This window comes from Dendrobates tinctorius, unplaced genomic scaffold, assembly GCF_039654945.1.
Source record: "Dendrobates tinctorius isolate UK_male_01 unplaced genomic scaffold, ASM3965494v1 ptg000274l, whole genome shotgun sequence".
NCBI lineage: Eukaryota > Metazoa > Chordata > Amphibia > Anura > Dendrobatidae > Dendrobates > Dendrobates tinctorius.
Window position 1 is genome coordinate 103,102 of NW_027361941.1, and position 144,179 is coordinate 247,280.

The 144,179-nt window shown below is 47.0% G+C and overlaps 1 protein-coding gene and 1 long non-coding RNA gene across 2 annotated transcripts; one reads left to right on the top strand and one right to left on the bottom strand.

Annotated features, from left to right (window-relative positions):
- Positions 1-5,226: 5,226 nt before the first annotated feature.
- On the top strand, positions 5,227-16,008 carry LOC141072516 (uncharacterized). The gene is made up of 3 exons (XR_012226695.1): positions 5,227-5,318; positions 15,454-15,607; positions 15,696-16,008. It is a non-coding gene; the product is annotated as an uncharacterized lncRNA (long non-coding RNA).
- Positions 16,009-23,411: 7,403 nt separating this feature from the next.
- Positions 23,412-115,792, bottom strand: LOC141072521 (uncharacterized). The gene is made up of 5 exons (XM_073559793.1): positions 115,757-115,792; positions 77,680-77,803; positions 77,502-77,596; positions 77,213-77,303; positions 23,412-27,139 (listed from the first exon to the last, which is right to left on the bottom strand). The coding sequence occupies exons 1-5, from the start codon at positions 115,790-115,792 to the stop codon at positions 25,782-25,784; spliced, it is 1,704 nt and encodes a 567-aa protein (XP_073415894.1). The 3' UTR covers positions 23,412-25,781.
- Positions 115,793-144,179: the final 28,387 nt, after the last annotated feature.

The window sequence follows — 144,179 nt, forward strand, 5'->3', positions numbered from 1 at the left end:
CTCTCCTGTCCTGATTCTGCATTGAAGCATTACAATGAAACACTTCAAAGTGCCCTGGATGAATTTGCACCCCCTATAAATAGAACACCACAACGCAGACGGCGACAACCCTGGCACACGGTGCAAACACGTTTCCTGCAGCGGTGCTCCAGGTGCGCCGAACGTCTGTGGAGAAAATCCAATCTACCCGAAGATTTCATCCATTTTAAGTTTATGCTTAGAACATACAACACTGCCCTTCACCTCTCCAAACAAACCTATTTCAACACCCTCATCACCTCACTGTCCAATAACCCGAAACGTCTCTTTGACACTTTTCATTCTCTACTCAATCCAAGAGTACAGGCCCCAACCACGGAGCTCCGAGCTGACGATCTGGCCAATTACTTCAAAGAAAAAATTGACCAGATCCGACAGGAAATTATCTCCCAATCACCTCATACCATGCACTGTCCTCCCTCCCCCACTGCATCTAACTCACTCTCTGATTTTGAACAAGTCACAGAAGAAGAAGTAAGCAGGCTCCTTGCATCTTCTCGCCCAACTACTTGCACCAGTGACCCATTTCCGTCACAGCTCCTTCAGTCCCTTTCCCCTGCTGTCACCCCTCACCTAACTAAAATATTTAACCTCTCTCTTCTGGTATTTTTCCCTCCTCATTTAAGCATGCCATCATACATCCACTACTTAAAAAACCATCCCTCGACCAAAACTGTGCCGCTAACTATAGACCTGTCTCTAATCTTCCCTTCATCTCTAAACTCCTGGAACGCCTGGTCCACTCCCGTCTTATCCGCTATCTCTCAGAAAACTCTCTTCTCGACCCTCTCCAATCCGGTTTCCGCTCTTTACACTCCTCCACTGAAACTGCCCTTACTAAAGTCTCTAATGATCTGCTAACAGCTAAATCAAATGGTCACTACTCCATGCTAATTCTCTTGGATCTCTCTGCAGCATTCGACACTGTGGATCATCAGCTCCTCCTCACTATGCTCGGTTCCATTGGCCTCAAGGATACCGTTCTCTCCTGGTTCTCCTCCTATCTCTCCGACCGCTCCTTTACTGTATCTTTTGCCAGTTCCTCCTCCTCTCATCTTCCCCTTACTGTTGGGGTCCCCCAAGGATCGGTTCTAGGTCCCCTCCTCTTCTCCATGTACACTGCCCCTATTGGTCAAACAATCAGTAGATTTGATTTCCAGTACCATCTCTATGCTGATGACACCCAATTATACGCTTCTTCTCCTGACATCACGCCAGCCTTTCTAGAAAACACCGGCGATTGTCTAAACGCTGTGTCTAATATCATGTCCTCACTATATCTGAAACTGAACCTGTCAAAGACTGAACTCCTGGTGTTTCCTCCCTCTACTAATGTACCTATACCCGACATTGCCATTTCTGTGTGTGGTTCCACTATTACTCCCCAGCAACAGGCCCGCTGTCTTGGGGTCATACTTGATTCCGAGCTTTCCTTTGCCCCCCACATTCGATCACTGGCTCGCTCTTGTCATCTGCACCTCAAAAACATTTCTAGAATTCGACCTTTTCTTACCTTTGACTCTGCAAAAACTCTTACTGTTTCTCTTATTCATTCTCGTCTCGACTATTGTAACTCTCTTCTAATCGGTCTCCCTCTTACCAAACTCTCCCCCCTCCAATCTGTCTTGAATGCTGCAGCCAGGATCATATTCCTCACCAATCGTTACACCGATGCCTCTACCTTGTGCCAGTCATTACACTGGCTACCCATCCACTCCAGAATTCAGTATAAACTTATTACCCTCACTCACAAAGCCCTCCATGGCTCAGCACCACCCTACATCTCCTCCCTTGTTTCAGTATACCACCCTACCCGCGCCCTCCGTTCTGCTGATGACCTGAGGTTAGCATCCTCAATAGTCAGAACCTCCCACTCCCGTCTCCAAGACTTTACACGTGCCGCGCCAATTCTTTGGAATGCACTTCCCAGGTCAATACGATTAGTCCCCAATCCCCACAATTTTAAGCGTGTCCTGAAAACACATTTATTCAGACTGGCCTACCACCCCAACACATTAACCTAATCTATCCCTGTGTGGCAGAGCCAAAAGTTTTACCATAACCAGGTTCCCCGCATCATGTTCCCACATGCTTTATGCCTCCATTAGCCCTCTGTGTCTGTACTGTTACACACTTAACATTATGGCTGGTCCATACAATCAGGGCAACTGTTACCACCCACCTTTCGTGTCTCCCTCTTTCCTCATAGACTGTAAGCTTGCGAGCAGGGCCCTCTTTCCTCTTGGTATTTGTTATAATCTACTGTATGTGATTATTGTTATGCTGTAATGTCTATTGTCTGTACAAATCCCCTCTGAAATGTAAAGTGCTGCGGAATATGTCGGCGCTATAAAAATAAAATGTATTATTATTATTATTATGTAGCACAGCCCACATAGTATATAACACAGTCCACATAGTATATAGCACAGCCACATAGTATATAGCACAGCCACATAGTATATAGCACGGCCCACATAGTATATAGCACGGCCCACATAGTATATAGCACGGCCCACATAGTATATAGCACGGCCCACATAGTATATAGCACGGCCCACATACTGTATATGGAGTCCACAAACTACAGTGGGGAAAATAAGTATTTGTTATGCTGCCAATTTTGCAAGTTTTCCCACCTACAAGAATGAAGAGGTCTGTAATTTTTATTGCAGGTACACTTCAACTGTGAGAGACTAAATGTAAAAATAAAAAACAGAAAATCGCATTTTATATTTTCTAAATAATTAAATTACATTTTATTGCATGAAAAAAGTATTTGATCACCGACCAATTAGCCAGAATTCTGCCTCTCACAGACCTGTTAGTTTTTCTTTATGAAGCCTCCTACTCTGCACTCATTACCTGTATTAATTGCATCTGTTTAATCTCATTACCTGTATACTAGACACCTGTCCACACACTCAATCACACTCCCAACCTCTCCACAATGGCCAAGACCAAAGCGCTGTCTAAGGACACCAGGGAAAAAATTGTAGACCTGTACAAGGCTGGGATGAGCTACAGGACAATAGGCAAGCAGCTAGGTGAGAAGGCAACTGTTGGTGCAATTATTACAAACATTGAAGAAATACAAGATGACTGATCTTCCTCAGTCCGCGGCTCCATGAAAGATCTCGCCTTGTAGAGTAAGGATGATTCTGAGAAAGGTCAGGAATCAGGCCAGAACTACATGGGACGAGGACCTGGTCAATGACTTGAAGAGAGCTGGGACCACAGTCTCAAACATTACAGTTAGTAATACATGACGCGGTCATGGATTAAAATCCTGCAAGGCACGCAAGGTTCCCCTGCTCACGCCAGCACATGTCCAGGCCTATTTGAAGGTCGCCAATGACCATCTGGATGATCCAGAGGAGGCATGGGAGAAGGTCAAGTGGTCAGATGAGACCAAAAGAGAATTTTTGGGTGTCAACTCCATACATATGTGAGGAGGAACAAGAAGGATGAATACAACCCCAAGAACACAGTCCCAACCGTGAAGCCTAGTGGGGGAAACATCATACTTTGGGGGTGCTTTTCTGCAAAGGGGACAGGACAACTGCAACGTATTGAAGGATGGATGGGGTCATGTATCGGAAGATTTTGGCTAACAACCTCCTTCTCTCAGTAACAGCATTGAAGATGGGTGGAGGCTGGGTCTTCGAGCAGAACAATGACCCAAAACACACAGACAGGGAAAGTAAGGAGTGGCCACTAAAGAAGAATGTCAGGGTCCTGGAGTAGTCTAGCCGGTCTCCAGACCTGAACCCAGCAGAAAATCTTTGGAGGAGCGGAAACTCAATGTTGCCAAGCGACAGCTCCGAAAACTGAAATATATGGAGATCTGTATGGAGGAGGGGGCCAAAAATCCTGTTTCTCTATTGTGTCAAATACTTATTTCATGCAATAAAATTCACATTAATTCCTTAGAAATCATAGGATGTGATCTTCTGTTATTTATTGTTAGATTCTGTCTCTCACAGGTGAAGTATTCCTACAATAACAATTACCAACCTCTCCATTCTCTGTAGGGGGAAACCTCGAAAATCGGAAGAACATCAAAGACTTATTCTCCCCACTGTATCCTGAGAAAATGTGTTCTCCAGGAATCCAATAGCGTCTTCCCTCCCAAGCCTCGCCGGGTGGGCATGAAGCGCTGGACAGTCATCGGGAATTGTCGGACACATTTTGGGGCCGTTTTTACCTATTTCCCCTTGTATATAGGTAAACTCTGGGGAGAAAACTATTTTTTGTGGTAAAATGTAATTATTTTTTCCTCATCGCCCAATGGTATAAAATTCTGGGAGAAAGATGAGTAATTGAGAGGTGGCGGGTGTAACATGGCGCCTCTTATTGGGGGCTCTGATAATGTGACATGGCCCCTAACACCATAAGAGCAGACTCTGCCCTGTCAGACGGCGCTCCTTCCCTCCTGAGGAGTGTCCGGCCCCTTATGGGGTATCGGCGCTCAGGGGAAATTGTGGAACAAGTGGTTTCTGTTTTCTCCTCTTCTCCCGTGTGATAATTACAGACTCGGGGTCAGAGCGACATTTTAGTGGGAACATTTCATTCCTCCGCTCAATGTTACACAATTCTGTGACCCCCTGAGGGTTAATAATCCTCCCTGCCCCCTAGATGAGCCCCCAGAGGTGGAGGGGGTAACATGGGGCCACTTGTGGGGTCTCTGCTGTTCTGGTGTCAGAGCTCTTCACACGTCACACGGCGTCCGCCGTCTATCCCAGCCACAATGGCGCCCCTTCCCTCCCGAGCCTGTGGGGTATCGGCACTCAGGAGACACGGCGCACTGTGCGGCCTCAGCGCTCCTGTCACCTGTAGGACAATGATACATTGGGGGAAAGTCACATTTCTGTGAGGAAAACAGTAAAATTGTCATTTCTTCCTTCCACATTGCTGAAATTCCGGTCACACTGTCCGAATTCAGATATTGTCCTGTCAGAAAGGAGAAGACAGGGAGCGAAAGGGTTAATAGGACTCACAGGAGGAACCGACCCAGAAAGCAGAAGGTCCAGGAGCGTCTGCCACATATATGGCTGCTCTGTGTGCACAGGACCTGTGATGAGGTCACAGAAGGGGAGGAGTCAGAAGTCACATGATCAGGGGCCTCAGTGTCTGCCACATCCCCGCCTAACCGGAAGACATTACATGTGACTGGATGGTACAGGACCTGCGGTGACGTCATGACCATGTGGCGCAATGGGGGAGGAGCCAGAGAGTTTGCAGGCTGGAAGCTGCAGGAGATCGGAAACTTGTGAGAGGTAATGGCGGGAACAGGGAACATGGGGAGGACAGGGGGTGTGATAGAGGGGAGCAGGAGCGTGCAGGGGGTGTGTGATAGAGGGGAGCAGGAGGGTGCAGGGGGTTTGTGATAGAGGGGAGCGAGAGGGCGCAGGGGGTGTGTGATAGAGGGGAGCGAGAGGGCGCAGGGGGTGTGTGATAGAGGGGAGCAAGAGGGTGCAGGGGGTGTGTGATAGAGGGGAGCAGGAGGGTGCAGGGGGTGTGTGATAGAGGGGAGCGAGAGGGCGCAGGGGGTGTGCGATAGAGGGGAGCAAGAGGGCGCAGGGGGTGTGTGATAGAGGGGAGCAAGAGGGCGCTGGGGGTGTGTGATAGAGAGGAGCAAGAGGGTGCAGGGGGTGTGTGATAGAGGGGAGCAAGAGAGTGCAGGGGGTGTGTGATAGAGGGGAGCGAGAGGGTGCTGGGGGTGTGTGATAGAGGGGAGCGAGAGGGTGCAGGGGGTGTGTGATAGAGGGGAGCGAGAGGGTGCGGGGGGGTGTGATAAAGGGGTGTGGGGGGGTGTGAAAGAGGGGAGCGGGAGGGTGCGGGGGGGTGTGATAGAGGGGAGCAGGGTGTGTGGGAGATGGAGGGCTGTAAGCGGGTGCGGGTGCTGGAGGGCTGCAGGGTGTGTGCATTTCCAGCCTCCAGTGACAGGCGAGTGATGGGAGTGGCGGTGTTGCACCCACCGATCAGACATTGATGACCCGTCCTAAGCAGGGCTGTGGAGTCCGAGTCGTGGAGTTGGAGTTAGTTTTGGTTGGAGTCGGAATCGGTAGAAATGTACCGACTCCGACTCCAGCTTTAAAAAAAATGTATTAATATTTCATAATTGAACTTTCATATGAATTTTATAAATGTTACTCAAATATATATGTTCTATCAAACTATGAACAACAGTGATAAGCAGTTCTGCTGGAGATAGAGACATTTCTTACTTCTTGTGTGTCACTGTTCTCCACTGCCCTTATCTAATCTTATACTTGGTTAACCTCATGCTGCCCCAACCCCCCTACTTACAATGTATGAAACTGAAAGTGAAAATGTGTTGCAAATTCTTAGTAGTAAAGCTCCTCCTCTAGACTAGATCATACTAGGTGTGCATCTTCCAAGCATCTCACAGCTGCCTGCTACTCAGAAGAGCAAGACTGTAAGAAGTATTATCCTTTCAACAAACTTTGCATCAGTTAACTGTGAGTACATGAGGAATAATAACAGTATTACTGACCACTATATCAGTTGTACGACCTGGCAATAATTTTGTACAATTGTTTTTAGGAAAAACAATTGTCATTTGGATTAGGAATGCAGAATTAAAAACCTGAGAATGTCAAAGAAGCATCACATTAAATCAGCTGTATTTGAACATTTCACCATCACTCAAGATAGAAAACATTATGTCTGTCAGTGTATGACAAATGATCCAGACGAAAACAAATGCTGTGAAACCAAGATGAGTGCATATTCAGGCAAAGATAAAAATGCTCCTACCAGAGCTTCTAATCTAAAGAGACATTTACAGTGCTTTCATCCAGAAGTACTGAAAGCAGTGGATGAGAAAGACTGCATCCAAACCAATGAACCAGTGCCCAGCTCTTCCAGCCAAACAAAGGAGCAGAGAACTTTGCAGCCATCAGTTGCAAGATATTTTGTCAGTGACAAAGTTACTGTGACAATGACAGTAGATACATTTAAAAAACAGATCATAGAGCTTGTTGTAAAGGATAGTGTGCCTATTTCATTATTTTCACGACCAGCTTTTATGTGTCTGAATGGGGAAATGGCCCGCAAGCTTGGTGTTTCTCTGGAGAGAGAGAGAGTATTAGAAAATTAGTAATCGAAGAAGCTTTTAAACAAAAGGAAGAACTTAAGAAAACTCTCAAGGGACGCTTTCTGTTTGTTAAAATGGATGCCTGCACATGTCACAGAGTGAACTATTTTGCCATCAATGTCCGATTTGTTTGTGACAAAAATGAAATAGTTACCAAGACATTGGCAGTAAAAGACACCAAAGCTCATCACACCAGTGAGTTTCTCCAGGTCTTGGTGGAAAAGGTTCTGCAAGACTATGAACTTAAAAAAGAGCAAGTTCTTTCTGTCGTAACTGACAATGCTTCAAATATGATAAGTACTATTAATAATAATAATAATCTTTATTTAGCTCTAACATATTCCGCAGCGCTTTACAAAATGTACACATCATCATCACTGTCCCCGATGGGGCTCACAATCTAAATTCCCTATTAGTATGTCTTTAGAATGTGGGAGGAAACCAGAGTGCCCGGAGGAAACCCACACAAACACGGGGAGAACATACAAACTCCTTGCAGATGTTGTCCTTGGTGGGATTCGAACCCAGGACCCCAGCGCTGCAAAGCTGCAGCGCTAACCACTGAGCCACCATGCCGAGCTAATGAATGAGAGTAATGATGGTGACCAGCAGCTAGAAGAACATTCTGGGTCCACAGAGACAGAAATGTTTGAAATAGAGGAACACAGTATTGTAACTGAGGAGCAAACTGAAGTTGCTTCAGATTTACAGCAACATGATAGTTTAGATGATCTTGTTGAAACTGTGTCAATATGTTCTTTCATTCATCACATGCGCTGTGTTGTGCATACGCTACAGCTGGCTATAAGAGACAGTCTGCAAGAAGGACATGCTGCTGCACTGATTGGCAAGGTGACAAAATTGGCTACTGTTGCCAGAACCCCTAAAGTTGACTCAATTTTGAAGAGACGTGCTGGAAAAGGGGCAATTATTGATCAAGCCACACGATGGGGCAGTACTTAATGATTCAGCGCTTGGTTGAACTGAAAACCTTTCTTGTAGACATGGCTAACCCTCAACTGACGCTAAATGAAAGTCAGTGGAATCAGGTGACTGAGCTGGAAAAATTGCTAGAGCACCCATTTACAGTGACTAAAAAATTACAAGCAGAGGACTTAACTCCAAGTATTTTCTTAAAGGAGTGGAAGAACCTGATGTTTCGCCTGTCCCAAAGAGGAGGGTTAATTGCAAGTGGCATTGCTACATCAATGAAACGGAGAGAGGAGCTACTATTACAAAATAACATTCTTTTGGCAGCTGTTTATGTAGACCCAATGCATCGGATTCTTCTAGATGATCAACAGCTAAGTAAAGGAAAAGAAGCTGTTTGAAATAGCAGTAAGGATGAAAGGGTTGCAGAACAGTCAGGAGGAACAAGAAGAATTCGGTCGTCCTGCCACATCTTCACCCTCATCATCAACTGATGAAGAATTTAATTTTGAAAAATATTTGGATCACAAGGACCGTGCAAAGCGTTCCCGCATAGAAGAAGAGTCATCCCCATCAAGGAACACAGCCAGTACATTTCAGCAGAATTTTTCATGTGCACTAAAAGAAATTGAGAAATTTGACCGTTCATCAAAAATAACAGTGCAACAAGCGATTCCTCTGTATCCTGACATTGTCAGAGATGTTGCCCGAGTGGTTACTGCTTTGCCACCAACACAAGTTAGTGTAGAGAGGTTGTTCTCTGCTCTCAAAATAATTAGATCAGATTTGAGGGCATCCATGAAGGAGGATCTGACAGAGGCAAAACTTTTTCTGAGGACAAATTTATAGATTTCTTCTTATTAACTGCATAAAAGTGTTTATTGCATATTTACTTACAGTTTAGAAAAGTTTATAAAACTTATTTGCTATATTCTAATTGTATTCTAATAAATGTAGTTTTTGCTCTAAGTGGTCTGATTACTTATATGATGGTGAGAAACTGAATAAGCACGATGTTTAATATTTTACAACAGTAAATTTGTTGTTATGAATTGGCCATTTATGAAGGAGTCGGAGCCGGAGTCGGAGCCGGAGCCTGATAAAATCCAGGAGGCGGAGTCGGAGTCGCAACTGTGGCTTACCGACTCCACAGCCCTGATTATCACTTATTATTGTTTTATTATTTCAAACATTGAAATCCATATATGGTACAAATTCTGATAATAATTATATGGATATTACTGATTGCTATGGTACGCTGTGATATTATAGGTTAGGAAAATTACCAGATTTGGTATAGAATAGGGAATGAAGACTTCAAGCAAGATACTGAAATTATGTTAACCCCTTACCTACAAATGACGTAATATTCCGTCCATGTGACCATGGACCTAATTACCATGGACGGAATATTACATCATCGCGATCAGCGGCGCCCACGTGGTGAGCGCCGCTGATCGCGGCCGAGTGTCAGCTAATTATCATAGCTGACACCCGGCACAATGTGTCAGGGGCAGTCACGGACCGCCCCCGACACGTTAACCCCTTGCACACCGCGATCAAACACGATTGCGGTGTACCGGGGGTTAAAGGGAAGCATCGGCAGGGAGAGGGCTCCCTCCTTGCTTCCCTGAGCCCCCCACGGCAGCGCAATGTGCAGCGCTGCTGCGGGGGACTCCTTTCCTGCAAAGTGCAGGCATGAGGAAGCCTGTGCAGTGCCTGTGACAGATTGCTGATCTGTCACAGTGATCTGTGATGTGACAGATCAGCGATCTGTCACAGGACAGTGATGTCCCCCCTGGGACATTGTAATAAAGTAAAAAAAAAATAAAAAAAGTGTAAAAATAATTTTAAAAAAAATCGCCAAATAAATTTAAAAAAAAAAAAATATTCCCCAATAAATTCATTTTTTGGAAATAAAAAAAACAAAAAACAATAAAAGTACACATATTTGGTATCGCTGCATCCGTAACGACCCGCCCTATAAAACTGTCCCAATAGTTAACCCCTTAAGCGAACCCCTTAAAAAATAAAAAACAAAGCAAAAAATAATGATTTATTATCATACCGCCGAACAAAAAGTGCAATAACGCGCGATCAAAAAGACGCATATAAATATCCATGGTGCCACTGAAAACGTCATCTTGTCCCGCAAAAAACGAGCCACCATACAGCGTCATCAGTGAAAAAATAAAAAAGTTATAGCTCGCAGAATAAAGTGATGCAAAAATAATTATTTTTTATATAAAATTGTTTTCATTGCATAAAAGCGCCAAAACATAAAAAAACGACCTAAATGAGGTATCGCTGTAACCGTACTGACCAGAAGAATAAAACCGCATTATAAATTTTACCGCACCCGGAACGGCGTAAACGCACCACCCAAAAGAAATTCATGAAACGCTGGTTTTTGTAAATTCTGCGTCCCAAAAAACGAAATAAAAAGCGATCAAAAAATGTCACGTGCCCGAACATGATACCAATAAAAGCGTCAACTCGTCCCGCAAAAAATAAGACCTCACATGACTCGGTGGGTCAAAATATGGAAAAATTATAGCTCTCAAAATGTGGTGATGCAAAAACTATTTTTACAATAAAAAGCGTCTTTTAGCGTGCGACAGCTGTCAAACATAAAAACCGCCATAAATAGTAAATCAAACCCCCCGTTATCACCCCCTTAGTTAGGGAAAAATAATACAATTAAAAAAATGTATTTATTTCCATTTTCCCATTAGGGCTAGGGTTAGGGCTAAGGCTAGGGTTAGGGCTAGGGTTAGGGTTAGGGCTAGGGTTAGGGCTAGGGTTAGGGTTAGGGTTAGAATTGGGGTTTCCACTATTTGGCCACATAAGGTGCTCTCCAAACGCAACATGGCATCTGATCTCAATTCCAGCCAATTCTGCGTTGAAAAAGTCAAATGGTGCTACTTCCCTTCCAAGCTCTGCCATGCACCCAAACAGTGTTTTACCCCCTCATATGGGGTATCAGCCTACTCAGGACAATTTGCAAAACAACTTTTGGGGTCCTATTTCTCCTGTTGCCCTTAGGAAAATAAAAATTTTGGGGCAAAAATATCATTTTTGTGGAAAAAATTTTTTTTGTTATTTTCACGCCTGGGCGTTATAAACTTCTGTGAAGCACTTGGGGGTTCAAAGTTCTCACCACACATCTAGATAAGTTCCTTGGGGGGTCTAGTTTCCAAAATGGGGTCATTTGTGGGGGGTTTACACTGTTTTGGTACATCAGGGGCTTTCCAAACGCGACATGGTGTCTGATCTCAATTCCAGCCAAAAAAGTCAAATGGCGCTGCTTGCCTTCCGAGCTCTGCCATGTGCCCAAATAGTCATTTACACCCACATATGGGGTATCAGCGTACTCAGGACAAATTGCACAATAACTTTTAGGGTCCTGTTACCCTTGGGAAAATAAAAATTGGGGGTGAAAAGATCATTTTGTGGAAAAAATATGATTTTTTAATTGTACCGCTGTACATTATAAACTTCTGTGAAGCCCTTGTGGGTTCAAAGTTCTCACCACATATCTAGATAAGTTCCTTAGGGGGTCTAGTTTCAAAAATGGGGTCACTTGTGGGGGGTTTCCACTGTTTAGGTACATCAGGGGCTCTCCAAATGCGACATGGCGTCCGATCAGAATTCCAGCCAATTTTGCATTGAAAAAGTCAAACGGCGCTCCTTCCCTTCTGAGCTCTGCCATGCGCCGAAACAGTGGTTCCCCCCCACATATCAGGTATCAGCGTGCTCAGGACAAATTGCACAATAATTTTTGCAGTCCAATTTCTCCTGTTACACTTGGTAAAATAAAAAAAATTGAACCTGAAGTAATTTTTTTTGTGAAAAAAAGTTAAATGTTAATTTTTTTTAAATATTCAAAAAATTCCTGTGACGCACCTGAAGGGTTTATAAACTCCTTGAATGTGGTTTTAAGCACCTTAAGGGGTGCAGTTTTTAGAATGGTGTCACTTTTGGGTATTTTCTATCATATAGACCCCTCAAAGTGGCTTCAAATGTGATGTGGTCCGTAAAAATAAAATGGTGTTGCAAAAATGAGAGATCGCTGGTCAACTTTTAACCCTTATATCTTACTAACAAATAAAAATTTTGGTTCCAAAATTGTGCTGATGTAAAGTAAACATGTGGCAAATGTTACTTATTAACTTTTTTGTGTGCCATATCTCTGTGATTTAAGGGCATAAAAATTCAAAGTTGGAAAATTGCGGAATTTTCAAAATTTTCGCCAAATTTCTGTTTTTCTCATAAATAAACGCAAGATATATGAATGAAATTTTACCACTAACATGAAGTACAATATGTCACGAGAAAACAATGTCAGAATCACCGGGATCCACGGAAGCGTTTCAGAGTTATGACCTCATAAAGGGACAGTGGTGAGAATTGTAAAAATTGGCCCGGTAGTTAACGTGCAAACCACCCTTGGTAGTGAAGGGGTTAATAAAGACTTTTCATATTTCTAAATTGATTCTTATCAGTTGCAAGAAGAAGAATGCCGCTATCCAGAAGTCCCAGAAGGTAACAAAGCTATGATTTCTGAGTAATAGACTGTGTTACTCACAAGTGCAGTATCCACCACTGACAGCCACAAGGCAGTATCCACCACTGACAGTCACAAGTGCAGTATCCATCACTGACAGCCACAAGTGCAGTATCCACCACTGACAGCCACAAGTGCAGTATCCACCACTGACAGCCACAAGTGCAGTATCCACCACTGACAGTCACAAGTGCAGTATCCATCACTGACAGCCACAAGTGCAGTAACCACCACTGACAGCCACAAGTGCAGTATCCATCATTGACAGTCACAAGTGCAGTATCCACCACTGACAGCCACAAGTGCAGTATCCACCACTGACAGTCACAAGTGCAGTATCCATCACTGACAGTCACAAGTGCAGTATCCACCACTGACAGTCACAAGTGCAGTATCCACCACTGACAGTCACAAGTGCAGTATCCACCACTGACAGCCACAAGTGCAGTATCCATCACTGACAGCCACAAGTGCAGTATCCACCACTGACAGCCACAAGTGCAGTATCCACCACTGACAGTCACAAGTGCAGTATCCATCACTGACAGTCACAAGGGCAGTATCCACCACTGACAGTCACAAGTGCAGTATTCACCACTGACAGTCACAAGTGCAGTATCCACCACTAACAGTCACAAGTGCAGTATCCACCACTGACAGTCACATGTGCACTATCCACCACTGACAGTCACAAGTGCAGTATCCACCACTGACAGTCACAAGTGCACTATCCACCACTGACAGTCACAAGTGCAGTATCCACCACTGACACCCACAAGTGCAGTATCCACCACTGACAGTCACAAGTGCAGTATCCACCACTGACAGTCACAAGTGCAGTATCCACCACTGACAGTCACAAGTGCACTATCCACCACTGACAGCCACAAGTGCAGTATCCACCACTGACAGTCACAAGTGCAGTATCCACCACTGACAGCCACAAGTGCAGTATCCACCACTGACAGCCACAAGTGCAGTATCCACCACTGACAGTCACAAGTGCAGTATCCACCACTGACAGTCACAAGTGCAGTATTCACTGTCAATTACAAGTGCAGTATCCACCACTGACAGTCACAAGTGCAGAATCCACCACTGACAGTCACAAGTGCAGTATCCACCACTGACAGTCACAAGTGCAGTATCCACCACTGACAGTCACAAGTGCAGTATCCACCACTGACAGTCACAAGTGCAGTATCCACCACTGACAGCCACAAGTGCAGTATCCACCACTGACAGCCACAAGTGCAGAATCCACCACTGACAGTTACAAGTGCAGTATCCACCACCGACAGTCACAATTAAAGTGTCTAACCTGACAACCAGAGGACAATGATCCTATGATGCTGAGATGAACTGTGTTATCACATTCTTACCAAGTTCCAGAAGTTTCCAATCACCTGTAAAGCTTCGATGAAGGCTGGTGAACAATAAGGTAATTGTCAGGAAGCTACAACCCTGACGTGTCCTGTGCATTAGGACTGAGGACTGGTTATGGTGCTATGTTTAGCAAGGAAGAGTCATTTTAACCCTTGCTTTGCTGACCAAAGACGTCACACCTGTTCAAAGACCAGTACTGATGGAGGATTCCAGAAATATCCAAGGCGAGCCAATGTAAGCCCAGGTTTTTAAAGGTGACACTGCACAGATATTAAAGCTGCATTTCATCTATAGACTTTGTTTTCTTATCAACATTTGAATTTATGGACTTTGATTTTTACACAACACGATTTCTACAACATCTATATGCTATAGAAAAACTGTATTTTTAAAAGAATCAAGAAGAAGACAGAAGAACATCAAAATGAAGACCAGATGACATCAGATGATGATGACTGGACCTGAGATGCTTCAATTTAGACTTAGGGAAGTATAATTATACATATTGTATATGAATATTGTTCACGGCTTACCATAACATGAATTCACATCAATTATGTCATTGAGTACGTATAACAATAATCTGATATTATTGATATTAAATTATTTTGTCAAAGAAGAAAGAAGATCTTGTTATATTTTGAGGGTTCCAATTAATGTCTGTCTCCCTCAAAAGGGGGAATTGTTAAATATTAATAATCTGTTAATTTCTTATTACACCCAGTTCTGTACATTGCTTTAGCTGACACGACATAGGTTATTTTTGTAAGCTTGGCTCATGGTAGAGGACAACTCCATTTATAGAGACCACGTGCTTTAAGAGACGTATATAATTCATGGCTAACTCTAGAGGTCGTGCTTGCTTGCTCCCTCCCCATCATGAGACACAGACGTGTGGAAGTCATCTGTGCTGGGCCATGACATTACGAACAGCTGGAATGTAACTTTGCTACGTGAGAAGCCGAACAGAGACAGACGCCATTTGCCATGTGGGATCCCAGATAAAGAATACATGTTGCTTTGCTATGAACTAATGGACAATCTCTCTTTCACCTATTTTTTATGTTTTTCTGTAATAATCTTTTCTTTGATGGAAGAATCCAAATAAACCACTATACTTTTATCTGGTAACTAGTCCTGAGTATTTTACAAGAATACGCATTATTTTACACACTGCCATAATTTGGCCCAGACCACAAGCTCCTCATCCTCCTAGCCAACCAAGTTATTAAGTGTAATTACTTGATACCTGAACTATTGTGACCCTGTGTATCTGGCCTGGATGCCCCAATTATATATGCCACCCTGGGTAGAAAGCACACCCTAGAAGGCCACATGCCTAGGCTACTGGTAGCAAATTTGACCTAGCAAATATGTGAAATTGAGAATATTTCCTGTCACATTGCAGTAGAAGATGTGATGAGACGCTGGCGCAGCATCCGCGACCAATACAGGCGGGAACGTCAGCAGTGGTCTAGGAGTGGTGATGCGGGCCACATAAAGAGGAAATATATCTATTATGACCGCCTCTCCTTCCTCGCCCCTATTCTGGATCTGAGACCGTAAGTAGATACCTCACACCACATTACACAGATACTTTACAGGGCCAAAAAAATGATTTATTTATGGCTCTGTTCTATTTCATAACAGAACTCGGTCCAACCTTACGGAGAGAGGAACTGGCTCAGATACCGAGCCCATCATAGATCCTCGGTCTGTAGGGGATGAGGTGGCTGGCCCATCTTCTCCCCCTCGAAGAAGCATGGGTGAAGATTCCTCTCAGGAAAACCCAGTGCCTGCACCACAAACCCCACCACCAGGACCACATCCACAAGCAGGACCGTCTGCTGCTGCACCATCAGCCATACAGGAGGAGCAGGGCAACATCAGCAGCAGCCCAACTGCCCAGATCCGGGGCTCCCCACAGCCTGCTGGACCATCCCAGCGAGGAAGAAGAAGGTGCCATATCTCTGCCCAAGATACCCGTACCAATGTTGACACAGAGGCACTGAACTATCTGGCTTGATTCAATAATGATGATGGCGAGGAGGCATACTCATGCAGCCTAGCCCTTTATCTTCGTGCCTTTTCCCGTGAGGTGAGGCTATGTATTCGAGGATGTTTTCAGATCCTGCTTGATGCAAGCACACACCCCATATGAGTTATTTGAATATCTGGAGAGGTGGCAGCTTTCACCCAGAAATCTGATGTGCCTTAGACACCCCACACACATGCTTGCTCAAGCAGGCTCTGATGATCCTCAAATACATGGGCCTACACCTCACCCCCTTCCTCCCCCTACCCAACCTTTCCAACAGCAGCCACATATGTCTGGCTCTAGCCAACCTCACCAATATGGCCACTTGTTCCCACCCAGTGTTGGAGGCTGGTCCCAACCTGGTTGGGTACGACATGGCTATTTTGGTGGGTATGAGACACGGGCCTACCAGCCCCAACAAGAGGCCCCTCTCCAGTATCACTCTGGCCAGTACCAACCACAATCCCAGGAGGCAGTACACTACCCACATCATGGGCAACAGTATGCCCCCACACAGGGCGATGGCCAAGTTGGGCAAAGTAGCCAGCAGCAAACACAGGCTGGTCTTCCGCCTTCTCCTACCCCAACCTACCAAAATTTATATTGTTGCCATTTTGGTATTGCCTAATGGTTTTGTGGTTGTTTAATATGTCAGAAAGTGTTATTTGTACCCAATTTTCACATCTTTACAAAGGCCAATTTGGCCCATTGCCACATTTATCATATGGCAATAATATGTTTTTCTTTAAAAAAAAAAAGGCAAAAGTAAACATTTGTCTACTACATTTTACGTCTCGGTCTCAATTCTAAAAAAAGGTGTCAGCATACTAACATACGCTTACCAATGCAATTAAACAGTCATAGAATCATAAGGGGTTTAAATATATACATTTAGACAGACATAAACCAAAAAATTATAACATAGTCACAGCATGCTCTTGCCAAGAAGATTCCCCCTCAGGTGACATAAAGTAATTTGTGAAAATATCACGCACTTTGAGCCCAGAGAGTGGTCTACGTTGAGGGGTGATATGTGGTCTCGCCCTACGCACATTGTCCGGCCTACGCACAACCCCAGCAGAGGAGGAACAATCATGTATCCTGGTGAAGTTATGAAGAATGACACAGGCTTTAACTACTTCATTAACATTTTGTTCACTCAGCTGAATGGCAGACTGGAGTACCCGCCATTTGGCACAAAGAATGCCAAAGGAACACTCCACCAGTCGCCGAGCACGTGATAGGCGCAAGTTAAAAATTATGCGCCGTGGTCCAGGTTGCGCCGGGGATATGGCCTCATGACATTGCGCCTTAACTGAAATGCCTCATCTGCCAAAAGGACATAAGGGACTGATTCTTGAGTGGAGCCTGGTAGCTGGCATACTGGTGGTAGATCCAACTGGTTGGTGCATAGCCGCCGACCCATAATGGAAGTATTGAAGACTCTAGAGTCTCCCGTCTTTCCATAGGCCCCAATGTCAAGAATTATAAACTTGCATTGAGGGTCGGCCAGAGCCAACAATACAACAGAAAAGTATTGTTTATAATTGAAGAATTGGGAGCCAGAGTTCGGCGGCTTACGCACCCGGATATGTTTGCCATCAAGGGCCCCAATACAATTAGGAAACTGGCATTCCTCCTCAAAGTCCCTAGATATCCTCAACCAGTCTTCCATCCTGGGCTAGGGTATGACGAGTTGATGTAGTCTTGACCATATTTGACTACATGTCGACCTGACTATGCCAGAAATGGTAGATCTTCCAATGAGAAAGTCATGGTGGAGGGCGGCATAAGACAGGCCAGTGGACAGGAAGCTGAAGAACAACAGAAATGGAACATTTTAGAATGCACAAATTAACAAAAGACCAGGTACATACATACCAAACTTGTTAGTGATTCAGATCTACTGACACACATATATTTGGTCGCACAATGACTAAGTGATATTCAGTACATATGTTAGCGTGGATGGTCAGGAGCCGGAATCTCCAGGAGTGGACCCTCTGGACCGTGGCACCGAGGGGTCCCGGGCGAGCTGCCAGGTTGAACCGACCCCTATACAGGGACCGTTAGGAGCAGGCCCAGGGGTTCAAGTGCCACGGTAGCCGGTACCGAGAGGGGCGGCTCAGAATGGACTGGAGTAGGAGTGCGGGACTGAAGCGTAGGCTATAAGGCTGGAATATGGAGAGATATCTGGAGCGGAACACAGGAGACAGGACTGAAGTAGGACTGTAGGATTATGGATAGTTGGATGGAGCAGGAACACCGGAGGCAGGACTGGAGTAGGATGTTACAGGAACGCTGGTGCAGGACTGGAGTAGGATGGGACTGGAACACAGGAACAGGACTGGAGTAGGATGGAACAGGAACACAGGAACAGGACTGGAGTAGGATGGAACTGGAACACAGGAGCAGGACTGGAGTAGGAAGGAACAGGAACGCTGGAACAGGACTGGAGTGGGATGGAACAGGAACGCTGGAGCAGGACTGGAGTAGGATGGAACTGGAACACAGGAGCAGGACTGGAGTATAATGCAGGGAACACGAGAGACAGAGCTGCGATGCTGCTGCAGGAAACATCGGGGACGGAACTGAGAGGATGCAGAGAGCACAGGAGGAAGCAGGGCCCAGTGTGCAAGGTAACACAACGATCAGGCGCCTCCCTCAGGGGGAAGCAGCCTTATATGGCCCCGTCTGGTCTGCCATTGGTCCGAAGGTGCATCCGGGTCAGGGCACAGCGGGAGCACAAGAAGCAGAAGGGAGGCGCGGCCGTGGCCTATGGCGCATGCGCATTGCATACAGAGATGGTGTCGGCCGCGCGCCCGTCAGAAGTGACCGCCGTGGCCGTCGGGAGGAGAGAGGCTGCGGCATGGGATCGGAGGCCGACTGCGGCATGGGAGCGGAGGCCGGGTATGATGGAGTGGTGTAACAGTACCCCCTCCCCTAAGCCGCCCTCCCGGAGATTAGCAAGAAATCTCTTGCGGATACGGGGAGCATTGATATTCTCCCGAGGCTCCCAGGATCTCTCCTCAGGACCAAAGCCCTTCCAATCAACAAGAAAGAATGTCCTACCTCTAACCCTCTTCATAGCGAGAATGTCCTGCACTTCAAAGACATCATCGGCACCCACCGGCTGAGGACCAGGATCAGGCAAGGAATGGAAACGATTCAGTGCCACAGGTTTCAGGAGGGAGATGTGAAAGGTGTTCGGGACCCGGAGCGAAGCAGGCAACCTCAATTTGTAGGCGACTTCGTTGATACGTCCAAGAATTTCAAACGGACTGATGTAGCGTGGTCCCAACTTGTAGGAGGGCAGTTTCAACCGGATGAATTTGGAGGAGAGCTAGACTTTGTCCCCAACACGATACGGTGGAGGATCCAATCTCCTTTTGTCGGCATTATTCCCGTCATTTATCGCTCGTTACATTTTCTCCATAAAATAACAGATTCCTCTTTGTTACACGTCCTAATACTGATCATTTATATCTCTATATTGTAGAGGAAACATTTCTAGGAGTGTATACACTTCACCACAAACACTTCCCATAGATTTTATTATCATCACTGTTATTAAGCTGCTTTTCTCTTTATATCTTTACCATATCACTGTTTATTCTCTTTTCTTACCCGTTGCACAGTTGCACTTTCACTGGTCACTTGGTGGGGTCACATTTGGCTCTTTTCACCTGCATTGTTTTGTTTCCGGACCCCCTCACTATCACTTCACCTGACTGATCGCTACCAGATGGCTCTATGCAGCATTATTCATCTTGGTCTTACCAACAGGTTTTCATCCTGATCCTTCTGCTTCACTGGGGATGCTGAATGCTCACGTGGTGTGGGCCCATCCGGTCTCCATGGCAACGAGTCCATCCAGCGTCATTCCGGTCACTCCCCTCGGTGACACCATCCAATCAGAGGTGCCCAGAGGCGGAGTTACCTGGGATGGCATGTGACGCTGTTTCCTGGATCCCGCACGTGACACACCACCCGGGGGTGTCACAGATGCATGTACCCACATGGGGTATACTCGCTCCCTGTGACCTCTGATTGGCATTTGCCCCAGGTCGTTCGGTTTACACCAATAAGCCATCAGGGGTATGTCCCCACCACTATTAGGTGTCACGCCAATAACACGACCCTGGACAGGAAAGGGCCGGTATAAACAATAACCACCAATGTGATTGGCTGACATTGGCCGACTCAATCATGTGGTCCATAGATGTGACCGGGGAACAGCCCCAATTCCTTTAGGAACACCCCCACTTTACCCCAGAGTTACTCCCCTTGCCTGGATTAGTGCAGGACCTTGGTGTGTTGGAAACACTTCTCTGTACCCTCTGAGGAAGCTAACGTGGCGAAACGCCCGTAAGAGGGAATAGTGGTGAATCTGCCATCTTTCTCTTTACACTCCCGGCATGTCGTCTGTAGGATCTGTAATCCCCATCTCTTGTTAGGATGGTTCCTCCTTTACACTATATGGGCTGTGCTGTATTCCTGGGATATCCCATATAGCACTGGCTGCACTTTATATCTCCTCTCTGTACTCCAGGGATGTAATGCGCTGTCAGCTCTTTATTCTCTCACTATTTATACCCTTTGCTCTGTGTCCTCTCATTATATAAGCTATTCATCTATAAGTGCACAGGATCTATTCCCCTTATACACTGATATCCAGTGATAGATCTACAATCCGCTTACATATATCTATGTATGGATTTATCTTACACTCAATAAATACGGTGCACTTATCTCATCTCCACCTTGATAGTGACGCTCTCTTAGGATACATGTTACTCTATGATGGCACTTCTGCACATGGCCACTAGATGGCGCTACATCTGACATTTGCCTGAATATTTATATCTACACATGGTTTACACAAATTATATTTTCTTGTCTTAACTCTATACTATTTACCATTAGAAGCTTTGTATTTCTGTAATTATTTGTATGTATACATGATTGATTACCACTTCTGTCTCTGTAAAAACAATCCCATTTAACCCCTTTCTGACATGGGGTGTAAATGTATGCTGATGTCGGACTCCCTCCCTTTGATGTGGGCCCCGGCACTGAGCCCACATTTTTTCCGGCACACGATGGACCGGAAATTCCACCCATCGGTGACCCTGTCACATGATCGCGGGTCACCATTGGGTTGGCATGACAGCCAGAGGTCTCCAACAGACCTCTATGGTTTTGTCACTGCCAGATCCTATGAGTGCTGCCCATTGGTCGGTGCTCATAGCAAGTGAGCAACTCTGCTACATACAGGAGATCTGGTCATCGCCTCTATGTAGCAGAGCCGATTGGGTTATGACAGCTTCTAGTCTCCCATGGACACTATTGAAGCATGCCTGTGGAGACATGGGGGGGTCAGCAGGCGGTCTGGACCACTAGCCAAAACCGCATGGCACAGGGATCGTCCTGACGAATTCCTGCTATCCTTTTAACGTGGGCAAAACGCTACTCAGACAACACAAGGGGAGGGTAAAAGTGTGACAATGCTTTATTGTACCACAAAACAGGCAAATAACACATAGAACAGTCCCATCAAAATACCCAAGATGGGGCACATTACAGACTCTCACCCTTCCACTGACCTGTCGGGATAATAGCTGCTGTGACTTCAGATCTTCCAGGGGCGCTACTCCACCTGTGGCACACACTCAGAGAGGAGGTAATGACAAGTGTAGGAAGATGACAGGTTATTGAGTCCACATAAGGTACAAGGCCAGTTGATCTGAGGTCCACAACCTGTCTCCAAACGTATCCATGTTTCAGCGATGGTCAATGGAGCAGATCTGTATTCTTCCAACCGAGGTTGAAAACCCCTAGGTTGTTTCCTGTAGAATCATAGATCCGTGTCCCTCATAATGGAGCCATGATGATAAATGGCTGCCATCCTGTCTCTTGTCCTTTTGGGATGCATGGATGTCTTGGCAGAATCTCTTTGGCTGTTTCTCTCTGTCTCTTTACTCTTTATACAGAGGCATGTAACCTATTTTTAGACTTAAGAAGTGTCCCTCATTCAGTATTTACATAAAGGGTAAGAATGGAGGTGAGATCAAGTAGCATTACTTGATTATTTAAAATATTTGCATAGTTTTTCCCTCTTTGCTTTTTAAGTCAAGAAACTGGCTCCATAACACAATGTATAATTAGCATATCAGCCATCATCACTAGTGATCAAGGATAAGGGCACAACAAAACTCAATATTACCGGCTTACACAAACAAAACTCTGTTTTCTTGACCAACCAGAAATCAACACTTAAATTTGAAAGCCAACATACAGGTACATTCTATTATTCTTCATTTGCTAAAAATAGTCGTCTGGCTAATTAAGATACAATGCTGTATGTCTTCACAATGACAAAAGTAAAAAAATGTTTTTAAAAATATATTAAAAATATATAAAAGTTCGAATCACCCCCCTTTCGCCCCATTCAAAACAAAACAATACAAAGAAAAAACATACACATACTTGTATTTGGTATCACCTAATTCAGAATCGCTTGATCTATCAATATAAAAAAAGAATTAACCCGATCGCTAAACGGCGTAACGAGAAAAATCCAAAACGCCAGAATTACGTCTTTATGATCGCCGCAACATTGCATTAAAATGCAATAACGGGTGATCAAAAGATTGTATCTGCTTCAAAATGGTATCATTAAAAACGTCAGCTCGGCACACAAAAAATAAGCCTTCACCCAACCCAAGATCATGAAAAATGTAGATATGACGGGTATCGGAAAATGGCGCAATTCTTTTATACTTTACCTAATAAAGAGGAGTTATTTTTACTGATGTTTGTTTTGGGTCGTTTATTTTCTGTTGGTATTTGGTTTATCCTATAAAACTCCCATATAATAATCTCACCTTGAATTTATCCTATAAAACACCCATATAATATTCTCACCTTGAATTTATTCTATAAAACTCCCATATAATATTCTCACCTTGAATTTATCCTATAAAACTCCCATATAATATTCTCACCTTGAATTTATCCTATAAAACTCCCGTATAATATTCTCACCTTGAATTTATTCTATAAAACTCCCATATAATATTCTCACCTTGAATTTATCCTATAAAACTCCCATATAATATTCTCACCTTGAATTTATCCTATAAAACTCCCATATAATATTCTCACCTTGAATTTATTCTATAAAACTCCCATATAATATTCTCACCTTGAATTTATTCTATAAAACTCCCATATAATATTCTCACCTTGAATTTATTCTATAAAACTCCCATATAATATTCTCACCTTGAATTTATCCTATAAAACTCCCATATAATATTCTCACCTTGAATTTATCCTATAAAACTCCCATATAATATTCTCACCTTGAATTTATTCTATAAAACTCCCATATAATATTCTCACCTTGAATTTATCCTATAAAACTCCCATATATAATATTCCATTCTTGAACGCACGCCGCGTGCATCATGTTTTTGTACAATTTGTGAATAATATATATAGGTTCTCCTCGTCTGATTTATTTTTGAAGGTCAATGAAATACGATTTTCCTGTAATTCATTTCTCACACTCTCGGTATAATAATGACACTTTTCCCTGTGTGGGATTTTTGATAAAAAGGTTGACAACTAGTTGGACAACCCCTTCTCATTCCTCATGTTTGGTCCTGTTAGAATTAAAACACTTATACAAACCTCCCATGCTGGCACCGTTTCAGTGGTGTCGGCACTTGTGTTCTTGGCTCTTTTGAGGTTGTTACGTCATGTGAGCCCTGTGCCCAATCAGCGCTGACGTCACTGTCCCCACCTTAGGACAAATCAAGCATCATCTGGCCATCAGAGAGCAGCCGCAGCCCTGGCTTCATGTTCAATACATCCGAAGGAACAGTGAAGCTGCCGCTGATTGGGTGCAGGGCTCGTGTGATGTGAGAACCTCACATAAGCCCCGGGACAGTGAGTCTCAACACCGCTGAAGTGGAGCCGGCACGCCAGCGGAGTATGAGTGTTTTTATTTTAATGAGGCCAAACATGAGGAATGAGTTCACTGAGAAAAAAAAAATATTCCGTATGGACTATAAGACACACCTAGGTTTTAGAGCAGGAAATTAGGAACAAAATTAAAGCAAAAAATGTGGTCAACTCTGTACTTAATAACCCCTATCCTGGTATCTATGGTATCCTCACCCCCATCCTGATACACTTGGCCCCCTCATCCCTATCCTGGTATGCAGGGCCCCATCCGTATTCTGGCCCCAATCAGAAAACATAAAAAAAATTACACTTACCTACCCGGCGCTCCCTCGCTGCGTCCTGCTCCGGTTTCAGCAACTGCTTTATGCTTGTAAGCAGTGCTTGGCAGGGATGTCATGCGTTGATCACAAGCAGAGCACAGCTGCCGGAGTACTCACCAGGACTGTGCGCACAGAGAGCAGCGAGTATTCCTTCCTCTTCAGTAGCGCGCAGTGTCAGCCACCGGCTTCCTGCTGCTGCCGGCGGTCACTTGTGCCGCTACTCAAGAGAAATGAATATTCATTGGATTCATTCATTCATCAGGAGACTATTTAATACTGAAGTATATTCAAGTGGGACTAGATGAAGAAAACCCTAAAATCATGTATCATGTTATCCGAAACAGTCAGAAAACTAGCCCCATATTGGCCGACCCCAGACTTCAAACTATATACTTTGCAAGTAGTTTATAAGCCCCTCCAGTGTCAGGAATAGATAGTATGTGAAAATACAGTATATACCGCTCAGGGAACACTTACCTTTCAGAGATAATTTCCATATTCATACTAAATAATGGCACAGATCTCCCAGACATTATGACTGCACATATCTCTAGTCTTTATAACGATATTGCACTCATTCCTTGACAGACCGCAGCATGGCCATTAGTTAGAAGCTGCTAATGATCTTTGGAGCAGGTAAGTTTTCCCTGAGTAGTATATACAGGGCCATCTGAAAACTGAGTTTAGTCTAGGACAATTTGCCTGCACGGCTAATTACCATATACTGTATACTTGAGTATAAGCCGACCTGAGTATAAGTCGACCCCCCTAACTTTGCCACAAAAAACTGGGAAAACTTATTGACTTGCGTATAAGCCTAGGGTGGAAAATGCAGCAGCTACTGGTAAATTTCAAAAATAAAAATATATACCAATAAAAGTAAAATTAATTGAGACATCAGTAGGTTAAATGTTTTTGAATATCCATATTGAATCAGGAGCCCCGTATAATGCTCCATACAGTTCATGATGGCCTCTTAAGATGCTCCATACAAAATACGCCCCATATAATGCTGCACAAAGGTTAATAAAGGTCCCATAAGATGCTCCATAGAATAATATGCCCCATATGCTGCTCCATAAAAGTTATGGCCCCCTCTGTGTGACTGCTCTGATGTCTAACAAGAAGCGCTTTCTGTTTAAAATATTTCCCACATTAACAGGAAAAAGGCTTCTCCCCTGTGTGAGTTCTTTGATGGCTATCAAGACTTATTTTCCATTTAAAACATTTCCCACATTCTGAACATGAATATGGCTTCTCTGCTGTGTGAGTTCTCTGGTGCTTAACACAATCTGATTTATTGTTAAAACATTTCCCACATTCTGAACATGAAAAAGGTTTCTCCTCTGTGTGACTGCTCTGATGGCGATCAAGAAGCGCTTTCTGGTTAAAATATTTCCCACATTAACAGGAAAAAGTCTTCTCTGCTGTGTGAGTTCTCTGGTGCGTAACATAATCTGATTTATTGTTAAAACATTTCCCACATTCTGAACAGGAAAAAGGCTTCTCCCCTGTGTGAGTTCTTTGATGGCTATCAAGACTTATTTTCCATTTAAAACATTTCCCACATTCCGAACATGAATATGGCTTCTCTGCTGAGTGAGTTCTCTGGTGCTTAACACAATCTGATTTATTGTTATAACATTTCCCACATTCTGAACATGAAAAAGGTTTTACTCCTGTGTGGATTCTCTGGTGATTAACACAATTTGATTTATTGTTAAAACATTTCCCACATTCTGAACATGAAAAAGGTTTTACTCCTGTGTGGATTCCCTGGTGCTTAACACAAGCTGATTTATTGTTAAAACATTTCCCACATTCTGAACAGGAAAAAGGCTTCTCCCCTGTGTGGGTTATTTGATGGCTATCAAGACTTATTTTCCTTTTAAAACATTTCCCACATTCTGAACATGAAAAAGGCTTCTCCCCTGTGTGAGTTCTATGGTGAATAACCAAATCTGATTTCCGGATAAAACATTTCCCACATTCTGAACAGGGAAAAGGCTTCTCCCCTGTGTGAGTTCTATAGTGATAAACCAATTGTGATTTCCGGTTAAAACATTTCCCACATTCTGAACAGGGAAAAGGCTTCTCCCCTGTGTGGGTTTTTTTATGGATATTAAGACTTATTTTCAATTTAAAACATTTCCCACATTCTGAACATGAATATGGCCTCTCTGCAGTGTGAGTTCTCTGGTGACTAATAAGATGCTCTTTCCGGTTAAAACATTTGCCACATTCTGAACAGGAAAAAGGCTTCTCTCCTGTGTGAGTTCTCTGGTGACTAGTAAGATGCTCTTTCCGGTTAAAACATTTCCCACATTCTGAACAGGAAAAAGGCTTCTCTCCTGTGTGGATTCTCTGGTGTTTATCAAGATTCCCTTTCTGGTTAAAACATTTCCCACATTCTGAACAGGAAAAAAGCTTCTCCCCTGTGTGAGTTGCATGGTGATTAACCAAATCGGATTTCCGGTTAAAACATTTCTCACATTCTGAACATGAAAATGACTTCTTTGCTTTAGGAGCAGTTTGTTTTTTAATGCCTCTTTTGTGACTTTGATTTTCCTTAGTAGTAAGTAAAGAATCAGAAGATGGGACCTGTTTCATAGGATCGGATGACAGATCTTTGCTGTGAATGGATGATGATATATCTGGAGTAATAGCAATCACTTCCGTTGTATCTTGTAGGATCTCAAGATCATCAGAATTAAAAATTGAAGATGTCAGCTGTCCCTCTGATCTCCTGGTGCAGTCCTCTGCTAAGATAAAAAACAATTTTTTTAATAAAATAACCTTGAGTTTTATATTTTTGAACATTTCTACTTAAACTGACGATAAAAATGGCAAGCTATGTAAAGAACTTTAATTATTTACCAAGACAATGACAGTTCACAGTCTAATAGAAAACCTTGTTGGATGAGCCAGTAGTGTGTGGTGTTCAACTGTTTGTTAATTCTGCCTCCCAAATGTAAAATATAAAGAAACCAATCAATGTTATGTAGGTGAAAATAATACCAATTCTCATCTCACAAAAAACAAGTCCTCAATCAGGTCCATCATCTGTCAATAGAAAAACAAATAGGGCAGGTTACATATAATGCTAGTTACGGTTAGGGGCTAAAGTAATGGTTACTGTTAGGCTAAAGTTGGGTTACTGTTAGGCTAAAATTAGGGTTAGGGTTACTGTTAGGCTAAAGTTAGGGTTAATGTAAGGCTAAAGTTAGGGTTTATTCTAAAGAATTAGGCTTTTCTCAATTGTCTCCCCAATAATTTGGTCATGTCAGAGTTTTCTATTTCCGTAAAATAAAAATAAAAATGAATAAAATGGCCCATCAGTATTATAGTGCAGAGGAGGCTTATGCACTTTTATGTTCGGACAGCGAAGAAAGTGCAGTGTCAGATGGCGATTTGGATTTCGAGGGCTTTACTGTAGTAGCAGCGACAGTGATAGCTCAGAAATGAGCAGTGATTCTGGTCCATCCTCACACACAAGGACCAGTACAATAAGAAGGACAAATAGCGCTTCTGGAGAAATGTCTCCAACTCAGGGAACAATGCTCAGTACTAGCGCTGTCCCTAGTGCTCGTGAATTGGCGCACACCAAAGTCCAAGGGGCTTTGCCTCTTGATGTAGCATTTCCTAGATAGGAGGCTTCAGATTTGGCTAATCCATTCATCCCTAATTTTAAGGTCATTCCTGGTATAAATGTGGAGTTGGAAAATTTTGGACCAATTCTTTTTTTAATTTGTTTGTGACAGATAGCTTGCTAGAGCATATTAGTCTACAAATTTATATATTTATGTCGCTCCTCCTCACCCAACCGCCTCCAAGACTTCTCCTGAATATCCCCCATCCTCTGGAATTCTTTGCCCCAACATATCCGACTATCAACCACATTCGGATTCTTCAGACGGAACCTGAAAACCCACCTCTTCAATAAAGCTTACAGCCTGCAATGACCCCGCTACCTCCTCACCACTACCGGAGATATCGCCTCAACCAACACCAGAACTGCTGCAACCCACCAACCTACTGTCTCCTTCCCCACCATCCCGTAGTATGTAAGCACGAAAGGGCCGGGTCCTCTTGCCTCTGTATCAGTCTGTCATTGTAAGTTTGTTTACTGTAAGTGATATCTGTAATTTGTATGTAACACCTTCTCATGTACAGCACCATGGAACCAATGGTGCTATATAAATAAATAATAATAATCATCATCCCAATTCATCAGCCAGAATCCACGATCCTATTGTGCTAGGTCAAATTTATGGACACCAACTAATGTCCTAGAATGGAAAACATTTTTAGGATTTACATTCGCTATGGGGCTTGTTAAAAAAACGAGCATTCTGTCCTATTGGTCCAACCGCCCTGTTCAAGCCACCCCTATGTTTTCTGCTGTTCTTCCTAGGACCCGTTATGAAATGCTCATGAGATTTTGGCATTTTAACAACAATAGTCAATGCTTGCCCAGAAATGTCCCTGAACATGACAGACTATTCAAAATCACACCCATCATCGAAGACTTGACAGAAAAGTTCTTAAAGCTTTACACCCCAGCAGATAACATTTCCCTTGTAAAATTCAAAGGAGGACTGCACCTCAAGTAATTTATTACTAAGAGGGCAAGGTTCGGAATAAAGCTCTATAAAATGTGCGAGACTTCAACCGGATACACATTAGTTTTTCGCATTTATGAGGGGAAAGATAGCCAACTAAACCCACCAGGATGCCCTACTTATCTGGGGACATCGGGAAAAATCGTTTGGGAGCTGATAAGCCGAATTACTTACCGGTAATGCTCTTTTAATGAGTCCGCGACAGCACCCACTGGAGGTATCAGATCCGCCCCATTTGGAACAGGAAACCCTACAGGAAAGATAAAAGGGGCGGTCCGCCTTTCCTCCTCAGTTTTGCATTTCAGAGTACCAGGAGGACGGCCAAGGATTAGGCAATGTCTTTTATTCATCTTTAGCAGATATACTTTATTATCGATATATTTAACAGGGGGGGAAGTGAGCGGGTGCTGTCGAGGACTCATTAAAAGAGCATTACCGGTAAGTAATCCGGCTTTTTACCCTTCGCCATGACAGCACCCACTGGAGAGATTCCAGAGACCATCACCTGGGTGGGACCACCGTGCCAAGGACAGTCCTGCCAAAGCTTAGGTCAGAAGTTGATGAAAGGTCAAGTCTATAGTGATTATAGAAGGTAGAAGGAGATGACCAAATTGTCGCCTTACATATGGTTTCAATTGGAACGTCTCCCCTCTCGGCCCAGGAGGTCGCCATTGCTCTAGTGGAATGAGCTCTGATGCCTTCCAGAGGATCTTCATTTTTTGCGGAGTAGGCTAAGCGAATGGCATCCCTGATCCATCGGGAAATGGTGCTCTTCGTGACTCCATACCCTTTTTTACAGCCCTGAAAAGATACGAACAGAGCCCTACACAGCATCCAACTCCTGGACCTCGCAATATATTTTAGGACAGTTCTTCTGACGTCCAAAGTGTGGAATTTCCGCTCCTCTAGAGTGGAGGGATCTTCAAAGAAGGTTGGAAGAAGTATCTCTTGAGATCTATGGTATTTTGTTGATACCTTAGGCAGGTATGAGGGGTCTGGCTTTAATATTAATCTATCCTGGTATACCTGAAAAAAGGATGGATCTATGGACAGGGCCTGGATATCACCCACTCTTCTAGCAGATGTCAGTGCTACTGAGAGGACTGTCTTGAGTGACAAGTATTTGAGGGATATCGTGTCTATTGGCTCAAAGGGTTCTTCCGTCAGGGCATCTAAGACCAGATTTAAGTCCCATGCGGGGATTGCAGGTATGTGAACTGGAGTTATCCGTTCGCAAGCTGTAATGAATCGTGATATCCACTTATTTCCTGCTATATTATGGCCGTACAGTGCCCCTAACACGGACACCTGAACTTTCAGTGTGTTTACTGCCAGGCCCAAGTCCTTCCCTCTCTGTAGAAATTCTAGGATAGGAACTATCGGGACTTCTGTTGTATGAGGTGCTGTATGAAACTGTAGGAATTTCTTCCATATTCTTGTATAAATCTGGGTCGTGGACTGCTTCCTGCTCTGTAGGAGCGTAGCAATTAGTGTTTCAGAATAGCCTCTTGATCTTAGTAGCTGCCTTTCAAATTCCATGCTGTCAAGGGTAAGCTGTCCACTTGGGGGTGGAAAAAAGGGCCTTGGGAGAGTAGATTGGGAATCGAAGGAAGGACCCAAGGATCTGTCACTGACATAATTCGTAGCCACGAGAACCACGGTCTCTTGGGCCAGAATGGTGCTATCAAGATTACTCTCGCCTTGTCCTCTCTGATCTTCCGAATCAGTGGCAGGAGAATCAACGGAGGGAAGGCGTATGCCAGTTTGAACTTCCATGAGGTCTGGAGGGCATCCAGTATGTCTGGGTGATCTGAAGGGGACAGGGAAGCAAACATCTTTATCTGTCTGTTCTCTTTCATGGCAAAGAGGTCCACCTGAGGTTGCCCCCATAAGGCTACTATGTCCTTGAAGACTCGGCGATTGAGGCACCACTCCCCTTGCCGAAGTGTGTGTCGGCTTAAGAAGTCTGCTTCTCGGTTGTTCTCTCCCCTGATATGAAGAGCCGAGAGGGACAGCAAATAGCTTTCGGCTAAGTTTAAGATTCTTCCCGCAGAAGACATCAGAGTCTCTGATCGAGTACCTCCCTGTCTGTTTATGTAGGCCACTGTAGTGGTGTTGTCCAACAAGATCCTGACATGTTTCTGTTGGAGCTGTGGAAGAAAATGGTATAGAGCATAATATACCACTGTCAGCTCTTTTAAATTAGACGAGTATTCCCATTCCTCTCTATTCCACCTTCCTTGACAAAAGCTATTCCCCATATGGGCTCCCCAGCCATGGGGGCTAGCATCGGTGGTTAGGATACAAGATGGTACTATAACCCATGGGACTCCTGAGGATAGATGGTCATCATCTAGTCACCACTCTAGAGAAGTCAAGACCTCTTGTGTTAAGGTTATCTTGCTCTCGAGGTGACCACCATGTCGCCTGTCCTCTTGGAGGATCTGATGCGGACATGATAATGGGCCCACTGGACTGCCGGGGCACAAGAATTTAGCGACCCCAATAGCGACATTGCCCCTCTCAGAGACATGCGTGGTCTACCTATTGCTGCCTCCACTTTCTCTTTTGTGAGTGCAATCTTTACCTGAGGAAGTAGACATCTCTGGGTTGTGGAGTCTAACTGGAACCCTAAAAACATCTGGAGGGAATGTGGAACGAGTCTAGACTTCTGTACATTGATGATCCAGCCTAGATCCTGCAAAGATGAGATCGCGTCAGCCACACGTTTGGTACATTGGGTGACAGAGTTCCCGATTATTAGGAAGTCGTCTAGGTAAGGTACGACTAGAGTGTCTTTTTGACGAAGATAGGCCATCACCTCTGCCATCACCTTGGTGAAGATTCTTGGCGCTGTAGAGAGGCCGAAAGGCATGGCTGTATACTGAAAATGACGGATCTTGCCTTCGAACACCACTGCGACTCTTAGGTATTTTTGGTATCTATCATGGATATGAAGATGATAGTAAGCATCTTTTAAGTCAATCCCCGCCATTACACAGTTTGGAAAGAGAAGCTTTATGGTGGATCTGATTGATTCCATCTTAAACTTATAATTTTTTATAAACGTATTAAGCTTCCTTAAATTAATAATTGTCCTAAACGTACCATCTGGTTTGGAAATTAAAAATAAAGGACAGTAAAATCCTCTACCTTCCTGTCCCTCTGGGACCTCTACTAAAACGCCCTTGGATAGTAGGCTCCGAATTTCTTCTTCGAGGGCCTTTTGTTGAACTATAGAGTTAAGGCGGGTTATGATAAAGAAATCATAAGGGATTTGAAGGAATTCTATTTTCATTCCCTCTTTAATTATACTTAGGATCCATGGGCTCGAAATTATTTGTTCCCATTTTGAATAAAAAAAATTTAATCTACCCCCTACTGGTGGGTCTGATTTTTTAATATTTATTTTCCTTCCGGAACGTTGAACCCCTGAACATGTTACCCTTTTGTTTTTCTTCCTTTATGGGCCATCTATTTGATCTATCCGTTTGCCTCCTTCTTCCAAACGGTCGTCTTTTAAAGGTTCTCCTATAGAAAAGGACAGAAGAATCAGGGAAGGCCTTCTTCCTCTCCTTCGCTTTGGCGAGTATGTCATCTAGGGCTTTCCCAAAGAGAAACTCACCCTCGCACGGGGTTGCACAAATCTTAGATTTTGATTGCACGTCCCCCTTCCAGCTCTTCATCCACAGAGCCCGCCTGGCGTTGTTCACCAGAGCCGCCGATCTCGCTGCCAGCCGCAGAGTGTCTGCCGAAGCATCGGCCATAAAGGCTGCTGCCCCTCTGATCAATGGAATAGCGGCCCGTAGTTTTTCTCTTGACACCTTCTGCTCGATTTGTTGATCCACTTGATCCAACCATACGAGCATAGATCTAGCGGTGCACGTTCTGGCTACTGCTGGCTTAAAAATCCCCGTGGTAGACTCCCAAGATCTTTTCAAAGATGACTCTGCCTTACGGTCTAGCGGGTCTGCCAACAAGCCTGCGTCCTCTACCGGAATAGTAGATTGTTTCGAGGTAGAGGCTACAACGGCATCAACCTTTGGCACTTTGGTCCATTTTAATAGCTCGTCATTGCTAAATGGATATTTCCTCTTTGAGGCCGATGGGAGAAAACTTCTTTGATCGTGTTTTTCCCACTCTCTTTTTATTAGGGCCTTAACTGCCAGTATTACTGGGAACGCTCTCCTTTTCTTTTCCGCCAACCCCTCAAACATTATTTCTTGTGCAGTTTGGGCACCCCTTGCTTCCTCACACCCCATAGTATTCCTCACAGATTTGACCAGGTTATCCACACTATCCAGAGGAAAACATGACCGTCCCTCCATGTCTGATGATGATGACGAGGATGTGAGTGAGGAGTCGGAGATTAACCCCTGTTCTTCCTCTGACTCTGAGCTGAGGGTCACCTGTTTTTTGCTCCTAGACTTCCTAGAGGGAGTACTGGCGCGGGTGATAGCCTGTATTTCCTCCCTGATTATGACTCGAATGTCCTTTGATGACACTGTGGACCCCTGCCTAGTCTCCCTGGTGCACAGCTTACAGAGCTTTTTGGGGTAGGAGTCAGGGAGAGGTTAAGCGCATAACGCGTATTCCTTATGCTTAGATTTTTCTTTTTTCTTCTCCTGGAGAGGGGAGACATGGCGAAAGGAGAGGGGGGAGGAGAGGTCAGCTTAATAGGCAGAGTATATACATTGCACACTCACCCAGTGAAGCCTTTGTAGGGATTTGACTCGCTTAGGTGCAGCGGGAGACAAACATGAGGCACGTTCCTTTAAAATTTCACCAGGTTTATTACTCCATAAACCATAGACAGCATAACACTGAAATGTAACCTTCACTTCAGGCAAAGGAACAGAAATGTCCGTGGCTTCAGACTCGGACTGAGAGTCTCAGCACATGCTGGGAGCTGTAGTCCTCCCCATATACACTCTCTGTAGTGTCCCACCTGGACACATGGAAGTCTGTCCACACTCAGACAGACTCCCTCCACACTCTCTCACATGTGCCAAACACCTCAATTACATAGCCCTGTAACCACACCCACAGGTGATCACATGGCTATGACATCACTAAAGGTTGTATAGACACACACAGGCTTCCCTGACACAGTGTAACAGAAAGATCAGCAGTACCTCTGCTGATCAATACACCCTGGAGCCTGCATCCCAAGGCCACCCACCTTGAGACCCATAATGGTCATTTAGGACCCTGCTCCTGTTACCACACTGAATGTGCCTGTACACCCGTCCTGGGACACCCACACAGCGCCCCCTAGCTGACATAGTGGTAACTACACCACATACCTCCCCCCTCTGTTCAAACTTGTGGGGTTGAACACATGACATCACCCAGGGATCTTGAGACCTGGCACCCATGTCACCTTGCCCTACCAGTCGGGAGGACCATCTCCGTATGTTTCGGTAGTCATACTGCATATTTACGTTAGGCCTCCCCTGCCCCCAGCGGTCAGTATCTCGGCCTTGGGCTTTGGCCTTCCCGTCAACGTCCGTCAGTGTGACCAGACACTCTTTAGTCTCCACCTGTCTGCAGTGTGCTTCATCACGCGACCTTTCTCTCACTGGCTGGCTCTCCCAGTTCGCACGGTCATGAGTCCCACGTCCAGCTGGGCCAACTGGCTGGTCTGAGTCTGACCCTCTGACGCTATGTCCACCACCGAGTCTCGTGCCTATGTTACTAAGATTAGAATGGCCACTTGCGGACTCTCGACGTTCTTGCCTTCGACTACCTGTCCTTTCATTCCTTGGCGGATCCCTTCGGGTCCTTACACCTTGGGTTGGAGGGGGACGCCACCTGACGTTCTCTATCTGCTCATTCATCTGCAGTCGATCCTGTCTTAGCTGCTCAATCTCCTTCAGGTACGCTACCCGATATTCCAGGAGCATGCGAAGCTTCCCAATGCTTTCCACCGAACCAACCACAATGACAGGAACCATGTCATCTTCAATAACGACTTGGATTTCACCAGCAGGTGGGATCCTCACTCTCTTCACACAGGATCGATTCACCATCTCCTGCATCACCTTTCCAAGTCTGCCAACGACTTTCCCCACCAGATTTCTGGGCACCGGAATTCTGTCTTCCACAAAGCCCAGCCGACTTTGTGCTTCCCTTGCAAGCTCCAGACGTCGAGCGGCTTTCCAATTACGCTTCACGAGCATCTGTTTCGTGCGGAGACATTGTAGGTGCATCTCCTTCAGGACAGCCACCCTTCTCTCTGTGTCTTCCGTTTCTGCCAGTATCACCAACTGGTCTGTTTCTGGTGCCCAGCTCACACTATAGGCCTTTACTGCCTTTTTAAAGGTCTCATGCACACCTTCGCTGGCACACGCTTCTCGCACGTCTTCGGGTACCTCCATCACACACTTGAAGGTCATGGACTTGCTCTCATCCTGGACAGATGGCTCTGGGTTCCCCACGGACACTTCCCTCAAGGTATCTGCCAAGACCGGGTGACTGTCTTGTGCAGCTCTTGGCTCACCATCTTCCTGAGATTTACAGTCTTCAGGACCCTTTTCCAAGATGGGCTTTGGCAGTTCTGCCTTGCTATCAGTCGGGCAAGGCCGCTGTACGTCTTCGCCCCTCCACTTCTCCTGCAGAAGACCTTTTACTACTCCACTGAGTTCTTGCAGAACTTTATCTTTCTCCTCTGCCAGGTAGCGACGCTCATCCTCTCTCCTGAGAATCTCCTGTTGATGCTTCTCTTGGGCCTCTCTGAGCACCTCCATATCTTCCAACAGGGTCTTGTTCATGGTTTTACACGCTGACAGGTGACCTCTGAGCTCAGAGACTTCCTTCTCCAGCTCATCCACTCTGTGCTCAGCTGCTTGCCTTAGGACTCTTTCCCGTTCGACATGTTCTGTTACAGTCTCCTTTATCAGCTGTATCTCACGATCTTGTTCTCTTTTGTCCATCACGTGTCGCACCACTACCTCTTTAATTATATCGTTAAAGGGTACCACTGGGTCAGTCACCCCAGTCGAGTGAACCCTCCAGTTACCGTCCAGCACCAATGTGTCTAGTCCAGTAGTCTCATCTCCCAGCCCACCATCTGTCTTATCACGAGACGTCAGGTCCGTCAGTTGGGCAGATGTACTTCTTCCTCTGGTCAGTTCTACCTCTGACCTGTCCATGTCAGGAGCCGTCACTGTCTCAGTGTCTGCTTGTCCCACAGTCGAAGCATCTCCATCGTCAGACCAAACGTCATCAAACAAAAGAAAGTCCCGGCCCCTCTCCCAGGCATAGACTATGTCCCGTGGTATTCCTCTATCTTGGCACTCACCACCTTTGGTCCCCTCAAACACTACTGTGTCTACTGCGTAGTTCACCGTGACCCCGTGTTTACAGCAAACCCTGACGTTTTTCTCGGTCAGAGAGAAAACGAGAGGCGTTCCTGTCAGAGTCACCTGACTCTCTGAGTCCAGCCGACCAAAGGCTCCTTCCCGGTGCAGCATCACTGTACACATCTGTGGCCCATCATTACTACCTGGAAAGGATATTCCACATTCTGAAAAAGACCTGCACATACACTGCGGTACTCCAGACATACCTACTGAGTCACCCAGTGCTGTCACTTCTTCACACTTGGCCACTTTCTGGACCACCACCCCACTTTGGGTTGCCACTCCAATTTGGGTCACCGCCCCCTTTTGTGACCCCACCCCTTTTTGGGTTACCACTCCAATTTGGGTCACCGCCCCCTTTTGTGACTCCACCCCTTTTTGGGTTACCACTCCAATTTGTGTCACCGCCCCCTTTCGGGACTCCACCCCTTTTTTGGTTACCACTCCCTTTTGGGTCACCGCCCCCTTTTGGGATTTCCCCATGTCCGTTCTGCAGAACTTCTTATGCCACAGTTCACACAGTACAGTTTGTCTTTTAACGATACCACACAAGTCTTTGTTGGCACCACCACAGCTCCTGCTGTCACTGATCACTGGCACCTCCGGCTGCTGTTCACACACACACACACACAGCGGCTGGTGTCACTGCAGCTCCTGCTGCGCCATCTTCGTGGACCCACCGATCCACCAGAAGCCGCTTGTCCCCTTCTTAACCCCGCCGGGTTACCGGAAGCCGCTTGTCACCCTCAAAGATAAAAAAACCACAAAAGCGCGCCCATAGGGCCTTACCAGTGCAGGTATAATCGGTTATGAAGCAATAATACAGGGTACTCACCCTTAATAGTTGTGTAAAGCCACAACTACTGTATCCGCTTAGTTACATGCAATAAAGCTGCAGCAGGATGGTGTAGACAGACAGCGTCTGCTACCAATGCTCAAAGAGGAAAAACACCAGGTCCCTGTGCTGCGAGACCTTCGTGACCACTCTGAGCCACAGCAATCTGCCTTGCAAAAAAACCTTCGTGACCACTCTGAGCCACAGCAATCTGCCTTGCAAAAAAACCTTCGTGACCACTCTGAGCCACAGCAATCTGCCTTGCAAAAAAACCTTCGTGACTGCTCTGAGCCACAGCAATCTGCCTTGCAAAAAATACCTTCGTGACTGCTCTGAGCCACAGCAATCTGCCTTCAGGTTTTGCAGAGGAAAAGAGAAAAAAAAAAACAAAACAAAAAAAAACACATGCACAGTCTCTCACGTGTCCTGTCCGTGTGCTGTTCAGGACGTACCGCCTCCACCTGAGAACGTCCAACACACAGGGCACACCGGGTGCTATTCAGGGAGCCGACCTTCCTCCCAGGGTCTCCCAACACACCGGCCTCACCAGGTCCAGGGGCTCAGCAAGTGCTCTTCAGGACATCCGTCTCCGCCTGAGACTGCCCAACACACACCTCACCAGGTCCAAGGTCATAACACGTGTTCCAGGGATCCGATTCCTCTCCCAGAACCTCCCAACACTGACCCTCCAGGACCTTGCTCACTGACCCCTCCAGGAACACAGTCTCTCACTGACCCTGGTCAGTGCAACACAGACTCCTGTCTGTTACCTGTGTCGGCCACACAGGTTCCCGGACGCCTCTTCTCCTCAGAGGTATCCCACAAATATTAATACAGTCACTTTCTCTGACCTCGGTCAGTATTACTCACGGTTGTCAGACCGTCTGCTCTCCTGGCTCAGAATCGCCAGCACTGCCACACGTGCTTCTGGGAGTCGCTGCCCGCAGTCTGTCACCAACTGTAGGGATTCGACTCGCTTAGGTGCAGCGGGAGACAAACATGAGGCACGTTCCTTTAAAATTTCACCAGGTTTATTACTCCATAAACCATAGACAGCATAACACTGAAATGTAACCTTCACTTCAGGTAAAGGAACAGAAATGTCTGTGGCTTCAGACTCGGACTGAGAGTCTCAGCACATGCTGGGAGCTGTAGTCCTCCCCATATACACTCTCTGTAGTGTCCCACCTGGACACATGGAAGTCTGTCCACACTCAGACAGACTCACTCTCACGCTCTCTCACATGTGCCAAACACCTCAATTACATAGCCCTGTAACCACACCCACAGGTGATCACATGGCTATGACATCATTAAAGGTTGTATAGACACACACAGGCTTCCCTGACCCAGTGTAACAGAAAGATCAGCAGTACCTCTGCTGATCAATACACCCTGGAGCCTGCATCCCAAGGCCACCCACCTTGAGACCCATAATGGTCATTTAGGACCCTGCTCCTGTTACCACACTGAATGTGCCTGTACACCCGTCCTGGGACACCCACACAGCGCCCCCTAGCTGCCATAGTGGTAACTACACCACACCTTATATTACCGGATCGGATGGCTGAGATCCAATCCTAGGCCTTGACTCTCCTGCCTCACTCCTGCAGGCGGTGTCTGTCCTGGTGTTGCAGTCCCTGGAGGAGCTGCCCCCCACAGAGTCTCCTGCTGGAGCATGCACTTCTGTTGGGGACGACATGGCTCACCACCGCTCAGCTGCGGCGCTGTTTAAATAGATTGCCTCTTTTTTTTTTCCTTTCTTCCTTGTGTCTGCCCCCAGAAGTCACTCCTCCTCCCCGGGATCACCGCGCATGCGCCGTCGCACTCTCAGCCATCCTGCCCCGGAAGCTCAATCATTACTTCCGGCGGTCAGTGCCTCTGCGCCGGCCGGCTACCGTGCCTCCGCTTCTGCCTGCGGCCCGCGCTCTCCACGCCACCGCCACCGCTGCTGTGCTTTCAAAAATTTTTTTTTCTTCTCTTTCTTCGCGCCACTGGCGCACTTACCACTCCTAGCAGCGGCAGCCTGCGCGTCGTGGTGCCACCCGGCGCGCTCCTAGGTGAGACCGGGCGGCCCTCCCCGGACCCGGTCATCACGCTCCATGCATCAGATGAGGGGGGAGCCGTCTAACGGAGTCTCCCCCGACGCTGCCTCCGAACCGCAGCCCCTGCCGTTCCTGTGGAGTCCGCACAGGCAGCATGCATAGCCCAGGTATGCTTTCCTGAAGGATCGTGAGGCTCCTTTTGGAACAGGAAACCAAAACTGAGGAGGAAAGGCGGACCGCCCCTTTTATCTTTCCTGTAGGGTTTCCTGTTCCAAATGGGGCGGATCCGATATCTCCAGTGGGTGCTGTCGTGGCGAAGGGTAAAAACTCAATTTTTACAAAAAGGCTACAATCTGTACACTCACTGGCCACTTTATTAGGTACACCATGCTAGTAAGGGGTTGGACCCCCTTTTGCCTTCAGAACTGCCTCAATTCTTCGTGGCAGAGATTCAACAAGGTGCTGGAAGCATTCCTCAGAGATTTTGGACCATATTGACATGATGGCATCACACAGTTGGCGCAGATTTGTCGGCTGCACATCCCTGATGCGAATCTCCCGTTCCACCACATCCCAAAGATGCTCTATTGGATTGAGATCTGGTGACTGAGGAGGCCATTTGAGTACAGTAAACTCATTGTCATGTTCAAGAAATCAATCTGAGATGATTCGAGCTTTATGACATGGCGCATTATCCTGCTGAAAGTAGCCATCAGATGTTGGGTACATTGTGGTCATAAAGGGATGGACATGGTCAGCAACAATACTCAGGTAGGCTGTGGCGTTGCAACGATGCTCAATTGGTACCAAGGGGCCCAAAGAGTGCCCAGAAAAAATTCCCCACACCATGACACCACCACCACCAGCCTGAACCGTTGATACAAGGCAGGATCGATCCATGCTTTCATGTTGTTTACGCCAAATTCTGACCCTACCATCCGAATGTCGCAGCAGAAATCGAGACTCATCAGACCAGGCAACGTTTTTCCAATCTTCTACTGTCCAATTTCGATGAGCTTGTGCAAATTGTAGCCTCAGTTTCCTGTTCTTAGCTGAGAGGAGTGGTACCCAGTGTGGTCTTCTGCTGCTGTAGCCCATCTGCCTCAAAGTTCGACGCACCGTGCGTTCAGAGATGCTCTTCTGCCTACCTTGGTTGTAACGGGTGGCAATTTGAGTCACTGTTGCCTTTCTATCAGCTCGAACCAGTCTGCCCATTCTCCTCTGACCTCTGGCATCAACATGGCATTTCCGGCCACAGAACTGCCGCTCACTGGATTTTTTTTCTTTTTCGGACCATTCTCTGTAAACCCTAGAGATGGTTGTGCGTGAAAATCCCAGTAGATCAGCAGTTTCTGAAATTCTCAGACCAGCCCTTCTGGCACCAACAATCATGCCACGTTCAAAGGCACTCAAATCACCTTTCTTCCCCATACTGATGCTCGGTTTGAACTGCAGGAGATTGTCTTGACCATGTCTACATGCCTAAATGCACTGAGTTGCCGCCATGTGATTGGCTGATTAGAAATTAAGTCTTAACACACAGTTGGACAGGTGTACCTAATAAAGTGGCCAGTGAGTGTATATTGACAACTACTACATCAGCATACCCTTATTTAAAAGTCTGGTTGAACATAACATAGGGGCTTGTGGGACCATTCGCAAAAACCGTCAGGGGTTTCCACAATCATTGGTCAGCAAAAAGTTCCGAAAGGGGCAGTCCGGGGCTTTACGCAATGAAGAGCTGCTTGCCCTTAAGTGTAATAAGCAATACCTAGAGATCACGGAGGCATAACATGCAGGTAAATGAAGAAAACCGTCTGCCTACCTTGAGGTGAATGTATGATTCAGCACAGATAGAAGGGTACTATGAAGAAAGTTTCTGGGTTACTAGCCTGCAAAATAATCCACAGGGGTAGCTGCACCAGAAGGATCCTAAATGCTGGAGCAGGGAGATGAGACCCACCTGAATCCTCAACGAGGATAAGAAGCACGCGGCGTGTGCTGGCCAGGAGACCCCGCTGTCAGTGCCGGAGTGATGGGGGGCATGGTCTGGGTGATGTCACCTAGAGCAGAGACTAGAAGCAGGGGAACGGAGGCTGAGAAGGGCCAATCGCCAACACGTTTCGAAGGTGCACGGACCTTCTTCGCCTGCTCAAGGTGACGTCACCCAGACAATGCCCCCCGACACTCTGGCACTGACACCGGCGCACTCCGCGTGCTTCTTATCCTCGGTGAGGATTCAGGTGGGCTCCATTGCTAAGGAAGTGGGACACTCCCCGGTCCCCACTCATCCTCCACCTGGGGTGCACAGTATCTTTTCCACGTGCCGCTGTGATTTCATGCCAGTACCTGTACACTTGCTGGCTCTCATCTCCCTGCTCCAGCGTTGAGGATCCTTCTGGTGCAGCTACCTCTGTGGATTATTTTGCAGGCTAGTAACCCAGAAACTTTCTTCATAGTACCCTTCTATCCGTGTTGGATCATACATTCACCTCAAGGTAGGCAGACGGTTTTCTTCATTTACCTTATGATTCCATGATCTCTAGGTATTGCTTTTCTGATTTTACCCATACAGTAGCAACTTTAGCTTGCTGCTTTCCTGTTTAGTTTTTGTAAACCTCTTTTTTGTCAGCCATTAGCACAGAGGCTGTCTCAGCACCTGCAGCTCTAGTTTATATCAGGTGGAGCGCCGGTGTATAAATTCACATTTATTCTTTGAACCAAGAAAGAACCCCCAGAGAAGATGTTGTGTATGTTCCTAGAGAGGAATGAGGCATGATCCCCGCTATTATTACCCACAATGCCCATCATTGCCAGCCTTATGCCTCCATGACGGCTTTACAATCTTCCACACAGAACCACGTTTTTGAACGGTTTTGACACTCAAGCATTTGGTTTATTTAGTGACAGACACATTTGAGTAGAGCTGACTTAACAATTTCCGGGTGTAGGTGGGGGGAGGTCTCCAGAGACACAAGCTGGGCACAATATATTGGGCACTACAATGACATTTTTGCAATCTTTGCTCTGAAACTTCCACTACGAGTTTCTGGAAATCATCCATGTAGTGAAAATGGTCACTATATCCATAGATGAATTCCCAGAGGGGTGTCATTTCCAAAATGGGGTCACTTCAGGGGGGATTCTGTTGTTCTGGCACTTAGCGGCTCACCAAAGTGCCACAACAGCAGAATCCCCCCTGAAGTGACCCCATTTTGGAAATGACACCCCTCTGTGAATTCATCTCTGGGTGTAGTGACCATTTACCTATCTACCTATTTTCCAATGTAAAATCTGGAGATAAAACATTTTAGTGGTAAAAATGTAATTATTTTTTCTTCACTGCCCAATGGTATAATTTCCTATGGAACAGCGGTGGTGTCAGTATGCTCACTGCACCACTAGAAGAATTCATTCAGGGAAGTATTTGGTAAAATGCAGTCACTTTTGGGGTCTTATGCTTTTCTGCCACCTCATGGGCTCTGACAATGTGACATGTCACCCACAAACAATTCCAGCAAAATCTGCTCTCCAATATGGCGCTCCTTCCCTTCCAAGCTCTGCCATGCGCCCAAACAGTAGTATTCTCCCACATATGGGGTATCGGCGAGCTCAGGAAAAATTGCACAACAAATTGTATGGAGCAATTTCTCCCGTTACCCTTATGAAAATGCAAAATATGGAGCTAAAAAGATTTGAGAAAAATGTTATTTTGTTATTTCCACGGCTCTACATTATAAATTTCTGTGAGGCACCTGGGGGTTCAAGGTGATCAATACACATCTGATAAGTTCCCTAAGGGGTCTAGTTTCCAAAATGGGGTCACTTGTTGGTGGTTTCCACTGTTTAGGCACATCAGTGACCTAAATAAAGTCAAATGGTGCTCCTTCCCTTCCGAGCCCTGCCGTGCGCCCAAACAGTAGATTTCCCCCACATATGGGGTATCGGCATGCTCAGGAGAAATTGCAAAACAAAATGTATCGTCCATTTTCTCCTGTTACCCTTGCAAAAGTTAAAAAAAAATTAGGTGCAAATGAAAATTTGTGTGAAAGTAAAGTAAATGTTTATTTTCTCCTTCCATATTCCATTCTTTCCTTTGAAGCACCTGAAGGGTTAATAAACTTCTTCAATGTGGTTTTGAGCACCTTGAGGGGTGCAGGTTTCAGAATGGTGTCACTTTTGGGTATTTTCTGTCATATTGACCCCCCAAGTTCACTTCAAATGTGAGGTGGTCCCTAAAAAATGGTTTTGTAAATTTTGTTGTAAAAATGATAAATCGCTGTTTAACTTTTAACCCTTATAACTTCCTAACAAAAAAAAATGTTTCCAAAATTGTGCTGATGTGAAGTAGACATGTGGGAAATGTTATTTATTAACTACTAGCTGAAGAGCCCGGCGCTGCCCGGGCATAGTAACTAACTGTGGTTAGTTATAGCAAATTATAATTATCCTCCATCCCATAGTCCCGTGCCCATATACCCATCATACATATCCACGATCCCATAGGCCCGTGCCCATATATCCATCATACATATCCACCATCCCATAGTCCACTGCCCATATACCCATCACACATCCTTCATCCCATAGTCCCATGCCCATATACCCATCATACATATCCTCCATCCCATAGTCCCTTGCCCATATACCCATCACACATCCTTCATCCCATAGTCCCGTGCCCATATACCCATCATACATATTCGCCATCACATAGTCCAGTGCCCATATACCCATCATACATATCCTCAATCCCATAGTCCCATGCCCATATACCCATCATACATATCCTCCATCCCATAGTTCAGTGCCCATATACCCATCACACATCCTCCATCCCATAGTCCCATGCCCATATACCCATCATACATATTCTCCATCCCATAGTCCCGTGCCCATATACCCATCATACATATCCTCCATCCCATAGTCCAGTGCCCATATACCCATCATACATATCCACCATCCCATAGTCCCATGCCCATATACCCATCACACATCCTCCATCCCATAGTCAACCATTATGACATCATAATGAGCGTCGGGGCTTGCAACCTATGATGACATCAGCGTCGTCATGGCAACCATTGTGACATCACAATGAGGGGTGGGGCTTGATACGCACACACTTTTTCCCCAGTATGTAGATAGGGGCAAAATTGTTTGGTGAATTGGAACGCGCGGGGTTAAAATTTCGCCTCACAACATAGCTTAGGACGCTCTCGGGTCCAGACGTGTAACTGTGCCAAATTTTGTGGCTGTAGCTGCGACGGTGCGGATGCCAATCCCGGACATACACACACACACATACATACACACACACACACACATACATACATACTGTGAGAATCATGTGGGAATAGTGGATGAGGGCAGGTATATCTCGCCCAGATTCCTTTCCTATGTGGCCTAGTCTGGTCAGTATCGCACCTGCTTACTAATGGATAAGGGGAGGTGGATATAAAAGGATGCCAGGTGGTTGTGTGAGTGTCTCAGCCTGGGAACACAGAGAGCCTGTCTGTGTGAGAGACACACACGTGAGTGGAAGCAGTGCCCACTGCAACTGTGGTTTGGCTGGACGGGAGAAGCCCGCCAGTTGGTAGTTAGGTTGTCCATTGTTTAGTTAGTGCCGGACAGGCAAGGATTTGTTTTATGTTTTATTTCCTTTTGCATTGCTTTCACCGATAATAAACCTGACCCAGGGTCAGTTATACACGAATCCCAGCTCTGCGCCTGAGTTTCATACTGAACGCACGTGACCTTTGACCCCAGCAAAGGCGATCCCGGAGTGTTTTATCACATTGTGGTGGAGAATGCGGGCATCACGTTGCAAGCATGAGCATGGAGGACGTGGTGAAAGCGCTGGTACAGTCCACCGCCGTCCAGCAAGAAGCTAATCGGGTGATGATGGCCCAGCTGAAGGAGTTGGTGGACATGACAGCTACCGATCGTTCGCTTCTCCAGCAGGTGGCGCAGCGCCTGGCAAGCCTACAGGAGGTTAACCTGGAAGCCGAGTGGAGAGTGATTCACGTGAGTCGTTACTGGCAGAAGATGACGACCGAAGATGACGTCGAGGCATACCTGACCACGTTTGAACGGACGGCGGTGCGAGAAAAATGGCCGAAGGCACGATGGGCCGGCCTGATTGCCCCGTTTCTTTCCGGTGAGGCCCAAAAGGCTTATTATGACTTGGAACCTGAAGCTGCGCAGGACTTTGACAAATTGAAATCCGAGATCTTGGCCCGGCTGGGAGTGATGACCGCTGTCCGTGCACAGAGAGTGCATCAATGGACTTATCAGCCGGATAAACCACCGCGGTCACAGATGTTCGACCTGATCCACGTGACGAAGAAGTGGCTACAACCCGAGGTGTTGACAGCGCCAGAGATAATCCAGAGAGTCGTCATGGACAAGTACTTGAGAGCTCTACCGCCAGCCCTGAGGAAGTGGGTAAGCCATGGAAATCCTACGACGGCAGATCAACTGGTGGATCTGGTTGAACGTTACTCCGTGGCGGAAGGACTCCGAGACGACGCTACCCCACCTCGTTCTTCATCATCTCCACGTGGAACCGGTAAGACTGTTCCAGGGAGTAGGGGAGATGGAAAAATCCCTAAGACAGTGGGGGAGTAAAACGGGACTGCCCGCACTGCGAGGCCGAGAGTAACGAACTATGGTCTAAGCAAGGGGCCCGTTAGGTGTTTCCGCTGCCAAGAGATGGGACATATTGCTGCGAACTGTCCGCTCACTACTGAACCCATGCAGTGCGACGTCACAGACTCTAAAAACCGCATGTCTATGGTTGCACGGGTAGTGAGTGTGAATGCTGGTCAAAAGGCGGTGGAAAAACACTTGTGTGATTTAACTCTTGATGGAAAAAATGTGGTGGCATTGTTAGACTCGGGAAGTGTGGTGACTCTGGTGAAGGCCAGTCTGGTGTCAGCCCTGACAGGACCGTCAGACAAATTTTCTGTAACGTGTGTGCATGGAGACACCTGTTCGTACCTCACCACGGTCATATGCATTACTACTTCCTATGGGTCTGTGCAACATAAAGTGGGACTCGTCCCGGCGTTATTGCATGATGTTATCCTGGGCCGGGATTTTCCCCACTTCTGGCAATTGTGGGAGAATCAGTTGATGCCCTCGGGTAATAGTGTACATGGTTCTTCTCCCAGGGCGCATGTGGGTCCCGAATCCCTGGGAGAGGTCTCCCCGGAAGACTCGGTGGAAGAGTCTGCGGGAAATGACCTGCAGTTCCCGTTTTCAGTCATGGCGGGTGATACGGAAGAGACCGGGGAAGAGGAGGAGGCTGACAGCCGTCCACCTCCCCGTTTGCCGGATTTAGAAGTTCAGAAAGATGACTTCCAAAGCGAGCAAATAAAGGATCCTACCCTTTCTCAGGCTAGGACGAATGTAAAAGTGATAAATGGGGTACCCGTAGAACCTGGCTCTAGGCTGGCATATCCTTACATGGTTCTGGAGAATGATTTACTCTATCAGATAGAGAAAAAGGGGGAAGATACGGTGCAACTATTAGTCGTGCCAAAACCCTACCGGCGGCAGGTGCTGGACCTGGCCCACGGACATGTGATGGGAGGTCACCTGGGAGTCCAGAAAACCACCGAAAGGATATTACACTGTTTTGTTTGGCCAGGCATGCATCACGATATTCGTGTATATTGTGAGTCTTGTCCTGACTGCCAAGCCTCTGCACCTAAGCCCCGGTTCTGTAGCCCTTTGGTACCCCTACCTATTATTGAAGTCCCGTTTGAGAGGATTGGGATGGATTTAGTTGGGCCCCTTCCACGGTCTGCACGTGGACACCAACATATCCTGGTCATCTTGGATTATGCCACTCGTTACCCGGAGGCCATCCCTTTGCGTAACACGGCCACCAAGACGATTGCCAAGGAACTGGTGCATGTGTTTAGTCGGGTCGGTATACCAAAACAGATACTCACCGACCAGGGGACCCCCTTTATGTCCAGGGTAATGAAGGAGCTCTGCCGATTGTTACAAATCGAACCGTTACACACATCCGTGTATCACCCTCAAACAGACGGGTTGGCCGAACGGTTCAATAAAACTCTGAAGCAGATGCTGAGAAAGGTGATAGACAAGGATGGGAAGAACTGGGACTATTTACTTCCATATTTGCTTTTTGCCATCAGGGAAGTACCCCAGTCTTCCACGGGATTCTCGCCTTTCGAGTTATTGTACGCCCGACGTCCTCGCGGACTGTTAGACGTTGCAAAAGAAACCTGGGAGGGTCAGGTCACTCCGTTTAAAACAGTGATAGATCACGTCACACAAATGCAGGACCGTATTGCGGCTGTTATGCCTATCGTCAAAGAACACATGATACAGGCTCAAGGAGCCCAAAAAAGAATCTATGATAGGGGCGCCAAGATCCGTACGTTTGCACCCGGAGATAGGGTGTTGATCCTGGTCCCCACGGTGGACAGTATGTTCCTGGCAAAGTGGCAGGGCCCCTTTGAGATTAAGGAAAGAGTTGGTGAAGTAAACTACAAAGTATACTAGGCAGGTAAACGGAAACCTGAACAGATTTATCATGTAAATCTGATAAAACCCTGGAAAGATCGGTCTGCCTTGTCAGCGGAGCTGGCCCGTCCTGTCTGCTCGCATACCGTACCGGAGGTACGGGTTGCAGAGACTCTCTCGGAGTGGCAAAAGACTGAGGTCAGGCAGTTTCTACTTTACAACCAAAAGTTTTTCTCAGAAAAACCCGGGCAGACTACGCTAATGAAACATGACATTGTAACGGAACCTGGTGTCACAGTTCACGTAAAGCCCTACCGAATCCCGGAAGCGCGCCGTGAAGCCGTTTCCCGAGGAGTGAAGGCAATGTTAGAGTTAGGTGTCATTGAGGAATCGCACAGTGCTTGGTCCAGCCCGATTGTGCTAATTCCTAAACCGGACGGCACCATCCGGTTCTGCAATGACTTCAGGAAACTGAATGCGGTCTCAAAATTTGATGCCTACCCTATGCCCCGGGTCGACGAGTTAATAGATCGGTTAGGAAAAGCCCGGTATATTATGACCCTAGACCTAACAAAGGGGTATTGGCAGATCCCTCTGGCGGAGGCTGCCAGAGAAAAGACGGCATTTGCTACCTCAGAAGGTCTATTTCAGTATGTGTATATGCCGTTTGGACTGCACGGAGCACCGGCGACCTTCCAGATACTGATGGATCGAGTCCTGAGGCCACATAGGCGGTACGCTTCGGCCTATTTGGACGACATTGTCATTTACAGCTTGGACTGGGAAACTCATCTCCAGAAAGTACAAGCTGTGATTGACGACCTGTGGGAGGCAGGTCTAACCGCGAACCCCAAGAAATGTCACATCGTGCTAGAAGAAGCCCGGTATTTGGGGTATGTAATTGGGAGGGGTGATGTTAAACCCCAGGTTGATAAGATTCAGGCAGTTCAGGACTGGCCGCAACCTGTCAACAAGAAGCAGGTACAAGCCTTCCTGGGGATCGCTGGCTATTATCGCCGGTTCATACCCAATTTTGCAGCCATCGCTACCCCCCTGACGGATCTTACAAAAGGGAAAGACTCCGTCATGATTAAATGGAGTTTAGCGGCTGAAGAAGCCTTCCATAGCCTAAAACGGGCACTTTGCTCTCAGCCCGTACTGGTGACTCCGGACTTCCGCAGCGAGTTTGTAGTACAAACGGATGCCTCTGATACCGGTATCGGGGCCGTACTCTCACAAGTGAGGGACGGAGTGGAACACCCAGTCCTCTATCTCAGCAGGAAGCTGAATAAACACGAGCAAAGGTATGCAGTCGTAGAAAAAGAGTGCCTCGCCATTAAGTGGGCTCTAGAGGCCCTCAAATATTACCTGGTGGGCCGAAAGTTCAGGCTGATCACTGACCATGCCCCTCTCAAGTGGATGCACTTGAACAAGGAACGGGATAGCCGGGTGACCCGGTGGTTCCTTGCCCTGCAGGCCTACACTTTTACGGTGGAGCACCACCCAGGAGTACAGATGGGAAACGCAGATGCCCTGTCCCGAGTGCACTGTTTGGCGGGTGTCATTGCTCGACAGGAGTGGTCTGAGCAGAGGGGGGGGATATGTGAGAATCATGTGGGAATAGTGGATGAGGGCAGGTATATCTCGCCCAGATTCCTTTCCTATGTGGCCTAGTCTGGTCAGTATCGCACCTGCTTACTAATGGATAATGGGAGGTGGATATAAAAGGATGCAAGGTGGTTGTGTGAGTGTCTCAGCCTGGGAACACAGAGAGCCTGTCTGTGTGAGAGACACACGTGAGTGGAAGCAGTGCCCACTGCAACTGTGGTTTGGCTGGACGGGAGAAGCCCGCCAGTTGGTAGTTAGGTTGTCCATTGTTTAGTTAGTGCCGGACAGGCAAGGATTTGTTTTATGTTTTATTTCCTTTTGCATTGCTTTCACCGTTAATAAACCTGACCCAGGGTCAGTTATACACGAATCCCAGCTCTGCGCCTGAGTTTCATGCTGAACGCACGTGACCTTTGACCCCAGCAAAGGCGATCCCGGAGTGTTTTATCACAATACACATACATACACACACATACACACACACATATACATACACACACATACACACATACATACATACACATACATACACACACATACACACACACATATACATACACACACATACACACATACATACATACACATACATACACACTTTGAGCTTTATATATTAGATTTTGTGCGATATGACTCTTTGATAAGGGCATAAAAATTAAAATTTTAAAAATTGCAAAATTTTAAATTTTTTTGCTAGATTTCCATTTTTTTAACAAATAAATGAAAGTCATATCAAACAAATTTTAGCGCTATCATAAAGTACAATATGTCACAAGAAAACATTCTCACAATCACCAGGATTCATTGAAGCCTTTTAGAGTTATGACCTCATAGAGTGACACTGGTCAGAGTTCAAAAAATTGGCCCGATCACAAATGCAAAAACAGGCTCTGGCGTGAAAGGGTTAATATTTTGTTGCACAACCTTTTGAGGCAATCACTGCGATCAAATGATTCCTGTACCTGTCAAGGAGACTTCTGCACCTCTCGACAGGTATTTTGGCCCACTCCTCAAGAGCAACTGCTCCAGTTGTCTCGTGTTTGAAGGTTGCCTTTTCCAGACGACATGTTTCAGCTCTTTCCAAAGATGCTCATTAGGATTTAGGTCAGGGCTCATAGAAGACCACTTCAGAATAGTCCATTGTTTTCCTCAAGGCCATTCTTGCATGTTTTTTCTGTGTATTTTGTGTTGTTATCCTGTTGGAAGACCCATGACCTGTGAATGAGTGTTAGGAACGGCGGAACGCACTACATAAAAAATGTAAATAAAGTGCGTTCGCCGCTCGGGGTCCACCGTGCAGTAGGTGTTTAAACCGCTGCTAGGTGAAGGCAGAGCAATCTGGCGGTAGTGTGCACAGGGTTAAACAGCACCCAGATGCACTGAGCACGCTCTGTTATAACCACAGAGCTGCATAAATAAACAAAAACACAGAAACGCTGAGTCTGTTTAAGGTCACAGAACCTCAGCGATGCACACGCGGTAATTGGTCACAGGAGTAGCCCTAGATGACAGTACTAACTCCGTCTAGACCTACCGTAGAGAATCGTGTGCGTGGCTTCGCAACTGCGAACACACGGCAGGACTGCAACTGCAGCGCGGTGAGAACTGAGCCGCTGGAAAAAAGACGCCGCTATGACGCTGGCGCGAAGTAGACGCTAAGCAGCTGTGGCAAAGATGCAATAGCGCGCTGGCGCAGGTACTGGCTAAAACTCAATCTCTCACACAGACGTAATATCAAAGGAATGGGGGTTTCAAATGAGTCATTCACCAGATCATGCATCCATCAACATACACACAGCAGCAAGTATGACTATACTAGTGCATGGCGGAACAGCCATGCAGCTTTTTATAGCAAACGGGACCTTCCGGAAATCTCCAGGTCTCCAAGAGGAGCCAATGGGATCCGACACAGGACCTGAGCACCTGACTCCCGAACTCCAATGGAAGGTCGTCCCATGAGCATGCTCAGATGAGGGAATGAAAGACTTAGCCTCTGGGGAGAGTTGCCGCAGGGCATCAGATGAGGGAATGAAAGACTTAGCCTCTGGGGAGAGTTGCCGCAGGGCAATCTCCTCTGCAATCTCCCCTGCAGTGGATGAAGAGCAGGAGACTGCAGAATGTGAGGATCTAGATTTCAGTATGGAAGGGGCAGAAATCTGACTCCTAACACTGAGACCAAGCTTTCTGACATTGGGCAGCACATTTTTCTCTAGAATCCCTTGATAGTCTTGAGATTTCATTGTTCCCTGCACACATTCTAGACACCCTGTGCCAGATACAGCAAAGTATCCACGGAACATAACAGAGCCTCCTCCATGTTTCACATTAGGGACAGTGTTCTTTTCGTGATATGCTTCATTTTTCCATCTGAGAACATAGAGCTGAAGTGCTTTGCCAAAAAGTACCGTTTTTGTCTCATTTGTCCATAGGACATTCTCCCAGCAGCTTTGTGGCTTCTCAACATGTAGTTTGGCAAATTCCAGTCTGTTTTTTATGATTTATTTTCAACAATGGTGTCCTCCTGGTCTTCTCCCATGAAGTCCACTTTGGTTCATACAATGACGGATGGTGCGATCTGACACTGATGTTCCTTGAGCTTGAAGTTCACCTTTAATCTGTTTAGAAGTTATTCTGGGCTCTTTTGTTACCATTCGTATTATCAGTTTCTTTGATTTGTCATCAATTTTCCTCCTGCGGCCACGTCCAGGGAGGTTGGCTACAGTCCTATGGATCTTACATTCCTGAATAATATGTGCAACTGTAGTCACAGGAACATCAAGCTGCTTGGAGATGGTCTTATAACTTTTACCTTTAACATGTGTCTATAATTTTCTTTCTAATCTCCTGGGACATCTCTCTTCTTTGCTTCCTCTGGTCCATGTTGAGTGTGATACGCACCATGTCACCACACAGCACAGTGAGTATCTGTAGCCTCTATACAGGCCACTCACTGATTCCAGGATTGTAGACACCTGTGATGCAAATTAGTGAACACACTGCGATGTAACATGTCCCTTTTGTCACATTATTTTCAGGGGAACCATCATTTCTGTCCAGGCCTATTTCATGAATTTTATTTTTTTTTAAAAAATCTGTGGAAGCATGGCTGAAAAGCAATGTCTGACTTTCATTTGATCATTTTCATAGATTTTTGATAGATTATTAGTTTTGTCAGATTCAAGTTATTTCTGTGACCATTGTGGGATTTTCTATCATTAAACGAGGGGTACCAACAATTTTGACCACGTGTGTATAGATTATAACTAGTGTTGAGCGATACCACCCGATACTGAAAAATATCGTATCGGAATGGATCGGCCGATCTAAAAAAAGTATCGGGTATCGCCGATTCCGATCCCGGAAGTCCCATTCAAGTCAATGGAACAGAAATATTGGAATTAAAAAAACCCCCTTTCTTTCCCTGTCGGTTAATTCTACATGAAGAAAAACAACTAATAATAATGTAGAATGTATTGTGGGAGGTGTAGGAGACATTAAAGCCATCAAGGTTTAGCCCAATCAAATGGAATAGCAGGAATTTTTTTTTTTTTTAAAGACGTTCATAGTTACAAAGATATTGACTATGTTAAAGTCTTTAATTTTTTGTCAGATATGTATGTTTCACTATTTCCATGCTCTTCACCTTCTTTTTTACTTCTCCCACACTTTCTCCTTCATCATCTTCAGCAGCAGCAGTATCTTCTTCTTCTTCTTCTTCTTCTTCTTCATATTCTACTTCTTCTACTTCTTCCTATTCTTCTTCATCATATTCTTATTTGTGTCAGGCATTCCTGTAGTTGTTATCTATAAAAGTTTGAAGATTACACCTTCCGTTCAGCCTGTCACAAAAGATTTACAACAGAATTTGTCCGCGTTCAGTTTGGCCTGCAGCAGCAGGCCTTTTCCAGGGGCACCACGAGGAGGAACGGACTCACTCCCATACACTGCTTAGTCTTCTTCTGCTTATAAATTTGATAATCTCATTTGCTCAGATTTTTAGTCTTATGCTTAATGTTCTTCTGCTTTTGGTTTTTATGCTTATTGGTCTTCTGTCTCTTGTTGTTATGCATCTTGGTGGTTGTCTTCCTGTTCTTTGTCCTCTTGGTCATCTTCTTCAGGGTCATCTTATAGGTATTCTTCTATGTGGTCTTCAGGGTCGTCGTCTTCAGGGTCATTGTCAGGGAGATCCAGAGTGAGAATCAAAAACCATTTTCACAAGCTTGAACTTTGAAAAGTAGCTGAAGTTACGAGAAGGCTGAGGAACTGGCGAGAACCAGCTGATGGTACTGGAACCCGGAGTGGCAGCAGAATGAACAAGAGCCAATGGCACAACCGTGGACCAGCTGATGGTGCTGGAACACGGTTACTAAGCAGGAGGTACCTGTGCTCCAAAGCACTACCAAGGACCAGCAGACGTTGGTGGAACTCGGATACCGACAAGTAGGCACCTAGGCCAAAGGCTCTGCCGGGAACCAGCTGACGTTGCTGGAACCCGGATGGGTAGCAGAAGGTACCCATGATTAACAAAGTGTCGCGTCCGCGAGTAGGCCGCAGTTACCGAAACCCACAGTCCGACAGGGGGTGCTTTTCCTATTGGCACTATGGAACCAGCCTTTGTTACCAGAACTCGCAGTCCACATAGGAAGCACTGAAACTGCAGGCACCATAGACTTGGCTAACCCGACCGCAACACGACAGGACAATGTATCAGTGGCAAAGTGACGTTGACACTACCCGGAAACAGCAGGCGTGCTGGAACCAGGCTGGGCAGGAGGGAGTGCCCGTGCCAAAGACACTTTCGAGAACCAGTTGACGGTGCTGCAACCCGGATGGGTAGCATTAGCTACAAGAGTCAATGGAACTACCGAGAACTAGCTGACGGTGCTGGAACCCAGAGTGGCAGCAGAAGGAACAACAACAAATGGCACAACCGTGGACCAGCTGACGGTGCTGGAACACGGTTACTAAGCAGGAGGTAACTGTGCTACAAAGCACTATCAAGGACCAGCAGACATTGCTGGAACTCGGATACCGAGAAGGAGGCACCTAGGCCAAAGGCTCTGTCGAGAGCAAGTTGACGGTGCTGGAACCCGGATGGGTAGCACAAGGTACCCAGGAAAAAAACAAAGTTGCAAGGCCGTGAGCCGGCCGCAGTTACCGAAACCCACAGTCCTACAGGGGGTGCTTGTCCTATTGGCACTACGGAACCAGCCTTTATTACCAGAAGCCGCAGCCCACATAGGAAGCACCAAGACTGCAGGCACCATAGACTCGGCTAACCCAATTGCAACACGACAGGACAACGTATTGGTGGCAAAGTGACGTTGACACTACCCGGAAACAGCAGGCGTGCTGGAACCAGGCTGGGCAGGAGGGAGTGCCCGTGCCAAAGACACTTCCGAGAACCAGCTGACGGTGCTGGAACCCGGATTGGTAGCATTAGCTACAAGAGTCAATGGAACTACCGAGAACCAGCTGACGGTGCTGGAACCCAGAGTGGCAATAGAAGGAACAACAGCCAATGGCACAACCGTGGACCAGCTGACGGTGCTGGAACACGGTTACTAAGCAGGAGGTACCAGTGCTACAAAGCACTACCAAGGACCAGCAGACGTTGCTGGAACTCGGATACCAAGAAGAAGGCACCTAGGCCAAAGGCACTGCCGAGAACCAGCTGACGATGCTGGAACCCGGATGGGTAGCAGAAGGTACCCAGGAAAAAAACAAAGTGGCAAGGCCGTGAGCAGGCCGCAGTTACTGAAAACCACAGTCCTACAGGGGGTGCTTGTCCTATTGGCACTACGGAACCAGCCTTTATTACCACAACCCGCAGCCCACATAGGAAGCACCAAAACAGCAGGCACCATAGACTCGGCTAACCCAATTGCAACACGACAGGACAACGTATTGGTGGCAAAGTGACGTTGACACTACCCGGAAACAGCAGGCGTGCTGGAACCAGGCTGGGCAGGAGGGAGTGCCCGTGCCAAAGACACTGCCGAGAACCAGCTGACGGTGCTGGAACACGGTCTCTAAGCAGGAGTTACCTGTGCTAAAAAGCACTACCAAGGACCAGCAGACGTTGCTGGAACTCGGATACCAAAAAGGAGGCACCTAGGCCAAAGGCTCTGCTGAGAAAAAGCTGATGGTGCTGGAACCCTGCTGGGCAGGAGGGAGTACCTGTGGCAAACACACTTCTGAGCAGCAACATGCGATGTTGAAGCCCAGGGGTCAATCATGCAGCAGGCTGAGGCCAACTTGGAGTGAGTTTTATATTGGTTGTACACAACTACTGATTGTAACCGTGCTCCACTTTGGCCTCTGGCTCTACTGTCTCTAGTATTTCCCCTGGCCTCCAACCACACCAGTTGCTGCTCTGCAGTGTTGTCTGCACAATCCACACTTGTTCCTGAGTTACTGGGGCTCAGTCACGTCAATTGATCCCCTGATGTGTGTCCGGCAAGGTGTCCAGCTCTCTCCACATTCCCACAACTATTAATGGGAATGGGGACAGAGCAGGAGACATTGCCGGACACACATCAGGGGATCAACTGACGTGACTGAGCCCCAGTAACACAGGAACAAGTGTGGATTGTGCAGACGGCACATCAGAGCAGCGACTGGCGGGGTTGGAGGCCAGGGGAAATACTAGAGACAGTACAGCCAGAGGCCTAAGTGGACCACGGTTAAAAGTCAGTAGTAGTGTGATGTTGGAGGCAGCAGCAGGGGAACAGCTGGCGTTACTGAACCCCACAGACACAGGAGCGAGTGTTTCTATCTGTGCGGACGGCACTTCCAAGCTACAACTGGCTGTGTTGAAGCCCAGGATCAATGCTCCGAGCAGGCTGAGGCCTATTTGGAGCAAGTGGAAAATAACATGTAGTGTGATGTTGGAGGCAGCAGGAGACTTTGCCATCCGCACAGCAGGGGAACAGCTGGCATTACTGAACCCCACTAACACAGGAGCTAGTGTGTGTTTCTCTGTTAAGACGGCACTTCTGAACACCAACTGGCATTGTTAGAGCCCAGGATGAGGCATGGAGCAGGCTGAGGCCTGATAGGGTTGGCATGTGGAGGCAGTAGGAGACTTTGCCATCTACACAGCAGGGGAACAGCTGGCATTACTGAACCCCACTAACACAGGAGCTAGTGTGTGTTTATCTGTTAAGACGGCACTTCTGAACACCAACTGGAATTGTTGGAGCCCAGGATGAGGCATGGAGTTGGCTGAGGCCAACTTGCAGCACGTTTTATAGAGGTTGTAGACTACTACTGATTGTAACCGTGCTCCACTTAGGCCTCTAGCTCCACTGTCTCTAGTATTTCCCCTGGCCTCCAACCCCGCCAGTGACAGCTCTGAAGTGGCGTCAGCACAATCCACACTTGTTCCTGTGTTACTTGGCCTCAGTCCCGTCAGTTGATCCCCCGATGTGTGTCCGGCAAGGTCTCCTGCTCTGTCCTCATTCACACTACTAGTAATGGGAATGTGGACAGAGCAGGAGACCTTGCCGGACACACATCAGGGGATCAACTGACGTGACTGAGGCCAAGTAACACAGGAACAAGTGTGGATTGTGCAGACGCCACTTCAGAGCTGTCACTGGCGGGGTTGGAGGCCAGGGGAAATACTAGAGACAGTGGAGCCAGTGGCCTAAGTGGAGAAGGGTTAAAAATCAGTAGTAGTTTGAATGTGGATGGAGCAGGAGACTTTGCCGTCCACACAGCAGGGGAGCAGCTGGCATTACTGAACCCCACTAAAACAGGAGCGAGTGTTTCTATCTGTGCGGACGGCACTTCCAGGCTACAACTGGCTGTGTTGTAGCCCAGGATCAATGCTCCGAGCAGGCTGAGGCCTACTTGGAGCGAGGAGAAAAAGCGTTGTAGTGTGAGTTTGGAGGCAGCAGGAGGCTTTGCCATCCACACAGCAGGGGAACAGCTGGCGTTACTGAACCCCACAGACACAGGAGCGAGTGTTTCTATCTGTGCGGACGGCACTTCCAGGCTAAAACTGGCTGTGTTGTAGCCCAGGATGAAGCATGCAGCAGGCGGAGGACAACTTGCAGCTGGTTTTATAGAGGTTGTAGACTACTACTGATAGTCACCGTGCTCCACTATGGACTCCGGCTCCACTGTCTCTAGTATTTCCCCTGGCCAACAACCCCGCCAGTTACAGCTCTGAAGTGGCATCTGCACAATCCACACTTGTTCCTGTGTAACTGTGGCTCAGTCCCGGCTGTTGATCCCCTGATGTGTGTCTGGCAAGCTCTCCAGCTCAGTCCTCATTCACACTACTAGTAATGTGAACAGAGCAGGAGACCTTGCCGGACACACATCGTGGGATCAACTGACGGGACTGAGCCACAGTAACTCAGGAACAAGTGTGGATTGTGCAGACGCCACTTCAGAGCTGTAACTGGCGGGGTTGTTGGCCAGGGGAAATACTAGAGACAGTGGAGCCAGAGGCCTAAGTTGAGCACAGTTACAAATCTGTAGTAGTTTGCATGTGGATGGAGCAGGAGACATTGCCGTCTACACAGCAGGGGAACAGCTGGCATTACTGAACCCCACTAACACAGGAGCTAGTGTGTTTTTCTCTGTGAAGACGGCACTTCTGAACACCAACTAGAGTTGTTGGAGCCCAGGTTGAGGCATGGAGCAGGTTGAGGCCTGATGTTGTTGGCATGTGGAGGCAGCAGGAGACTTTGCCGTCTACACAGCAGGGGAACAGCTGGCATTACTGAACCCCACTAACACAGGAGCTAGTGTCTTTTTATCTGTGAAGACGGCTCTTCTGAACATCAACTAGCGTTGTTGGAGCCCAGGTTGAGGCATGGAGCAGGCTGAGGCCTGATGTTGTTGGCATGTGGAGGTAGCAGGAGACTTTGCCGTCTACACAGCAGGGGAACAGCTGGCATTACTGAACCGCACTAACACAGGAGCTAGTGTCTTTTTATCTGTGAAGATGGCACTTCTGAACACCAACTAGCTTTGTTGGAGTCCTAGTTGAGGCATGGAGCAGGCTGAGGCCTGATGTTGTTGGCATGTGGAGGCAGCAGGAGACTTTGCCGTCTACACAGCAGGGGAACAGCTGGCATTACTGAACCCCACAGACACAGTAGCTAGTGTGTGTTTCTCTGCGAAGACGGCACTTCTGAACACCAACTGGCGTTGTTGGAGTCCAGGTTGAGGCATGGAGCAGGCTGAGGCCAGATGTTGTTGGCATGTGGAGGTAGCAGGAGACTTTGCCGTCTACACAGCAGGGGAACAGCTGGCATTACTGAACCCCACTAACACAGGAGCTAGTGTCTTTTATCTGTGAAGATGGCACTTCTGAACACCAACTAGCATTGTTGGAGCCCAGGTTGAGGCATGCAGCAGGCTGAGGCCTGATGTTGTTGGCATATGGAGGCAGCAGTAGACTTTGCCGTCTACACAGCAGGGGAACAGCTGGCATTACTGAACCCCACAGACACAGTAGCTAGTGTGTGTTTCTCTGTGAAGACGGCACTTCTGAACACCAACTGGCGTTGTTGGAGCCCAGGAAGAGGCATGGAGCAGGCTGAGGCCTGATAGGGTTGGCATGTGGAGGCAGCAGGAAACTTTGCCATCTACACAGTAAGGGAACAGCTGGCATTACTGAACCCCACAGACACAGTAGCGAGTGTGTTTTTCACTGTGAAGACGGCACTTTTGAACACCAACTGGCGTTGTTGGAGCCCAGGATGAGGCATGGAGCAGGCTGAAGCCAACTTGCAGCACGTTTTATAGAGGTAGTAGACTACTACTGATTGTAACCATGCTCCACTATGGCCTCTGGTTCCACTGTCTCTAGTATTTCCCCTGGCCTCCAACCCCGCCAGTGACAGCTCTGAAGTGGCGTCAGCACAAACCACACTTGTTCCTGTGTTACTTGGCCTCAGTCACGTCAGTTGATCCCCCGATGTGTGTCCGGCAAGGTCTCCTGCTCTGTCCTCATTCATACTACTAGTAATGGGAATGTGGACAGAGCAGGAGACCTCGCCGGACACACATCAGGGGATCAACTGACGTGACTGAGGTAAAGTAACACTGGAACAAGTGTGGATTATGCAGACGCCACTTCAGAGCTGTCACTGGCGGGGTTGGAGGCCAGGGGAAATACTAGAGACAGTGGAGCCAGAGGCCTAAGTGGAGCAGGATTAAAAATCAGTAGTAGTTTGAATGTGGATGGAGCAGGAGACTTTGCCGTCCACACAGCAGGGGATGTTGTGAGTTCATTTTCCCCTTCACCATTGAGTTCTGATGAACTCCCTCTTCTGGTGAAGGAAGGTAGTGAGGCTGATTACCAAGCACCTGTGCAGGATGATGATGACTGGGTGACTGGAATTACTGACTGGATATAAGGCAGCCGACGCCCTTCTGCCTTGCGGGTGATTTCTCTGAGGGATTCTAGGAGACCAGTCTGATTCCTGCTCCTCAAAAGCTAAGTTTTCTGCTCTGCTTTTTGCATTTGTGTTTTGGTTTTGTTTTGCCTTGTTTTTCTGGATTTCTGCCATTCCCTGCTGGGGTGAGCTGAATTCCTTTTTGCTCTGTCTTCAGAAAATACCTGAGTACTGATACAGTCTTTTTGAAGCCTAGCGTCTTCAGGGCTTTTTTCCCTATCAGTCTGTTGGCTCTTGTTTTGATAGGGTTTTGGGCGGATTGCAGACAGCAGCTTTTCTATCCTGTCCTATTTAGTTAGCTTGGGCCCCATCATTTGCTCAGCCTATCTTTCTATCTGTGTGAGTGTTTTTTCATCTTGCCTCACCGTCATTATATGTTGGGGGCTGCCTATTGCTTTGGGGTCTGCTCTGGGGCAGTTTAGATTTCCCTTTCTGCCTTTAGGCTATTTAGTTCTCCGGCTGTGTTCGAGGAGTCTAGGGCACCGTAGGAACCCCCCACGGCTACTGCTAGTTGTTGTTGATAGGTTGAGGGGTCTGCAATCCGATAGCGGCCAACTTCTCTAGTTTTCTGGACTTAGCTAGTATTTCAGTTTTTCCCTTCTACGGTGACTCATTCATAACAGAATCACCCGCCATACCGCAGATCCTAGGGTACTCAATAGCAGGAAAGAATTGTATAAAAAAAAAAGTGTGTATATTTTTTCCTCTACATCTCTGAGGCCGTAGGGGGAATTTTTTTTTCTCTCAATGGAGATAAAGCAATTGTCTGATCGTGTGGAGCAGCTCGCTGCGGAAGTGCGGGGAATTTCCGCCTACCTTGCTCATTCACATGCTGCTGAACCAAAGATCCCTACTCCTGATGTGTTTTTTGGGGATCGTTCTAAATTTTTGAATTTCAAAAATGATTGTAAATTAATTTTTGCCTTGAAGCCTAACTCGTCAGGGAGCTCCGCGCAGCAGGTTAAAATTGTCATCTCTTTGCTGCGTGGCGATCCCCAGGATTGAGCGTTTTCTTTGAAACCAGGTGATCCTATTCGGACTAATGTGAACGCATTTTTTCAAGCCTTGGGGTTGTTGTATGACGAACCTAATGCTATTGATCAGGCTGAAAAGACCCTGTTGGCATTGAGCCAGGGTCGAGATTCTGCAGAATTGTACTGTCAAAAATTCCGAAAGTGGGCGGTCCTTACTACCAGGAATGATAATGCCTTGGCAGCTCTCTTTCGGAAGGGTTTGTCAGAAGCCGTAAAAGATACTATGGTGGGATTTCCTGTTCCCTCTGGTCTTGACGATTCTATTCATTAGCCATTCAGGTTGATCAGCGTTTACGTAAACGCAGGACTGCACGAGAGGTGTTGCCACCTGTTGAACAAATGTCTGAACCTATGCAATGTGATAGAGTTTTGTCCAGGGAGCAAAGTCAGGAGTTCAGAAGGCGTAATAAGCTGTGTTTTTTTTTTGTGGAGATGCCTCGCATATTATTTCTGTCTGTCCTAAACGAGAGAAACGTTTTGCACACACTTTTTCTGTGGGTGGTGTTCAACCTAAGTTTCTTCTGGCAATTACTCTGATCTGCTCCCTATCCACATTTTCCTCCAAGGCTTTTGTGGATTCGGGAGCAGCCCTGAACCTAATGGACTTGTATTTTGCTAAACGTTGTGGATTTCCGATGACGCCTCTGCGGACTCCTATCCCTTTGAGGGGGATTCATGCTACTCCTTTGGCGAAAAATAAGCCTCAGTTTTGGACCCATGTGGTAATGCGGGTCGCCCCAGACCATCAAGAAAATTGCAGATTTTTGGTGTTGCACAATTTGCATGATACCATTGTTCTGGGGTTTCCCTGGTTGCAAATTCATAATCCAGTTTTGGATTGGAAATCTGTGTCTGTGGTGAGTTGGGGTTGTCGGTGTGCCCTTAGTGAGGCTCCGGTTTTTTCCACCTCTCCTCAGTCGCATGATGTTCCTGACTATTTGGTGGACTTTTATGATCTATTTAGTGAGAATGAGTCTGCATCTTTGTCTCCTCATAGGAGTTATGACTGTCCAATTGAACGGAGCCCGGGGTGTAAACTTCCCAAGGGTCGGCTCTTCAATTTATCTGTACCCGAGCACGAGGCTATGCAATCCTATATTAAGGAGGCATTGGAGAAGGGTCATATTAGACCATCCTCTTCACCCTTAGTTGCCGGGTTTTTTTTCGGGGCCAAAAAGGATGGTTCATTAAGGCCTTGTATTGATTATCATGCCCTCAACAAAATTACTATTAAATATCAGTATCCGTTACCCCTGATCTCGGATCTATTCTCCAGAGTTAAAGGTGCTTGCTGGTTTACCAAGCTTGACCTCAGGGGGGCGTATAATCTTATCCGCATTACGCATGGGGATGAATGGAAGACGGCGTTTAATACTCTGGAGGGACATTTTGAGTACCTGGTGATGCCTTTTGGGCTCACTAATGCCCCTTCTGTCTTCCAGTGCTTCATGAACGACATTTTCCGAGACTTTGTGGATAAATTTTTGATTATCTATCTGGATGATATTTTGATCTTCTCCAAGGATTGGGATTCTCATGTGCAACATGTTCGGACTGTGTTCCGGATCTTGAGGGAGAATTCCCTGTATGTCAAAGGATCGAAATGCCTTTTTGGGGTACAGAGGATTTCATTTTTGGGATTTATTTTGTCTCCGTCAACTATTGAAATGGACCCGGCCAAGGTACAGGCCATTTATGATTGGGTTCAGCCCACTTCTTTGAAGGCCCTCCAGAAGTTTTTGGGTTTTGCTAATTTTTATTGGAAATTTATAGCAAAATTTTCTAGTATTGCCAAGCCATTGACTGATCTGACTAAGAAGGGTGCTGATGTGCTGATGTGCTCCTTTCAGGAGCAGAAGCGAAGATTCACTTCTGCCCCGGTTTGCGGTAACCTGATGTCTCACTCCCGTTCCAGGTAGAGGTGGATGCTTCTGAGATTGGTGCAGGAGCTGTTTTGTCCCAAAAGGATCCTGTAACATCTAAAATGAATCCCTGTGCTTTCTTTTCCCGAAAGTTCTCTCCATCTGAACGTAACTATGATGTGGGGAATCGGGAACTATTAGCCATCAAATGGGCATTTGAGGAGTGGAGACCTTGGTTGGAGGGAGCTAAACATCAAGTCGTGGTCCTCACTGACCACAAGAATTTGATTTACCTGGCGTCGGCCAAACGCTTGAACCCTAGACAGGCTAGGTGGGCCTTGTTTTTTACACGTTTTGATTTTGTGGTCTCTTTTCTTCCTGGCACTAAGAAAGTCAAGGCTGACGCTCTCTCTAGGAGCTTCTTTGCTGATTCTCCTGTGGTGACCAAGCCTGCTACCATCTTAGGCGAAGGGGTAGTTCTTTCTGCCATCTCGCCCGATTTGAGACGTGCTCTGGAAGAGTTCCAGGAGGACAAACCTGAGCATTGTCCCAGTGGAAAGTTGTATGTTCCTGACCAGTGGAAGAAGAGAGTGATGTCTGAAGTTCATTGCTCTGCATTGGCTGGTCATCCAGGTATTTTTGGTACTAGAGATCTGGTGAGTCGGTCTTTTTGGTGGCCCACCTTGTCTCGTGATGTCAGGAATTTTGTGCAGTCTTGTGGGACTTGCTCCTGGTCTAAACCTTGTTCTCGCTCTAGTGGCTTGTTGATGCCTTTGCCGGTCCCCAGGTGGCCATGGACCCATATTTCAATGGATTTCAGCTCTGATATGCCTGTCTCTCAGAGAATGACTGTTATTTGGGTGATTTGTGATAGGTTCTCTAAGATGGTTCATCTTGTACCACTCCCTAAGTAGCCATCTTCCTCTGAGTTGGTGCCCCTGTTTAGCAACAGGTGGTTCGCTTGCACGGGATTCCTGAGAACATTGTATCTGACAGAGGAGTTCAGTTTGTGTCTAGATTTTGGAGGACTTTCTGTTCCAAGCTGGGAATTCAGTTGTCCTTCTCCTCTGCTTTTCGCCCTCAGACCAATGGGCAGACGGAGAGAACAAACCAGACCTTGGAGTCGTATTTGAGATGTTTTATTTCCGCTGATCAGGATGATTGGGTTTCATTTTTGCCCTTGGCCGAATTTGCTTTAAATAATAGAGCTAGTTCTGCCACTTTGATGTCACCTTTTTTTTGTAACTTTGGGTTTCATCCTCAATTTTCTTCAGGGCAGGTGGAGCCTTCTGCCTGCCCAGGTGTTGACACTGTAGTGGAGAGAATGCACCAGATCTGGGACCAAGTGGTGGATAAGTTATCTCTCTCCCAGGAAAAGGCCCAGCGGTTTTCCAACCGACATAGGACCATTGGTCCCCAGATTAAGGTTGGTGATTTGGTTTGGTTATCATCAAAAAATATCGCTATGAAGGTGGCTTCTCCTAAGTTTAAGCCTAGATTTATTGGACCTTACAAGATTTTGGAGATTATTAATCCGGTCTCTTTTCGTTTGGCTCTTCCTGTCACATTTAAAATCCATAATGTGTTTCATAAGTCCTTGTTGAAGAGGTTTGTTGAACCAGTTGTTCCTGGGGTTGCACCTCCGGACCCTATATTGGTTGAAGGTAACATGGAATATGAGGTAGAGAAGATACTGGATTCCCGTCTGGCTAGGCGGAGACTCCAGTATTTGGTTAAGTGGAAGGGTTATGGTCAGGAGGATAATTCCTGGGTCTCTGCCTCTGATATTCATGCCAAAAGATTGGTGCGTGCCTTTCATCGGGCTCACCCTGATCGCCCTGGTGGCGTGGATGAGGGTTCGGTGAACCCTCCTCAAGGGGGAGGTACTGTTGTGAGTTCATTTTCCCTTTCACCATTGAGGTCTGATGAACTCCCTCTTCTGGTGATGGAAGGTAGTGAGGCTGATTACCAAGCACCTGTGCAGGATGATGATGACTGGGTGACTGGAATTGCTGACTGGATATAAGGCAGCCGACGCCCTTCTGCCTTGCGGGTGATTTCTCTGAGGGATTCTAGGAGACCAGTCTGATTCCTGCTCCTCAAAAGCTAAGTTTTCTGCTCTGCTTTTTGCATTTGTGTTTTGGTTTTGCCTTGTTTTTCTGGATTTCTGCCATTCCCTGCTGGGGTGAGCTGAATTCCTTTTTGCTCTGTCTTCAGAAAATACCTGAGTACTGATATAGTCTTTTTGAAGCCTAGCGTCTTCAGGGCTTTTTTCCCTATCAGTCTGTTGGCTCTTGTTTTGATAGGGTTTTGGGCGGATTGCAGACAGCAGCTTTTCTATCCTGTCCTATTTAGTTAGCTTGGGCCCCATCATTTGCTCAGCCTATCTTTCTAGCTGTGTGAGTGTTTTTTCATCTTGCTTCACTGTCATTATATGTTGGGGGCTGCCTATTGCTTTGGGGTCTGCTCTGGGGCAGTTTAGATTTCCCTTTCTGTCTTTAGGCTATTTAGTTCTCCGGCTTTGACCAAGGGGTCTAGGGCACCGTAGGAACCCCCCACGGCTACTGCTAGTTGTTGTTGATAGGTTCAGGGGTCTGCAATCCGATAGCTGCCAACTTCTCTGGTTTTCTGGACTTAGCTAGTATTTCTGTTTTTGCCTCCTACGGTGACTCATTCATAACAAAGGGAGCAGCTGGCGTTATTGAACCCCACTAACACAGGAGCTAGTGTTTTTCTATGTGCAGACGACACATCTGAGCGACAACTGGCTGTGTTGAAGCCCAGGGATTATAGTTCAGGTTGTAGAAACATGAACACAACAGGGGACCAGGATACAGTTGCCAACCAATAATTTAGTCGGGAAGAGGACTGGCAAATTCTGGGGAGATCCAGGCCTTGTTCATTTTCAGAAAAGTAAGCCGGTCGACATTATCGGAAGAAAGTCGCGTGCGACGGTCTGTTAGTACACCACCTGCGGCACTAAAGACGCGTTCCGATAATACACTGGCAGCAGGGCAAGCCAGCACCTCCAATGCATACTGGCTAAGCTCTGGCCATGTATCCAGCTTAGAGACCCAAAACTTGAAGGGGGAAGAGCCATCTGGGAGTACAGTCACAGGGCAAGACATGTAGTCTGTCACCATCTGACCGAAACGTTGCCTCCTGCTGACTGGAGCCGTCAGTGATGGTGTAGACAATTGTGGCGGACACACAAAACTTTGCCACATTTGGGCCATAGTGGTCTTGCCTTGTGCTGAGGCGCTGCCTCTGCTCCCTCTTTGTGCCGAATTTCCTCCACTAGCTCGACGCACAGAGGTGCTTTGTAAAGCACTAGCACCACTGCTGTCGGGTGGAATGGAAAACATGATGGACTGCACCAGTGTGTCTTGGTACTCCCGCAGTTTACGCTCCCGGTTCAACGTTGGTATGAGGGTTTGCAAGTTGTCCCGGTAGCGAGGATCTAGGAGGGTGTACACCCAATAATCAGCCATGTAGAGAATGTGGGCGATGCGGCGGTCGTTTCGCAGGCACTGCAGCATGTAGTCAACCATGTGCTGCAGACTCCCAAATGCCAAAGAACCGCTGTCCCCTGCTTGAGGCATGATCTCTGCCTGCTCTGCATCACCCCACCCTCGCTGTACATACTGACTAGAGCTTTGTGTACCTCCCTCCTGTGGAGAGATGTCTTCCTACTCCATCGACTCCTCCTCATCCTCCTCACAAAGTGTCCCCTGCCTAGGCCTTTGTGAGGAAGCACGTAGCGCAGACTGTCCAGAGGCAGATGGCATTTGGGACTCCTCCTCCTCCACTTCTTCCAAAACCTCATCCCTTAGTGCTTGCAGTGTTTTTTGAAGCAGGCAGATAAGGTGGACAGTCATGCTGACTAGTGCATCATCTGCACTCGCCATCTGCTGGAATCATCGAAGGCACGCAAAACGAGGTAGATGTCCTTCATAGAGGCCCACTCAGTGGTGCTGAAGTGTGACCGGCGCACATTGCGACTTGTTTGCGCCTGATGCAGCTGGTACTCCATGACTGCTGCCTGCTGCTCACACAACCGCTCCAACATATGTAACATTGAATTCCACCTGGTGGGTAGGTCACATATGATGCGATGTTCCGGAAGGCGTAATCGGCGCTGCAGAGCAGCAAGGCGCGATCTTGCCGTGCTGGAACGACGCAAGGAAGCGCACTCTATGCGGACCTTGTGCAGCAGTGCATCAAGATCCGGATAGTCCCTCAGAAAGCTCTGCACGACCAAGTTGAGCACATGTGCCAGACATGGGATGTGAGTGAGGTTGCCAAGGCCAAGAGCTGCCACCAGATTCCGGCCATTGTCACACACTACGAAGCCCGGCTGGAGATTCGCTGGCAGAAACCACACGTCGCTCTCCTGCTTGATGGCATTCCAGAGCTCCTGCGCTGTGTGGCTTCGATTCCCCAAATAAATTAATTTCAGTACAGCCTGTTGACGTTTGGCCACGGCTGTGCTCATATCGGTCATAACAGGCTCCTGCTGCGCTGTTTCAGAGGAACTTGAGTAGGAGGAGGAGTCAATGTGTACAGACTGGATTCCTGCAATCCGTGGAGTTGGCAGAACACGTAGAGCGCCACTCTCCAGATCTGTACCCGGCTCCACAAAATTGACCCAATGGGCAGTGAGGGAAAGGCATCGTCCCTGTCCATGGTTACTGGTCCACACATCGGTGGTCAGGTGGACCTTGCTACTGACGGCGTTTAGTAGCGCATGTTTTATGTTTGCCTCCACATCTTTCTGCAGGGCAGGGACGGCTCACCTGCTGAAATAAAAGCGGCTGGGCACGGTGTATTGTGGGACTGCCAATGCCATGAAGTCCCGGAAGGTGTCAGTCTCCACCAGCCTGAATGACAGCATTTCAAGTGCCAGTAGTTTGGCAATGCCAGCATTCAGAGCCTGTGCTCGGGGATGGTTTGCCGAGTATGGCCGCCTTTTCTCCCATGCCTGTTCAACCGATGGCTGTCGAGTGGCCTGGGAGAGTGAGGATGACTTGGAACGTGGTGCTGTGGGTGTAATGTCACAGGGTCTCCGGACAACAGTGCCAGAGGTTCTTCCTTGGCAATCCTGTGAGGAAGCCGAACCAGCTGTGTGTGAGCTGGAGGAAGAAGCCCCAACACGAGCTGAAGAGGTGGCAGGTGGTGCTGTACGTTGGCCTACGTCTTCAGTGTGTTATGATGAGCCACCGAAGGAGGAAAAAACAAAATACCAGCTAAGCCCAGAAAAACCAGAGAGGTTGGCAGCTATCGGATTGCAGACCCCTGAACCTATCCACAACAACTAGCAGTAGCCGTGGGGGGTTCCTACGGTGCCCTAGACCCCTCGATCACAGCCGGAGAGCTACATAGCCTAAAGACAGAAAGGGGAAAAACTAAACTGCCCCAGAGCAGACCCCAAAGCAATAGGCAGCCCCCAACATATAATGACGGTGAAGCAAGATGAAAACACTAACACAGATAGAAAGATAGGTTGAGCAAATGATGGGGCCCAAGCTAACTACATAGGACAGGATAGGAAAGCTGCTGTCTGCCATCCGCAAAAACCCTATCAAAATGAGCCAACTGACTGATAGGAAAAACAGGCCCTGAAGTCACTAGGCTTCAAAAGACTATATCAGCACTCAGGTATATTCTGAAGACAGAGCAAAAGATCAACAGATCAGAGACAAAAATGGAATTCAGCTCACCCCCGGCCGGGGATGGCAGAACTCCCAAAAAACAAGGCAAACAAAAACAAAACTGAAGAGTACAAAGCAGAGCAGAAAAACTTAGCTTTGAGACGCAGGAATCAACTGGTCTCCAAGAATCCAGCAGGAAAATCACCAGCCAGGAAGAAGGGCGTCAGCAGCCTTATATCCAGTCAATTCAAGCCACCCAGTTATTATCTAGCTGCCCAAGTGTTTGGTAATCAGTCTCACTACCTTCCTTCACCAGAGGAGGGAGTTCATCAGACCTCAATGGTGAAGGGAAAAATGAACTCATAACATCAGTGTGTCTGTGTAACTCCACCTCGCGCTTGGTCCGCACATGTTTCCACATATTAGTGGTATTGAGGTTGCTGACATTTTCCCCTCTTTTGACTCTCTGATGACACAGCTTGCATTTGACAAAGCAAATGTCATCTGCAACTGTGTCAAAAAAGGACCACGCACTGCAAGTCTTGGGAGCGCCCGTTTTGCCTTTTGAAAGTGGAATGCTCCTAACGGGTGCCGAAGAGGAGGCTACAGGCAACCAAGTCTGCCCCCTCCCTCTCCCTCCGGTTTTGGCCGTTCGGGGAATCTCTTCCTCAGAGCTGCTCCCACCACCTTCCTGTTCCTCACGCCATGATGGGTCAAGGACCTCATCATCTACACTCCCCTCTTCAAACACCTGCTTCTCCTGGGTTGTCTCGCCAGCACCGTACGCACCAGAAAGTGGTAACTCATCATCTGATGCGTACTGAGGTGTGCTGACCATAGGCACTGGCCCACCCGCCTCTTCAGATTCAGAGGGACAAAGAAGTTGCGCATCACTGCATACTCCCTCTTCTTCACATTCTGGAATGCTGCTTGGCTGGCCCCCTCTTTCCAAACCAACAGATTCCGAGAACAGAAGTAGAGACTGTGATGGCTGCCTGGGCACTTTGGCAGGTGGTGAAGAGACAGATGATTGCTCTTCGGTGCTCTGGCCCTGAGAGGATGTGGAAGTAATTGAAGTCGATGCGTTAGCTGCCATTCATCCGACAACGGCTTCAATTTGTTCCTCCCGCAGCAGTGGCGTACGGTGAGGTCCTACAAAGCTGCGCATAAAGGACTGTTGCCTGCTAAAACTGGGGGATGCTGACTCACTGGTGCCAACAGCAGGCACAGAATCCCCACGTCCTCTCCCTGCAGAATCCCCACGTCCTCTCCCTGCTGAAACTCCATGCCCATGGCCACGTGCCTTACTCCCTGCCTTCTTCATCTTGCTAGACTGAGAAAGATAGGCAGAAAAGTACAAAGGGGGGCCTTAGTGTGCTTATTCCTGAACAGCTGGTTACAGGTATAAGAAACACTAATTTTATGAAGTGTGTGTCGACTACACTTTAATGGGAGCTAATGTGGCCTACACAACTTTCAAATGTAGTGTTTGGTGAACTTTGTTGTTTTTTTTTGGGGGGGGAAACTAAAAGGATGTGACCAAATATTTGAAAGTCAGAGTATCACCAACTTTCTAGAGCTATTACAATGCAGGCAGGTAACCTACAATGCAAAAGATGAGGCTCCAAAAAAATTGGGTAATACTAATCTGGCTGCAGCTGAAGGGCACAAGCCAGGAAAAAGGCTCCTCTATCTACTCCTATATAGTGTTTGCAACCAACCAATGTAGATGGATAGGGATGGATGCACACTAATAGGAGAAGAAAAATGAGCTGCAATTAAAGAAAAATGTGTGAGGCAGTGACGCACGCTGAACGGCCTACAACCAGACGTTGCTGCAGGACACACTACTCAGCGTGAGCTGCACTCACACACAATTAGAGACCTCTCAGACAGCCGTGAAAAGTGCAGCTAAGTGGGCACTAGCACTGAAAGGCTGCAGAAAGGCTCCGCTGTGCACCCCTAGAGTGTTTGCAACCACCATATATGGATACGGATGGATGCACACTAATAGGAGGAAAAAATGAGCTGCAATAAAAGAAAAATGTGTGAGGCAGTGACACACTGAGCGGCCTCCAACCAGACGTAGCTGCAGGACACACTACTCAGCGTGAGCTGCACTCACACAGTCAGAGACCTCTCAGACAGCCGTGAACAGTGCAGCTAAGTGGGCACTAGCACTGAAAGGCTGCAGAAAGGCTCCGCTGTGTACTGCTAGAGTGTTTGCAACCACCGTATATGGATATGGATGGATGCACACTAATAGGAGAAAAAATGAGCTGCAATAAAAGAAAAATGTGTGAGGCAGTGACACGCTGAGCGGCCTACAACCAGACGTAGCTGCAGGACACACTACTCAGCGTGAGCTGCACTCACACACAGTCAGAGACCTCTCAGACAGCCTAGAACAGTGCAGCTAAGTGGGCACTAGCACTGAAAGGCTGCAGAAAGGCTCCGCTGTCTACTACTAGTGTTTGCAACCAACGTATATGGATACGGATGGAAGCACACTAGATAGAATTCTTTAAAAATAAGCAGCTCAAAGAGAAAAATATGTATGAGGCAGCAGTGAGGCACGCTGGGCGGCCTACAACCAGACGTGGCTGCAGGACCCACTCCACAGCGTGAGCTGCACTCACACAGCCCTTGCAGACAGCTGTGAACACTGCTGCTAGGGAAAAGAAAGCTGCAGTGGTGGTTTATGTAGCCTGGGTAAAGCACAATATTGTTTTCAGAATCGCTATTTCTAACTGTCCCTCACAGTCTTCAACAGCAGCCTGTCCCTAACTGAATTCACAGCAGAGTGACCAGAAATGGCGGCGGCAGTGGCTTTTATAGTGCATCATGACATCATTTCAGCAGCCAATCACAGCCATGCCAATAGTTAACATGCCTACATGCCTAACAGGATGTGCCCACACTTCTGAGGATTCCCATTGGCTGAATCAAAGCGAGTGGGCTGATAGCATTATGGGAACTTCCAATTCCAGTATCCGATATGAAAAAAGTATTGGAAGTCAGTATCAGAATTCCGATACAGCTAATATCGGCCGATACCCGATAATTGCGGTATCGGAAAGCTCAACACTAATTATAACCATCAGTGAATTAATTTATAAAATGGAATTACTTTATGGGGATTTCGACTATTCTGGTTTTCTGTCATTTAGTTATATTAGGGCTTCTGCATATGGTGTGTCCAATCTCATCTGGGATGTGTTCCTGCTGTCCAGCTGGAGTAATCTGCTCCCTACTTCAGCCAATTGGTAAGTACCACACCCTACTAAAGCACAAAGCACATGGCCGGAATCTGCCAGAGACAGCGCTGTTCTCCTCTGGTTCAGTCCTCTGTGCTCAGCTTGCGGCTTGTGTATTTATCTCCTGTTGTGACCATGGCCCGTTTACTGATTACTCTTGTGTCTTCTGATTCTGTATTCTGTCCTTCTGGTTCTGACCCAGCTACCTGACTATTCTTCTTGGCATCTAGGCATCTAACACCACAGAATAGCAGGTAACACCATGGTCCAAGCCTAGGGGTCCCAGTGTAAGTCCAGATTCCATGTAAGGGTGTTAGATGAGCAAGGCAATTCTTGGGATATGGAAAGCAGAGAAGATAGAGCCAAGCATGTTCATGGTGGACATCTCTTGAGCTGCCAGGTGACCATGAACAGTGCTCCCAATACATTGTGTCTGCAAACTATTCCAGCTAGATCTGCATTCAAATAGCTAAATGGCGCTCCTTCCCTTCTGAACACTGCCATGTGCCCAGAGAGTAGTGTACAATCGTATGTAGGTTATAGTGCGAAGCTGGAAAATAATTTGTAAGATCCATTTGTTTTCTATTATCCTTTGTGAAGAATTCCAAACTTACCACCACATAAAGTGACACACATCAGATATTAAAAATGGGGCCTGATTAGGAACTACTGAGATGATCAAACTCCAGTCTCCATCAGTAATAAATGAGCAGCTAGTGGTGAAACCTCTCTGGGGTAATTAGAGTATGGGGCTCGGTGACGTCACAATCTAAACTATCGTAAGCTCCAATATTTTCTGTCAGAGGAGTTTCATGAAGAAATATTACACATTTATAGAGAACTGTGTATAATAGTGCAGAGCTGAGAGGTCTTAAAGTGAACCTGTCAGCAGGATTGTGCTCAGTAACCAACAGACACTGTCAGGTCAGCGCCGTTATACTGATTACAATGATACCTGGTGATGAAATCCGTCTTGTGGTTGTTGTTTAATCTGTATTTGTAGTTTTCAGTTAATGAGATTCTCGTGCTCTGGGGCGGGGCTGTGGGTGGGGCTGTGGGCGGGGCTTTCTGTGGTGCTCTGATTACATATTCATCTGTATTGGCTTATGACAGGTCGCTGATCCCTCACTGACCTGCCCCCATTATTACATAATGCATATAATAGCATTGATATTACTGTTGATAATGCCTATAATATTGTGGCTATTGTGAGGCTTAGAAAAAAAATATTTACATCCAGCAAAATGTCACCGGCGATGGCGACGCCTGTGTGGCGCCCCTGAAGGTTCAGTCGCCACAGAGGTACTGCACCTCCTCCTGAGGTGTGGTGCCCCACCATCCAGATAAGGTGGAAGCTCCTGACCACACTACAACACTTGCACCCCTCACCACAAAGTAGTGTAGCAAAGCCACATTGCGCCTCCCTGGTTGGAACACGAAACATGCTATGAGGCGGGTGGATTTAGAATACATAAATGAGCGGGAAAGTTTAGGATTTCAGTTCAGTGAATTCAGTGAGGCATTCAGTCGGAGAGTGTGAGAGAGAGAAGATCCCTGAGAGGGATGGAGGAAGGAGTGCTGCAGCAGACCTCAGTGATCTGAGCCTACTGGCACGGGAAAGGAAAGAAAGAGAAAGAGATTGAACGGAAACCTGACTTTTCATAAGAAGGAAAGACTAGTACGGAACATGAGGAGTAAAAGAGAACAGAGGACGTGGGTTAGAGGAGAGCCCTTCCTAGAAGTTCTAAGCGCAAGGCTGGGGCCCGGTCCCCGAGGTTGTTTGGATACTAATGGTCCTGCAACAGAAACCGGAGGAGTCTGCGCTACTCCCATCTCAGACTTGGGGGCACAACAGCAACATTGATAGTGAGCCGGGACTAGGAAGCAAGGAGTCCCTGAAGCAGGCTACAGCTGTCTGCCGTGTGAGGAAAGTTCATAAGAACATCGGCCAGGAGGAACTCCAGTGTAACTCAGTCCTGGGAGTACTTCACTTATAGGCGCTATAAGAGGAGACGTTCAGAAAGGCACATGTTGGCGGAGTGTTGGAAAGGAGCATCCTATCTTGCCTGGGGGTTGACTGAGCCCCTGACCCGGAGGACACGGCACGTAGGCAGGCACCTGTTTGCACAACAGACTGTGAGTAAAGCTATAGAACTACATGCCCCAGTGTCCTCCATTTATTCCTGCGCCAACACACCCCACACCGCTACATCTGGGTACCAGCTTCTACACTGCCTGCGCCTCTCCTCTACCCCCAGATCTACACTGCCCTGGGACTACAGCTCCACCTGTGGGGAGCTGCACCATCTTGGCTGCAACACACCACCAGCCCCAGAGGATCTGCATGCAGCGTCGGCCTAACACCTCACCTGCCGAACACCACAGGTGGTGTCACGAACTATTCATCTATCAACTACATTTCACCATTCATCCCCCCTTCTACTTGGGCGCCCAGCACCACGGACCGGGTCACCGCTGCTGTGACACATCCTGCTGATACCAACCTGGTACCGAGTACCCCACAGCCCTGGGAGGGCGACCCGCCTGCGCAGTAGCATCTATAAGTAAGAGATAGAGGCTACTGGACAGGGGCCGCCGGTGACATTTTGCTGGATGTAATTTTCCTTCTAAGCCTCACAATAGCCACAATATTATAGGCATTATCTATATATATATTTACCTTAAATTGTCTGTCATCCACTTCCGTCTGGATGTCCTCAAATCCCACAATCCACCGCGCCGCACCGGAAGTAAGCCAACCGCTATATTGGAATACCAAAGTGATGGGTATTCCAATAAGGCACCCGCTGGTGATACCAGGCCCTTCCTCAGTACCACCAGCAGGATACCGCCGGGACCCTCCCGCCACCACTGGACCCGCCGCTGCCTGCCCACCCACCTCTGTCACAGCCGGCAGGAAAGACCGCGGCTTTCGGCCTGTGCTGGAGGTGGGGTGCGGGCGCCATCTGGTGACGCCGCACCCCATCTCCAGCACAGGCCGCAAGCCACGGTCTTTCCTGCCAGCTGGCACCCCCTGCCGCTGCCTGCCCACCATGTACATACACACACACGTACTCACATACACACACACGGACTCACTCACACACACACACATACTCACACATTTCCAGCACAGGCCGCAAACCACCCTCTTTCCTGCCGGCTGTGACTGCACGGAGGTGGGTGCGCAGGCAGCTGCGGGACACATACACCCACATGTACACACACACACACTTCACTCTCGATGCGATAACATCGGGCACACCTCTAGTCAACAATAATATCAATGCTATTATATGCATTATGTAATAATGGGGGCAGGTCAGTGAGGGATCAGCGACCTCTCATAAGCCAATACAGATGAATATGTAATCAGAGCACCACATAAAGCCCCTCCCACAGCCCCGCCCACAGCCCCGCCCCAGAGCACGAGAATCTCATTAACTGAAAACTACAAATACAGATTACACAACAGTAAACCAGAGTTGCCCTCATTTATGGGGGACCATTGGAGCTACTATGGATCCTGAGCAGAAGATTAGAGAGAATAATATTGCTCCCCATTTCAGGAGAGATTGTGCAGTAATCTGAATTCCTTAGGATCAAAAACAATGTAATGTATGACGTGGAGTGAATCCATGACACCAGGGCTGGAGCCAACACATCTCCTGCAGGCGGGAATAAATGTATATTACAGCCATCAGCCACGCACAGCTTAGAGATCTATCATGGCACAGGTGGAATGTTTATCCTGGAGATTATCACAATCCTCCTTGAAGTTAGTTGGTTTTAATACAAATTGAAAAGTCAGGATAAAGGGAAACTCTGCTGTTATTGGACAGAAATTCACACTTAGCCTAAATGTGCAGTGAGGTTATGTGCACACGTTGCGGAATTCCCGCGGAAGTTACCGCGAGAATTCCGGAATTTTATTCCGCGGGAAAATCGCATTTTAAATTCCCACGATTTTCCCACGGAAAACTAGCGTTTTGCAAGCGTAATTAGCTTGCAGAATGCTAGCGTTTTCCAAGCAATATGTAGCATCGCTTGGAGAACTGATGGACAGGTTGGTCACACTCGTCAAACATAGTGTTTGACTAGCGTGACCAACTTTTTACTGTTGAGGCTATGCGGCATCAATAGTAAAAGATCTAATGTTAGAAATAGTAAAAAAAAAAAAAATATATATAAAAAAAAAATCGGCCATATTCACCTTCCGGCGTCCCGTGCAGCGCCCCCAGGCCTCCACGATCCTCCGGCAGGTCCCGTTCCCAGTGATGCATTGCGGCAATGACCTTTGACGTCGCTACATGATCGCGACACGCGACGTCAGCAAACGCATCGCAATGCATCACTGGGAACGGGAGCTGCCGCGTGTATCGCTGAGGCCTGGGGACGCTGCGCGGGACGCCGGAAGGTGAATATAACCCAATTTTTTTATTTTAATTCTATTTTTTACAGGGATATGGTACCCAGAGCCTGGAGGACAGTCTCCTCTCCTCCGGACCGTGGGTACCATCCGCAAATGTTCTGCTTACTTTTCGCATGGTGGGCACAGCCACATGCGGAAAGTAAGCAGAACAATACATTCCTATGTGGGCGGAATCGCCGCGATTCCGCAAATTAATGAGCATGCTGCGGATTTTACCACGAATCGACTCCGTCGCGGGAAAAGCCACAGCATTCGCGCAGCATTGCGGAATCCCATAGGATTGCATGGGTTGCTGTTTTTTCGCATTTTCGCGATGTGTGAACGCAGCCTTAATGTTGTTAATCATAAAAGGGAAGTTTGGCCAGAAAGACTGGACCTGGTCTTGTAGGGACCATGAGACATTCAGCAGCACAGAAGGGAGAGAAGATTCATCCGATAAGATCTCAGGGATCTAGGAAGCCAACAGCATCATTACCCTCCGCTTTCTCTTATAGGCCCAGCATAAGATTTTTCTTCAAGTGATTTTCTATCTTGTCAGCACATTCTACGTACGCTGTCATTTGGCTTTATAGTTACAGATCTGGGCAGGTAACGGTCAGCGTCTCCTAATGTGAAGGAGAGAATGGCTAATTCCTGTCTCTTTGTCTTGAGAATAAACTTCAGTTGTGTGCAAGCCTTTACTGAGAAAAGAGCAGATATGTAAGGCCGGGATCACACTACTGTGTGTGATGCGAGAAACTCGCACGAGTCTGTTGCATCAACAGCCATGTATTTCTATGCAGCCGCAGCTCCGGTCCTGAGTACAGGCGGCAGCGCCGGATGTTGATGCGAGAGACTCATGCGTTTCTTGTATCACACACGGTAGTGTGATTACGGCCTAACTGTGTTCGGTGTGACTCTTTAAGCGTGCACTCGGCCTATATTGGGTCAGGTACAAGCAATCATATAGATCTCGCTTTAAGGGATCACCCTCACACTAATCCCAGGGGGTAGGTGGATCCTCCAGGTCGTAAGTTCCATGGAAAAGGGCTTTCAATGCCCAAAGTCATTTGAACAGTTTTGGGTGGAGGAGAATGTTGTGGTCTAGAGGCAAAATGGTGATCATGGTAATACGGCCGGACTACACCACCGATAAAGCAGCCACAGCCGGTGACTGAGAGGAATCTGTGACTTCTCTGCATTCAGTGGTTACTACTCACCTGGGTAGTCATATGTGGGAATCTCCTCTTTACACCGCTCATCACCCCTCACATATGTCTCTGTAGGATTAATATGGGTCAGATCTTCACCCTGAAACAAATATTGTAAAAGTCACCGACAGATGGAGAAGTCCCATCTATGATCAGCTCTAATCCTGCCATCTCCACCGTTCTCATTACACAAGTATAAAACATATAATACTGGTGGATAAAACAAGACTGAGCACAAGACCTTCACAGCCGTCTACACATCATAGGGGAGACCTCCTGACACCTTCTCTCCATCTACCTGATGATCCTGAGGAGCACTGGGATCTTCTTGTTTACAGTCCTGTGGAAGAAGACGGGGACATCTCTCTGGTGTTGTCCTCTTACTGGATAGATCTGGAGGAAACACATACAGGGACTGAATTCATTCTCTACATACAGATAATTATAGGCCGTGTGTATTTAGTCCTGTCTATTACCTGGTGATGTGAGGGGCTGGGGAACCTCCATTATGACGTCCTTGTACAGATCTCTGTGTCCTTCTAAATACTCCCACTCCTCCATGGAGAAATAGACAGCGACATCCTGACACCTTATAGGAACCTGACACATACAATGATACCGTCATCCCCCCGATCCCTTCATAGTGTTACTGTGTAATGTCCCAGCATTCCCAGCAGTGTCACCTCTCCAGTCAGCAGCTCAATCATCTTGTAGATGAGTTCTAGAATCTTCTGGTCATTGATGTCCTCATGGATCAGGGGGAGAGGTGGAGGCCCCGTGATTGGGCTCAGGGGTCTTCCCCATCCCTCAGACACAGGGTCCTGACAGTGATCACTAGAGGTCTTCTTCACCACTGTGTAATCCTGGTTATGGAGAGACACATTAATAAATCTCACTACAGACATTTCCAGAGTCCTCACCTCTCCAGTTCTGTCCATCTGTTATTCCCATAGATAAGAATGATGTAATGTGACGTCATCAGAATCTCTCACCTCTCCAGTGAGACGGAAGAGGATCTCTAGGGTGAGGTGTAATATCCTCTCCGCCATCTTGTCTCTGTCCATATCCATCTTTGATGGGAAAATCAGGAAAATTCTCTTTTGTAGAAGATCTTCACTGAGAGGATCCGATATTGTAGAGACCTGAATGAGAAGCAGATGATCCGATGTAACATCATAAGAATCCTGTGTAATAATACAATGACAGCAGCAATCTGCAGAGTCGGGAGATATGACTCTGACAAATATATATATATACATACACATATCTATCTATATATATAATTTCACCAAAGAAAGTAAGGACTGCAGTACTCACTGATTGAAAGTCCGTAGTTTATTTGTAGTAAAAGTGTAAAACTTCATGGCCGGGAGGCTGAAGAAAGGAGTGAGCAAACTCTGACGACGGCCTAACAGCGCTTCCACGGGTCAGCTATATATAATCGTCTAATTCTGTCTGTAACGGAAATCCGGCGTCGCTGATTGGTCGCGCCTGGGGACATCACTGAAGGTGGAGGAAGATGGCGCCCGCAGCAATCCTCCACAGGAACTTCACCAACAATGTGCCCTGCCTTAACTTGAGCAGAGGAGGGCGAAAACCCCCCGGTCAGCAAGGGGCAAGCCTAAGGCAGGACGCACATGCTGTTCAGAAGGAAATCTCCCCACCGCCTGAACACCGGGTAGCGGTGACGTCACCACAGAGTAGGAAGATGGCGCGTGCAGCAGGCAGAGACGGAACCTTCACCAGCGGTGTGCCCATGGAAAACAAGGTCAGATGAGGGTCCAGCCCCCCCGGTCTGCAAGGAGCAATCTCAAAGTCGATCCCAGAAGCCTTTCCAAAGCAATTTTCTACACCGCCCGAACATACAGTGGGGCAAAAAAGTATTTAGTCAGTCAGCAATAGTGCAAGTTCCACCATTTAAAAAGATGAGAGGCGTCTGTAATTTACATCATAGTTAGACCTCAACTATGGGAGACAAACTGAGAAAAAAAAAATCCAGAAAATCACATTGTCTGTTTTTTTTTCATTTTATTTGCATATTATGGTGGAAAATAAGTATTTGGTCAGAAACAAAATTTAATCTCAATACTTTGTGATATATCCTTTGTTGGCAATGACAGAGGTCAAACGTTTTCTGTAAGTCTTCACAAGGTTGCCACACACTGTTGTTGGTATGTTGGCCCATTCCTCCATGCAGATCTCCTCTAGAGCAGTGATGTTTTTGGCTTTTCGCTTGGCAACACGGACTTTCAACTCCCTCCAAAGGTTTTCTATAGGGTTGAGATCTGGAGACTGGCTAGGCCACTCCAGGACCTTGAAATGCTTCTTACGAAGCCACTCCTTCGTTGCCCTGGCGGTGTGCTTTGGATCATTGTCATGTTGAAAGACCCAACCACGTTTCATCTTCAATGCCCTTGCTGATGGAAGGAGGTTTGCACTCAAAATCTCACGATACATGGCCCAATTCATTCTTTCATGTACCCGGATCAGTCGTCCTGGCCCCTTTGCAGAGAAACAGCCCCAAAGCATGATGTTTCCACCACCATGCTTTACAGTAGGTATGGTGTTTGATGGATGCAACTCAGTATTCTTTTTCCTCCAAACACGACAAGTTGTGTTTCTACCAAACAGTTCCAGTTTGGTTTCATAAGACCATAGGACATTCTCCCAAAACTCCTCTGGATCATCCAAATGCTCTCTAGCAAACTTCAGACGGGCCCGGACATGTACAGGCTTAAGCAGTGGGACACGTCTGGCACTGCAGGATCTGAGTCCATGGTGGCGTAGTGTGTTACTTATGGTAGGCCTTGTTACATTGGTCCCAGCTCTCTGCAGTTCATTCACTAGGTCCCCCCGCGTGGTTCTGGGATTTTTGCTCACCGTTCTTGTGATCATTCTGACCCCACGGGGTGGGATTTTGCGTGGAGCACCAGATCGAGGGAGATTATCAGTGGTCTTGTATGTCTTCCATTTTCTAATTATTGCTCCCACAGTTGATTTCTTCACTCCAAGCTGGTTGGCTATTGCAGATTCAGTCTTCCCAGCCTGGTGCAGGGCTACAATTTTGTTTCTGGTGTCCTTTGACAGCTCTTTGGTCTTCACCATAGTGGAGTTTGGAGTCAGACTGTTTGAGGGTGTGCACAGGTGTCTTTTTATACTGATAACAAGTTTAAACAGGTGCCATTACTACAGGTAATGAGTGGAGGAAAGAGGAGACTCTTAAAGAAGAAGTTACAGGTCTGTGAGAGCCAGAAATCTTGATTGCTTGTTTCTGACCAAATACTTATTTTCCACCATAATATGCAAATAAAATGAAAAAAAAAACAGACAATGTGATTTTCTGGATTTTTTTTTCTCCGTTTGTCTCCCATAGTTGAGGTCTACCTATGATGTAAATTACAGACGCCTCTCATCTTTTTAAGTGGTGGAACTTGCACTATTGCTGACTGACTGACTAAATACTTTTTTGCCCCACTGTATATATTTGGCAGAGTCTTAACTCCCGACTCTGCAGATTGCTGCTGTCGTTGTAGGCCCAGACCAGATGGTATGGAGATGAATGAGGGAGACCAAAGTTCAAAAACAGACTTTCCTTTGCTTAACAAGACCTTGATGTGAAGTATATACATCAGACGGCAGGCACAACACTTTATGAATGCGTCTTCTGCATTATGCAGTCAGGAACTTTCCGGTTACATGCGGCAGTACATAACCTTTGCTATAAGCCACAATAGTGCAGCAAACCTGAGCTAATGACCTCTTCCTGCTCTGTGTCTCCGCTATGTTCCCTGCCTGGAATCCGAATTCTTACTGCCATTATATCTTTGCTTTCCTTCAGAGCGTACCGTGCCGTGGTTCCCACACTGTCAGAACACAGCATGACCGCTCAGCTGTGATCGGAGGTAAAAAGTTAATCTCCAGTCACTGGTGTCAGCTCTAATCCTGCCATCTCCACCGTTCTCATTACACAAGTATAAAACATATAATACTGGTGGATAAAACAAGACTGAGCACAAGACCTTCACAGCCGTCTACACATCATAGGGGAGATCTCCTGACACCTTCTCTCCATCTACCTGATGATCCTGAGGAGCACTGGGATCTTCTTGGTTACAGTCCTGTGGAAGAAGAGGACGGGGACATCTCTCTGGTGTTGTCCTCTTACTGGATAGATCTGGAGGAAACACATACAGGGACTTCATTCTCTACATACAGATAATTATAGGCCGTGTGTATTTAGTCCTGTCTATTACCTGGAGATGTGAGGGGCTGGGGAACCTCCATTATGATGTTCTTGTACAGATCTCTGTGTCCTTCTAAATACTCCCACTCCTCCATGGAGAAATAGACAGCGACATCCTGACACCTTATAGGAACCTGACACATACAATGATACCGTCATCCCCCGATCCCTTCATACTGTTACTGTATAATGTCGGTCTGTCATACCAATTTTGTCGTTCTAAGGATAACATCTGAAATATGCCTGAAAATGATTCCCTGCTATAGATGCTTCATTATTATTATTACTATGCTTCACTATTACTATCACTCTGACAATCGATCTGCTTCATCCACAGGTATGTGTTCAGGCTGCAATACCATCATCACCCAGCTTTCCTGAACCCCAATCACCCCTGTACCTGTCTGCTATCACGGGTATATGTTATGGCTGCAATACCTTCTCCCTTTGCATTTCCTCTTGTGACTTTAATTAATCATCTCCTGTGTCTGCATCCAGTCTCCCTGCTGCTCCTCCCTTTCTGATCACACCTGGGCCCTTTCATGTGCTGTTAAGTTAGATTCAGACGTAGAGGTCTGTTTGACCTCGGTCTGTCTTTGCAAGGATGTTTTCTAAGGATAACATCTGAAATGAGCCTGAAGTGACCAGAAGGTGCGACTTAGGCTACTTTCACACTAGCGTCGGTATGGGCCCGTCACAATGCGTCGGGCCGACGTACCGATGCACATTGTGAAAGATTTGCACAACGGGGGCAGCGGATGCAGTTTTTCAACGCATCCGCTTCCCCATTGTAATGTCCAGGGAGGAGGGGGCCGAGTTTCGGCCGTGCACGCGTGGTCGAAAATGGCGGACACGACGCAGAAAAAAAAGTTACATGTAACGTTTTTGTGTGCGTCGCGGCCGCCAAAACACGACGCATCCGTCGCACGATGGATGCGACGTGTGGCCATACGTCGCAATGCGTCGCTAATGCAAGTCTATGGAGAAAAAACACATCCTGTGGGCAACTTTGCAGGATGCGTTTTTTCTCCAAAACTATGCATTGCGACGTACGTCACACGACGCTAGTGTGAAAGTAGCCTAACCGCTGCGTTTACATGTACTAAATTTCTTTTGCCTTCTAAATTACTCTCACCATGCTGACATACGCACTAACAGTTTTGACTCTACTACTCCCTACTCTCCTTCGCTATCCGCAAACCCCAGCACCTGCTAGCCAAATAATAATCTCTCCTTCCCTCTTGCCTCCCTACCTGACCTCCTCTGCTGACCTGCCCCTCGACCTCAGAGCTTTCCTAATACAAAACAAGCCACCCACCCTCCTTCTCCCACATGCTCTCCCTCTCTCTGCTTCTCCTCACTACTGGTGACATATCTCCCAACCCTGGACCCCCACAGCCCATACCTCCCATCATTACCCCCTTCTATCGTTCCCAAACCAACACAAACACCAGAAATCTTTCTCACCTCAAATTCGTGCCATTGACACCCACCACCCTGCTCCCACTCTTTGGATCACTCTGGAATGCCCGCTCCGTCTGCAATAAACTCCATGTGATTCACGACCTCTTTACCTCTCGTAATTTTTCCTTCCTTGGCCTCACCGAATATTTGCTGACACCCTCCGACACAGCCTCCCCTGCTGTGCTAGGTTACGGCGGCCTCCACTTCATCCATACTCCTCGCCCTGGCAACAGACATGGCGGAGGAGTGGGCCTTCTCCTTTCTTCCAACTGCACCTTCAACCCAATCCCACCTCTTCCCTGCCTTGTCCTCCCCTCTTTTGAAGTCCACTCTGTCCGCATCTACTCTCCCTCCAACCTCCAAGTGGCCATCATATACCGACCTCCAGGCCCGACCACTGCCTTCATTGACCAATTCTCCACCTGGCTCCTTCACTTTCTCTCTGCTGACATTCCCATCATCATCATGGGTGACTTCAACATCCCCATTGACACACACCATTCAGCAGCCTCCAAACTCCTGTCCCTTACTTCATCTTTTGGACTTACTCAGTGGTCCTCCTCAGCCACCCACACAGACGGACATACATACATTAGACCTGGCCTTCACCCGCCTCTGCTCTCTTTCTAACTTCACCACCTCCCATCTCCTTCTATCTGACCACCATCTACTCACTTTCTCATCCCTGTCCTCCTCACCTGTCACCGATGTCCAGAAGCATGCGCACCCCCACAGAAACCACACACATCTAGACACTCGCACACTCTCTGACTCTATTCTACCACTGTCCTCCATATCTTCACTTCATGACACTGACACTACTTTCTACAATGCCACTCTTGCATCCGCCATCAACTTGGTCGCCTGTTGTGAATTTGCTTTCTGGCCTGCTTTTGAGTACCCTAGGATCTGCGGTTTAGGCTGGTGAACTAAGACCTCAGGAGGCACCGCAGATCCTAGGGTACTCAAAAGCAGGCCAGAAAGCAAATTCACAACAGTTGTGGTCAGCCAGCCCCGGCGGGGGCTGTGCTGAATTTCCATCCTTATGTTACTGTTTGTGCCAGTTTGTTTTTGTCCCTTATTGGATTGGCCTCTTTTTGCTCTGCTTTCAGAATATACCAGAGTGCTGATATAGTGGGCGAAGTCTAGTGACTTCAGTATTTTTCTATCAGACGTGTTGGGCATTTTTTGCAGGGTTTTTTGCGTGATTGCAGACATAGTCTTTCCTTTCCTGTCTAGTCAGTGTGGGCCCCATCATTTGCTCAGTCTATTTTCCTACCTGCATTTGTGTTTTCATCTTGTCTCACCGACAATGTATGCTTGGGGGCTATCTATTCCTTTGGGGTCTGCTCTGGGGCAGTTTAGATTTCCCCTTTCTTGCTTTAGGCTTATTTAGTTCTCCGGCTGTGTCGAGGCGTCTAGAATCATCGTAGGTACGCTCCATGGCTACTGCTAGTTGGCCCCCTCCAACCTCCCTCATCTCTGCCGAGGACTTCGCGCACACTTCAAAACCAAGATAGACCAAACACGGCATGTCTTTATTGCTCAACCACCACAACCCCTTTGCACACCAGACCAATGCCCAAACCCCATAACCTCCCTATCTAACATCACTGAAGGGGAGCTTGCTCATCTTCTCTCCAAATCACACCTTACCACTTGTGCACTTGACCCTATGCCATCCCACCTCCTCCCCACCACACTTATCCCATCCTTAACCCACCTCTTCAACCTATCATTAACTTCTGGTACCTTCCCTTCTGCTTTCAAACATGCCACAATCACGCCTATCCTTAAAAAGCCAACCCTCGACCCAACAGCCACGTCCAGCTGTCGCCCAATATCGCTGCTCCCATTCGCTTCTAAACTCCTGGAGCAGCATGTCCACGCTGAACTTTCCTCCCACCTCTCATCTAACTTGCTCTTTGACAATCTACAATGTCGGTTCCGCCCCATCACTCCACTGAGACAGCCCTGACCAAAATTACTAACGACTTACTTACAGCCAAAGCTAACGGACAATACTCTATACTCCTCCTTCTAGACCTGTCCTCTGCTTTCAACACAGTTGACCACTGCCTCCTACCACAGATCCTCTCCTCCTTCGGCATCAAAGACCTCGCCCTATCCTGGATCTCCTCATACCTCTCCAACCGCACATTCAGCATCTCCCACTCCCACACTACCTCCTCATCCCACCCTCTCTCTGTTGGAGTCCCCCAAGGCTCTGCTCTAAGACCCCTACTCTTCTCAATCTATACACTTGGCCTGGGGCAACTCATAAAGTCCCACAGATTCCAGTACCACCTTTATGACGATGATACTCAGATCTACCTCTCTGGCCCAGACGTCACCTCTCTGCTCTACAGAATCCCGGAGTGTCTATCAGCCATAGTCTCCTTCTTCTCCTCTCGCTTCCTCAAACTCAATGTGGACAAATCTGAACTAGTCATCTTTCCCCCCATCTCACAAATCTTCCTTACCCGACCTTTCTATAACAATTGACATCACGCTTTCCCCCCTACCGGAGGTCCGCTGCCTCGGAGTAACCCTTGACTCTGCCCTGTCCTTCAAACCGCACATCCAAGCTCTCTCCACCTCCTGCCGCCTCCAGCTCAAAAATATTTTCAGAATCCGTCCCTTCCTCAACCTTCAATCTACTAAACTACTTGTGCATGCCCTCATCATCTCCCGCCTCGACTATTGCAACATCCTTTTCTGTGGCTTCCCTGCTAACACCCTTGCACCTCTCCAGTCCATCCTTAACTCTGCCGCCTGACTAATTCATCTCTCTCCTCACTACTCCTCCGCTTCTCCCCTCTGCAAATCTCTTCACTGGCTCCCATTCCCTCAGCATATCCAATTCAAATTACTAATACTGACCTACAAGGCCATCTATAACCGGTCTCCTACATATATCTCTGAACTAATCTCCCGATACCTTCCCTCACGTAATCTCTGGTCTTCCCAAGACCTCCTTCTCTCCTCCACGCTTAATCACTCCTCACCCAACCGCTTCCAAGACTTCTCCCGAATAGCCCCCATCCTCTGGAATTCCCTGCCCTAACACGTCCGACTATCATCCACACTCGGATCCTTCAGACGGAACCTGAAAACCCACCTCTTCAAAAAAGCCTACAGCCTGCAATGCTGGCTCCTCACCACTACTGGAGCTACCGCCTAACCATCACTGGAGCTGCTGCAACCCCCCAATCTACTGTCTCCTTCCCCACCATACTGTAGCATTTAAGCCCGAAAGGGAAGGGTTCTCTCTCCCCTCTGTATCAATCTGTCATTGTTAGTTTGCTTACTGTAAGTGATATCTGTAATTTGTATGTAACCCCTTCTCATGTACAGCACCATGGAATCAATGGTGCTCTATAAATAAATAATAATAATGCAGCATTCCCAGCAATGTCACCTCTCCAGTCAGCAGCTCAATCATCTTGTAGATGAGGTCTAGGTTCTTCTGGTGATTGATGTCCTCATGGATCAGGGGGTGAGGTGGAGGCCCCGTGATTGGGCTCAGGGGTCTTCCCCATCCCTCAGACACAGGGTCCTGACAGCGATCACTAGAGGTCTTCTTCACCACTGTGTAATCCTGGTTATGGAGAGACACATTAATAAATCTCACTACAGACATTTCCAGAGTCCTCACCTCTCCAGTTCTGTCCATCTGTTATTCCCATAGATAAGAATGATGTTATGTGACATCATCAGAATCTCTCACCTCTCCAGTGAGACGGAAGAGGATCTCTAGGGTGAGGTGTAATATCCTCTCCGCCATCTTGTCTCTGTCCATATCCATCCTTGATGGGTAAATCAGGAAAAATTCTCTTTTGTAGAAGATCTTCACTGAGAGGATCCGATATTGTAGAGACCTGAATGAGAAGAAGATGATCCGATGTAACATCATAAGAATCTGGTGTAATAATACAATTACTGGAGATAATAAGGGAAACATATGAGGAGATTTATTATCTTACAGGGTTTAGTTTTCTTCCCTGACATCTACTAATAAAACCTATATATTTAGGCCACAGACAACAAGCAGTTTCCTCCTCGGAGTCGGCAGCTGAACACGTTCCTCATAGACTCATCTTCCATAACGTGAATTCTCGTCTCATTACCGACACTGGAATCGGCATTAGCAATACTGCAGGAGATATTCATTACACGCGACATGAGAAATAACTCCTTCATGATGAGGACGACATCTTCATCTTCTACTGCGGCTCTAGAGACAGATTTGACCAGAGTCGGTCACTGCCTCCATCCCCACCGGCCGTCTATATGAAGGTTTCCCGTCTTCCCCGCACTGGAATCTTCTCTCACGTTAGATCTCAGCTCTGAGTCACACACAGAAGTTTGAGGCTTTTAGAAGAGATTTTTAGTTTCCACAATCACAACGGACAGAAATGATCTGATCCCAAAGTCTCCATGTACAGTGATTTATGGGGATTATTTCTGGCCTTAGGCTTTCCTATATTACAAGAAAAACTCCAGAAAAAGCCGATATTAAAATGTTTCTCAAGAAAATTGGCTCCAACAATTCTTGTAAAAATAAAAATAAAAACATAAAAATGCAGAAGACACATTTTAATATATTTTAACAAGTGAAACATTTTTTTTTACAAATTAACTCTTTTGGGCCCCAGAACATAGATGTACACCGCAGGGACGGCACAGATGAGGCTGCAACAAAAACCCTGACAGTTTAACCACTTACTGCAGTGAAAAGCAAACATGGCATCTAGGAAGGTGTGACAGAGTTTGGCTGAATGCCCCCCGCCCCCAAGTACTCGATAGTATGGGGCGGCCTAGTTACTCCGATACTTACATGCCTAATAATGGGGTCTGGGCTGCAATGTATGAAGGTCTATTAGGCCGGGCCAGAGGCAGCGTCCAATAAGTTACCTTATAACCCCCCAATACACAGTAGACTAATTTTCCATGAAAGCACTGATTTCGGGGGGGTTTGGCCGACCATATAATGTATTTGGGGGCCTCCCGACAGATGATGTCAGGGCAGAGAAGGATCTGGCATCCTGAATTTCAGAGGATAATCCATTTGTTCTTCCTGTAGATAATCCTCCGCTAGAGGAGTCTGGAGGCGACTCTCTCATACAGACCACAGGAAAGCTGGGGGAGTCGGGAGAGATCGCCGTCTGCCAAATGACCGTTCAGCCAACTCTGATCTCATGCGTATGGGGCCGTTAGTATTACACTGACAGGCAGTGATGATACACGGCACTACAGTAGTACAGGGCATCACCTGAGCCATCAGAGGCTTGTATGTTGTGTGATCGCACTGATCAGAGGGGTTTAAAAAAGGTTTAAAGTGAAAAAAAATCAGTTTCAGCAACAAGAAATATCCATCACTATATGGAAAGCAGAGTCACTGCACAATGTTAGTTACGTCACGTCCATAACTACTTTATTATACTCTATTATCCTGTACACAGTGGAGTAGATAGAAATCACAGATCCCACAACAATAGCTGGAATTGGACCCTCCAACGTAAGGAAAAAAAAACTCTCTCTCTCTCTATCTATATACCCTGTTCAAAAAAATAAAGGGAACACTTAAACAACAGAATATAACTCCAAGTAAATCAAACTTCTGTGAAATCAAACTGTCCACTTAGGAAGCAACACTGACTGACAATCAATTTCACATGCTGTTGTGCAAATGGAATAGACAACAGATGGAAATTATTGGCAATTATCAAGGCACCCTCAATAAAGGAGTGGTTCTGCAGGTGGGGACCACAGACCACATCTTAGTACCAATGCTTTCTGGCTGATGTTTCGGTCACTTTTGAATGTTGGTTGTGCTTTCATACTCGTAGTAACATGAGACGGACTCTACAACCCACACAAGTGGCTCAGGTAGTGCAGCTCAACCAGGATGGCACATCAATGCGAGCTGTGGCAAGAAGGTTTGCTGTGTCTGTCAGCGTAGTGTCCAGAGGCTGGAGGCGCTACCAGGAGACAGGCCAGTACACCAGGAGATGTGGAGGGGGCCGTATGAGGGCAACAACCCAGCAGCAGGACCGCTACCTCAACCTTTGTGCAAGGAGAGACAGGAGGAGCACTGCCAGAGACCTGCAAAATGATCTTCAGCAGGCCACAAATGTTCATGTGTCTGCACAAATGGTTAGAAACTGACTCCATGAGGATGGTCTGAGGGCCCGACGTCCACAGATGGGGTTGTGCTCACAGCCCAACACCGTACAGGACGCTTGGCATTTGCCACAGAACACCAAGATTGGCAAATTCACCACTGGCGCCCTGTGCTCTTCACAGATGGAAGCAGGTTCACACTGAGCACATGTGACAGCCGTGACAGAGTCTGGAGACGCCGTGGAGAGCGATCTGCTGCCTGCAGCATCCTTCAGCATGACCAGTTTGGCAGTGGTCAGTAATGGTGCGGGGTGGCATTTCTTTGGATGCGACACGATGTTGGGCTGTGAGCACAACCCCCATGGAGACACAATTGGGCCTTTACCTGTAGATAACTTAAGTGGGGAATTCAGCTCTTTTCGAACTTAAGGGATCTGTATATGGAGTCTACAAACTACAGTGGGGAAAATAAGGATTTGTTACGCTGCCAATTTTGTGGTAAAGTCACATTTTTGTGAGGAAAAAAGTAAAATTGTCATTTTTTCCTTCCACATTGCTTAAATTCCTGTCACACTATCCGAATTCAGATATTGTCCTGTCAGAAAGGAGAATACAGGGGGCGAAAGGGTTAATAGGACTCACAGGAGGAACCGGCCCAGAAAGCAGAAGATCCAGGAGTGTCCGCCACATATATGACTGCTCTGTGCACACAGGACCTGTGATGAGGGCACAGGAGGGGAGGAGTCAGGGGTCACATGATATCCGAAGTGAAGACTCTCAGTGGTAGTGATGGGAAGTTCGGCTCTTTTTGGTGATCCCTCTCATTTGGCTCTGCTCACCATAAAGAGACGGCTCTTTTTTTAAATAGAAATCTGTTCTAGGTCTTTGCCTGTACAGTGAGGCCTCATTATACCCCTGTATAAGGATCTAGTGACGCAGTGTAGACTGTTATTCAGCATTGCTGCTTCCTCAGATTGTCAGCTCTTGTGATCAGGCCCCTGCTCCTCGCTCCGGTCTCTCCTGTACAGTGAGGCCTCATTATACCCCTGTATAAGGATCTAGTGACGCAGTGTAGACTGTTAATCAGCATTGCTGTTTCCTCAGATTGTCAGCTCTTGTGATCAGGCCCCGGCTCCTCGCTCCGGTCTCTTTTGTACAGTGAGGCCTCATTATACCCCTGTATAAGGATCTAGTGACGCAGTGTAGACTGTTATTCAGCATTGCTGTTTCCTCAGGTTGTCAGCTCTTGTGATCAGGCCCTTGCTCCTCGCTCCAGTCTCTCCTGTACAGTGAGGCCTCATTATACCCCTGTATAAGGATCTAGTGACGCAGTGTAGACTGTTATTCAGCATTGCTGTCTCCTCAGATTGTCAGCTCTTGTGATCAGGCCCTTGCTCCTCGCTCCAGTCTCTCCTGTACAGTGAGGCCTCATTATACCCCTGTATAAGGATCTAGTGACGCAGTGTAGACTGTTATTCAGCATTGCTGTTTCCTCAGATTGTCAGCTCTTGTGATCAGGCCCCGGCTCCTCGCTCCGGTCTCTTTTGTACAGTGAGGCCTCATTATACACCTGTATAAGGATCTAGTGACGCCGTGTAGACTGTTATTCAGCATTGCTGTTTCCTCAGGTTGTCAGCTCTTGTGATCAGGCCCTTGCTCCTCGCTCCAGTCTCTCCTGTACAGTGAGGCCTCATTATACCCCTGTATAAGGATCTAGTGACGCAGTGTAGACTGTTATTCAGCATTGCTGTCTCCTCAGATTGTCAGCTCTTGTGATCAGGCCCTTGCTCCTCGCTCCAGTCTCTCCTGTACAGTGAGGCCTCATTATACCCCTGTATAAGGATCTAGTGACGCAGTGTAGACTGTTATTCAGCATTGCTGTTTCCTCAGATTGTCAGCTCTTGTGATCAGGCCCCGGCTCCTCGCTCCGGTCTCTCCTGTACAGTGAGGCCTCATTATACCCCTGTATAAGGATCTAGTGACGCAGTGTAGACTGTTATTCAGCATTGCTGTTTCCTCAGGTTGTCAGCTCTTTTGATCAGGCCCTTGCTCCTCGCTCCAGTCTCTCCTGTACAGTGAGGCCTCATTATACCCCTGTATAAGGATCTAGTGACGCAGTGTAGACTGTTATTCAGCATTGCTGCTTCCTCAGATTGTCAGCTCTTGTGATCAGGCCCCTGCTCCTCGCTCCGGTCTCTCCTGTACAGTGAGGCCTCATTATACCCCTGTATAAGGATCTAGTGACGCAGTGTAGACTGTTAATCAGCATTGCTGTTTCCTCAGATTGTCAGCTCTTGTGATCAGGCCCCGGCTCCTCGCTCCGGTCTCTCTTGTACAGTGAGGCCTCATTATACCCCTGTATAAGGATCTAGTGACGCAGTGTAGACTGTTATTCAGCATTGCTGTTTCCTCAGGTTGTCAGCTCTTGTGATCAGGCCTCTGCTCCTCGCTCCGGTCTCTCCTGTACAGTGAGGCCTCATTATACCCCTGTATAAGGATCTAGTGACGCAGTGTAGACTGTTATTCAGCATTGCTGTCTCCTCAGATTGTCAGCTCTTGTGATCAGGCCCTTGCTCCTCGCTCCAGTCTCTCCTGTACAGTGAGGCCTCATTATACCCCTGTATAAGGATCTAGTGACGCAGTGTAGACTGTTTTTCAGAATTGCTGTTTCCTCAGATTGTCAGCTCTTGTGATCAGTCCCCTGCTCCGGTCTCTCCTGTACAGTGAGGCCTCATTATACCCCTGTATAAGGATCTAGTGACGCAGTGTAGACTGTTAATCAGCATTGCTGTTTCCTCAGATTGTCAGCTCTTGTGATCAGGCCCCGGCTCCTCGCTCCGGTCTCTCTTGTACAGTGAGGCCTCATTATACCCCTGTATAAGGAACTAGTGACGCATTGTAGACTGTTATTCAGCATTGCTGCTTCCTCAGATTGTCAGCTCTTGTGATCAGGCCCCTGATCCTCGCTCCGGTCTCTCCTGTACAGTGAGTCCTCATTATACCCCTGTATAAGGATCTAGTGACGCAGTGTAGACTGTTATTCAGCATTGCTGTTTCCTCAGATTGTCAGCTCTTGTGATCAGGCCCCTGCTCCTCGCTCCGGTCTCTCCTGTACAGTGAGGCCTCATTATACCCCTGTATAAGGATCTAGTGACGCAGTGTAGACTGTTATTCAGCATTGCTGCTTCCTCAGATTGTCAGCTCTTGTGATCAGGCCCCCGCTCCTCGCTCCGGTCTCTCCTGTACAGTCAGGCCTCATTATACCCCTGTATAAGGATCTAGTGACGCAGTGTAGACTGTTATTCAGCATTGCTGCTTCCTCAGATTGTCAGCTCTTGTGATCAGGCCCCTGCTCCTCGCTCCGGTCTCTCCTGTACAGTGAGGCCTCATTATACCCCTGTATAAGGATCTAGTGACGCAGTGTAGACTTTTAATCAGCATTGCTGTCTCCTCAGATTGTCAGCTCTTGTGATCAGGCCCCGGCTCCTCGCTCCGGTCTCTCCTGTACAGTGAGGCCTCATTATACCCCTGTATAAGGATCTAGTGACGCAGTGTAGACTGTTATTCAGCATTGCTGCTTCCTCAGATTGTCAGCTCTTGTGATCAGGCCCCTGCTCCTCGCTCCGGTCTCTCCTGTACAGTGAGGCCTCATTATACCCCTGTTTAATGATCTAGTGACGCAGTGTAGACTGTTTTTCAGCATTGCTGCTTCCTCTGATTGTCTGCTCTTGTGATCAGGCCCCCGCTCCTCGCTCCGGTCTCTCCTGTACAGTGAGGCCTCATTATACCCCTCTATAAGGATCTAGTGACGCAGTGTAGACTGTTAATCAGCATTGCTGTTTCCTCAGATTGTCAGCTCTTGTGATCAGGCCCCGGCTCCTCGCTCCGGTCTCTCTTGTACAGTGAGGCCTCATTATACCCCTGTATAAGGATCTAGTGACGCAGTGTAGACCGTTATTCAGCATTGCTGTCTCCTCAGATTGTCAGCTCTTGTGATCAGGCCCTTGCTCCTCGCTCCAGTCTCTCCTGTACAGTGAGGCCTCATTATACCCCTGTATAAGGATCTAGTGACGCAGTGTAGACTGTTTTTCAGAATTGCTGTTTCCTCAGATTGTCAGCTCTTGTGATCAGTCCCCTGCTCCGGTCTCTCCTGTACAGTGAGGCCTCATTATACCCCTGTATAAGGATCTAGTGACGCAGTGTAGACTGTTAATCAGCATTGCTGTTTCCTCAGATTGTCAGCTCTTGTGATCAGGCCCCGGCTCCTCGCTCCGGTCTCTCTTGTACAGTGAGGCCTCATTATACCCCTGTATAAGGAACTAGTGATGCAGTGTAGACTGTTTTTCAGAATTGCTGTTTCCTCAGATTGTCAGCTCTTGTGATCAGTCCCCTGCTCCGGTCTCTCCTGTACAGTGAGGCCTCATTATACCCCTGTATAAGGATCTAGTGACGCAGTGTAGACTGTTATTCAGCATTGCTGTGTCCTCAGATTGTCAGCTCTTGTGATCAGGCCCCCGCTCCTCGCTCCGGTCTCTCCTGTACAGTGAGGCCTCATTATACTCCTGTATAAGGATCTAGTGACGCAGTGTAGACTGTTATTCAGCATTGCTGTCTCCTTAGATTGTCAGCTCTTGTGATCAGGCCTCTGCTCCTCGCTCCGGTCTCTCCTGTACAGTGAGTCCTCATTATACCCCTGTATAAGGATCTAGTGACGCAGTGTGGACTGTTATTCAGCATTGCTGTCTCCTCAGATTGTCAGCTGTTGTGATCAGGCCCCTGCTCCTCGCTCCGGTCTCTCCTGTACAGTGAGGCCTCATTTTACCCCTGTATAAGGATCTAGTGACGCAGTGTAGACTGTTATTCAGCATTGCTGTGTCCTCAGATTGTCAGCTCTTGTGATCAGGCCCCTGCTCCTCGCTCCGGTCTCTCCTGTACAGTGAGGTCTCATTATACCCTGTATAAGGATCTAGTGACGCAGTGTAGACTGTTATTCAGCATTGCTGTTTCCTCAGATTGTCAGCTCTTGTGATCAGGCCCCTGCTCCTCGCTCCGGTCTCTCCTGTACAGTGAGGCCTCATTATACCCCTGTATAAGGATCTAGTGACGCAGTGTAGACTGTTATTCAGCATTGCTGTCTCCTCAGATTGTCAGCTCTTGTGATCAGGCCCCTGCTCCTCGCTCCGGTCTCTCCTGTACATTGAGGCCTCATTATACCCCTGTATAAGGATCTAGTGACGCAGTGTAGACTGTTATTCAGCATTGCTGTGTCCTCAGATTGTCAGCTCTTGTGATCAGGCCCCTGCTCCTCGCTTCGGTCTCTCCAGTACAGTGAGGCCTCATTATACCCCTGTATAAGGATCTAGTGACGCAGTGTAGACTGTTATTCAGCATTGCTGTCTCCTCAGATTGTCAGCTCTTGTGATCAGGCCCCTGCTCCTCGCTCCGGTCTCTCCTGTACAGTGAGGCCTCATTATACCCCTGTATAAGGATCTACTGACGCAGTGTAGACTGTTATTCAGCATTGCTGTGTCCTCAGATTGTCAGCTCTTGTGATCAGGCCCCTGCTCCCCGCTCCGGTATCTCCTGTACAGTGAGGCCTCATTTTACCCCTGTATAAGGATCTAGTGACGCAGTGTAGACTGTTATTCAGCATTGCTGTGTCCTCAGATTGTCAGCTCTTGTGATCAGGCCCCTGCTCCCCGCTCCGGTATCTCCTGTACAGTGAGGCCTCATTTTACCCCTGTATAAGGATCTAGTGACGCAGTGTAGACTGTTATTCAGCATTGCTGTCTCCTCAGATTGTCAGCTCTTGTGATCAGGCCCCTGCTCCCCTCTCCGGTATCTCCTGTACAGTGAGGCCTCATTTTACCCCTGTATAAGGATCTAGTGACGCAGTGTAGACTGTTATTCAGCATTGCTGTGTCCTCAGATTGTCAGCTCTTGTGATCAGGCCCCTGCTCCTCGCTCCGGTCTCTCCTGTACAGTGAGGCCTCATTATACCCCTGTATAAGGATCTAGTGACGCAGTGTAGACTGTTATTCAGCATTGCTGTCTTTTCAGATTGTCAGCTCTTGTGATCAGGCCCCTGCTCCTCGCTCCGGTCTCTCCTGTACAGTGAGGCCTCATTATACCCCTGTATAAGGATCTAGTGACGCAGTGTAGACTGTTATTCAGCATTGCTGTTTCCTCAGATTGTCAGCTCTTGTGATCAGTCCCCTGCTCCGGTCTCTCCTGTACAGTGAGGCCTCATTATACCCCTGTATAAGGATCTAGTGACGCAGTGTAGACTGTTATTCTGCATTGCTGTCTCCTCAGATTGTCAGCTCTTGTGATCAGGCCCTTGCTCCTCGCTCCGGTCTCTCCTGTACAGTGAGGCCTCATTATACCCTTGTATAAGGATCTAGTGACGCAGTGTAGACTGTTATCCAGCATTGCTGTTTCCTCAGATTGTCAGCTCTTGTGATCAGGCCCCTGCTCCTCGCTCCGGTCTCTCCTGTACAGTGAGGCCTCATTATACCCCTGTATAAGGATCTAGTGACGCAGTGTAGACTGTTATTCTGCATTGCTGTCTCCTCAGATTGTCAGCTCTTGTGATCAGGCCCTTGCTCCTCGCTCCGGTCTCTCCTGTACAGTGAGGCCTCATTATACCCCTGTATAAGGATCTAGTGACGCAGTGTAGACTGTTATCCAGCATTGCTGTTTCCTCAGATTGTCAGCTCTTGTGATCAGGCCTCTGCTCCTCGCTCCGGTCTCTCCTGTACAGTGAGGCCTCATTATACCCCTGTATAAGGATCTAGTGACGCAGTGTAGACTGTTATTCAGCATTGCTGTTTCCTCAGATTGTCAGCTCTTGTGATCAGGCCCTTGCTCCTCGCTCCGGTCTCTCCTGTACAGTGAGGCCTCATTATACCCCTGTATAAGGATCTAGTGACGCAGTGTAGACTGTTATTCAGCATTGCTGTTTCCTCAGATTGTCAGCTCTTGTGATCAGGCCCCGGCTCCTCGCTCCGGTCTCTCCTGTACAGTGAGGCCTCATTATACCCCTGTATAAGGATCTAGTGACGCAGTGTAGACTGTTATTCAGCATTGCTGTTTCCTCAGATTGTCAGCTCTTGTGATCAGGCCCCGGCTCCTCGCTCCGGTCTCTCCTGTACAGTGAGGACTCATTATACCCCTGTATAAGGATCTAGTGACGCAGTGTAGACTGTTATTCTGCATTGCTGTTTCCTCAGATTGTCAGCTCTTGTGATCAGGCCCTTGCTCCTCGCTCCGGTCTCTCCTGTACAGTGAGGCCTCATTATACCCCTGTATAAGGATCTAGTGACGCAGTGTAGACTGTTATTCAGCATTGCTGTTTCCTCAGATTGTCAGCTCTTGTGATCAGGCCCCTGCTCCTCGCTCCGGTCTCTCCTGTACAGTGAGGCCTCATTATACCCCTGTATAAGGATCTAGTGACGCAGTGTAGACTGTTATTCAGCATTGCTGTTTCCTCAGGTTGTCAGCTCTTTTGATCAGGCCCTTGCTCCTCGCTCCAGTCTCTCCTGTACAGTGAGGCCTCATTATACCCCTGTATAAGGATCTAGTGACGCAGTGTAGACTGTTATTCAGCATTGCTGCTTCCTCAGATTGTCAGCTCTTGTGATCAGGCCCCCGCTCCTCGCTCCGGTCTCTCCTGTACAGTGAGGCCTCATTATACCCCTGTATAAGGATCTAGTGACGCAGTGTAGACTGTTAATCAGCATTGCTGTTTCCTCAGATTGTCAGCTCTTGTGATCAGGCCCCGGCTCCTCGCTCCGGTCTCTCTTGTACAGTGAGGCCTCATTATACCCCTGTATAAGGATCTAGTGACGCAGTGTAGACTGTTATTCAGCATTGCTGTTTCCTCAGGTTGTCAGCTCTTGTGATCAGGCCCTTGCTCCTCGCTCCAGTCTCTCCTGTACAGTGAGGCCTCATTATACCCCTGTATAAGGATCTAGTGACGCAGTGTAGACTGTTATTCAGCATTGCTGTCTCCTCAGATTGTCAGCTCTTGTGATCAGGCCCTTGCTCCTCGCTCCAGTCTCTCCTGTACAGTGAGGCCTCATTATACCCCTGTATAAGGATCTAGTGACGCAGTGTAGACTGTTTTTCAGAATTGCTGTTTCCTCAGATTGTCAGCTCTTGTGATCAGTCCCCTGCTCCGGTCTCTCCTGTACAGTGAGGCCTCATTATACCCCTGTATAAGGATCTAGTGACGCAGTGTAGACTGTTAATCAGCATTGCTGTTTCCTCAGATTGTCAGCTCTTGTGATCAGGCCCCGGCTCCTCGCTCCGGTCTCTCTTGTACAGTGAGGCCTCATTATACCCCTGTATAAGGAACTAGTGACGCATTGTAGACTGTTATTCAGCATTGCTGCTTCCTCAGATTGTCAGCTCTTGTGATCAGGCCCCTTATCCTCGCTCCGGTCTCTCCTGTACAGTGAGTCCTCATTATACCCCTGTATAAGGATCTAGTGACGCAGTGTAGACTGTTATTCAGCATTGCTGTTTCCTCAGATTGTCAGCTCTTGTGATCAGGCCCCTGCTCCTCGCTCCGGTCTCTCCTGTACAGTGAGGTCTCATTATACCCCTGTATAAGGATCTAGTGACGCAGTGTAGACTGTTATTCAGCATTGCTGCTTCCTCAGATTGTCAGCTCTTGTGATCAGGCCCCCGCTCCTCACTCCGGTCTCTCCTGTACAGTGAGGCCTCATTATACCCCTGTATAAGGATCTAGTGACGCAGTGTAGACTGTTAATCAGCATTGCTGTCTCCTCAGATTGTCAGCTCTTGTGATCAGGCCCCGGCTCCTCGCTCCGGTCTCTCCTGTACAGTGAGGCCTCATTATACCCCTGTATAAGGATCTAGTGACGCAGTGTAGACTGTTATTCAGCATTGCTGCTTCCTCAGATTGTCAGCTCTTGTGATCAGGCCCCTGCTCCTCGCTCCGGTCTCTCCTGTACAGTGAGGCCTCATTATACCCCTGTATAAGGATCTAGTGACGCAGTGTAGACTGTTATTCAGCATTGCTGTTTCCTCAGATTGTCAGCTCTTGTGATCAGGCCCCGGCTCCTCGCTCCGGTCTCTCCTGTACAGTGAGGCCTCATTATACCCCTGTATAAGGATCTAGTGACGCAGTGTAGACTGTTATTCAGCATTGCTGTCTCCTCAGATTGTCAGCTCTTGTGATCAGGCCCCGACTCCTCTCTCCGGTCTCTCCTGTACAGTGAGGCCTCATTATACCCCTGTATAAGGCTCTAGTGACGCAGTGTAGACTGTTATTCAGCATTGCTGTGTCCTCAGATTGTCAGCTCTTGTGATCAGGCCCCGGCTCCTCGCTCCGGTCTCTCCTGTACAGTGAGGCCTCATTATACCCCTGTATAAGGATCTAGTGACGCAGTGTAGACTGTTATTCAGCATTGCTGTTTCTTCAGATTGTCAGCTCTTGTGATCAGGCCCCTGCTCCTCGCTCCGGTCTCTCCTGTACAGTGAGGCCTCATTATACCCCTGTATAAGGATCTAGTGACGCAGTGTAGACTGTTATTCAGCATTGCTGTTTCCTCAGATTGTCAGCTCTTGTGATCAGGCCCCTGCTCCTCGCTCCGGTCTCTCCTGTACAGTGAGGCCTCATTATACCCCTGTATAAGGATCTAGTGACGCAGTGTAGACTGTTATTCAGCATTGCTGTGTCCTCAGATTGTCAGCTCTTGTGATCAGGCCCCTGCTCCTCGCTCCGTTATCTCCTGTACAGTGAGGCCTCATTATACCCCTGTATAAGGATCTAGTGACGCAGTGTAGACTGTTATTCAGCATTGCTGTTTCCTCAGATTGTCAGCTCTTGTGATCAGGCCCCTGCTCCTCGCTCCGGTCTCTCCTGTACAGTGAGGCCTCATTATACCCCTGTATAAGTATCTAGTGACGCAGTGTAGACTGTTATTCAGCATTGCTGTTTCCTCAGATTGTCAGCTCTTGTGATCAGGCCTCTGCTCCTCGCTCCGGTCTCTCCTGTACAGTGAGGCCTCATTATACCCCTGTATAAGGATCTAGTGACGCAGTGTAGACTGTTATTCAGCATTGCTGTGTTCTCAGATTGTCAGCTCTTGTGATCAGGCCTCTGCTCCTCGCTCCGGTCTCTCCTGTACAGTGAGGCCTCATTATACCCCTGTATAAGGATCTAGTGACGCAGTGTAGACTGTTATTCAGCATTGCTGTCTCCTCAGATTGTCAGCTCTTGTGATCAGGCTCCTGCTCCTCGCTCCGGTCTCTCCTGTACAGTCAGGCCTCATTATACCCCTGTATAAGGATCTAGTGATGCAGTGTAGACTGTTATTCAGCATTGCTGTTTCCTCAGATTGTCAGCTCTTGTGATCAGGCCTCTGCTCCTCGCTCCGGTCTCTCCTGTACAGTGAGGCCTCATTATACCCCTGTATAAGGATCTAGTGACGCAGTGTAGACTGTTATTCAGCATTGCTGTTTCCTCAGATTGTCAGCTCTTGTGATCAGGCCCCTGCTCCTCGCTACGGTCTCTCCTGTACAGTGAGGCCTCATTATACCCCTGTATAAGGATCTAGTGACGCAGTGTAGACTGTTATTCAGCATTGCTGTGTCCTCAGATTGTCAGCTCTTGTGATCAGGCCTCTGCTCCTCGCTCCGGTCTCTCCTGTACAATGAGACCTCATTATAACCCTGTATAAGGATCTAGTGACGCAGTGTAGACTGTTATTCAGCATTGCTGTTTCCTCAGATTGTCAGCTCTTGTGATCAGGCCCCTGCTCCTCGCTCCGGTCTCTCCTGTACAGTGAGGCCTCATTATACCCCTGTATAAGGATCTAGTGACGCAGTGTAGACTGTTATTCAGCATTGCTGTGTCCTCAGATTGTCAGCTCTTGTGATCAGGCCTCTGCTCCTCGCTCCGGTCTCTCCTGTACAGTGAGGCCTCATTAAACCCCTGTATAAGGATCTAGTGACGCAGTGTAGACTGTTATTCAGCATTGCTGTTTCCTCAGATTGTCAGCTCTTGTGATCAGGCCTCTGCTCCTCGCTCCGGTCTCTCCTGTACAGTGAGGCCTCATTATACCCCTGTATAAGGATCTAGTGACGCAGTGTAGACTGTTATTCAGCATTGCTGTCTCCTCAGATTGTCAGCTCTTGTGATCAGGCCCCTGCTCCTCGCTCCGGTCTCTCCTGTACAGTGAGGCCTCATTATACCCCTGTATAAGGATCTAGTGACACAGTGTAGACTGTTATTCAGCATTGCTGTCTCCTCAGATTGTCAGCTCTTGTGATCAGGCCTCTGCTCCTCGCTCCGGTCTCTCCTGTACAGTGAGGCCTCATTATACCCCTGTATAAGGATCTAGTGACGCAGTGTAGACTGTTATTCAGCATTGCTGTTTCCTCAGATTGTCAGCTCTTGTGATCAGGCACCTGCTCCTCGCTCCGGTCTCTCCTGTACAGTGAGGCCTCATTATACCCCTGTATAAGGATCTAGTGACGCAGTGTAGACTGTTATTCAGCATTGCTGTTTCCTCAGATTGTCAGCTCTTGTGATCAGGCCCCTGCTCCTCGCTACGGTCTCTCCTGTACAGTGAGGCCTCATTATACCCCTGTATAAGGATCTAGTGACGCAGTGTAGACTGTTATTCAGCATTGCTGTGTCCTCAGATTGTCAGCTCTTGTGACCAGGCCCCCGCTCCTCGCTCCGGTCTCTCCTGTACAGTGAGTCCTCATTATACCCCTGTATAAGGATCTAGTGACGCAGTGTAGACTGTTATTCAGCATTGCTGTCTCCTCAGATTGTCAGCTCTTGTGATCAGGCCCCCGCTCCTCGCTCCGGTCTCTCCTGTACAGTGAGTCCTCATTATACCCCTGTATAAGGATCTAGTGACGCAGTGTAGACTGTTATTCAGCATTGCTGTCTCCTCAGATTGTCAGCTCTTGTGATCAGGCCCCTGCTCCTCGCTCCGGTATCTCCTGTACAGTGAGGCCTCATTTTACCCCTGTATAAGGATCTAGTGACGCAGTGTAGACTGTTATTCAGCATTGCTGTCTCCTCAGATTGTCAGCTCTTGTGATCAGGCCCCCGCTCCTCGCTCCGGTCTCTCCTGTACAGTGAGGCCTCATTATACCCCTGTATAAGGATCTAGTGATGCAGTGTAGACTGTTATTCAGCATTGCTGTGTCCTCAGATTGTCAGCTCTTGTGATCAGGCCCCTGCTCCTCGCTTCGGTCTCTCCTGTACAGTGAGTCCTCATTATACCCCTGTATAAGGAGCTAGTGACGCAGTGTAGACTGTTATTCAGCATTGCTGTCTCCTCAGATTGTCAGCTCTTGTGATCAGGCCTCTGCTCCGGTCTCTCCTGTACAGTGAGGCCTCATTATACCCCTGTATAAGGAGCTAGTGACGCAGTGTAGACTGTTATTCAGCATTGCTGTCTCCTCAGATTGTCAGCTCTTGTGATCAGGCCCCTGCTCCTCGCTCCGGTCTCTCCTGTACAGTGAGGCCTCATTATACCCCTGTATAAGGATCTAGTGACGCAGTGTAGACTGTTATTCAGCATTGCTGTGTCCTCAGATTGTCAGCTCTTGTGGTCAGGCCCCTGCTCCTCGCTCCGGTCTCTCCTGTACAGTGAGGCCTCATTATACCCCTGTATAAGGATCTAGTGACGCAGTGTAGACTGTTATTCAGCATTGCTGTCTCCTCAGATTGTCAGCTCTTGTGATCAGGCCTCTGCTCCTCACTCCTGTCTCTCCTGTACAGTGAGGTCTCATTATACCCCTGTATAAGGATCTAGTGACGCAGTGTAGACTGTTATTCAGCATTGCTGTCTCCTCAGATTGTCAGCTCTTGTGATCAGGCCTCTGCTCCTCGCTCCGGTCTCTCCTGTACAGTGAGGCCTCATTATACCCCTGTATAAGGATCTAGTGACGCAGTGTAGACTGTTATTCAGCATTGCTGTCTCCTCAGATTGTCAGCTCTTGTGATCAGGCCCCTGCTCCTCGCTCCGGTCTCTCCTGTACAGTGAGGCCTCATTATACCCCTGTATAAGGATCTAGTGACGCAGTGTAGACTGTTATTCAGCATTGCTGTGTCCTCAGATTGTCAGCTCTTGTGATCAGGCCCCTGCTCCTCGCTCCGGTCTCTCCTGTACAGTGAGGCCTCATTATACCCCTGTATAAGGATCTAGTGACGCAGTGTAGACTGTTATTCAGCATTGCTGTCTCCTCAGATTGTCAGCTCTTGTGATCAGGCCTCTGCTCCTCACTCCTGTCTCTCCTGTACAGTGAGGTCTCATTATACCCCTGTATAAGGATCTAGTGACGCAGTGTAGACTGTTATTCAGCATTGCTGTCTCCTCAGATTGTCAGCTCTTGTGATCAGGCCTCTGCTCCTCGCTCCGGTCTCTCCTGTACAGTGAGGCCTCATTATACCCCTGTATAAGGATCTAGTGACGCAGTGTAGACTGTTATTCAGCATTGCTGTTTCTTCAGATTGTCAGCTCTTGTGATCAGGCCCCTGCTCCTCGCTCCGGTCTCTCCTGTACAGTGAGGCCTCATTATACCCCTGTATAAGGATCTAGTGACGCAGTGTAGACTGTTATTCAGCATTACTGTCTCCTCAGATTGTCAGCTCTTGTGATCAGGCCCCTGCTTCTCGCTCCAGTCTCTCATGTACAGTGAGGCCTCATTATACCCCTGTATAAGGATCTAGTGACGCAGTGTAGTCTGTTATTCAGCATTGCTGTGTCCTCAGATTGTCAGCTCTTGTGATCAGGCCCCTGCTCCTCGCTCCGGTCTCTCCTGTACAGTGAGGTCTCATTATACCCCTGTATAAGGATCTAGTGACGCAGTGTAGACTGTTATTCAGCATTGCTGTCTCCTCAGATTGTCAGCTCTTGTGATCAGGCCCCTGCTTCTCGCTCCGGTCTCTCCTGTACAGTGAGGCCTCATTATACCCCTGTATAAGGATCTAGTGACGCAGTGTAGACTGTTATTCAGCATTGCTGTTTCTTCAGATTGTCAGCTCTTGTGATCAGGCCCCTGCTCCTCGCTCCGGTCTCTCCTGTACAGTGAGGCCTCATTATACCCCTGTATAAGGATCTAGTGACGCAGTGTAGACTGTTATTCAGCATTGCTGTCTCCTCAGATTGTCAGCTCTTGTGATCAGGCCCCTGCTTCTCGCTCCGGTCTCTCCTGTACAGTGAGGCCTCATTATACCCCTGTATAAGGATCTAGTGACGCAGTGTAGACTGTTATTCAGCATTGCTGTCTCCTCAGATTGTCAGCTCTTGTGATCAGGCCCCTGCTTCTCGCTCCGGTCTCTCATGTACAGTGAGGCCTCATTATACCCCTGTATAATGATCTAGTGACGCAGTGTAGACTGTTATTCAGCATTGCTGTGTCCTCAGATTGTCAGCTCTTGTGATCAGGCCTCTGCTCCTCGCTCCGGTCTCTCCTGTACAGTGAGGCCTCATTATACCCCTGTATAAGGATCTAGTGACGCAGTGTAGACTGTTATTCAGCATTGCTGTCTCCTCAGATTGTCAGCTCTTGTGATCAGGCCCCTGCTTCTCGCTCCGGTCTCTCCTGTACAGTGAGGCCTCATTATACCCCTGTATAAGGATCTAGTGACGCAGTGACAGCGCAAAGAGAGGGGAATGTAGATTTAAAATCTTCTTTTATTAATCACATTGGACTACATTAATAAAAGAAGATTTTAAATCTACATTCCCCTCTCTTTGCGCTCCGTCCGACCGGGTTCATCCAGCATCGCTAATTATTATACAAAATAGAGTTAAACAAAATAAAGGAAAAGAAAAGGAAAAAAAAAGAGGAAACAAGGGAAAATAAAGGAAAATGGGAGAAGGGACTATCGCAAAGCAACAACAGTTATTCTATCTCTGATACATGTACCAAGAGATACTAAGATCAAGGGTAAGACAATGGAGTTATCATTTCTTTCACATTATCTCACCATTTTGATAATGAAACTCACATATTTTGTAAGCTTTGTTCCTGATCAGGGCTGCCAAAAGGAATTTCAGGGCCTCATACTGGCAAAATTTTTGGGCTCCCTTGAGAATCCGTCCAGGCTCCACCCCAGTTCTGCCTCCACTCAAGCCCCGCCTACACCCCTCAAACTTTCCACAGTCCCACCACCCACTCCTGGAAAAACTCTTCTGCCCCATCCTCACCAATCACACACTAACTGTTCCCATGGAACCATATCACATACATAACCATCAGCTTTTGTTTTGACCAACAGATTTTTTAAGCCTGCCACCACGACAAGGTAGACTCTTCTGGCAGGGCCCTACTCTACTCTAACCTATTAAACGTTTCTTAAAATATCCAATCATCTTATTAGGAATATTTTCTATTTATTTTTCTTTAAGGGAATGTGTCACATACATTTTTTAAACTAATAGAAATCCTATTGTTATAATCTTTTGTATAATCTGTATTTCTGATTGCAGATTATTGTATTCTGTTTCCTGAACATTTATGGAAGCTGCTCTCTTGCCTGTTTGGAGATATGGATATTGGACATATACATGTGTATGTATATCATAAGACATTATAGCGGACTCTATTTCCTTGGGAGAGTTTTTTATTCATGTTCTCATGTTTAGTTTCATGCAGATGTCATTGTGCAGGAAGGGGGAAGAGGTGAGCTGTGACATTACCTACTGGGAATGGTGGATTCTGTTATCTCTCATTGTAATCCTGCTTGTTATGACAATGAGGTGACTGCTAATAAGGGATCTCTTCTGGAAGTGCCAGTCTATTAGAAAAGTCGTTTCTGTTTATTATTTTATGATATAAGGGGTTACATACTTTAAACTCAATTCTTGCAAAACTTTTTTAACTATGATTAAAAGGATTGGCCATGTTCTGGTTATTGGTCACGAATGTGTTTGAGATGATAGGGCTCTTACTAATATGGCCTTTCTTGAATTACAGCAGCAAATATGAAATATGGGAAATAGAAATATAGGCTATGCGGAATTTCTGCACTAAATGCCTTTTAATCATCTCATATAATTGTAGATTGTGAGCCCTCGCGGGCAGGGTCCTCGCTCCTCCTGTGCCAGTCGTGACTTGTATTGTTTAAGATTATTCTACTTGTTTTTATTATGTATACCCCTCCTCACATGTAAAGCGCCATGGAATAAATGGTGCTATAACAATAAATAATAATAATATACTCATTGGTTAATAATAATAACTAGAGAGTGGACAATGCCCAAAACATAAAAGCTTCATAACACATTCCCACTAAATATTTTGCTAACTAAATCTATTTTCATAAGAGTCATTTAGTTAAATCCTTTGGTCAATTACATAAAGTGCAAAATTACAGTGCCAATAACAAAAGAGAAAACAAAGAAAACAGACAAAACAAAAACAACACATATAACAATAACATATAACACTATGAAAATAAGGTCATTTTGTGAGATCAGAGAAACATAATATAAAAACAACAAAGAGTATTGCACACAATCTAAGGAACTGAAGCAGGTCCGACCCCCCCCCCCTTTGTTCCTGCTCACCGGGCACCATACACTAGTAAGGGCAGTAATGCCCTGATGGCGGCCCTGTCTCTGCCTACATGAAGTATGTAGCTAGTCTACATAGATCAAGGGATGTCAGGCATCCATTCCTGGCTACCTACAGTTGCCATTTCATCTACGTATTCAGTCAATCTATATTAAAAGGAAACTGTCACCCCGCCAAGGTCATATATGACCTATTAATATGGGCACACATGTAATAGGTTCTAGTCCTACCTGTATGCCTCATATTAACGGTCTTGTTGTGGAGAAATGTTATATTCTGTCTTTACATTAATGATTTCTTCCAGGCTCCGGGGCATTCTCTGCCTGGAAGAAATCCCTGCCCTCTCTCCTCATTACAATACTACCCTCCTCCCATCAGCGCCAGTAATAGCCCCAGAATCCTGCGCCTGAGCCATGCACCTTGTCGGCGCGCACACCAGAGATTACTGGAGCGGAAGGCGCCGGTACCTGTGCAGAAGATCCCTGAGTGCAGTACCCATAGAAGGGAGGATGAGATATGTATTTCTGGGGGAGTGCAGGGCGCAGGAGTGGGATTCCAGGGCCAAAACTGCCGTGCATGAGAGGGGGTTAGTATTACAATGAAGAGAGAAGGCAGGGATTTCTTCCAGGCAATGCAAGCCCCAGTGCCTGGAAGAACTCATTAACTTAAAAAAAATGTAACATTTCTCCATAACAAGACCATTAATATGAGGCATACAGGTAGGACTAGCTTATCATTCCTATTACCTGTATGCACAAATTAATAGGTCATATACGTCTCGGGGGTGACAGATTACCGTTAAAGCATAAACACACATAGATAAGAATTAATATATATAATATGATGACGACAGCCGTCCAGACCTGCATCCCACCACAAGAAACAGTCCAGAGTAATCCCTGGAGAATGCTATCATCCTCAGTGACACAGTGAGGGGCTATGCGCCTCCTTCTGATCTCAGGCTATTTACTCATCTAGGAGTGTCTGCTCAAACTGTTGGGGTACAGCTGTGGGACCCTATTTTCAGAGATGATGTCCTCCACCCAAGTCTCAAAAAGCTGAAAGGGTCTTCAGGAGAGGTGGGTAGTTGAGCTAGGCTATCAGACGGTCACCTCTGTAGCTGTAGTCATCCTTCCTATGGTACTATTCAGGGGTGGACATGTTATTGGTACAAATTGTGAAATTGCCCACGGGCCAAAAGGTAAGGGGACCCATTTCCACCTCCAAAGCAGATAAAATTGTGCATTATGATGAGTTATTGGGCTGATCTTTAGCATAAAGACATAATATAGCCACAAGACCATTAATATGAGGCATACAGGTAGGTCTAGTGTAACATTTCTATTACCTGCATGCCCATATTAATAGGTCATATACGTCTCGGGGGGGGTGACAGATTACCTTTAAAGCATAAACACACATAGATAAGAATTAATATATATAATATGATGACGACAGCCGTCCAGACCTGCATCCCACCACAAGAAACAGTCCAGAGTAATCCCTGGAGAATGCTATCATCCTCAGTGACACAGTGAGGGGCTATGCACCCCCTTCTGATCTCAGGCTATTTACTCATTTAGGAGTGTCTGCTCAAACTGTTGGGGTACAGCTGTGGGACCCTATTTTCAGAGATGATGTCCTCCACCCAAGTCTCAAAAAGCTGAAAGGGTCTTCAGGAGAGGTGGGTAGTTGAGCTAGGCTATCAGACGGTCACCTCTGTAGCTGTAGTCATCCTTCCTATGGTACTATTCAGGGGTGGACATGTTATTGGTACAAATTGTGAAATTGCCCACGGGCCAAAAGGTAAGGGGACCCATTTCCACCTCCAAAGCAGATAAAATTGTGCATTATGATGAGTTATTGGGCTGATCTTTAGCATAAAGACATAATATAGCCACAAGACCATTAATATGAGGCATACAGGTAGGTCTAGTGTAACATTTCTATTACCTGCATGCCCATATTAATAGGTCATATACGTCTCGGGGGGGTGACAGATTACCTTTAAAGCATAAACACACATAGATAAGAATTAATATATATAATATGATGACGACAGCCGTCCAGACCTGCATCCCACCACAAGAAACAGTCCAGAGTAATCCCTGGAGAATGCTATCATCCTCAGTGACACAGTGAGGGGCTATGCACCCCCTTCTGATCTCAGGCTATTTACTCATTTAGGAGTGTCTGCTCAAACTGTTGGGGTACAGCTGTGGGACCCTATTTTCAGAGATGATGTCCTCCACCCAAGTCTCAAAAAGCTGAAAGGGTCTTCAGGAGAGGTGGGTAGTCGAGCTAGGCTATCAGACGGTCACCTCTGTAGCTGTAGTCATCCTTGCTATGGCACTATACAGGGGTGGACATGTTATTAGTACAAATTGTGAGATTGCACACGGGCCAAGAGGTAAGGGGACCCATTTCCACCTCCAAAGCAGATACAATTGTGCATTATGATGAGCTATTGGGCTGATCTTTAGCATAAAGACATAATATATTCACAAGACTATTAATATGAGTCATACAGGTAGGTCTAGCATAACATTTCTATTACCTGTATGCCCATATTAATAGGTCATATACGTCTCGGAGGGTGACAGATTACCTTTAAAGCATAAACACACATACACTCACTGGCCACTTTATTAGGTACACCTGTCCAACTGTGTGTTAAGACTTAATTTCTAATCAGCCAATCCCATGGCGGCAACTCAGTGCATTTAGGCATGTAGACATGGTCAAGACAATCTCCTGCAGTTCAAACCGAGCATCAGTATGGGGAAGAAAGGTGATTTGAGTGCCTTTGAACGTGGCATGATTGTTGGTGCCAGAAGGGCTGGTCTGAGTATTTCAGAAACTGCTGATCTACTGGGATTTTCACGCACAACCATCTCTAGGGTTTACAGAGAATGGTCCGAAAAAGAAAAAAAATCCAGTGAGCGGCAGTTCTGTGGCCGGAAATGCCTTGTTGATGCCAGAGGTCAGAGGAGAATGGGCAGACTGGTTCGAGCTGATAGAAAGGCAACAGTGACTCAAATTGCCACCCGTTACAACCAAGGTAGGCAGAAGAGCATCTCTGAACGCACAGTGCGTCGAACTTTGAGGCAGATGGGCTACAGCAGCAGAAGACCACACTGGGTACCACTCCTCTCAGCTAAGAACAGGAAACTGAGGCTACAATTTGCACAAGCTCATCGAAATTGGACAGTAGAAGATTGGAAAAACGTTGCCTGGTCTGATGAGTCTCGATTTCTGGTGCGACATTCGGATGGTAGGGTCAGAATTTGGCGTAAACAACATGAAAGCATGGATCCATCCTGCCTTGTATCAACGGTTCAGGCTGGTGGTGGTGGTGTCATGGTGTGGGGAATTTTTTCTTGGCACTCTTTAGGCCCCTTGGTACCAATTGAGCATCGTTGCAACGCCACAGCCTACCTGAGTATTGTTGCTGACCATGTCCACCCCTTTATGACCACAATGTACCCAACATCTGATGGCTACTTTCAGCAGGATAATGCGCCATGTCATAAAGCTCGAATCATCTCAGATTGGTTTCTTGAACATGACAATGAGCTCACTGTACTCAAATGGCTTCCTCAGTCATCAGATCTCAATCCAATAGAGCATCTTTGGGATGTGGTGGAACGGGAGATTCGCATCAGGGATGTGCAGCCGACAAATCTGCGCCAACTGTGTGATGCCATCATGTCAATATGGTCCAAAATCTCTGAGGAATGCTTCCAGCACCTTGTTGAATCTCTGCCACGAAGAATTGAGGCAGTTCTGAAGGCAAAAGGGGGTCCAACCCGTTACTAGCATGGTGTACCTAATAAAGTGGCCAGTGAGTGTATATTAATTCTTATCTATCTAATAGGATGACGACAGCTGTCCAGACCTGCATCCCACCACAAGAAACAGTCCAGAGTAATCCCTGGAGAATGCTATCATCCTCAGTGACACAGTGAGGGGCTATGCGCCCCCTTCTGATCTCAGGCTATTTACTCATTTAGGAGTGTCTGCTCAAACTGTTGGGTGGAGGACATCATCTCTGAAAATAGGGTCCCACAGCTGCACCCCAAGTCTCAAAAAGCTGAAAGGGTCTTCAGGAGAGGTGGGTAGTCGAGCTAGGCTATCAGACGGTCACCTCTGTAGCTGTGGTTCCATTCAGAGGTGGACAGGGTTGGACATGTTATTGGTGCAAATTGTGCAACTGCCCACAGGCCTAGAGGTAAGGGGACCCATTTCCACCTCCAAAGCAGATGAAATTGGGCATTATGATGAGTTATTGGGCTGCAAAGGATCCATATATTGTTCATGCACAGTGTCCCTCTTCCGCCTGTGTCTTCCAGTGGCTCCAATATATAATTAATTTCCTGCAGTGAGAATCACATCACATTAATAATTTCCAGGCAATCAAGCTCAATACAACCAATCCTATCACTACCAATACTGTGTTGGCTTTTGAAAAGTTGAGAGTAAATTGTTTAACCCAACTCTGATAGACCCCATCCAGAAAAAGGGATTCCATCCCTCCTTGGATATATCTCCAGCTTTTTGCTGCAGCTCCTTTACTTTATCCATTATTGAATTATGTGCATCTTCTAGGAGCAGCATTGCTCACCTATAACAGCGCAAGTGCCCCCTTCACCTGCTAACAGGCAGTCAAGCGCCATTGTCTTCTGAAGGGCTACTATCCGCATTAGTGACATCACAAGTAGAAGCTAATGGAGGTGACGCCAACAACCAAAACATTTGGTGACATCACAAGTAGTAGCTTATGGGGGCAAAACTAACCACCAAAACATTCCGTGAAATGACAAATAAGAGCTAATGTGGGCGGAGCCAAGAACCTCCCTTCCATTGAAGTGCATTGCCCAATATACTAGAGATCAAACGCTATGAATCCTCCAATGTGGGGGAAGATCTGACTGCTTCACTGCATATGGAGCTAATATGTATATACATCGGTGTTGTACAAGGATTTCCCAATATTGGTTGGATTTATATTTTTGATCTGGACTGTATATTACTATATGTCTCAATAACATCCGACAATTACATAGTTATCTTCATGTTACACGTGTTCCCTTTACAGGATGTAACTTTAATCTCCCAGATTTGGATGATTCTCTAACAATACATGGCCTAAAAATCGAGAAGTCGTCATGTTCCAGTTCTGGCTGAGGGGATTCTCTCAATTATAACTAATCTATGGAGCTGATGAGCAAGAAAGTCAGAAGCCAGAATCATGTGATGGATAATCGGTAAATCGCTGTCATTTCTGGGCTTGAAGATAAATCCCGTCACACCCTATACATCTCCCTTTACTATTGGGAGAAGTGCTGTAAAGCTTGGACAGCTCCTAATCTGAGGGGTTCACTAATTATTTTGGACCTGCTTGTATTATATAGAATAAAGACTCCATAATGAATAAATAATAAATGAGAAATAGATGATAGAAGAGAATGAAGGACACAACAAGAGATGACATAGAGCCGACTTACCGCTCTCTCCACCGTCTGCAACTGTCAGACGGAATGTTGGCTCTGCAGCTCCATACACAATGTGTGTGATGTCATAAGGCAAGGGGGCGGAGCCAGAAACCTCAACATTCCGTGACATCAGCAGCAGGAGCAGCAGTTATTTACAGAGACCAGAGCAGGCCATACAACCCATTCATTACCATATAAATGAAATTGACTCTAATTATCCATCTTGACCTCTTAAGGCTAGTTTCACACTTGCTTTTTTTTGCAGCGCGTTTTTCCCGCAAAAAAAAAACGCATTGAAAAACGCATACAAAAGCATACAACTGCTGCGTTTTTTTCAAGCATTTTTATGAGCATGCATGAAAAAAACGCAGCGTTTTTATGCGTTTGTATGCGTTTTTAGTGCGTTTTTACCGCGTTTGCATTTTTTTCCAACATTAGGTGGCCCCTCACACTAACCCAAACCATGACTTTACTAACCCTAACCCTGACCCTAACCCTAACCCTGACCCTAACCCTAACCCTAACCCTAACCCTTAACCAAACCATACTTAACCCTAACCCTGACCCTAACCCTTAACCAAACCATACTTAACCCTAACCCAAACCCTAACTAACCTTAACCCTAACCCTAACCCTGACCCTAACCCTAACCCTAACCTTAACCCTAACCCTAACCCTGACCCTAACCCTTAACCAAACCATACTTAACCCTAACCCTAACCCTGACCCTAACCCTAACCCTAACCCTTAACCAAACCATACTTAACCCTAACCCTGACGCTAACCCTTAACCAAACCATACTTAACCCTAACCCTAACCCTGACCCTAACACTAACCCTAACCCTGACCCTAACCCTTAACCAAACCATACTTAACCCTAACCCTAACCCTAACCCTGACCCTAACCCTGACCCTAACCCTAACCCTAACCCTGACCCTAACCCTTAACCAAACCATACTTAACCCTAACCCTGACCCTAACCCTAACCCTAACCCTGACCCTAACCCTTAACCAAACCATACTTAACCCTAACCCTGACCCTAACCCTAACCCTAACCCTGACCCTAACCCTTAACCAAACCATACTTAACCCTAACCCTGACCCTAACCCTAACCCTAACCCTGACCCTAACCCTTAACCAAACCATACTTAACCCTAACCCTAACCCTAACCCTGACCCTAACCCTAACCCTAAACCCCCTTAACTAACCCTAACTTTACCCAAACCCCTACATTCCATTGTCTAAACTAATGGTAAAAAAAAAACGCATGTGCAAAAAAACGCATACATAAGCATGCCAATGCGCACATATGCTCACCATAGACTTATAATGGGTGTCTTGCTGTAAAAAAACGCATTGCGCGCGCATGCGTTTTTTTGAGGCAAATCGGACGCACAAAAAATGCAACAAGTTGCATTTTGTGCGCCCGAGCGCATACCGCAAGAAAACGCATGCGCGGTAAAACGCGTACAAACGCATGTGTATGCGCACATAAGCGCATCCCATGCAAAGTATAGGAAAAAAAAACGCATGCGCTATTTAGCGCTAAATTACCGCGAAAAAAAACGCAAATGTGAAACCAGCCAAAAACTTTCAAAAAATGCCACAATGTCATTATTACCATACATTGTAATTCCGGAGTAGTTTCCACTGATGTGAACAGTGATAAATCAACAATAATAACCCATATATCCCAGTATTACAGAAGATCATTTGGATGTGGAGGTGGACATGCTGCTGTAGGATAAATGGCCAGTAAATAGGGGAGGACACTATAGACAGTGTTACTATATACCAGGATTGGGCTATTAATTTTCCCAATGGGCTATATGAGAGACCATAACATATTAATTACAATTATTACTTTATATTAATAATAATTGTATAACTTAATATTGAGTAGAATTAAATATGCTGACACCCCCTACATACCATGTGAACCCATATACAGCCCCCTTTAAACCTCTATATACTGTAAGAGCTCACACCTAGCTTACTACATACAGTATGAGCCCTTACATAGCCCCTCCACATACATTGTAAGATCCCACCTAGCCTCTCTATATATAGTATGAGCCCCCACATATCCTCTCTATATTCAATATCAGCCCTCACATAGCGCTTTGTATATAGTATGAGACCAACACTAACCAAAAAAAGGGTACACTAATGTCAATAATAATCCCAAATAGAGTACAACACCTAGCCTATAAACTAATGAAGCCAAAAGACACGGAGAAAAAGAAAAGGCAAATAACACGGTATACACCTCCGTATATACAAAAGTGAAAAAACCTTTATTTCATCATGGACATGGTAACTTTAAAAACATTTAAAATACACAACAAACCAATAGCCCAAAACTCCCCAAAAGGCCCATAAGCCTTAAATACAACCCATGTAATGGGTGAATGGCCGCCCCCCAGCATATGCAGAAAGAAAATACATGTGTCATACGGTGATAATGATAAATGAACCTATAACTACAAATATAAACAGAATGGGTGATGGCACATGCAGGATACGACTAATCAACATCATTTCCCATTGGACAGGTATAAACAGTCAGAAAATAGAGACTCCCACATATACCAAAGCATGTATGCAAAGAAGTCACCCTAAAATAGTTGTAACAACACAGATGACGTCAAAAAATGGGCATAACTGACTGAGAATGCTATAATGAAATAAAAGTATGATCACCCAAAATGAGAAAGCCAGACACTGACATGGGGGCGGCAAGAAGTCCGGAGGGGGACAAGAAGGGAGAGTGGGAAGAGGCCCCACGTGTATCGCCGCTTCGTCAGTCAGTTATGACTAAATCCAGTAACTGTTGACTACTGGTGACAGATACATAAGAAAAGAAGGAAGCGCATCACAGAAGAATATAAAATTCAAGTCACCTTTATTCCATCCAGGTTAAAAATTAGAACATTTATGGTACAAGATTATTTTACGACTAAGGTCTTCAGCCAGAAACGCGTCAGATTGAACATGTTTTTAATCTTGTACCATGGATGTTCTAATATTTAATCTGGAAGGAATAAATACTTGAATTCACATTCTGCTCTGCCCTCCAGTTCTTTAGAAGGAACATGAAGCAATTTGAGAGCCTTTTAGGCAGATAGGTCCAAGTTGCCATCTTCTAGTCTGTGGTTGGGCTAGCTCTGCCCCGTAGGCATCACTAGGGACTGCGGTGCCAAGAGATCTATTCTGTACAAGAACCATCAGGGTCAGTTGCAGCTATTTAGTGTATAACCTATTTTCCCAAGTGAGTTACCACACAGGCATAACACCCCGATTTGCCTGAGCGACTTGTGAAGGAACGCCTCGTGAGCGCACATTTCCACAAGACAGCTACAGCTGCCGCTGATCTAGCAGTGCTTCAGCAGCTCTTGCAAGTGCCAGTTCACACACTGGTGTGCGACATGACCATACTCTGGAACCCCACATTACATATGTTGGCAAGTGTTTGTGAGCAGCAGAGGGCAGTAGTTGAATACGAGCTACAACATGTCCGTCAGTATTCCGATCAGTCTCCGCACATAACAACTGACAAGTTGGCATTACCAATTACCATCGATTACCAATATACAACACTACAGAGAGAGGTTGAGCTTTGTCCTGGGTAACTGTGTCCCTGTAGAGACTTGTTAATAACACTATTATTTAGTCCTCTATCTCTTAAATCTGTGTAGTTATATCCTGTAAGTGAATGGTCACTGATACATTGTCTCTAAATCTGGATAATTGTATCCCATTGGCCAGATAAATACCTTATATTCCAGGACCTGGGAAATTGTATCCCAGTAGTGATAGCTCTACTGCTTTATACAGTATACCTATCCTGCTGGCTAATGGTCTGGCTAAATTTATCCCTCTACTATCAGCAACTATTGTATTTCTAATTGCACTTTAATCTTATTATTATATAATTTATCAATAAAGGTTATATTTTAGTAGACTTTAGTTAGGGTTTATTTGCTGTCTCAGATTTTCCCTCTCCCCATATTGTATACGCATACATCTCTTCCTTGCCCCCCAAGCTGTGTATTCAAATCTTCCCCAACCCCATTACAATAAATCGTTAGTTTCTTCAGTTCCATTGGAGCACTTAGCACCGATGCTGTTTGCGCCTCTGAGGCGCCGTCGAATGACGTCAACAGGGTGATCACATGACTTGATCACTTTGCTGACATCGCCATATCCCGGTGGTCAGGGCTTCAATTGTGCTCAGTCCGTCTGAAAAATGCAAGTACAATTGATCACTGGGATCCGGCGCACTTCATCTTCTCTGAGCTTGACATCCGTCTCAGAGAACAGCCGACTCATAGTCTGCCTGACCCATAATGCAACCTCCGGGAAATCTCCTCGGACCGCCGGATCAACGGTGTTCCCTTGCCGGCTGAACCGGGGGCAGATACCCCTCCTGCCCTCCCCTAGACCTGCCTCTGGGTTAAGGCTAAATAACAGAAGCAGTTGCTGTTTTCTATAAAATTTATAAAAAGCAGTACATTATAGTAATACCTTGACTAACGAGTGCATCGACATATGAATTTTGCGAGATGCGAGCCATCGCTCTGTCAGCTTTATGATGTGAGCCGAGATCTGAGTTACAAGCGAGCGAGCTTACACCACTCACCTCGTGGTTACCCTGCCGTGCAAGCACCTCTGTCATTGCTTCATTCTTCAACTATGGGTCCTAAAAAAGTGAGTTGCCCTGTCAGTTCTTTTTATCTTTTCTTTTGATTCAGGACCTTACCATCTTTTGCTGCACACAGGTTTTTGGTATTACCAACGTTGCCATTTTCCTCAGGTGGACTCTATTTTAAGCACTGCGTGCTGCATGTATTTGACATGGGGCTGTTCATAAGATAATGGTTATTTTCTGGTTCATTCTTCTGTTAATTTTGCTGTTAATGAATCTTTTTTAAAACTCCTAATAAAATAATTGGTGTGGTTTTTGGGGGGCTGGAAGAACGGATTAATTTCATTTCATTTTAATGGGGACATTAAATTTGATATACAAGCAAATTGAGTTAAGAGCTCGGCCACGGAACGAATTAAACTTGTAAGTCAATCACTGTATATGGTTTTTAGTGTTGAGCGAACATGCTCTGATAACGTCTGATCCAAGCATGCTCGGGTGTTATCCAATGCCTTCAGTGTCACCAACTCCCTGCCATTCCCTTGTCCGGTTCCAATACGGAAAGGTTCTAGGAAAGACATCTCAGCTACTCCTGCCTCGGTCGTAGACCCCGGATCCTTCTTGAGACAATCCTTAAGCTGGTGCCCACCTGCACGATCCTCAGCCTGGGACCCCTTCCTGCTGTAGCAGCTGTACCTCCACAGCCGGCAGACTGTCTCTTTCACTGCTCCTTGCACCTTGCCCTAGGCAAGGCTGCCCGGGCTCTGCTGCCTATCCAGGAAGTGTCCTGACTATATCCCTATGCTCTGCCCTGCTCAACTCTGACTCCACCCTACTGACAAACCTCTATGCTAACTGTACCTAACTAACACTCCTAATCTATTTTATTCTATTCCTTTTCTCTATGATGACCCCCTCTATTCTAATCCCCCTACGGTCCTATACTATCTAAGATCCTATCCTGGCCCTAAGCCTATACATTGTACATGACACATACATCACATTACAGTACATAACAAGTATAATAATGTTAGTGAACAATGAGGTGCCACATGTAACCATGAGAACAGCGTCCAGCGAAGAGGAGGAATGTGAGGGTCCCCGCCACCTCCTTACACTCCTCCCTCCTAAAATATGGTCATGCCTGAACATGGCGGTACCTGTAAGCTTAAAACTGTTAGAATTTTTTTTTAAACATATATACAGTTGGTACAGCCTATGTCCAATGCTGCTGAGGGTCAAACGTGACCCTGGCTCCACTTGGTTAGAGCCCACCAAGAAATGAATTCAAGTTCCTTTAGTGTGGGTCCGACTGACCTCGGTCTCCTGGGACTCATCTTAAAGGGAACCTGTCACCCCCCCAGGGGCATTTTTCAGTTAAAGAGCCACCTTCAGCAGCACTAAGGCTGCATTCTGTGAAGGTGGATCTTCTTTTTCTGACCCCCAGTAATGCCAAAATATTGACTTTTATAATTAGCTCCTCTTACCTGTAATGTGTCCCATAGGTATGATGTGTCCCCCATATCAGCCGCCTACCATCCGTCAATCATGCCTGAGCAGGGCCTCAGTGCCACCCACCATCTGTCCATCATGATGCCTCATGCGTCGCTACCTCCTCTTGATTTGAATCCTGGTGCCTGCGCTGTGACAAGCATTCTCGGGCATGCGTAGTGCGCGCTGCCCTAGAACCGATATCAGGCTATTGCGCCTACGCGTTGTGGAGGCCCCAGATCCCGCCCTGCAATGTGTTATGACATATTCACACTGCGTGGCTGGAGCCTCCACAACGCGCAGACGCAATAGCCTGATGTCGTTCTCAGGCAGCGCGCACTGCGCATGCCCAAGAACACTTGTCACAGCGCAGGCGCCGGGATTCAAATCCAGAGAAGGCAGCGATACACAGGGCATCATGATGGACAGATGGTGGGCGGCGCCGAGGCGCTGCACAGGCATGGTTGACGGATGGTAGGCGACTGATATGGGGGACACATCATACCTGTGGGACACATTACAGGTATGAGGAGCTAATTATAAAAGTCAATATTTTGGCATTACTGGGGATCAGAGAAAGAAGAGCCACCGTCACAGAATGCAGCCTTAGTGCTGCTGAAGGTGGCTCTTTAAGTGAAAAACGCCCTGGGGGGGTGACAGGTTCCCTTTAACAACAACAGTACATATAGTCCTGACCTGACTTGCTCCTCGGTTCCTCCTGTTCAGATTTTTCCCCCTTCCTCCTTTAGCAGAGTACGGACCCTTAACAAAACAAGTGGGCTGCTTTTATCAGAGGACAGTACAGGGTTAAAAGAGGAAAAGTTCAGGGTTAAAACAGTCCAGTACATAAAGCAGCCACACACAGTCCATTACTGTTTCCAAGGGTGATTAACCCCTTCAGGTTTTAGTCCCGTAATCCAGCAGGGGGTGTGCAAACGTGCACAAATAAACTTGGATATGGGGTAGAAGAAAAACAAACAGTCCTTCAACTGTGACCATACTGGCCACCACTGACACCAAGTCCTGGTCCCGTCCAGGGCTCACTACCCTTTCACAGATACGGAACAGTCTCTCCTGCACGTCAATCCATGCAACTAGCACATCCAGTTCATTTTAGGGGCTGCCTTCACTCCTTGCTCTCCTTGCGACTGGAATAATGGGCCGCATTCTGGTCCTGAATTATTATAAACGTGCTGCCCGAAGAACCGCTGGAGGAGGACTCTCCGCTCTTTCTCCTGCTCCTTTCCTCTGTCAGCGGCAGATTCATGGTACCTGGAGCTTCCTGCTCCCGTGACCCGATTGTGGCCACCGCTTCCTTTAAGGGCGCCTCTGACTTTCTGTAGGGACTACGATCATTGCAGACGGCTACACGCAATACTGCGCTTCCTGTGCCTGTCTCTCTTTGATGCTGGAGACCATTTTTACCGCCACAGCATACTGTCCACGGGGCCCTTGTTGTTTAATAAATGTCACTCGGTCCCATTCCTGAAAAGGACCGTCAAAACTAATGGACCCGGCATTCACATAGACCTTGTCCCCAGTCTAGACCTCATGGATGAATCATACAGCCCCTTATCTACTATGATGGTCCAACTCTCAGCACCCTATATAGTGCGATTGTACCCCAGAGCTCCCAAAAAAGAAAAAAGAATCCCTATACTCACCTAATCGAGATTCCTCATCCTCCGCAGTGTCTGTCTCTTCTTCTAGCCATTCTCGCAATGGATCTTTGCACCGACAATGTTCCTTGCTTAGTGCTGGACTCCAGCAGGCCGAAGATAGAAGGGACGCCCACAGCTGGCTGGGATAAGTGACGAAGCCAGTGACTTTGTGCTCCGTCACAACTGTTAAAAGTATGCGCATCTTGAGGAAGCCGATTCTGTTAGCAACATAGCAGATAAGGCAGCCCACAACCAGACAGGCACTTCTGCCATTTGCCAGAATTGCAAGATGGCCAGTCTGGCACTGCAAGGTCCTTAATCCTGCAAATCTTCTAGCGCACTTTGGTTCCACTTGATTTTGGCTGGCCAGCAGATAGCAGTCTTTCCTCATTAATGGCACATCTTGCACTAATTTTCCAGTGGTCTCATCACTTTGTTACTTTCTTCCCCCCTTTTTAAAATGACCATTAGCATCACATACAAGGGAAAAATACCACCGCACCATGACCAGATCACATATTACCACCACATAGTGACCAAATATTACCACATACAGGGAATAAATACCACCAAAATATAACTAGACAATATATTACCACCACATTGACCGAATAATAGCACATATAAGGAAGAAATACTGCCACACCATGACCTGACCACATATTACCACCACATAGTTACCGAATAATAGCACATACAAGGAACAAATGCCACCACATCATGACCAGATCACATATTACCACCACATAGTGATTGAATATTACAATACTGATCATTAATAAAATAAAAACATAGTACTAATGCCATTATACACAGGGGATCTGTACTTAGTATACAGTGTCCGTGTACAGGTAATACAGTGATCACCTGTGACATTATACACAGGAGCTCTGTATATAGTGTCAGTGTACAGGTAATACTGTGATCACTAGTGACATTATGCACAGGAGCTATGTATATAGTATACATTACATAGTGTCAGTGTACAGGTAACACACTGACTCACCAGTGACATCTCTAGTTAAAGTCCTTCATCTTCGCTTCTCTTCTTCATCCAGTTCAGACCACGATCACTTCTTCCAACCAGGACTCGTCTCTGCATAAAATAACACAGTAATCTATAGTACATTCCCCTATTTTTGCCCAACTTCTATACTACGCCAGATGAAAAAAGCGACCATGTCTCCATGCATAGTGACAGGACCTCTCCTCCCCCACACTGAAAACAGTAACCTCAAAAATAATATCCTTTAATTAGCCCCTATAGTAATAATATCCCACATTCTGGACCCCACGTGTCCACGCATTCTGCCTCATGTCTCTGCATATTGTCCCATAGTCATCCCTAATTGTATAATGCATCCCATAGTCATATATAGCAGTATAATGCACCCCCATAGGGGTATAATATAACCCATAGGGGTATTATGCACCCCCATAATGCTCTCTCATAGGGGTATAATGCTCCCCCATAGGGGTATAATGCTCCCCCATAATATAATGCGATAGGTAGAGTTGAGCGAAACGGGTCGGTCAAGTTCATAAGTCGCCGACTTTTGCTAAAGTCGGGTTTCATGAAACGAAACCCGACCATAGCGTGAGGTCGGCCATGAGGTCGGCGACCAGAGCGCCAAAGTCGCGTTTCAAATGATGCTTCCAGCGCCCTTTTTCAGCCAATGATGGAGGACGCACACTGTGGGCAATGCGATGACATGGGCAGCGGTCACCACCATCTTTGAGAAGGGCATGCAAGTGATTGGCTGGCTTTGTGTGGCATCACAGGGGCTATAAAAGGGCGTGCACGTCAACCGCCATCTTACTTCTGCCGATCTTAGCATAGGGAGGGAGAGGTTGCTGCTGCTGATTCTGAATAAGGGAGAGCGTTAGGCAGGGAAGAACAAATCAAAAACTGCTTCTGCTGGTAGCGATTTCCACTTACAACACAACACTGTGTGCAGTGACAGGGGAGGCTATATTTTTGTGCATCAGCTTTCTTGGTTATTAGGCCGCCTTATAAGGCTCCCTGATAGCTGCATTGCTGTTTGCACACTGCTGTGCAAACTGCTTTTTTAAAAGCAAAAATACTTTTCATCCTCTTTTCTGCACAGTTACCAAGCGTTCATTTTTCCACACATTTGTGTGCAGCAGTCCTGCTTATTAGGCTGCCTGCCGCCATACTTGGACTGAGAGCATCATTGTCCGCCTCATTAACATCTGTAGGGAGCTTCAAATTCTCCCCAATACTATATACACCTTGTACCTTGTTTTACAGTACCATATAGCTGGTGGTATTTTGGGTACATTTTCCCAAAAATGAGGAAGTATGGTGGAAGAGGCCGTGAACGTGGGCGGGGGTGGCCAGCTGGTACTGATGGTGGTGGTGGTGGTGCTGCATCTGCTGGTAGTGGCAAAAGCACAATAGCACCTAAGGCAGGAGGTGTTGAGCCTGCGTCATCGTCTGGCTCCACAAGGCCTCAAAGGCTCCCTTTTCTGGGAGTAGGTAAACCGCTTTTAAAGCCGGAGCTTCAGGAACAAGTTTTGGCTAACATTGCTGACACAGCCTCAAGCTCTATCGCCTCCTCTTCTGAAGTTTCAAAAAATAAAAGCACTGAGTTGTCAGTGGAGGCTCCTGGTCAGGAACAACACCTTTCCTTGTGTCCTTCACCCCTACCAAAAGTGAAGGATGCGGCAGGCCACACTACAGATTTCTCCATGGAGCTCTTTTCACATACCATGCCTGGGTTATCAAGTCAAATCGTGAATTCCCCAGTCCAGGATGAATCTGACATGGAGTGCACTGATGCACAGCCACTGCTAGATTTTTCTGCTGGTACATTCACTCAGAGCACTACATTGTCCTCGCAGTGTACTGAGCCAGAATCTGACCCTGATGAGACTCAGGTGCCCCTTCCCGCATACTATACCACCTTACACGGTGACACAGAGGAAGGTGCACATGCAATTGAAGAGGAGGTGATGGATGACCCAGTTGTTGACCCAGATTGGCATCCATTGGGGGAAGAGGGTGCCGCTGCCAATAGCTCAGAAGAGGAGGAGGATCCGCAGCAGGCATCGACATTGCAACAGCTGTTATCTGGCAGGCCCGTAGCAGTCCAAAAATGGGTTACAAAAGCCAAAAGAGTTGCAGGACAGCTTGGCCAGACGGTCAAATTAGCACAGCGTGCAAGGCTTCACAAAGTCTTCCACAGTAGGAAGAGTGCAGTGTGGCACTTTTTTGAACAAAATCCTAATGATCAGGCAAAGGTTATCTGTAAGAAGTGCGCAAAGACCTTTAGCCAAGGGAAAAATCTGAGAAATTTGAATACCAGTTGCATGCTTAGACATTTAACCACCATGCACTTGTAAGCGTGGATGGACTACCAAACTTCACGTACCACATGTGCACCTGCTCCAAATGAAGGTAGTCAGCAATGCTACATCGCTGCCCCCACTGTAAGCCCACCGGTTAGCACACCACCAGCAGCAAATGTTGAGGTGTCGTCGCAAGGCCAAAGCAGTCAGGGAATCACAATGTTATTGCTACGAAAGACTGAATCTAGGCCATCAGCAAGACCACTAACACCATCACCATCACCAACCCTCTCTCAGTACGCCATGTCCACTGCTAGTTCCACCATATGCAGCTCTCAAGTCCAGCTCACCCTACCAGAGACTCTGAGTAGGACAAGAAAGTACTCATCCTCTCATCCGCGTACACTGTGTTTGAACGCCCACATTGTCAAACTAATCTCGTTAGAGATGATGCCCTGCCAGTTGGTTGAAAGTGAAGCTTTCCGCGAGCTCATGGCCTACGCAGTACCACGCTATGATCTACCCAGTCAACATTTCTTTTCTCGAAAAGCCATCCCAGCCCTACACCTGCATTTGAAAGACCGCATTGTCCATGCACTCAAGCAATCAGTGAGTGGAAAGGTGCACCTCACAACAGATGCATGGTCTAGTAGGCATGGCCAGGGCCATTACGTGTCCATCACTGCGCACTGGGTTAATGTGGTGGATGCAGGGTCCACAGGGGACAGCGGCGGTGGGACAGTGCTGCCTAGCCCACGGTATAGTAAACAGTTGGCTGTAGGCGTTCAACCCTCCTCCTCCTCCTCCAGAAGCGAAAGGTCATCCACAGAGCGCAGTCGCACGAGCACTCCATCCGCAGCTGCCAGTGTTGCACCCGAGGTGTCCCACTATCGATCAGCTAGTGGTAAGCGTCAGCAGGCTGTGTTGAAGATGATGTGTTTGGGCGACAACAGACACACCGCAGTGGTACTGGCTGACTACTTGCAGCGACAAACTTAGTCATGGCTGGGCAGTCTACATCTTGAGGCAGGCAAGGTAGTTAGTGATAAAGGCCAGAATTTTGTGGCAGCCATAGCCCTGGCTCACACCTTGAACCTGGTGGTGCAGTGCTTCCTCAATAATTATCCGGCGTTAACAGCCCTGCTCCATAAGGTGCGAAGACTGTGCTCGCACATCCGCCGGTCGCCCGTACACTTCAGTCGTATGCAGAAGCTGCAGCGATTGCTCCACCTTCCCAAGCACCGCTTAATTATCGATGTTGCAACAAGGTGGAACTCAACCCTGCACATGGTTGAGAGGCTTTGCGAACAGAGGCAGGCTGTAATGCATTTGTGGGAGGATACACGGGCAGGCAGTTTGAGGGCAGACATGGAGTTGTCTGATGTGCAGTGGTCGAAGCTGAAAGACTTCTGTAAAGTCCTTCAGTGTTCTGAGAAATGCACATGGCTGGTAAGCGCAGATGACGCCATCATAAGCATGAGCATCCCACTTATGCGTCTGCTCATGCAAACTTTGACGCACATTAAGGAGCAGGTGTCTGCAGCCGAGGAGGAAGAGGAAGGGTGAAGCCTTGATGACAGTCAGCCATTGTCTGCTCAGGGAACTCTCCTGGATGAGGTGGAGGAGGAAGAGGAAGAGAAGGAGGACGAGGATGATGGGGATGATTATTTAGGGGAGGAGGATGCTTCTCAGGGGGCAAGAGAAAATGTTGGCGTGGCAAGGTCAGGTACAGGGTTTGTGCATGACTGGAGGGAAGTGGATTTGCCAGAAAGTGCTCCTCCACCCAGCACTCGCAGTGCATCATTGACACCTGGAACATTGGCCCACATGTGTGATTATGCCTTGCAGATCCTAAAAAGGGACCCCCGCATTGCCAAAATGATGAACGATGACGACTACTGATTGGCCAGCATCCTGGATCCATGCTATAAAGGCAAATTCCAAAATATCATGCCACAGGAGAACCTAGAGCTAATATTGGCTAACAAACAAGCAACTCTGGTAAACCGTTTGTTTAAGGCATTCCCAGTGCACAGCAGCGGTGATGGTTCTCACACGAGCCGTATGGTGCAACATGGAAGAGGTGTTCGTGGTGCACACATCCGAAGTGGCGTTGGAGACAGGGGTTTCATGACCATGTTGTGGACTGGTTTTTCAAGTACCGCTCACACGACTGATAATACTGCATCGATTGAAAGTGACAGGAGACAGCAGTTGTCATCTATGGTTACAAACTACTCCCATATCGATGTTCTCCCTCACAGGTCATTCCCCTTTGACTATTGGGCCTGTAAACTGGACACCTGGCCTGAATTGGCACAATATGCCTTACTGGAGCTCGCTTGCCCTGCTGCTAGTGTGCTATCCGAAAGAGTCTTCAGTGCTGCTGGATCAATCCTGACAGAAAAAAGGACCCGTATGTCGACCAAAAATGTTGATGATCTAACCTTCATTAAAATGAGCCATGCATGGGTTTCAAAGGATTTTGTCCCACCTTCCCCTGCTGACACATAGGTTGCCAGAAAAATGGCTCGCTTTTGTCCTCCTCTTCCTCGGACTTCTCCAATTCCTCCATTTGCAGCTGCTGAGTGTCCAACATCAACATATGCCATTTTTTCCACCTCCCTAACTGGGCTGCCTCCCCCCACAGGGCCGGGGTCACCACCTGGCGCACACACCCGTGCGAGTGCCGTTGCCCTGGACAGGTGGGTGGGCACACTCTTGGGCGACGGCACTGGCACAGGTTCCCTCATAGTACAATCAAGTGTCTCTGATGGTGGGGGTGCACACCCGCCGTCAGACACACCGGCATACTATGTGGGGCCCTGTGCCAGTACCGCCGCTCACGAGTGGGCCCCCCCTGCTGGCTCAGGGCCCCAGCACTTGCAATACTTACCTCTCCCTGCTCCACCACTGTGTAGTCTGGGCTGTTAAATCCTTCACTGGGACTGCCACTACAAATTTGGTGAACTGATAGATGATGGTTAAGACGTAGCTATGCCCTGTCCTGCTGGGCACTTTCTTCAGATGATCAATGGCTTCCATTTGTTATGGACGTCGACTCACAATGAGATGCAGTGCTGGTTTATCATCAGCTTTCACAGTTTTCCTACTCACAGACGTGTGACATTCCTGCCCACATTTTTAAATGTGCCCTCTCATGCCAATCCAATAGAATCGCCTACAGCCTGTGGCTTGTGTCTTTTTCACTCCAAAGTTACCTGACAGATCATGATAGGCAGTGAGGACCATGTCTACATCTCTCCTTGTGATCAAAATTTGATGGAGATGAGTAACGCTGATGGGATCAACGGTACTGCGATACAGCAACACTTTATTCACAAAGAACTGTTTTCGCTGTCTCCACACACAAAGTAATTGAGGGTCAGCATCGCCTCTGAGAATTCTCCTGGGAGTTTTTCCCGTGATTAGTAATTCCTAAATTTCTGCAATCACTCGACTTTATGTCTGTACTTTTATCCATCTCGTTTCCTCTTGTGGAGAGTCTGGACTGTCTTACTGAGACAGAAATATATATGAAGATTTAAAAATACCCCAACAGTGTATACTGGTGTATGCTTCAAAAACATTTCCTTTTTTCTGCTTTTTAGATTGTTGTCTAATCCATACTGAGAACACGGAGATTTTAAATGTTTAAACTATTCTATATATACCTGTTATCCGGAGATACTGTACCCTTTCTCAACTTTCTGCAATATTGTCGAATCCATACTGAGGCTGTGAGTGTCTTTGTCGTACTCCGGAAATAAACACGGAGATTTTAAATGTTTAAACTCTGCTATATATACCTGTTATCCGGAGATACTGTACCCTTTCTCAACTTTCTGCAATCTTGTCGAATCCATACTGTGCCTGAGACCATCTGAGTCTGCCTCCTGATTACAGATGAGTGGTGTTTGAGTGGAACTGTTGGCCAAGTTCAAATTCTAGCTGTTTTGGGCGGTGTTAGATCCGTTCGTCGAACTACAACACTTTGATTAAAATTCGGCTGTTCGAGTTTCCGTTCGAGAACGTTTCGTTAAACAAAAGTGTATCTTTTTTTCACATTAATAATGGTTTTCAATGATAATAGACAGTTTTAGGGCATAGTAGCGGTGTCTGGTAGCCAGCGGTGTACTACACCTGTGAAGGAGCTACACTGTGTGTGTTTCTAATAATTTTTTAATATTGTCCTGAAAATCCCTTTGGGCCTAGTAACTGTGTCTGCTACTCAGAAGAGGAGCCCACCCGTGAACCGAGCTATGCCGCCTGTTTATGAAAGAACCAGTTTTTGACTGCATTTACACCACTTAATACTTTGGGCCTAGTAACTGTGTATGCTACTCAGCAGAGTTGGGCACCCGTGAACCAAGCTATGCCGCCTGTTTATGTAAGAACTGTGTGCTACTCAGCAGAGGAGCCCAGCTGTTAAGCAAGCTACAGCACCTGTGGTTTGGGCACTTAGTTTTTTCACATTCTTTCTGGATTGCCGTTTAGGCCTAATTCCTGAATTACAGTTGACCTGCACTTACTGGGAAATGCTTGTTCACGGGGAAGAATTGTAATCCCAGATCCCCATCACTAACGGGGTTCAGCGTGTTATCCGCACCTGTAAGCGATACACGCTGGTCCTTTCATTGTAGCACGTGTGCAGCCCCAGACATGTAAGGGCATGACAGACCTGTTATTGGCCGATCTCGCATGCCAGAGCCTTGCGTGTCCCTCTAGTAAGCTGGACGCGGACCGCGGGGGCATGCCTGAGTCTTGTTCGTTAACGGAATTAAGCTTGCAATCTGTGCAGCTTTTTTGTGGATGGCATGGTTGAGGTTGCCCATGTTGAGTCCAATTAAGCCGCAGGCTCCACTCCTGGTGGTGCCCTTCTGGACATTCCTTTAAGGTTCAGCTTTGCAACCATACTGCCCCCGGAAACCAAACACTTTTCCTGACAGTGACATTCTGGTCAAAGAGCGCGATGACATCACGTCTGTACGCCCTCTACCTAAACAGTCCAAGTGCAGAGAGATGGAAGATGGGGCGACGAGGAGTCCAGAGTACAGGGATTCCCTAGCGAGGAGACTTATTTAATTGTTTTAAAGGTTGGGAGCAATTTTTGGAGAGCACGATACTCTGGAGAATGATATCTGGGGCCCACCATACACTGGAGCATTCCAAAGGTGGACATCAGTCACTGGAGCAGCATTTACAGGGCCCATTATACACTGGAGCATTAGAAATGGGGCCCATTATATATGGAGCATTATTTGGGCCCATAAGACACTGGAGCTTCATCCATGGTGAACAACATATACTGTAGCATTATGTGGAGCTCATCATATACTGTATCGAACATTATATGGGACCAATGATTCTGTATGGAGAAATATATGGGCCTCATTACTCTGTATGACGCACTATGCGGTGGCCATAATACTGTATGGAGGAATATACTGTCTGCTTTTGGAGCTATTGGAGAATTTAAAATGGATATCAGTCATGTGATGTAAGAAGTGAAGTATTTTTCAATGTACTATACCGCTATTTCTCTGCCGTGTCAAAGGATCATGAATTGTGGCATGTGTTAAAGGGGCGCACTGACACTCTTTGGCCCTGGGCCCATGAAAATCTGGAGCCAGCACTACACCCCCACAACTTTAGCCAAATAACCCCCAGTTTTCAATGCCTAACTATTATTATAAAGTAAATTAAGGTTGACAAGCTTAAGGAATAAGAATTGATGCTTTTGGCATTAAAATGGGCACTGTAGGTGTGTTTCCTGTCCTCCACTCCCTGCCGACTTTTCTTCCCCATTGACTTGCATTGGGTTTCGTGTTTCAGTCGGCCTTCGACTTTTCACAATAATCGGCCGATTTCGTTCGACCCGACTTTTGCGAAAGTCGGGTTTCGTGAAACCCGACTCGACCCGAAAAAAGGCAAAGTCGCTCATCTCTACTTCTTACCCATGGTCTTTTGAGACATTATACCTTAGTTCATAATAAAGATTTTAATAAGTTACAAATTATTCCTATTGATCATATCCCTACTCATATTCCAAATAGGATTCTGAAATTAAACAGGAAACAGGTGTATTGGATCTATAAATTAAGAAGCCTCAAACCACAGGGTCTTCATGAGATCACAGAGGTTTTTATTTAATTTATTAATGGAGGTTGTTATATGTATTTATTTATATTTTTTTGATATTTATGGAGGCCCTTTGATATTTATTTTCCTATGGGAGTTTATAAGGAATTTCACCATGAAATATCTGATGATTATTTAATTGTTATAAAAGATCTTATTCTTGTTTTATAAGGGAAGCATTTTTAATGTGTTTTTAATATAATTATTTCCATCATACTCCTTTATGTCTAGTAAGCCCTTTAAATTTAGAGACTTATTAACTATAAGCACTCCACAGTAATAGGATTAAACTGATGGTGCTGCGGTTAGAAAATTGGATGAGTAACGCCAAATAAGTGATTGTCCCCCTTGTTAGGTGTTCTTGGTCCTTCCTGATACATTTTACACCATAATTACTAATATAGCGTCACTCTCTCTTTTTCCCGCAGAGCGGGTAAGGGAAAGCCCTAAACACTGTTTTTTTTTCTACTCTATCTCCACTCAGAGAAATAGTAGTTCTACAGAGCATTAACCCTCTCCTCTTTCCGGACTGTCTGTGGACCCCAGTACAATTATAAAAATGATTACTGGTATATATATATATTTTTCTAAGTTTGTTAATATTCCTCTCAGAAATATTTATATAGAACCAATCATTCCTTTGTCCTAAAGAAATCATCCCCTGACATGATTTGCTATCCTCAGGTGGTGTTAATAACGCTGCTGAAGGAGTGAGTTTTTAAACTTTGGGATGTGACTTACACCGGTCGCTGTATAATCTGGCTCTGTGCGGGAGATGTAACAGCCGTGTGGTATTGGGAGAAGCGCCGTGTGCTCCTCCTGCAGTGCGATCCTGAGTGTAATATTGCGGGTGTGGAGCACATCGTCCTTCCCACTCTGCCACTGAGCTTTGGCAGATGAGTGATTCCCTTTTTTTTTATAATAAGCCAAACCTGAGATTTAAAAAAAATGTATATTATTTTTTTATTAATAAAACATTTATTTTTAATTGATTAAAATTTAGATCCTTACAATTTAATGTTTATCTAATGGTTTATTTCATCCTATGTCTCTTCCACATCGGATCCGCTTGCAGGAGCTTGTTAGTATAGCTGAGTGGTCCGATTGTCGGGCGGCAGAGCTGGAGGAAGCTGAGGCAGATCTCTAGGAGTTCGTGTCCGAGATTTGCTTTTCTTGCTCAGTATATATGTGTTTTTATTTTTCCTTATTTTTTTCCTTTTGTTCACCACCTGTGAAATTATAATAGACGTGAATATAAGAACAGCTTCTAACTCTTACTATGAATATTTATACTGTCTGCTAACTATGAACTTTCACATCTGTCATCTGACTGGAGCTCATTTTTTTAAATCTGTGTGTACTTAATGCACCACCTGTGTATGCGTCATGTGGTAATTCCTGAAGAAGAGGTTCAAAAAACCTTGAAATGCGTAGAATAAACCACTGTCAAACTTTATTACCCTTCTGGAATGTCATCAATTGGGCAGCGCGGATGAAATCCATGTATTCCTTTGCAAAGTTATGGAAACTATTGAAGCAGGCCAAAAGTAAAAAAAAAGTTTTTAAAAATATTAAAGAAATAAAAAAATATAACAGTTCAGATCCCCCCCCTTTCGCACCATTCAAAATAAAACAAAAGAAAAATAAAACATACACAAGTTTGGTATCGCCGCGTTCAGAATCGCCCGATCTATCAATAAAGAAAGGAACAACCCGATCACTAGACGGCGTAGTGAGAAAAAAAGGCAAAATGCCAGAATTAAGGTTTTTTTGTCGCCGCTACATTGCATTAAAATGTAATAACGGATGATCAAAAAATCGTATCTGCACCAAAATGGTATCAATAAAAACATCAGCTGGGCGCACAAACAATAAGCCCTCACCCAACCCCAAATCACGAAAATGGAGCAATTTTTTTCCAACAATTTTTGGATTTTTTTTACCACTTAAATACAAAAGAACTGAGACCTGTCTGGTGTCTATGAACCTGTAATGACTTGGAGAATCATAATGGCAGGGCAGTCTTAGCGTTTGGTGAATATGGTAAAAAGAAAATCCAAAAGAAGTTGTGACATTACACTTTTTTGCAATTTCACTGCCCTTGGAATTTTTTTCCCATTTTTGAGTACACGATATGGTGAAACCAATGATGTCATTCCAAAGCACAACTTGTCCCGCAACAAACAAGCCCTAACATGGCCATACTGACGGAAACATAAAAAAGTTATGGCTGTGGGAAGAAGGGGAGCGAAAAACGGAAACGCAAAAACGAAAAAGGGCAAGGTCTCTAAGGGGTTAACAAACCCTATTTTTCCTTCCCCATTCTCCTTCTTAACCCTTTCTCCCCTTTATTCTGCCTCTCTCTTTCATGACTTTACATTTCTCTTTTTTGCTGTTGTTTGGTTCTTGTCTGTATTACTGGGTATTTATAATCGGTCTCTCCCCTTTTTCTTTACCTCATTTATGTAAATAAATCTTTAATAAAAACTACTTTACCATAAAAGGTGCCCGCTGTGCGCCCGAGGACGCGGCTGATCTGTGCGGATTTGGGGCTTTTTCTTCTCTTCTATGTGTCTAAAATCGCAGGTAAAAAACTGCAGAAACTTTATTAAGTGCAGAATCAAAGCTTTTCTGTCCTCTAAAAAGCGCAATAAAAACACGGCTTCACATCTGCACCAAGAACGTATCAAATAAGGGGGAGAAGATCGTTATTGTAGATGGTGCGGATCCTGCAGAAAACAAAAAACACCGTATTTCTGCAATGTGTGAACACGGCCTTACAGGCACAAATAAGCCGGATGTCGTATAGTGACGCTACATAAAGAGGAGAACGTTCTGGAAGCTCCGACTGTGAATGACGGCACAAAAAATAATCCCCAGGTCCCACGCACGCTGGACCAGAGAGCCATGAATCCACCTGCTCATCTCTAGTCCCAACTGTCCCGGATACAGCGGTCAGTCCCGGATTTGGGTCTACACCCTGCAGTCTCAGGCGTCTGCTGAATTTCCCACACTACCAGTGTCCCTCTGACAACTCCTCCTGCTGGGGGAGAAAGCAGTGGTAAATGGCCGTGGATTAGGGTGAGGCCAAAATTTGCTGCTATGTGCGTCTCATGATCTGTGCCTCTTTCTGTGCTTCAAAAGTTGTGAGGTGTGCACAGTTACTTGGTGTAACATTGGTGGATGTGGACCCACTGCACCATCGGCCAGGCTTACTCTAGAGAGGTGTAACTAGGTGTCCACCGGGTCTTCACTAGAGCTACTGGTGCAGAGGACAGGCTGGACAGCCGGTAGACACCAGGAACTACTCCAGGGTAGTCCCCAAGACTACCTCAGCTGATTGGTGGGTCAGAGACTCGAGTGTGAGGTACAACAGGGAAAGTGAACTGCCTACGAATCAACATCAAGCAGAGGGCGGATGGTGGAGCTGCCTAATATAGGACCTGCCGGCACGGGATAGTCTGGGGAACCTAATCTGTGAAGGACACAGCAGGGTTAAATTCCTGTACAGACTGGCCAATCCCCCTAAGGCTAAATGGAAACAACATGCTGATGTGGCGCTCCTGAGGCTCAGCCGCCACAGAGGTACTGCACCTCCTCCTGAGGTGTGGTAACTCACCATTCAGGTAAGGTGGAGACTCCTGACCACACTCCAACACCTGCACCCCACACCACAAAGTAGTATAGCAAAGCACCTTCGGCGGCTCCCTGCTTGGAGTGTAGCAAAGCACCCATTGGTGGCTCCCTGCTTGGAACACGAAACGTGCTGGGTGGTGGGTGGAGTTTAGTTTACATTAAAGAGAGCGGGGAGAGTTTGGGAGAGGAGTCAGTTGTTGAGTAAGGAAAGAGAAGAAGATCCCCGGAGAGAGGGATAGATGGATGGAAGTGCTGCAGCAGATCCCAGTGACCTGGGTCTGCTGGCACGGGAAAGGAAGAGAGAGAGAGAAACATAGACTGAAAGCCTGATTTTCCATAGAAAGAAAGATTAGTACGGAACGTGAGGAGTAAAAGAGAACAGAGGACGTGGGTTAGAAGAGAACACTTCCTAGAAGTTCTAAGCGCAAGGCCGGGGCCCGGTCCCCGAGGTTGTATGGATACTAATGGTCCTGCAGCAGACACCGGAGGAATAGAAGGAGTGACTGCTTTATTCCCACACAAGACTTGGGGGCACAACAGCAACTGGATAGTGAGCCGGGACTTAGTAGCAAGGAGTCCCCGAAGCAGGCTACAGCTGCCTGCTGTACAAGTAGAGTTCATAAAAACATCGGACAGGAGGCACTCCAGTGTAACTCAGTACTAGGAGTACTTCATTTAAAAGCGCTATAAGAGGAGACGTTTAGAAAGGCACATGTTGGCGGAGTCTTGGAAAGGAGTATTCCATCTGGCCTGGAGGTTGACTGAGTCCCAGACCCGGAGGACACGGCACGGAGGCAGGCACCTGTTTGTACCACAGACTGTGAGTAAAGCTTTGGAACTACATGCCCTGGTGTCCTCCACTCATTCCTGCATCACACACACCTGGCACCGCTGCATCCCTGTGCCTACACTGCACCATTCCTGCAACGCGCCTCTACACTGCCCTGGGACTACAACCCTGCCAATGTTTGAATAAAGATGTGAGAATTATTAATAATAATAATAATCTTTATTTATATAGCGCCAACATATTCCGCAGCGCTTTACAGTTTAACAGTTTCAAAACACAAGCCATAAGTAACAACGTTAACAATACAATAATTAAAGCAAAATAAGACGAAATAAGACAACCCTGCTCGTGAGAGCTTACAATCTACAATGAGGTGAGGGAGATACAAAGTACAGGTGTGTATTTACAATTGTATATTTACAATGAAGATCCAGCCATCTTGAGGGAGTGAAGGATGGATGGAGATAGTGAATGGGCTACACACGCACACTTACACATAGAATGACTTTGATTAGTGAACGTGATAAGCCACTCTGAACAAATGTGTTTTGAGGGAGCGCCTAAAACTATGCAAATTGAGGTTAGTCCTAATTTCTTGGGGTAGAGCATTCCAGAGGATAGGAGCAGCATGGGAGAAGTCTTGGAGTCGGGAATGGGAGGTACGGATTAGTGCAGAGGTTAGTCGAAAGTCATTTGCAGAGCGCAGCGATCGACTAGGCCGATAGACAGAAATGAGGGAAAAGATGTAGGGGGGTGCCGCACTGTGGAGAGCTTTGTGGGTGAGAACAAGTACTTTGAATTGGATCCTATAATGAATGGGCAGCCAGTGTAATGACTGACGAAGAGAGGACACGTCCGAGTACCGATTAGCCAGATGGACAACCCTGGCTGCTGCATTAAGTATGGACTGGAGAGGGGATAGAGTCGAGTGACGGGGAGGCCAATTAATAGAGCATTGCAGTAATCCAGGCGGGAGTGGATCAATGCTACAGTGAGGGTTTTTGTTGTTTCCATGGTGAGAAAATGGTGGATTCTAGAGATGTTCTTTAGGTGTAAGCGGCAAGAGTGGGAAAGAGATTGTATATGGGATGTGAAGGAGAGATTGGTGTCAAACATAACGCCTAGACAGTGTGCCTGCTGCCGGGTGTTATTGTGGTACCACCCACAGAGAGGGAAATGTCTGATTTAGGGAGGTTAGTAGCTGGTGGGAGAATTGAACAAAAATATGCAGATGATGAACCAGACACCAGCAGTTGTCAATTAAGAGTAAGAAGAAGAAAAGTAGAAAATGTGAAGAATGACAGAAAGCAATGTATTGCTAGAAAATGTGTTACTATTTGCTTCCATGGCACTTTAAATTAGGTAGCATAACTTTAAATATTGATAGACAGTTGAACTGTTTGTAACGTTCAAGAAACAGTGCCTCCCACATTGGGAAGTTTCGTATAAGACATGTTCATTATGCAATATAAAAATTTGTATGTTCCTGTATTGTCAACTTTGTTTCCCTTGCAGCCTGCGGACGTGCTGTGTTTAACGGGGGGGTATGTGGCACCCCTGAGGCTCAGCTGCCACAGAGGTACTGCACCTCCTCCTGAGGTGTGGTACCCCACCATTCAGGTAACTTGGAGACTCCTGACCACACTCCAACACCTGCACCCCACACCACAATGTAGTGTAGAAAAGCACCTTCGGCGGCTCCCTGCTTGGAGTGCAGCAAAGCACCCATTGGTGGCTCCCTGCTTGGAACACAAAACGTGCTGGGTGGTGGGTGGAGTTTAGTTTACATTAAAGAGAGCGGGGAGAGTTTGGGAGAGGAGTCAGTTGTTGAGTAAGGAAAGAGAAGAAGATCCCCGGAGAGAGGGATAGATGGATGGAAGTGCTGCAGCATCTGTTTGTACCACAGACTGTGAGTAAAGCTTTGGAACTACATGCCCTGGTGTCCTCCACTCATTCCTGCATCACACACACCTGGCACCGCTGCATCCCTGTGCCTACACTGCACCATTCCTGCAACGCGTCTCTACACTGCCCTGGGACTACAGCCCTGCCTGTGGAGGGCTATAACATCAATGCTGCACCACACCATCTGTGCCAGAGGATCTGTCTGCAGCGTCGGCTTACATCTCTATTGCCGAACGCCACAGGTGGCATCACGAATCACTCATAAACTTTCATCACTCTAAGCACACTGCAACAACTCCTTTTACAATGGGCACCCAGGGCCACGGGCCGGGTCCCAGCTGCCGTGACATCTCCCATTGAAGCTCATTGGGCCCGGTACCGAGTACCCCACAGCCCTGGGAGGGCGACCCAACTTTGGCGTCACGAACAGGATGACGAGATCCGATGCCATCGGGTTCTGTGTGCCTAAGACTCAAATCTTTTGAAATGTGCAGAAGACCCAATTCAATAGACTGTAAAATGAACGCTAAAAATGGCCACCGGTGTGGTGAAGAAGGGTGTGACAATATGGGTTGTCCTAAGAAAAGAGCGCAGACTGTCCTGGGCCTCCCCTGTCTGAACTTCTATGCAACAGCAACATGGCCCACCCCCCGAGGGGTTCGTATACTGGCTTGGTATGGAGAAGTAGGAAGAAGACGCCGCCCTTAGAAGGAGAGTCGAGAGCCAGTGGCGGGAAAAGAGCCCAGGCAGGAAGAATGCGAGAACGCCATATTGGAAGGAGAAGGGAGGAGGCCTGCGGAGCGCGAGGAGGTTGAGCTGAATCTCCCCGGCGCAATGGCTGAAGGCTCTGACCCGGCTTCCAGGATGAACCGCCAGCAGCTGGAAGACGAGATTGCCCAGCTGACGCACCGTTTACGACTGAGACAGGAAGCCTTATGGACCTTGAATCTGCAGCGTGCCCAGGAGGGGCCTACACCCGCGGTACCCCAGTCACCGGTACCCGCCATCGCTGCACCGGATCTCCCCCAGGCAAACCCTGTAGAGCCTGCGACTGCTGCAATACCACCTGCAGCATCCTTTGCAATCTCTCCATTACCATCGCCGCTGTGTGAGGCTTTGGGAGTTGAAGCGGAGGAAGAGGAGCTCCCGTCTGGACCTGACACGGCCGCGCAGGTCCCACCGGAGGCCCCCGCGGACCGGGAGCTGCCATCTGTTCCACCACCGTCACTCATATCTACCCGGGCAGCCCTGACTACCACCGTTGCCACCAGGACCCGCACCGTGCCTGCACCGGAGCCGAGACTGCACCGCCGGGAGGCACTAGGTATAGATGCTGGCCCTCCTAACGGGCTACCCCCCGAATTCTCATTGTCGGAGGCTGGCCTGCTGGAGCTTGAAATGGGGGTATTGGACGAGTTGTCCAGGGGCATTAGGCTGACGGAGATGGGAAGGTGGAAGAAATCCCTGCTGAGGAGGGTGCGGTTGGAATAGGCGCGCACCACACGACACCTTCAGGGCTTGGACGAGTCTAGTCTGCTTCGGGACATTGAAACGCATCATGGGTTCTCTTGGCCGCAGCTGCAAAACCCCCGTGTAGCCTCCTACCTACGTCAACAACAGGCCACGGCATCCCTAGATGTTAGACCAAGGACCAGAGCAGCAGTGCCCCCAGAGGATGAAGAACATTATCCATTGATACTAGCTGCCACTCCTACCGACTTACTGATGGCAGAGACATCACCAGCAACAGCTGATATGCCTACCCCTGCTGTACCTCAGGCAGCAGCTGTCTCCAGAATTCCTACCGAGGATCAGCGATTCATCAACCCATCTGGATACCCAGAGCATCTCCCCTGGAAGCAGCCCAAGCAACCAGCTTCCAGAACCCCAGGAGGGGATAACCAGCCATAATGTTGATTTAAACTAACTTTTGTTACCCAGGAGGGTATTTCCACCGTAGTGCTTGTTTTTCTATTTTGGTTATCATGTTTTTGTTTTCTTGTTTTTTCCCATTGGATCCAGTTGTTGCCCAGTTTGATTGGTAGCCGTTACACTTGAACTGTGGAGATCATGGACGCTGAGTGATCCAGAACTGCTAATGTAAATAGTTTGCACCTCTTTAGGTGCTCTCTCTTGGTTTTACATAGGAACCTTCCCTTGGAACAAGGACTACCTCGTTATAAGGACATTTCCAGACATGATGGCCGGTCTAATGTCTACTCTTTGCACTTAGAAATAATGCTTAGTATTTTTGAACAAGAAACTAGAAAGTGATAGTGTGTAGTGAAAGTATTAATGACAGATTTTATAGGGTTTAATTGAGAAAGAAATATAGTGAATGTTTTACAATGTTTGAATAAAGATGTGAGAATTATTAATAATAATAATAATCTTTATTTATATAGCGCCAACATATTCCGCAGCGCTTTACAGTTTAACAGTTTCAAAACACAAGCCATAAGTAACAACGTTAACAATACAATAATTAAAGCAAAATAAGACGAAATAAGACGACCCTGCTCGTGAGAGCTTACAATCTACAATGAGGTGAGGGAGATACAAAGTACAGGTGTGTATTTACAATTGTATATTTACAATGAAGATCCAGCCATCTTGAGGGAGTGAAGGATGGATGGAGATAGTGAATGGGCTACACACGCACACTTACACATAGAATGACTTTGATTAGTGAACGTGATAAGCCACTCTGAACAAATGTGTTTTGAGGGAGCGCCTAAAACTATGCAAATTGAGGTTAGTCCTAATTTCTTGGGGTAGAGCATTCCAGAGGATAGGAGCAGCACGGGAGAAGTCTTGGAGTCGGGAGTGGGAGGTACGGATTAGTGCAGAGGTTAGTCGAAAGTCATTTGCAGAGCGCAGCGATCAGCTAGGCCGATAGACAGAAATGAGGGAAAAGATGTAGGGGGGTGCCGCACCGTGGAGAGCTTTGTGGGTGAGAACAAGTACTTTGAATTGGATCCTATAATGAATGGGCAGCCAGTGTAATGACTGACGAAGAGAGGACACGTCCGAGTACCGATTAGCCAGATGGACAACCCTGGCTGCTGCATTAAGTATGGACTGGAGAGGGGATAGAGTCGAGTGACGGGGAGGCCAATTAATAGAGCATTGCAGTAATCAAGGCGGGAGTGGATCAATGCTACAGTGAGGGTTTTTGTTGTTTCCATGGTGAGAAAAGGGTGGATTCTAGAGATGTTCTTTAGGTGTAAGCGGCAAGAGTGGGAAAGAGATTGTATATGGGATGTGAAGGAGAGATTGGTGTCAAACATAACGCCTAGACAGCGTGCCTGCTGCCGGGGTGTTATTGTGGTACCACCCACAGAGAGGGAAATGTCTGATTTAGGGAGGTTAGTAGCTGGTGGGAGAATTGAACAAAAATATGCAGATGATGAACCAGACACCAGCAGTTGTCAATTAAGAGTAAGAAGAAGAAAAGTAGAAAATGTGAAGAATGACAGAAAGCAATGTATTGCTAGAAAATGTGTTACTATTTGCTTCCATGGCACTTTAAATTAGGTAGCATAACTTTAAATATTGATAGACAGTTGAACTGTTTGTAACGTTCAAGAAACAGTGCCTCCCACATTGGGAAGTTTCGTATAAGACATGTTCATTATGCAATATAAAAATTTGTATGTTCCTGTATTGTCAACTTTGTTTCCCTTGCAGCCTGCGGACGTGCTGTGTTTAACGGGGGGGTATGTGGCACCCCTGAGGCTCAGCTGCCACAGGGGTACTGCACCTCCTCCTGAGGTGTGGTACCCCACCATTCAGGTAACTTGGAGACTCCTGACCACACTCCAACACCTGCACCCCACACCACAATGTAGTGTAGAAAAGCACCTTCGGCGGCTCCCTGCTTGGAGTGCAGCAAAGCACCCATTGGTGGCTCCCTGCTTGGAACACGAAACGTGCTGGGTGGTGGGTGGAGTTTAGTTTACATTAAAGAGAGCGGGGAGAGTTTGGGAGAGGAGTCAGTTGTTGAGTAAGGAAAGAGAAGAAGATCCCCGGAGAGAGGGATAGATGGATGGAAGTGCTGCAGCATCTGTTTGTACCACAGACTGTGAGTAAAGCTTTGGAACTACATGCCCTGGTGTCCTCTACTCATTCCTGCATCACACACACCTGGCACCGCTGCATCCCTGTGCCTACACTGCACTATTCCTGCAACGCGTCTCTACACTGCCCTGGGACTACAGCCCTGCCTGTGGAGGGCTATAACATCAATGCTGCACCACACCATCTGTCCCAGAGGATCTGTCTGCAGCGTCGGCTTACATCTCTATTGCCGAACGCCACAGGTGGCATCACGAATCACTCATAAACTTTCATCACTCTAAGCACACTGCAACAACTCCTTTTACAATGGGCACCCAGGGCCACGGGCCGGGTCCCAGCTGCCGTGACATCTCCCATTGAAGCTCATTGGGCCCGGTACCGAGTACCCCACAGCCCTGGGAGGGCGACCCAACTTTGGCGTCACGAACAGGATGACGAGATCCGATGCCATCGGGTTCTGTGTGCCTAAGACTCAAATCTTTTGAAATGTGCAGAAGACCCAATTCAATAGACTGTAAAATGAACGCTAAAAATGGCCGCCGGTGTGGTGAAGAAGGGTGTGACAATATGGGTGGTCCTAAGAAAAGAGCGCAGACTGTCCTGGGCCTCCCCTGTCTGAACTTCTATGCGACAGCAACATGGCCCACCCCCCGAGGGGTTCGCATACTGGCATGGTATGGAGAAGTAGGAAGAAGACGCCACCCTTAGAAGGAGGGTCGAGAGCCAGTGGCGGGAAAAGAGCCCAGGCAGGAAGAATGCGAGAACGCCATATTGGAAGGAGAAGGGAGGAGGCCTGCGGAGCGTGAGGAGGTTGAGCTGAATCTCCCCGGCGCAATGGCTGAAGGCTCTGACCCGGCTTCCAGGATGAACCGCCAGCAGCTGGAAGACGAGATTGCCCAGCTGACGTACCGTTTACGACTGAGACAGGAAGCCTTATGGACCTTGAATCTGCAGCGTGCCCAGGAGGGGCCTACACCCGCGGTACCCCAGTCACCGGTACCCGCCATCGCTGCACCGGATCTCCCCCAGGCAAACCCTGTAGAGCCTGCGACTGCTGCAATACCACCTGCAGCATCCTTTGCAATCTCTCCATTACCATCGCCGCTGTGTGAGGCTTTGGGAGTTGAAGCGGAGGAAGAGGAGCTCCCGTCTGGACCTGACACGGCCGCGCAGGTCCCACCGGAGGCCCCCGCGGACCGGGAGCCGCCATCTGTTCCACCGCCGTCACTCATATCTACGCGGGCAGCCCTGACTACCACCGTTGCCACCAGGACCCGCACCGTGCCTGCACCGGAGCCGAGACTGCACCGCCGGGAGGCACTAGGTATAGATGCTGGCCCTCCTAACGGGCTACCCCCCGAATTCTCATTGTCGGAGGCTGGCCTGCTGGAGCTTGAAATGGGGGTATTGGACGAGTTGTCCAGGGGCATTAGGCTGACGGAGATGGGAAGGTGGAAGAAATCCCTGCTGAGGAGGGTGCGGTTGAAATAGGCGCGCACCACACGACACCTTCAGGGCTTGGACGAGTCTAGGCTGCTTCGGGACATTGAAACGCATCATGGGTTCTCTTGGCCGCAGCTGCAAAACCCCCGTGTAGCCTCCTACCTACGTCAACAACAGGCCACGGCATCCCTAGATGTTAGACCAAGGACCAGAGCAGCAGTGCCCCCAGAGGATGAAGAACATTATCCATTGATACTAGCTGCCACTCCTACCGACTTACTGATGGCAGAGACATCACCAGCAACAGCTGATATGCCTACCCCTGCTGTACCTCAGGCAGCAGCTGTCTCCAGAATTCCTACCGAGGATCAGCGATTCATCAACCCATCTGGATACCCAGAGCATCTCCCCTGGAAGCAGCCCAAGCAACCAGCTTCCAGAACCCCAGGAGGGGATAACCAGCCATAATGTTGATTTAAACTAACTTTTGTTACCCAGGAGGGTATTTCCACCGTAGTGCTTGTTTTTCTATTTTGGTTATCATGTTTTTGTTTTCTTGTTTTTTCCCATTGGATCCAGTTGTTGCCCAGTTTGATTGGTAGCCGTTACACTTGAACTGTGGAGATCATGGACGCTGAGTGATCCAGAACTGCTAATGTAAATAGTTTGCACCTCTTTAGGTGCTCTCTCTTGGTTTTACATAGGAACCTTCCCTTGGAACAAGGACTACCTCGTTATAAGGACATTTCCAGACATGATGGCCGGTCTAATGTCTACTCTTTGCACTTAGAAATAATGCTTAGTATTTTTGAACAAGAAACTAGAAAGTGATAGTGTGTAGTGAAAGTATTAATGACAGATTTTATAGGGTTTAATTGAGAAAGAAATATAGTGAATGTTTTACAATGTTTGAATAAAGATGTGAGAATTATTAATAATAATAATAATCTTTATTTATATAGTGCCAACATATTCCGCAGCGCTTTACAGTTTAACAGTTTCAAAACACAAGCCATAAGTAACAACGTTAACAATACAATAATTAAAGCAAAATAAGACGAAATAAGACGACCCTGCTCGTGAGAGCTTACAATCTACAATGAGGTGAGGGAGATACAAAGTACAGGTGTGTATTTACAATTGTATATTTACAATGAAGATCCAGCCATCTTGAGGGAGTGAAGGATGGATGGAGATAGTGAATGGGCTACACACGCACACTTACACATAGAATGACTTTGATTAGTGAACGTGATAAGCCACTCTGAACAAATGTGTTTTGAGGGAGCGCCTAAAACTATGCAAATTGAGGTTAGTCCTAATTTCTTGGGGTAGAGCATTCCAGAGGATAGGAGCAGCACGGGAGAAGTCTTGGAGTCGGGAGTGGGAGGTACGGATTAGTGCAGAGGTTAGTCGAAAGTTATTTGCAGAGCGTAGCGATCGGCTAGGCCGATAGACAGAAATGAGGGAAAAGATGTAGGGGGGTGCCGCACCGTGGAGAGCTTTGTGGGTGAGAACAAGTACTTTGAATTGGATCCTATAATGAATGGGCAGCCAGTGTAATGACTGACGAAGAGAGGACACGTCCGAGTACCGATTAGCCAGATGGACAACCCTGGCTGCTGCATTAAGTATGGACTGGAGAGGGGATAGAGTCGAGTGACGGGGAGGCCAATTAATAGAGCATTGCAGTAATCCAGGCGGGAGTGGATCAATGCTACAGTGAGGGTTTTTGTTGTTTCCATGGTGAGAAAAGGGTGGATTCTAGAGATGTTCTTTAGGTGTAAGCGGCAAGAGTGGGAAAGAGATTGTATATGGGATGTGAAGGAGAGATTGGTGTCAAACATAACGCCTAGACAGCGTGCCTGCTGCCGGGGTGTTATTGTGGTACCACCCACAGAGAGGGAAATGTCTGATTTAGGGAGGTTAGTAGCTGGTGGGAGAATTGAACAAAAATATGCAGATGATGAACCAGACACCAGCAGTTGTCAATTAAGAGTAAGAAGAAGAAAAGTAGAAAATGTGAAGAATGACAGAAAGCAATGTATTGCTAGAAAAAGTGTTACTATTTGCTTCCATAGCACTTTAAATTAGGTAGCATAACTTTAAATATTGATAGACAGTTGAACTGTTTGTAACATTCAAGAAACAGTGCCTCCCACATTGGGAAGTTTCGTATAAGACATGTTCATTATGCAATATAAAAATTTGTATGTTCCTGTATTGTCAACTTTGTTTCCCTTGCAGCCTGCGGACGTGCTGTGTTTAACGGGGGGTATGTGGCACCCCTGAGGCTCAGCTGCCACAGAGGTACTGCACCTCCTCCTGAGGTGTGGTACCCCACCATTCAGGTAACTTGGAGACTCCTGACCACACTCCAACACCTGCACCCCACACCACAATGTAGTGTAGAAAAGCACCTTCGGCGGCTCCCTGCTTGGAGTGCAGCAAAGCACCCATTGGTGGCTCCCTGCTTGGAACACGAAACGTGCTGGGTGGTGGGTGGAGTTTAGTTTACATTAAAGAGAGCGGGAAGAGTTTGGGAGAGGAGTCAGTTGTTGAGTAAGGAAAGAGAAGAAGATCCCCGGAGAGAGGGGGTTAGATGGATGGAAGTGCTGCAGCAGATCCCAGTGACCTGGGTCTGCTGGCACGGGAAAGGAAGAGAGAGAGAGAGCAACATAGACTGAAAGCCTGATTTTCCAAAGAAAGAAAGATTAGTAAGGAACGTGAGCAGTAAAAGAGAACAGAGGACGTGGGTTAAAAGAGAACCCTTCCTAGAAGTTCTAAGCGCAAGGCCGGAGCCCAATCCCCGAGGTTGTATGGATACTAATGTGTTATGAATGAGTCACCGGAGGAGGAGAAAACAAAAATACAAGCTAAGTCCAGAAAACCGGAGAGGTTGGTAGCTATCAGATTGAAGACCCCAGATCCTATACACCACAACTAACAGTAGCCATGGGGGGTTCCTACGGTGCCCTAGACCCCTCGTCACAGCCGGAGAACTACATAAGCCTAAAGAAGGAAAGGGGAAATCTAAACTGCCCCAGAGCAGACCCCAAAGCAATAGATAGCCCCCAACATATATTGTCGGTGAAATACAGATGAAAACACAAACACAGACAGAAAGACAGACTGAGCAAACGATGGGGCCCAACTAACTAGATAGGACAGGACAGAAAAGATGCTGGCTGCAATCCGCAAAAAACCCTACCAAAAATGTCCCAACCATCTGATAGGGAAAAAGGCCCTGAAGTCGCTAGACTTCAAAATCACTATATCAGCACTCAGGTATATTCTGAAAACAGAGCAAAGAGATAAACTGATCAGAGACAAAAATGGAATTCAGCCAGTCCCAACCAGGACTGGCTGAATATAAACACTAAGGAAACCAGAGAAAATCTCATGGAATAATAGCAGGGCAAAAACTTAGCTTTTAGTAGACAGGAACTAAACTGGATGCAAGAGCTCAGAGCAGAAAGGATCACCAGCAGCCCAGCAGGGCGTCGGCTGCCTTATATCCACTCAGAAATTCCAGATGTCCAATCACACTCCGCCTATTCAGATGACAGGTTCTTCCCATCCCAATCAATTTCACTACCTCTCTTCACCAGCAGAGGGAGTTCATCAGACATCAAAGGTGAAGGGGAGAATGAACTCACAAAACTAATGGTCCTGCAGCAGACACCGGAGGAATAGAAGGAGTGACCGCTTTATTCCCACACAAGACTTGGGGGCACAACAGCAACTGGATAGTGAGCCGGGACTTAGTAGCAAGGAGTCCCCGAAGCAGGCTACAGCTGTCTGCCGTACAAGTAGAGTTCATAAGAACATTGGACAGGAGGAACTCCAGTGTAACTCATTACTAGGAGTACTTCATTTAAAGGCGCTATAAGAGGAGACGTTCAGAAAGGTACATGTTGGCGGAGTGTTGGAAAGGAGTATTCCATCTGGCCTGGAG

What these genes read in the sequence shown, in the direction of transcription:
- LOC141072521 (XM_073559793.1), bottom strand. Translation starts at nt 115,792, where the DNA reads ATGACAGAGGTGCTTGCACGGCAGGGTAACCACGAG. An exon ending in CACGGCAGGGTAACCACGAG is followed by an intron (nt 77,804 to 115,756) that starts GTGAGTGGTGTA and finishes TGTATGTGTCAG; the next exon opens with GTTCCTATAAGGTGTCAGGA. An exon ending in GTGCTCCTCAGGATCATCAG is followed by an intron (nt 77,304 to 77,501) that starts GTAGATGGAGAG and finishes TATTTGTTTCAG; the next exon opens with GGTGAAGATCTGACCCATAT.